Source organism: Arvicanthis niloticus, chromosome 10 (genome assembly GCF_011762505.2).
Source record: "Arvicanthis niloticus isolate mArvNil1 chromosome 10, mArvNil1.pat.X, whole genome shotgun sequence".
Taxonomy (NCBI): Eukaryota; Metazoa; Chordata; class Mammalia; order Rodentia; family Muridae; genus Arvicanthis; species Arvicanthis niloticus.
The window spans coordinates 21,139,920-21,249,406 of NC_047667.1; the positions used below are offsets into that span (position 1 = coordinate 21,139,920).

At 46.4% G+C, this 109,487-nt stretch overlaps 2 protein-coding genes, 1 long non-coding RNA gene and 1 pseudogene across 10 annotated transcripts; 3 read left to right on the top strand and 1 right to left on the bottom strand.

The window, feature by feature from the left end:
- The first annotated feature begins 14,162 nt into the window (after nucleotides 1-14,162).
- Elk4 (ETS transcription factor ELK4) lies at nucleotides 14,163-37,349 on the top strand. 5 transcript variants are annotated; one of them, XM_034513278.2, is made up of 5 exons: nucleotides 14,163-14,521; nucleotides 20,490-20,705; nucleotides 23,529-24,398; nucleotides 25,436-25,552; nucleotides 28,504-37,349. In XM_034513278.2, the coding sequence occupies exons 2-5, from the start codon at nucleotides 20,499-20,501 to the stop codon at nucleotides 28,600-28,602; spliced, it is 1,293 nt and encodes a 430-aa protein (XP_034369169.1). In that variant the 5' UTR covers nucleotides 14,163-14,521; nucleotides 20,490-20,498; the 3' UTR covers nucleotides 28,603-37,349. The 5 variants fall into 5 exon arrangements, with proteins under 5 accessions (XP_034369169.1, XP_076797262.1, XP_076797264.1 ...); XM_076941147.1 differs by lacking the exon at nucleotides 14,163-14,521 and adding an exon at nucleotides 14,652-14,765; XM_076941149.1 differs by lacking the exon at nucleotides 14,163-14,521 and adding an exon at nucleotides 14,930-15,216.
- On the bottom strand, nucleotides 23,750-71,289 carry Slc60a1 (solute carrier family 60 member 1). Of its 4 annotated transcripts, XM_076941145.1 has the most exons (11): nucleotides 70,975-71,289; nucleotides 62,196-62,394; nucleotides 61,004-61,255; nucleotides 57,267-57,432; nucleotides 56,756-56,871; nucleotides 56,459-56,632; nucleotides 51,523-51,670; nucleotides 47,425-47,495; nucleotides 45,825-45,945; nucleotides 33,396-33,490; nucleotides 23,750-28,429 (listed from the first exon to the last, which is right to left on the bottom strand). In XM_076941145.1, exons 1-10 carry the CDS (start codon nucleotides 71,202-71,204, stop codon nucleotides 33,429-33,431), a joined length of 1,539 nt encoding a protein of 512 aa, XP_076797260.1. In that variant the 5' UTR covers nucleotides 71,205-71,289; the 3' UTR covers nucleotides 23,750-28,429; nucleotides 33,396-33,428. The 4 variants fall into 4 exon arrangements, with proteins under 4 accessions (XP_076797260.1, XP_034369099.1, XP_076797261.1 ...); XM_034513208.3 differs by lacking the exon at nucleotides 23,750-28,429 and having other exon boundaries at nucleotides 32,492-33,490; XM_076941146.1 differs by lacking the exons at nucleotides 23,750-28,429; nucleotides 70,975-71,289 and adding an exon at nucleotides 70,729-70,881 and having other exon boundaries at nucleotides 32,492-33,490.
- Nucleotides 71,042-100,722, top strand: LOC143443657 (uncharacterized). Its single transcript, XR_013112808.1, has 3 exons — nucleotides 71,042-71,145; nucleotides 97,786-98,010; nucleotides 98,576-100,722. It is a non-coding gene; the product is annotated as an uncharacterized LOC143443657 (long non-coding RNA).
- A 7,978-nt stretch (nucleotides 100,723-108,700) lies between these two features.
- On the top strand, nucleotides 108,701-108,817 carry LOC117716706 (U6 spliceosomal RNA; annotated as a pseudogene).
- The last annotated feature ends 670 nt before the right edge of the window (nucleotides 108,818-109,487 follow it).

Here is a 109,487-nt window from a genome sequence, read left to right on the forward strand (position 1 = left end):
TGTTTCCAACAGGGGACAGAGTGACTTGGGGAAGTGAAGAAGGGGCTTGGGTAGTTCTGGGTGTGTGATGTCTTAACTTCTATATACTCCCTCTGGCCTTCTCAGCAGCGCCTCTGGTTACCTGCCTCATCACTGTGGGAAAAGCCCTCATTTTCCAGGGTGAGGCTTGATTACAGCAGCCTGGCAGTCTGCTCACTGTTGACTAAGGGCTGTTTGGAGCTGTGACTTTCAGTCATCCAATACTGTTACCAGATCACTCTGTGTATTTAGAGGGAGCTTGATATGACCTGGAACAATACTGTTTGACCTCAGTCTGCTCTTACTGAAACTAGGCCTTGTGCAAACGCCCATGTGTGTGTATATGAGGTGTTGTTTGGCTCAACTTCGTCTCTTATAGACTTTAGCAAATTGACAGCCCCACGTATTTCAGTCATTTTTTTTTAAAGATTTATTTATTTTTTATTTATATGAGCACACTGTGTATCTTCAGACACACACCAGAAGAGGGCATCGGACCCCCTTATAGATGGTTGAGAGCTACCATGTGGTTGCTGGGAATTGAACTCAGGACCTCTGGAAGAGCAGTCAATACTCTCAACCACTGAGCCATCTCTGCAGCCCCATATTTCAGTCTTTAATTAGATCAGTTATCACTTCCTATGTGCTGGACCCTTTGTGATCTTTGGGCTGGTCAGTGTCAACTTTCTGTTCATGGAGGCAGCTGGACTCTGGGAAGGGTATCCCACAAACTACAGGCTATAGATTTCTTGGTATTTGATTGCAGTGACATCTGACTAGTGTGGATGGCTCAGGAAGACATGCAGAAGCCCAGGCCAGGACACTGGAGGTGGGCCCTTTATGTAACTCAGCCATGAAGAGTCATAAGGGTAAAATCCTGAATGAGGTTAGAGGCTCCACAAGCCAGGCACAAGGCACGTGCCTAAAATCCTAGTACTTGGGAGGTAGAAGCAGGAGGATAGAAAGTTCCAGATCAGCCCAAGCTTCCAGCTGATCTGTAACATCTTATACCTTTTCTACAGATCTAATATTAAAAATTTAGAAGGTAGTTTCTCTTTCATTTTATTTATTTATTTTATGTATACGAGTACACTGTAGCTGTCTTCAGACACACACCAGAAGAGGGCATCATCGGATCCCATTACAGATAGTTATGAGCCACCATGTGGTTGCTGGGAATCGAACTCAGAACCTCTGGAAGAGCAGTCAGTGCTCTAAACCGCTGAGCCATCTCTCCAACCTCTAGAAGGTAGTTTTTAAAAAAGTGCACAGGACCTTTAAGAAGCCTCTCTGTGGTGGGGGTAGGTCCACCAGCCATCGCTGCTCCCTGAGAACCTGGTGGGCTCTAAAGTGCACAGCGTAAGACGCTCTTCTTGCTCTGTGAGAATGCTAACCATCTGTGCACCCTGATATGTGTAGGAATTAGAAATTGAGCCTGCCGATAGTGGTGGCGCATGCCTTTGATCCCAAACACTTGAAAGGCGAAGGCAGGCAAATCTCTGAGTTCAAGGCCAGCCTGGTCTCCAGAACAAGTTTCAGGACAGCCATGGCTACATAGAGAAACCTTGCCTCAAAAAACAAACAACAAAAAACTAAGTTGTGGTCGTATGCATAGACTTTGATTCTCATAGACTCAGGCATCTGTGTGCTTGGGCCGTGGGAAGTGGTACTATTAGGAGGAGGAGGCTGTCACTGTGGAGGTGGGTTTTGAGATCTCCTAGTGTTCAAGCTCTGCCTAGTGTGGAACAGGCCGTCCTCCTGACTGCCTGCTGAAGACAGTCTGCTGCTGCCTTTGAATGGAGATGTAGAACTCTTGGCTCCTCCAGCATCGTGTCTGCATGCATGCACACTGCCATGCTTCCTGTCATGATGATAATGGACTGAACCCTGGGAACTATAAGCCAGTCCCAATTAAAAGTGTTTTATGTATAAGAGTTGTCGTGGTCATGATGTCTTTTCAGAGCAACAAAACCCAAACTAAGATACAAATTTAGACAAAAAAAAAAAAAAAAAAAAAAAAAAAAAAAAAACCTCTACTTAATAAACTATGAAAACTGTGAGTGCTCCAGTTGGTAGTATGGATATTATCTCAGCCCTTCATGCATCGGTAAAACTACTTGCCGAGCAGGCCCGAAGAGAGGGTCAAGAGATTAAAATCACCCGCTGCTCTTCTGGAGGGCACAGGTTTGATTCCCAACACCCACATGGTAGCTCCCAGTGGTTTGTAACCCAGTTGCAGGGCATCTCATGCCCTCTTCTGGCTTCCATGAGGCATCAGTTATACACATTGTGTAGAGACACACATGCAAGCAGAATATCCATACACATAAAATAAAAATTAAAAACTACCTGGCCAACCTGGGCTACATAGCAAGACCTTGATTCTATATCCCCATATCCCTCATGTGGATCGTCTTATGGCTGGTTGAGCATGGTGAGTCAAGAACTTTTAAGAGACTTCACACTTTCCTCCCTCCCCTCACTCCTCCTCTCTAGCCTTTGAAGACAGCATTTATCCTAGGCTAGCCCCAAGTTCAATGCACAGTCAAAGATGACTTTGATGTGTTGATCCTGCCCCTACTTTTCTAGTGCTGGGACTCACAGGCATATGCCATTATGCTTAGCTAGAGACTCTCTCTGCACATCGTCTACAGGCCAGATGTTTCTCATATGGCCCCATCTGCAAATCCTACTTCCCTCACTCAAACCCTGCCCTAACCACAAAGAGCAGTTTCCTGCCACTCAAGCAAATTTTGCTCGTTGTAGTGAGTGCGTATGAACTTACTATATTCTCTCTGTGGAAACTCCCCTGCCTCACGTCTTCCCCCACAGTTGTGTTTATTTTCCAGCTGTTAGCCAGAATACCTTTTTTTTGTTGTTGTTGTTCTTTGATGTTGTTCAGTTCCTTCTTTGTCTGCCTATAGCATATACTGCTATGGTGTTCGTGAACATTAAGCAGAAATATGTCTGATAAAATGGATGTATTTTTAACACAAAAATGTGTTAAGCTACCACCATGGGACGGGATGAAGATGAGGTTGTAGTCCCCACCTTCTTAGATGTCTGTAACCAAGGGTGTTCACAGACACTGCTACAGAGTGAATGACGATGTGTCCCAGTGGCCCAGGGCTAGCTGTGTGCATAGATGGTATGTGGGCACCAGGAAGACTTCCTAGAGGAAGTAATGTTAAAACGAGACTGGAAGCCCAAGCTGGAATCAGCCATCTGCTTCCTACCGAGCTCTTCCAGTGAGAAGCCTGCCTCATGGTCGGTCGTTGCTGTATGCTCCACGTCCAGCTCAGTGTTGCACACAGGAGGCTCGTTCTACATGCACGCTTGGCTGAAAGCACCGTTGAGAAGACTCAATGGCCCGGTGAAAAGACGAGCAAGAAGGCAACGTCAGCCTGCCGCTCCTACCAGCCTCCCAGACTGAAGCTGGGGCTGCTTTGGCCTTTGCATGACACATAGTTTATTGTGGGTTTTCCTGACCTTTAGACTGAGTTCAGTAATACAACAGCTGTCCTGTTTACAATGGATGTGTCCTGAAACCCCAGTGCAGTCCTGAAACTGCAGGTAGTATTAAACCAGCACAGTATAATATATACTCTTTCCCCAAATATATATTATGTGAAGTTTAATTCCTAATTAGGCGTAGTGACATTAACAAAAGTAACTAATAAAATAGAACAATTGTAGCTACATCCCATAATAAAAGTTGTGTAGATGTGGTCCCAGCGCCCACAATCAGGTCGCATACCTTGTAGAAGCTCTGGACAGAGGCTTGTGTCCAGTGAGACGGGGCAGGATAACATAAGACTTCTTCACAGTCATCAGAAAAGCAGGCAACACTCTTATAAACTGTGGGCTACTAGAATATTCCATTCACATTTAGGCCTTGTGGGTAACTGTGGGTAACGAGCCACAGAAGTGAAACCAGGGGGCAGGGGAAATTATCGTGCTGTGGGAGCGAGAAGTGGTTTCACATTTTTGAAAAAGAATTTGTGGCTTTGGGGCTGGAGAGATGGCTTGGTGGTTAAGAGCACTGACTGCTCTTCCAGAGGTCCTGAGTTCAATTCCCAGCACCCACAACCATCTATAATGGAATCCAATCCCCTCTTCGGGTGTGTCTGAAGACAGCTACAGTGTGCTCACATACATGAAATAAATAAATCTTTAAAAAAAAAGAATTTGTGGCTTTTGTTTTGGTATACTATAGAAAGAGCTGCTTATTTTAGATGTATCTATGAGTTATATGGGTAATATTTTCCTGAAACTGCCTTATATTTTTAATATAGAGAAATTCGAAGTTGTGACGAGTAATAGAGAGAGATCATGGGATATGGACAGGGGTTGGGATACATCAGCCAGATACCAGAGACGGTATCTTTGCACCCAGAGTCCTGGGAACTTAGCCATCCGGATGCACTCTCCTTCACAACCAGGAACAGGCCTCGTAAAAGATCATTACCTACCTCTAAGAATATTATGCTGAGCAGGGGATGACCCAGTGTGTAAGAGCACATGCTCTCTAAGCCTAAGTGTGAGTCCCAGGCATGAAGAGCCAGGTATGGCTGCACATGCCTCTAACCCCAGTGCAGATTGCACTAGCCTGCCAGCCTAGCCTCACTGGTGAGCCATCTGAGAGAGCCACAGAGGAAGACACCTGATGTTCTCCTAAGGCCTCTGACTGAGCACACAGGAGCAGTGGTGCCTGCACCCACAGACTCACATGCCTGCACCATATACACACCAACACACACAACACACACACACACACACACACACACACACACACACACACACACACAAGAATATGATGATTCATTTTATTTGTCTGAATAAAATACCCAGATATTTGGTTTAAAAATATTCTCTGTTTCCATGAGGGTATTTTGGCAGAGACAAACATTTATCTTGTAGCTAAGTACAGCAGATTGACCTTCTTAATGTGAGAGAGCCTCAGCCAATCAGGTAAAGGCATGAATGGAGCACAAAGGCTGAGCCTTCCACTGAACACAAAGGAATCCCTCCTGCCTGACTGCCTCGAGCTGATCATTGATGGGACATCACTGGGACTACACCACTGCTCTCCAGAGGCTCCAGCATTCGAAAAATGCAGATTTGAGGATTTGGCAGCTTCCACAATTTTGTGATCTGTTTTCTGAATAGGTGTATGTGTCCATGTGTATGTGTTTGTGTGTACATGAGATGGACAGAGGTCATCACAGGCGTGTCTTCCTCTATCATGTTTCTCTCCATTTTTGTTTTTTGAGAAAGCATCTCTCATGGAATGTAGAATTCACTGATTTGGTCAGACTAGATGGTCACTGAGCTCCAGGGATGTGCCTGTCTCTATCAGACCCTGCTCTCCTGTGCTGGGTTTAGAGACATACACAGTGTGCGGCATACTAATTGAGTACACTGCAAGTCATCTGAACTCAGGTCTTCATGCTAGCACGGCAGGCAGTTCAATAACTAAGCCAGCTTCCCAGCTCCCTAATGGTTCAATTCCTTCAATTCTCCCCCAACCCCACAGCTTTTCTCTGTGTAGTAGCCCTGGGTTTCCCAAAACTTGCTCTGTAGATCAGGCTGGCCTCATATTCAAAGATCCGCCTTCCTCTACTTCCTGAGTGTTGGGATTAAAGGCATGTAACGCTACTGCCCAGCTAAATGTAGTTATTTTTATTTTTTGTGTGTTTTGCTTGCATGTGTGTACTACAGACATGCAGTTCCCATGCAGGCCACAAGAGGGCACCAGATCCTTTGAAACTGAAGTTAAAATTGGTTGTGCTGCAACTAAACCTGGGTTTCCTGAAAAAGCAGAAAAGGACCCCTGAGCGTCCCCTCCATCCACCCCACCCCACCCCACCCCCACTAGCCCCCCAATTATTATTGAAAATGCTCTTCCTCCCTCCTTCCATCTCTTCCTCTTTTTTGGTGTTTTTGAAACATTGTTTCACTATGTAGCCACTGGGGCTGGAAGTGGCAACAATCCTCTTTCCTAGCTTCTTCAGGGCTGTGGAATAACAGGTGCTAACTACAACCGGCATATAGGAGAGCTCTACACCAAACACACACACAGACACACACAGACACACACGCACACGCGCACACACACACACTCCTTCCCTACTAGTTCTGTTTCTCTGGAGAACCCTGATTATATAGCATAGCTGTGTAGGCGGTACAGGACTTGGGCAGTACATAGGGAGCCACTCCCTGTCCTCACTAACACCAAGTACGCTGGAGCCCACAGATACTAAAGGTAGAATCGAATCTCACTTCAATTACAGATGCTCTGGAGCAGTCTTACCTTCCTTGGAGACAAGACTGTATATGCAGGGGCTGCAGGGACAGATCAGCAGTTAAGAGCGCTTGCCAGCCTTGGAGAGGACTTGAGCTCAATTCCTAGCACCCAGGTCAGGAGTCTCACGACCCCCTGCAACTCCAGCTGCAGGAGAGCTGACACCCTCTCTGGCCTCCTCAGGTCAGAAGATGCACCTACGCCAGCATTCCTAGGACAATCATATGGTAATGAACTTACTGGCATTGCTTTTTTTGGAAACGGAAACAACTGGATGAAGTGTTTCCCCCTTCGAATTTTTTATTTTCAGTTCTTAGCACTGAACTTCAAACCCCAGACATGCCAGACAAATTTTCTCCCATAGAGCCACACCTCCAGCCATAAAGAGCCATTATGGGGAGGGAAAGCTCATGAGTTGGGGGTACCACAGGCTAGACTCTTGTCTTCTCAGCTATCCCTGCAGTGGGTTTCAGAAGGTGCACAGGTAAACTCCATGGTGCTCCCTTGGAAAGGAAGGAAGGAGGGTCCTCAGATAGTGGGAGCTGGGCCTAGGGAGAAGCAGAGTAAATCACTACCTCCTCTTTTTCTCTTCAGGTGCTAGTCTGTAGTCCTGCCGTCCCTGGGGCATTAAACTGTACATATCTCAGGGAATGAATGGCTGTACATGGCTCAGGACTTTATTCAGAAAAATTCTGAAAATAGACATCTTACATTAGCATCTATGTCCTTTTAAAAATAACATTGGTGGTGGGTGGGGTGTGTGTGCTGAAATGATGGCGCAGCAGCTAGGAGGACTGGCTGCTCTTCCCGAGGCCAGCAGAGGGCACCAGATCTCATTACAGATGGTTGTGAGCCACCACGTAGTTGCTAGGAATTGAACTCAGGAAGAACAGCTCTTGCCACTGAGCCATCTCTCCAGCCCCTCAAATTACTTTTATTTTTTAAAAATATTTATTTAGATTAATTTTAAATTATGTGTATGTGTGCAGGTAAGTGCATGTGTGTGCAAGTGCCTGTGGAGGCCAGAGGTGTCAGATAATTTGGAGCTGGATTTACACACAGCTGTGAGCTGCCAGAGTTGGCTGCTGGGAACTGAACTCAGATCCTCTGGAAGAAAAGCAATTGTTCTTAACCACTGAGCCATCAATCCAGCCCCTCAAATTCATTCTAATCGAAGAAGAAAAGCTTTACAGCCAATGCTTTTAAGATACACAAGACAGGAGCCGGAGAGCCGGCTCAGTGGTTAGGGGCATTGGCTGTTCTCACAGAAAACCTTGGTTCAATTCTCGGCACCTCCAAGGTGGCTCACCACCATCTGCTACCCCCAGGGATCCAAAACTCTCTATTTTTGCCTTCCTTGAGTACCAGTCATTGTACACAGTGCACAGACATACATGCAGGCAAAACACTCATACATAAAATAAAATAAATAAATCTTTTCAAAAGATTTTACAGAGGGAAACCCCTCTAGCTTAAAATTTAGAGGAATGTGAACCCTGCAAGGAGTTGCACCCTCTACTCAGAATCTTCAACTGTGACCAAAATTAAAATTCAAATTTCTTTTATTAATTAAGGAGCTTCTTTTCCAAGACACAATTAGAAACAGAGTAGTGGTAAGTTTCCTTCTCCGCACTTTTTCTTTTTTTAGACAGTGTTTTCTGTGTAATTGTATAATTTCCCTGGGTATTGTAGACTTGCTTTGTAGACCAGGCTGGCCTAAAACTCAGAGATTTGCCTCCCTCTGCCACGAGGCCTAGCCTCCACATCAGTTTTTATAAGCCCAGAAAAGTGCATTTATCAGACTAACAAAAATACTTTTGTTAAAAATAGTGAAGGAAGATGTACGCAGACTGGGTGCAGAGACCAAAATTCACACCTTACGATGTTCTGTCCCAGCTGTGTTTGTGAAGCAGTTAGGCTTAGGTCATCGCTATGCCCCAGGCATTTAACTGTGGTAACTCAGGTCTTGTCAAGTCCTCTGCAAATGATGCATACTGTGGGCTGGAAGATGCTGTCTGGCCTCACCTCATGTCTAGAGACCACAAGTACCTTTTGAAAGGACCTTTCTATGGTGATTTTCTCTGAACCCTGAATACTTTCTGAGGATACTTAATGAGGAGGAAACATCCATGCCCAGAGTAATATTGTTGGTGAAAGATACTTCTAAACGTCATTTTATTGGTTTTACTTGGTAAGTTTTTGGACCTGGCTATGGAGTTGGCAGATGCCACCCACCAGGCTCAATTTACAGCCACTCAGCACTTATTTCCAATAATCTTTTTTTTTTTTTTTTTTTTTTTTCAAGACAGGGTTTCTCTGTGTAGCCCTGGATGTCCTGGAACTCACTCTGTAGATCAGGCTGGCCTCGAACTCAGAAATCCACCTGCCTGTGCCTCCCAAGTGCTGGGACTAAAGGCGTGCGCCACCACTGCTCAGCATAACTTTTCTTTTTAATTCACACACATACACTATCTATAAGGTCATTTAATAAGGGCACAAAGCACAATTTGATGAACTTTTTCTTTTACTCTAACCTTCACAACCAGTGAGTGAAAGATTTGAGCCTCTCCTCCCTTCCTCCCTCTCTCCCTTCCTTTTCTTTTCCTTTTCAGGATCTTATGATGGCCAGGTTAGCCTCAAACTCACTCTCTAGCTGATGTTGGCCTTGAACTCCAGGTCCTCCTGTCTCTACCTCCCAAGTACTGGCATTACCTTTTTGGACCAGCACACCTGGTATCTTTTAATCAGGGTTTCTATTTCTGCACAAAACTTTAAGAACAAGAAGCAAGTTGGGGAGGAAGGGGTTTATTCAGCTTACACCTCCACATTGCTGTTTATCACCAAAGAAAGTCAGGCCTGGAACTCAAACAGATCAGGAAGCAGGAGCTGATGCAGAGGCCATGGAGGGATGTTACTTACTGGCTTGCTCAGCTTGCTTCTTATAGAACCCAAGACTACCAGCCCAGGGATGGCACCACCCACAATGTGCTCTCCCATCCTTGATCACTAATTGAGAAAATGCCTTACAGCTGGATCTCATGGAGGCCTTTCCTCAAGGGAGGCTCCTTTCTCTATGATAGCTCCAGCTTGTGTCAAGTTGACACACAAAACTACTAGTACACCTGGTTTTGAGTCTCTTTTATTTTTAAAGAAATTGAAAGTGCTCTCCAGAAAGGATATCAAGCATTCTCTCAGGAGGATCACCCTCTGAGTGTAGACAGCCCCAGAGGGGGAGACCGGGATCTCTGGTTTTTAATCTTATATGTGGCTCATGCAGAGATTAATTTGCTTTGAACTTCTCTGCTGATACTCTTGGTACCCCTCTGACTTAAAGAGACTTTGCAGATGACTAAATGGCTACTTTGTTGTTTTGCTTTTTGAGACAGAGTATTACTGGTAGGACTGGCTAGCTTAGACCTCTTTGTAAACCAGGTTGATCTTGAACTCGGAGAGGTCTGCCTGCTTCTCCTTCCTGAGTGCTGGGATTAAAAGAAGTATACCACCTCACCCAGACTCCGTGTTTACTTCTGTCAGTCTGAATCAAGAAGAAGGAAATGAATTGGGGTAAGGACAGGGCAGTGAAATAGAAACAAGGAAAGGGACACCATCTTGAGAATGATCCTGAGTAGGTGTTTCTGGGGTAGGAAAGGCAAATCAAGGGTGGATTCCTAGGCTGGGATGAGTATGCAATGACAAAGTTGAGGAATGGGGCAATCATTTAATGTACCAGTAACATCCACAATTTGAACTGAAGTGGCCCTGAGCAGCTGAGAGTAGGATGGAGCATACATCTGTGGTGGAAAGTGACCAAAACAGATAACAAAACAGCAGTATTTTTGGTTGACCAATTACCATGGGATTTAGCAAAAGCAGACCCACGTGTCTTGTGAGGGACTGTGGAGAGTTTCTATTTACAGACTCCTGAGTGGGAAAACCAGGCACATTACTGAGTTCCCCAACTTCTAGTTCTCTGATTGGAAATTCACTTTTCCCTAGTTTCTCTGCTGTCAACATGTACTGCGTTTAAAAAAAAAAAAAAAAAGTCAATTTAAAAGCAGACAGACTTGCTATGACTAATGTCAGAACTCCCAAAGCAGGCTTTTTCCAAAAATACATTGTAATTGATAGTACTACAAGCTTAGTGTAAAAGGGCTGTGACACAACTTTTGGCCCCAGGCTGAACCAGATGTTTCCTGTTGGTTCAAGCACAGCAGGAACATCTGCAGGTCTCTGTATTCCTTCATTACTCTTGCTATGGTGCTTTAAATGTCTTAAATCAGACTTCTTTATAAAGTGAATGTTTCCAATGGGTATATCCAAACTGTCTACCTTAATTTTTCCCCTTTAGTTTCTAAAAAAATTGTTGTAGGAAAAAAATGAGACTAGAGGTAAAGAAGGGGACACACAAACACACACACACACACACACACACACACACACACACACACACACGCAGAGGAAAAGAACTCAGGGCCTCCCTCCCACATGTCAATCATGAGCTTAACCACTGAGCCACATTCCCTTTGGAGAAAATTTATTTTGAGACAATGTTTCAACTACATTTCCTGTCTCAGGTTCCCAAGTAGTTGACCTTGTAACTGTGTATGGCCATTCTAGACATAAGCACTTATTTCTGAATGAACATATCTTTATGTCCTTTGGGAAAATTTTTCTTTTTCATTTTTAGGTTTGTTTAGACAAGTCTTACTGTGTTGCCCAGAGTGTTCTAGAACGCTCTCTGTAGCTCAGGGCTGCCTCTGCCTTGCAGCCCTTCTGCATGTGCCTCTGGGATTACTGGCATGCACCATCATGCCTAGCTTGCCCAAATTAGGTTCTGGGTTTCTTTGGTTTGTTGTTTTGGAACAGGGATTTCCTCTGTGGCCCTGGCTGTTCTGTAACTCATACAGAACAAGCTGGCCTCCAATTTGCGGTACTCCTGCCTCTGCCTCCTGAGTGCTAGGATTACAGACACGCTACCATACTCAGCTCCAAAATTAGTTTTGAAAAACTGACAGTTTTTAGTCAAGTTGGTTTCCCAGGCTTAGTTACCTTGAGTTAAGGGGAAGGTTGGAGACACAGGAAGTAATGATTATCTTTCAAAAGTTCACAAAGGGATAATAGGATTGCATTCATGCAGAGTGCTCAAATTTTACCAGGTCAATTGTTGGGAAGAAGTGATAGGCAAAAAGAAATGACATCACCATTTACCGAGTGTCTACTCTGTACCATCCAGAAATCATGTCCTGCATTTAATCTGATGCTGTACATTATCATCTCTTGATAATATGTGTGAACTAAAAAGATCAGAGAAGTTAACCAGCTTATTGAAAGCAACATGACTAGCAAGCATCCAGGAAAACCAGTAACTCAAACTCTGACCTGTTTGGCAACCTGTTAAACAGAAGATGGAGCCCAATTGGCTCGATACTCCTTGGGCTGCTAGTTCAATTACTTTCCTGTACCAAGTGTCACTTGTTTCCTTTAAGAATTATAGCTATGCGGTGCTGGAAGGATGACTCAGTGGTTAAGAGTGTACATTGCTCTTCTAGAGGACCTGAGCTGGGTTCTCAGCACCCATGTGGGTGGCTCACAACTGCTTGTAACTCCAGCTCCAAGGGATCTGGCATCCTCTTCTCTTCCTTGGGTAGGTACTGACCAGAATGCTTCCTTCTTGTTGACTACCTTTCATAATACTGGAAGGTGCTATGCCGGTTTCAGGGGGATGTAACATCCAGATGTGAACCCTATGAGCCACAATAACAACTGGCTTAGCAAGACATGTTACAAGAGTAGTTTGCTGGGCAGTGGTGGCGCACACCTTTAATCCCAGCACTTGGGAGGCAGAGGCAGGTGGATTTCTGAGTTTGAGGCCAGCCTAGTCTACAGAGTGAGTTCCAGGACAGCCAGGGCTACACAGAGAAACCCTGTCTCGAAAAACAAAACAAAACAAAACAACAACAACAAAAAAGGAGTACAGTAGTGTGATGAAAATTATGGAAGCAACCAACTGCTTCCTGGTTGGGCTGAAATTCTACTCTATAGGATAAACCTGGCCAAGCTCCAGCAGCTGGGATGCTCACAGACTTAGAAATGAACCTACTACTATTATTTTGTTCAACAGACACAGGATCAGACTGCCTTGTAAGTACTTATCACTAACCAACGGATTAGTGCAACTCTCAGCCCTCTCTAGAGAAGCTTCTTTTTGCCTTCTTTTTACAGAGTCACATCTGGTCAAAGTGCAAAAAATTAATGTCTGTGGAGTGATCAGACATAAATGGGACATCTATATCATGTCACCTCCACCCCAAGGCTCAGGGAACACTGAGGAGGAGGAAGAGTTGGTAGGATTGTTAAGAGCTAGAGGTCTGGGCTGACTGGACTCTTCTGGACATGATCACTGCACTCACGGATTTACAGCAGCCATGGTTGCCGGTTAAAGAGCTGTGCAAGAGCAAGCAGTCAGCATTCCAGGGCACGCAGAGGATAGAAGCCCCACCCCAGCTGAAGAGCTGTTGGCCTTAGATGGCTTCCAGAATGAGTCAGTTTTCTTTCGAGATGGGTTCCTGACCACGCTCTAGTGAATGGTCTCACACCCATGCATATGTGGACACTAACTGGACTCAGTGGATTAAGAGACAATGAAAAAGGGGTCATGAATTTTCGAGGGCATAGAGGGGGATTTGTGAGGGCATAGAGTTGAGTGGGAGAGGGTGAAAAGGATTGAAATATGCATGTATGAAATTCTCAAAGAATAAAAAAAAATCACAGATCTATTTTTAATAGTTATATACATGAAACTGGGCTTGGTGTTAAAAGCCTGTAAACTCATCACTTGGGAGGTGGAGAAGACAAGATCAAGAGTTCAAAGTCAACATCAGCTTGGACTTTATGAGACCTTGCTTCCAATAACAAACCAAATTTCTAAGAACTGGCTTCCACTGAACATACTCATAGTGTTGATGTATCGACACGGCTGCTGAGCGTTCAGGGTCTGAGTGGCTCAGTCAATTCCATGGCAGCCTGAACTACAGAAACTGTCTCATAAAGCCAAAAGAAAGAAAGAAAGGAAAAAAGAAAGAAAGAAAGAAAGAAAGAAAGAACGAACGAACCAGAACACTCATTCGTTTAGTGGGGCAGGGAGACAAGATGGAAGTCTCAACAGCCTTAGCTGCGAATATACTGAAAACTATCGTGTGAACCTTTGAATTTGGTGACTTCTGCATCCCTTCTTTGGTCGTTACAATTCTTTAAGATTAGGTTCTCACAGTCACTTTACAGACGATGAACTGGGTGTTTTGGATTCTTAAGTCGCTTAGACTAGACGTGGTGGTGCACATCTGTAAACACCTGTAATCCCACCCCTGGGCGGGGGTGGGGTGGGGAGTTGAAGCAGAAGGATCTCTTGAGTTCAGACCAGCTAGAGCTACGTGTTGTAATACTACCTCAAAACCAAACTAAAACCAAACAAAAAAAAGAAAATCACTTAAAATTCTGGAACCAACTAAATTAGTAAACCGGAAAGCTTTTCCCACTCCAGTGAGGCCATTTGTCAATGATACTGATCAAGTGGTGGTGGTAGCTCGCCCTGTAAAACAGAGGGCGTCGCCCTCACACGTCAGCTCCGCCGCTACAGTCCTCGCCCCAGATTGCTACCCCCGGAACCCTAAGCCGGACTTTGGGCGTGCGGGGATGCACGAATGTCCGGTGGAGTAGGAGCCCCGGGACGAGTACACCGGACGGATTAATAGGATACGTACGGGAACCCCGGGCCAGAAACAAAACACTGGAGAGACCCGGCCCCTCCCCCGGAAGTGACGCGAGGCTTCGGCGTCGAGGAAGGGCCCCGGCACTGCCGGGGGGGTTTGAGAGTGGCGGAGGCCGCGGAACGACGGGGGACGGCGGCCGTAGAGAAGAGCGTCGAGCGCACGCACGGCGAGTGGCAGCTTAACTAGCCATATCGCCGTCCCGGCCGCGTGTGCGAGGGCGGAGGGCGGGGCTCGAGACCTGCGGCAGCGGGAGATGCGGGCGGCTGCAGGCACGCAGCAGGCTCCGCTCGGCCGCCGCCGCCTTCTCGGGCCCCGGCGCGGGGGTCCCCGCTGTTTGCCGCGCTGTCTTTGAGTTCCTATTGTGAGGAGCGGTCGGCGACAGAGTCTAGCACCGCGTTCAAGCCCGAGAAGGATTCCTGTGTCCTGCCTGGTGAGCTGCACACCCACGCCCCGTCGGGGTCTCGCACCACCGCCCCGCAGCCTGATTCGGCGCGGGCCGGGCGGAGGTTGCGGGTGCGGCAGGAAGTGCAACTGGCGGCGGGAGGGGCGGAGCTTGGAGGCGGGAGGGCGGGGCCTGATGGGAGGGCGGAGCCTGCTGGCGCGCTCTGCTTGGGAGCAGCTCCGCGGAGCTCAGGTGCTCGCCGGAGCGCCCCCTCCGCCCTTCCCGCACCACGGTGGGTCTTGCGAAGCCCCTTGGGCGGAAGGTGGCAGCGGTTTTTGTTGCCTGGGTGGGGCGGAGGGGGACAGTTTTAACTTGTCGTAGTGGCAGGAAGTTGGAAAGTGAAAGTGCTTTCTTGGCTCGCCCACGGGCCGGAGGTTTGCGTCTCCCCGCACTTTGATCTCGGGGCGCGCGGCCTCACGCTGCTTTCTTCCCTAACCCCAAACTCGCTGTCCATCCGGCCACAGGTTTTTTCGTTCTCTACTTTTCAGCAGTCCTCCTTGCTTCCTGTACAACTGTGGCAAGCTTTTCCTCGGAAAAGCATTGGAAACGTCTTTGGGGGGGAGGAATCTTAACGGGCATCGGCAAGAAGGGGAAATTGTTGGGTGAACTCAGAAGACACAGTTGTTTTTTTTGTTTTGTTTTGTTTTGTTTTGTTTTTTTTCTCGAGCCGATGCAGTTTGCAGGTTAGGTCATTTAAGATTCTTTCAGCAGAACGACTGTCATTCTAGGATCGACAAGAACGATGTGTCGTTCTAGGGTCAGAGCTCTTCTCTCCCATGTACAGAACGTGGAGCTTCTGTATTTCCGGTTAGGAGTGGTGTTTTTGTTAAACATAAAGTATGATCCAACTTTTCCTTGTAGGAACTCTTTGCTCTTTTATCCTTGGTTTTACTTTAAAATGGAACCTGCTTACGTGGAGTTTATTACGTTTTTTTGGGAAATACCGTTTTAAGTTTTGGGATACCGTTTAATATTTGAGGCAGAGTACTGTGTTCAGTCACCAGCACAAAAAGGAAAAATACATTTAATATCTTCTTGTGGCTTTCACTGTTCCTTTCTTCCTCCTGCCCTTCCTTCTTGTGCTAGGTATCAAAACCAGGGTCTGCAGCAGGTGTTCACCAGCTGATCTGCACTCCAGGCTCCCCTGGTCTTCCTCCCCTCCCACTTCTTTGAGAAAGGTAGCAGCAGTTCTCTTCCCCTAGATTCAGTGCTGGCCCTCTAACCTGTGTTCTCAAGCATGCTAGACAAGACAAGCACTCTACCACAGAGCTGCTCTCCAGCACCTGAAACCCTCTCTTTCAGTGTAGCTTGGAGATTGGTCTTTGAGGGTTAAACCTTTTCCAGCATTTAACCTGTCAACGATCAGATACCATCATTTGGGTCCATTTAAGTCTGCCTCCATTATGCTCCTAAAGAACCTTTTGAAGCTGTAATTGTTAGTACTTAGTGTCTCTGTTTTTGTACCTGTACGGTGTCTGTCTTGTTCCTCGCTGTTGATGGGTTATAGGCATGCCCCCGACTGTTTCACTTCTACTTGGCTCCTGTACTTTTTGGGTGGGAGGGTCTCAAGTATCTCATGTAGCCCTAGCCGGCCTGGCACTCAGATCGAACTGCCTTTGCCTCAGTGCTGGGATAAAGGTGTGTGCCACCGTGTTCTCTGTCATAGTTGAGGATATCATTGAGGTTCACTTGTAGGAGCTGAAATGAAGAGTTTCAATGGTATCTGTAGAAGTTCTTTGAAAGAGTAACCTGACAAAGAAATTGAGTCATGGGTTGAAGGTTGTATTTCAGTAGTAGAGCCCACAGTTACTATGTGAGACCTTGGATTTGATCCTTAGCACAACTAATTTTTGGTGGTGTGTTTTTTTTGTTTTGTTTTGTTTTTTTTGTTTGTTTTTTTTTTTTTTTTTTTTTTGAGGCATGGTCTCATAGAGGTCAGGGTGGCCTTGATCTCTCGATTTTCTGCTTCCTAAGTGCTGAGACATACAAGTTTATTGTAATAGACGGATGCCCTGGAACATGCTGGCTTGGACTCACAGAGATCTTCCTGCCTCTGCCTCCTGAGTACTGGAATTAAAGGCAGGTTCTACCAGCTAAGGCTCTTGCAGACATTCCTGATGTGAAGGTAATGTCTGAAATGTGTTCTTCCCTTAGGCTCCTAGTTCCTGGAGTTAACAGGCTGCACTAGGATGTAATTGCCAAAGTTGGAGAAACTTGTCATGAGAATAGACATCATCAGGAAAAAAGTTTGGTGTAAACACAACAGTGCCGGGGATTGCCCCTCCCCCGACACATTCACTAGAGATGATAAACACTATTTTAACTCAGCTTAAGTGAAGCTGTGGGAAAGATGTCTAGTGAGTTGGTTACTTAGGACAAGAGGAGCTCTTTGTGGATTGTTGTCACTCAGTCTCTGGTGTTTAATGTTGGCAGCACTCTTGCTGGGCAGAGAAGAGGTTTTTTTCCTGGGCAGAGGAGTGGGTGACTGAAGGGGCCTAGGATTCCTGCAGTTTCACCATCAGCTCCGACTGGGAGGCATCTCTTATTTTACTGTCTCTGCCTTTGGATCACAGAGTCTGTACAGACAGTGTCACAAGTGGTAACTAAAGATGACTGGAGGGTATTTTCATGCCTGAGAGAAATTCTGGAAACCCAAACAGTTTCCTAGCTGGTGCTCACTGATCTGCCCTCTGAGTCATAGGTTGTTAGGCTTAGTTTTCTCATGCCTGAGTTGTGTAACTCAGTTATGTTAGGCTTGTTTGTCTTAGACATCTTCATTGATGTCTCACATCACCTTCCGAGAACATGGAGGTGAGTGTGTTGTGGTGTATACAGAATGGAGTCACTACAATCTTAGTTGAGAATGTTTTCAGCCACCCCAAAGGAAACCCTGTGGTCATTGGTTTCCTTCGCCAGTTTTTTCTGCTCCTTCTGCTGATGTCTCTACCTCAGCTGGCTCAAAAGTCTATAGACGGTCGGATCTGAGCATTTCCTGTCCCTTTGTGGGTAAAGCTGCAGCTAACGCTTCTACTTTTGTCATGTTTTCAAGGTTCATGTGTGTTGCCTCAGAACTTAATTCCTTTTTGTTAAAGAGTGGATGTGTGTGTGTCCATGTCTCTGTCCATGTGGGTGTGTGTCCGTGATTGTGTCTGTGTGGGCGTGTGTGCATGTATGTACAGCATGATGTCCCAGGTGTTAGTCCTCACCTTCTGCTGTGTCTGTCTGCTCCAGCCAGCTGCCTCTGAGCTGCCGGGCACCCCCTGTGCACCTCACATCTCTTTGGGGCGCTGGTGTTAAAGGTGTTCGTTACTGCCCTGTGGAGATTCTGGGCATTTGAACTAGGTCCTCTGCTTGTATGCAAATGCTTTAATAACTGAGCCATCTTTCTGTCCATCTTGATTTCTTTTAATGGCTGAATAACATTCCATTGTGAGTGTACTGTAGTTTATATTCCATTCATAAGTTGGATGACATTTGAATCGATTCCACTCTTAGGTTTTATGATAATTTTGCTATGGACATTCCTGGTGTGGTTTATTGTTTTGAGACAGAGTTTTGCAGTGTGTTTCTGGCTGGCTTGGAACTTGCTGTGTTGACCAGGCTTCATTATGCTCATAGAACTCTGCCAGCCTTGGCCTCCTAGTCCTGGAATTAAAGGCATGTGTCACCATGCAGTTCTTCTGTGGACATGCTTCCATTATCTAGGTGTGTACCTGGTCACATGGTAAATGGGGCTGTAGAGGTATTGCATTGAAATTTTCTACCAGTAAAGTGTGAGTTTCAGTTTCTGTCTTTGTCAGCTTATTGTTGCTCTCTCTGCTTAAAATAGTCATGTGGTGTTTCTGCTTGTTTTCAAGTTCTGTTCCTTATGAATGTCGGGGAGATCTTTCTGTGTGCTTACTGACTATTTCCAGCTTTTCTCTGGAGAGATACCTGTGCCTGCCTTTTCTTTTTATGCTATAAGAGTTATTTACCTACTCGGGGTACAAGTACATTTTATGACACATGATTTTTTGAGAGGGTTTTGGGGTTAGAACATTCAAAGGGAATTGTCTTCTTGCTTGCTGATATTCACAGCACGATTTAAAATTTTGATATAGTCTAATTTGCCTGTCTTTGTAGTGTTTTAGTAGAATTGACTTATCTTCAAACCTTCATCTGACCCACTGGGATTTCATTCCTAGAGAAAGGGGGTGTTTTCTGATTTTAATTAATTAATTAATCTGGTTTTTCTTTTTATTTATTTATTTATTTTATGCATATGAGTGTACAACTATTGCTCTCTTCATACACACCAGAAGAGGGCACCAGACCCCGTTACAGATGGTTGTGAATCACCATGTGGTTGCTGGGAATTGAACTCAGGACCTCTGGAAGAGCAGTTGGTGCTCTTAACTGCTGAGCCATCTCTCCAGCACTAATCTTGATTTTTCACGACAGGGTTTTTCTGTGTGACAGTCCTGGGTATCCTCACTCTGTAGACCAGGCTGGCCTTGAACTCACAGAGATCTGCCTACCTCTGCCTCCCAGATATTGGGGACTGAATGTGTGCACCACTGCCACCTGGTCCTGATTTTGTTTTTTAATGGAAGGTATTCAGTCACTTTGTCACATATAAACAAACATGTTGATTCAGTCAGAGCTGCCATTTGAATTCTTCTTGTGAAGTTCTGTGAGGAAAATGTCTCTGAGACAGCACTACCTTGTTGTGTGCTACCTGGCAGAGTGGTTGTCAGCTGGGATGATTTGACTGCAGAGACAGTCTCAGCGGCAAGGGTACTAATGTCTAGTAGGTGGACGCCAGGGTGCCGGTACTACTGGACCAGCTCCAGTGCTCTGGACAGTCCCACAGCACAGGCTTAGCCAGCTCTAGTGGCAGGCTTGCTGGAACTGGTATGGGAAACTCTGGCTGGAATAGGAAGAGCCAAATATTGAAGAATTTTCCTTCTGTTCTTGTTCTGAGACTGTAGACTGCAACAGTAACAGAATTGCAGACTGAATTGGGGAGCATTTGTTGAATTTTCAGTGCTGCCAATTTGTCTGTAACCTACCTTGCTATGATGCTTAACTGTTTGGAGGAGAAATACCGGTTGGACTAGGAACAAATTGTTCCCTCCACGTCAGCCTCCTGGCCACCCCGAGACGCACGTCTGGTCAGTGAAGCACAGTGGGCTCGTTTAGCTGTGCGTTGACCTGGTGGTTTTCTAAGAAAACGTGATGATAATAAGACTTTCAGGTGAAAGTTAAGAACTGACCCTCTGTTGACTTCCAATCCTTAGCTCACTCCTATCATTTGTGGAACTAGCTTTATTTTGTTTGAAGCTGCCTGCTGTTTAAGGTGCTGGAGGTGGAACCCAAAGGCCTCAGGCGTGCACAGGTGTTCACTGCTGAGACAAACCCAGCCATGCTTCAGACTTCTGAGGCTGGAGAAATGGCCAACAGTTAAGAGTATTTTACTGTTCTTGGGACCCAAGTTTGGTTCCCAACATTCATGTCTAGCACTCCAGCTTGGGGGACATGACACCCTCTTGTGGCCCCTGTGGCCACCACTTTCATATCCAAAAATGAACACTCAGACACATAATTTCAAATTAAAAAAAAAAAAAAAAAGATTTCCTTAAGGGAGCTGGTCATAGTGGTACACAGTTGTAATCCCAGTTCTTGGCTGGCTGAAGCAGGAAAACCGTGAGTTCAAAGCCAGCTGAGGCCACACAGGAAGCACTGTCAAAACAAAACCTTGGTAGCATACCAAATGGGAGAGTGTGGACTCTGGATTCAGGTGGCTTAGGCTTAAGTCTCGGTGTTAGCATTTGCTGTGTATCCTTGGACAAGCTATTAGCCCTTTAGTGATCTCCTTTTTTGGTGTGTGTAATGATGGTGGAATAGTTTGTATCTTGCAGGAGTGTTGTGCAGGGCACCTGGAACACTTACGTCTCACCTCTCTCTACTCTTTCAGCCCATTGCTATGGACAGTGCCATCACTCTGTGGCAGTTCCTTCTCCAGCTCCTGCAGGAGCCTCAGAATGAGCACATGATCTGCTGGACATCTAACAATGGGGAGTTCAAGCTTCTGCAGGCGGAGGAGGTGGCTCGTCTTTGGGGGATTCGTAAGAACAAGCCTAATATGAATTATGATAAACTCAGCCGAGCCCTGAGGTACTACTACGTAAAGGTAAGATACTTGCCCTGACCCTGGTGCTCTGCAGAGAACCTCAGAACAAGACTGAGTCTCTGTCTCTGCTGAGGTGCTGAGTACTAATGTGGTCTGTTTAGTCCAGTTTGTTTAGCAGCCTCAGTGCCTCTGGCTGGATTTCTACAAACTGTTTACAAGTTGTTTGATGCTGTATTTAGTGGTGCACATGCACATGTGGAAGTCAGAGGACAACTTGAGAGCTGCTTCTCTCCTCTCATATGGATTCCAGGGATCAAACTCAGGTGGTCAGGTTTGGTGGCAAGCACCTTAACCTGCTGAGTGACCTCGCTGGATGTACTCGATTTTATTTTACATGTGTGGGTGTTTTTACCTCCATGGATGTCTGTGTCGTGGATACAGTGGCTTCAGGTGCCAGAAGAGGGCGTCACCCCCTCCCTTAGACCTGGAGTTACAAACAGTTGCTAGCCACCTGACATGGGTGCTGGGAACTGAGGGTTCATGCTCTTAACCACTGAGCCATCTCTCTAGCCCCTTAGATATTCTTTAAAGAGAAAAGTTTTAAGATTGGAATACAAAGAAGGAAATTGGAGATGCTTGAGAATGAATACTCCTATATATATATCATAATTTACTTTAAAGATTGTCGTTTAGGGATGCAATTCAGTTGGTAGGCTGCTTGCTGACATGCATGAAGCCCTGGGCTCAATCTCTGACACAGCATAAACTGGGTGCTGTGACACAAGCCTGTAATCCTAACACTGAGGAGGTATAGGCAGGATGACCAGAAGTTGATGACTTACCAAATGTGAAGCTAGACAGTAGGAGCTGGGAAGATGGCCCAGTTAGTAAAGTGCTTACAGTACAAGCATGATGACCAGACAAGTGCTGCCCAGCAACCGTGTACAAAGCCAGATACGGTGTGCCTGTATCCTAGTGATGGGCAGGAGAGAGAGGAGAATCCCTGGGGCTTCTAGCCAGTCTATATAAATTGACAACCCTAATTGAGGACAACAGCTCTTGGTGGCTTTTGACCTGCCATGCATACACAGGCACACACCTGCGTTCTCACATGGGAAACCCACATACATCTATGCACATAAAAAATTTCATCATATATACTTGTAGATTGAATTATTTGTTTAGTTTAGCCTAAGGAACACAAATTAGTACCTTTAAGAAATAGCTCTTGCCTGCCCCAGGTATGGTGGCTCACCTGTAACTCAGCACTTAAGAGGCTGAGGCAAAAGGATTGCCATGGGTTCTAGATCAGCAAGAGTAACCATTTAAAATTGAGTTGATTATTTCTTCCTCTTCCTCCCACTCTTCTTTTCTCCTCTTCTTCCTCTTTTTCCTTTTTTTTTTTTTTTTTTTTTTTTTTTTTTTTTTTTTTTTTGGAGACAGGGTTCTATTGTATAGTCCTAGCTACCCTGGAACTAGCTCCATAGACCAGGCTAGCCTCAAAAAACCTGCTTCTGCCCCTCAAGTTCAGGGATTAAAGGCATGTACTATCACTGCCCAGCTAGAGTTGATTTCTTAGTTTAAATTATACTTAAACTTGTGTTACGTGTGTAAAGGAGAGAGTCCACACTTGTGCCATGGCACATCTGTGAAGGTCTGGGACAAGTGTTTTGTTTTTTAAAGATACATTTAGATGCATTAGTGTTTGGCCTGCATGCGCGTCTATGTGACACTTGTGTGCCTATTACCCAAGGAGGCCAGAAGAGGATGTCAGATCCCTTAGAACTGAAGTTATTGATGGTTTTAAGCTATCATGGGTGCTGAGAATCAAACCCACGTCCTCTGATAGAGCAGCCAACACCTTACTTATTCATTCACTCATTCATTTTGAGGCAGGGTCCTGGCAGTTCTGAATCTCTCTGTGTAGACTTAGCTGGTTTCGAACTTAGGAGATCCACCTGTGTCTACCTCCTGAATACCAGGGCTAAAGGTGTGTGTGCCACCACACCTACCTGTAGCAGCCTGTGGTCTTATCTATTAAGCTGCCTCTCCAGTCCTCCAGAGGATAGCTTTTGAGGGTGTGCTCTCACTTCCCATTGTACTTGTTGAAGCAGGATCTCTTGTTTCTGCTACTGAACTGCATATTCCAGGCTAGCTGACCTGCAAGTCTGCTGGCGGTTCTCCTGTCTCTGCCTCCCATCTCTGCAGGAGTGCTGGGATTGCCTGGCTGTGCTACAACATGCAGTTTTTTTTTTACATTCTGGAGGTCAGACATGATTCTTCAGCCTTACATAGATAATACCCTTACCTGCTAAGCCATCTCCTCAACCCAAAATTACATCTTTTAGTATTTTATGACTTTGAATATTTACTTGGGCACTGGAGAAAATAAACATCTCCAAAGTATAGACTTAGAATTAGAATCCAAGCTGTCTGTCTCCTGTAACTCTCAGAAGTTGATCTTACCAGCTTTCCCAAGGTCAGAATCAGTTGAAGGAAGTAGGAACCTCACAGCTGTCATGCTCTGAGACCCCTTTAGCTTCCTCGGAATGCTTATAGCTTATGCCAGTGGGACTGTCTAAGATTGCAGTTCGGTGAGTTCTGATATAATACAGGTATTTGGTTGAGAGCATCAAACAATTACAGTCTCAGCTTTTATGCGATATCTTAGTCCATTGCTAATGAGGCTTTGAACTGCTTTAATTTCTCTGAACAAGGACTGTTTGATCTGGGTTGATGAGTGTAGATGCTTTTGACGTTTAAAAGCTATGCCTAGCTCAAATAGAGCACTTGCCTTATTTGAGGGAACTGGGTCCCCTTTTTCATGAACTACGAGAGGTAATTTATATGAAAGTATAAGGTGCTTATCTTCTCTGTCTACAGAACATCATTAAAAAAGTGAATGGTCAGAAGTTTGTGTACAAGTTTGTCTCCTATCCAGAGATTTTGAAAATGGATCCACTGACGGTAGGCAGGATTGAGGGAGACTGTGAAACTTTAAATTCCATTGAAGCCAGCAGTTCCAAAGATGCTGAGTGTGGAGGAAAGGAGAGGCCCCCTCCGTCTGGAACCAAGACATCTAGTCGCAATGACTACATACACTCTGGTTTGTATTCCTCATTTACTCTCAACTCTCTGAACACCTCCAATAAGAAGCTTTTCAAGTCAATAAAGATAGAGAATCCAGCGGAAAAACTAGCAGAGAAGAAAGCTCAGGAGCCAGCACCGTCCGTGATCAAATTTGTGACAACACCTGCCAAAAAGCCGTCCATCGAGCCTGTTGCCGTTGCCTTCTCAACAAGCCCTAGTATTTCTCCGTCTTCTGAAGAAACTATCCAAGCTTTGGAGACACTGGTCTCTCCCACACTACCTTCCCTGGAAGCCCCAGCCTCTGTATCCATTCTGGCTACCACCTTTAACCCCACTCCTTCAGTTCCATCCATACCCCTTCCTCCAAAGGAGCCTCCCAGGACACCTTCTCCACCACTGAGTTCGAACCCAGACATTGACACAGACATTGAGTCAGTGGCTTCTCAGCCAATGGAACTTCCAGAGAACTTGTCACTGGAGCCTAAAAATGAGGATTCAGCTTTTCCAGAAAAGGACAAAACAAATAACTCATCAAGATCCAAGAAACCCAAAGGGTTAGAACTGACGCCTGCCCTTGTGGTCACAGGCAGTGACCCCAGCCCCTTGGGGATCTTAAGCCCATCTCTCCCAACAGCGTCTCTTACACCAGCACTCTTTTCACAGGTAGCTTGCTCTTTCTCTTAACTGCGACTGCATTCATTAACCCTTTAAGCCGTATCTAGAATTTATACCTGCAAGATTCAATTTCTGTTAATTAAGTTTGTCTTAGAAAGATTATATGTAAACCTGGGAAACTCAATTTTTTTTTTACCTTAATTAGAATCTTCAAAACAATAGAGATTTGATGTTTCTTTTTTCTTTCTTTCTTTCTTTTTTTTGTTTTTCAAGACAGGGTTTCTCTGTGTAGCCCTGGCTGTCCTGGAATGCACTCTGTAGACCAGGCTGGCCTTGAACTTAGAAATCCGCCTGCCTCTGCCTCCCAAATGCTGGGATTTGATGTTTCATCTTTTAATTCCTTGTTCTTAGACGGATGATATAAGTCAGGTGGTAGGGTGCTTCCTAGCATGTACAGAGCCCTAGATTTCACCCCTAACATTGTGTAAGCCAAGCATGGGGTCCGCACACCAGGAATCCCAGCACTCAGGAGGTAGAGGCAGGCAGATCAAAAGTTAAAGGTCATCCGGGTCATCCTTGACCTACATAGCCAGTTTGAGACTAGCCTGGGCTACGTGAGACCCTCTCTAGATAAAGCAGAACTCATTGATTTGCACAGTGTTCTATCTCCTCCCTTCAATCTGTTGCTATCAGGAGAAAACAGAAGGGACCGAGAACCTTGAGAGGAGGGATGATGTGGCCTTTGTAGTCAGCTTATCTAGTTACGTTAGGTATTAACTTGCTCCCCTTGGACAGCACTTGAATAAGACCACCCCAGATGGTCTGACATTATAGGTACTCAGCTGGTACTCTGTAGTACCTGGATTTAGGTGTGCTAAGACCCTATAAAAATTTGGTTATAAAGTGATTATTGTGACCCCTATATTTCCTAGATTATAAAATAATTTCTGAGCTTTTCCTTATGATAAAATTTCAGCCGTAGAGACATCTGGGGAGGAGGTGATAGTGTATGGGTCTGTTTGTATCTGTGGAAGGATGGAGCACGATCCTGGCAAGTCCATGAGCGATCTTCTTGTGTGTTGCAGACACCCATCCTGCTGACTCCGAGCCCCTTGCTCTCCAGCATCCACTTTTGGAGCACTCTCAGCCCGTTTGCTCCCCTGAGCCCAGCCAGACTGCAAGGTGCTAATACGCTTTTCCAGGTAAATACCTGTAATGGGGGAATGTTAAATGTGGAAATGGGCAGAGGTGAAAGCCCGCTGTCCAGTGTCATTGTCACATACCTCCCATTTGATGAATGTTTCATAGTCCACCAAGGGGCACTGGTTGCTCCTTTGGTGCAGTGGGTGACTGGGGCCTGTCACTCTCAGTTGCTGCCCAGCATGGCAAGAAACATTCATACTGCATATTGCTAGCCCAGGAAAACACTGATGTTCAAGGCACAGCGTCTGCTGAATGCATATGACTTTTTTTGTACTATGTGAAATCAAATGACTATAAGTCGGACAGTCTGTGTACGTACACGAATGCATGCACACACAGGGCCACGATGAGGATACATTTAGTGCATTTTGAATAGAATTCCATACCTACACATACACACAACCTGTTCTCCTTGTTTCTCTCTCTCCTGTTGTCTTCAGAACCCTTCGTCCCCTGCTTTACTGCTTCCTCCTCCTACTTTCATGTCTTATTTTTGGGCCTGGGGTTAGGGTTACTTGCCTGTACATGAGTAAGTATGGGACTATACCCCTGAAAAGAATGACTCCGCCTCAGTCAGCAGCTATTAGCTATCGTAGCTCCTCAGCTAGGATGGGGCTTCATGTGGTCCTTCCCTATTCGTGCTGGAATGTTGACTTGCTTGACTTTGCGTGATCTTGCATGAGTAATGACAGCTGCAGTGAGTGTATGAATTCAGCACCGTGTCATTTTGAGAAGACAGTATCTCTCAGCACTGTTCCCCATCCTCTGCCTTTGTTTGTTTGTTTGTTTGTTTGTTTTTGTTTTTTTTTGGGTTTTTTTTTTGTTTTGTTTTGTTTTGTTTTTTTTGGGTTTTTTTTTTGTTTTCCGAGACAGGGTTTCTCTGTGTAGCTCTGGCTGTCCTGGAACTCACTATGTAGACCAGGCTGGCCTCAAACTCACAGAGATCCTCCTGCCTCTGCCTCCCAACTTCTGGGATTAATGGTGTGTGCTAGTCTGGCTCCATTAAGAATTTTATGATACTTAGTTTTGGTTAATTTCCCACTCTTCTTTTCCTGCCTAATCTTTGTCATTCTCAGTGTCCGCTCCCGCACTTGCATGGCAGGTGTTCTCCCGTTGATGGGAGCATGTTTTGAGAAGGGAATCAGTAAATGAGTTCTGGTTTATGTCGTCATGTGCTTATGCAAACATGATGGTCTAGCCTGTTATGCAAGATGAGAAATACTGCTGGAGATAGCCCCTCACACCTGCAATCCCAGCACTGAGGAGACTGGGATAGGATAGCAGTGAGTTTGAGGTACATAGTTACAGGCCCACCTAACTTACAGTGTGACCCTGTCTAAAAACAAAGTGGGAACAGGAGATGCCTGTCTAAGGCTCCTGATGGTAAGAGGATACATCTACTATAATAATAATAATAATAATAATAATAATAATAATAATTGGTAAGTATATAAGCCAGTGACACTCTCCATTACTGGTGGTAGGTGCTGTATGTAACTCTGTGGGCTGTGCTTTTGCACAAGTAGCACTACAATCGACTATTTACACAAACACCCAAGGAAGATGTTGTACTCAGACTCTGATAGCTGTCATGTTATTAGACTGTTTTGTTGATAGAAAGTTTCAGCTTCATTATCTTCTAGGACCCTTGCTGGAACTGTGTGCTGCATGACTGGTGCACACATCCGAGGGGATGATGCCGCCCATTGCTTTTCTCTCTTTAATTATTTGTTTGTAGGTTCCCTCTTTTAATTACCTTTTTAAAAAGATTTACTTGTTTATTTTTAAATATTAGTGCTCTGTCTACATGTATACCTGCATGCCAGAAGAGACCATCAGATCCCAGTATAGATAGTTAGGAGCCACCATGTGGTTGCTGGGAATTGAACTCAAGACCTCTAGAAGAGCAGATAGTGTTCTTACACGCTGAGCCATCTCTCCAGCTCCTACATTTTTTTTTTTTTTAAAAGAAGGAAGTCTTGAGAATATTGTTAACGGTTACCTCTCACAGTTGATACTTGTCAGCCTTCTCCTGCTGAGCCAGCCAGATACCAGCATTTTATATACAAAGTTTAGGAGATGAACTTTGTATCCCCACCAAGATGTTAGGAGAGTCCCATGTTACAGCTTTACTTTTCCTATGTGGGGCGTGATTTTCCCCTGAAGAAATGGAGCGTTACCCAGCACCTGGGAGGCAGAGGCAGGCGGATTTCTGAGTTCGAGGCCAGCCTGGTCTACCGAGTGAGTTCCAGGACAGCCAAGGCTATACAGAGAAACCCTGTCTTGAAAAACCAAAAAAAAAAAAAAAAAAAAAAAAAAAAGAAAGAAAGAAAGAAATGGAGCGTTAGAGTGATCTGAAACTTTAAGCCATTCCTAATGATGTTCCTAGAACTGTAGTCTGGAGCTGGCTCCTCTGCAGGTGCTCTCAGGGAGCACGGGCAGCTGTTGTCTAGGATGAGGGCCCTGGAGCACTTGTGCCTCTCTGGAACATGGAGTCTGTCTGTTGGCCAGCTACTCTTGGACACGGGGCTACCCTGGAGTACAGTTGATGAACCCAGGGACAGTTCATGGAGAAAACCGATTTTCCCTTTGCCAGCAGCTACCAGTTGTAGATAGCTTCTTAGAGGACAATGAAATTTTGTTTGTTTTTGCTATGACAATATTTTGGGCCTTGGAGACAGCACAGTGGGTGAAGCACTTGCTGTGTGAGTCTGACAGTCTGCTTGATGGGCGGAACCCACGTAAAGGTGAGGGGAGAGCGCTGCCTTGCCGTGGCGACCCCACCCACATATGATACTGTAAACAAAACCAGAAATACATCACAGGCTTCCATGGTCCAGTCACTGCCTTTGTCTTGAAGTGTCCTGTGTTCTGCCCTGGGGAGAGGAGGGACGGAAAGTGGAAGGAGACATTAGGACTGGTTGCTAATCTGCATTTGTTTCCTTCTCAGTTTCCTTCCGTACTCAACAGTCACGGACCATTCGCTCTGTCTGGCCTGGATGGACCTTCCACCCCGGGCCCGTTTTCTCCAGACCTACAGAAGACATAACCAGTGCAGTTGTGGACTAAGAGACCAAGGAACTAGGAAATAGACATCCACCAGGACTCGGTTCGAAGTGAGGGATAGTTCTGCAGTGCTCATGAGAGACTGTTGTGATTTTCCCACTGCCTGTTGACAAGCCTTTCGAGGACTCTCAAAAGTTGGACTGTACAAAAAAAATGCCTTAAATGGAGTTCAAACTCCATCTCACATCTCACTTCTTTTTTTAAAAGGTGGTTTTTTTTTTTTTTTTTTTTTTTTTTGGTTGGTGTTGCTGGGTTTTTTTTGTTTTGTTTTGTTTTGTTTTTCAGCTTTGTGAAAAAAAAAAACATTGGTCTGTTGGGGTTCAGCAGCTGTGTTTCTCAAGAGAGTCACAGAACAAAGTCACTGTCCTGAATGTTAGGAACCTTCTTTGGCCAGGGGAAAAATGTATGCTTAGAATCTGTTACTTAAAGAAATACTTGTTAGCTATGTATGATGGCCCACTTCTGCAGTCTTAACACTTGGGAAGCTGAGGCTGGAGGAGGACACCAAGGATGGAGGGCCAGCCTGGGCTATATGTATGTGTCTCAAAAAGACAAAAATACTAAAGGAAACTAGTAGTATATTTAGTAGTGAGTATGCTCTGTTGAATGTCTGAAGGTAGCTGTTTATCAGCAGTGGGAGAGACCTTAGGAGTGGCCACGCTGGGGCTCTGTTTTACTGTGAGCTCTCATGTGACAGTTCCACAGAAAGGCATCTTATTTGCACTTACCTGAGCAGATTTCCGCCATCTGTACCCATGATTATGTCTGAAACTGTCACTAGGCCCTGAGCTATTTTAACACAAGACTTTGAAAGCTCTGTTTTAATGTGGGTCTTGGCACATACTGCGAGGATAGGAGATCATGCTGTGAGCACAGATCTCTGGTATGTGCTTTGAGTGGCGTGGTTCTCTATCCCTGCAACACAGCATGCAAATGGTGCTTTTTCAGGAGAGTAGAGTTGTGGTTTGAAAATTGAAAATCGCAAGCAACCAAAAAGGTTCAGTGAAATACCCTGAGGCAGGAGGTGGGGTGTTTGCCGGCTAGAAGACCCCCAGAGTGACAGGCCCCTTTTCTTCTTGCCAATTTTGTCCACTTCTGCTATGCACTTAACATGATACTTTCTTTTAAATCTAAAGTCAGAGGATGAAGCAGTGTTTTGTTGTAATCAGGAAGGTGAAATCCAAAGTGAAACTTAACTAGTTAGTTGGAGATGCAGACGTGGTTATTTCTTTCCAATGGAAGATCAGATTGCATCTGACCATTCTCATACATAGGAATTTGGTTATTAAAATGAGAAGTAGGGGCCTTCATCTACATATTATGAAATACTGTGTGGTAAGACAGAGCCAGATGTGTACAGATACATTGATCTGGAATTGATGCTAATTTCACAGTGGAATCTTGAAAACATTGACTCTAAAGTCCAGAACTAAATTAAATTACACGTTCTTCCTCCTGTCCATTAAACCCTAGACGTGACCTGAGTGGCATGAAGGAGGGGCTTGTGGGCTCAGAATGACACTGATACCTGGTGGCATCTTTTTAGCTGCATAGCATTGGCTGTCCAGTGCAGAGACACTTATGTATGGACGTGTGTGCTGGCTAGGGAGGACAGCAGTGCCTTTTAGAGGGGCAGCTGGAGACCTATTACTGATTCATTTGTGGTTGTCTAAAAGTTCTGTTCCCAGGATGTGCAATAGTAGTGTTGAGAAGTGGTGTTTAGAGTGATGGGAACAGGCACTGTAATGGGCTTTTTTTCCCATGGTGCATTATCTAGTTTGCATGCATATTTGGACTTACACTCAGCAGCACTTTGTAGTAATTTAGTGGGTTAATATTGTGTAAACTAAGTAAGTATTGATAGATGACCTAACTAAATGTTTGAAATTCTGAAACCATAAAAATATTTTTATCTTCTTGAGTTAAAGGAGAAAAGCCATTGCTTTGTTTTCACAGATGAAATATTTGGTAATTTACTGTCTTAGCACAGAGCTGCCTTGGGTCCGAGGGCACCATTTAAACTCAGGCCAGGTGTGGTAGCACAGGTCTGTAATCCCAGCATGTGGGAAATGGAAGCTGGAGGGTCAAGAGTCAAGGGCTAGCCTCAGCTACATAGTAAGTTTGAGACTAGTTTAGACTACAGGAGACCATGTCTCAAAAACAAAACAAACAAACAAACAAAACTCAGCAACTTTGTAAGAAACCATGAGGCCTTATGGGGTTGGATGGACCTGCCTTCTTGATATGAATGAATTTGCAGAAGCATGTGCTTGGTCTGTATGCATGTGTGTCCTTTTTTAAAAAGTTGGTATATGACCTTGCTGTGTGTGTGTGAAGCAGACATTTCTATCTGTAGACTACCTCCTTCCTGAAAAAGTCTGAGCTTTGTGTTGGTTTGATTAGCCATAGAATTCTCAGCATCAACAGATGTATTCAGGGAGAGATGCTGTACCTTCAGCTCACCTCTGGTGTGCACCACCAGTCTCACCTTGCTAGGGAAAACGGTGCTGGGCATCAGTAGCCTGAGGCAGGGGAATGAGCAGGCTGTCAGAGTTTGAGACACCTTCTGAGGCATCTCTGCTTAGCTCAGTGATTGAAGGCGTGAGAGTTGGGGTCTCAGGGTGGTCCTACAAAGGCCTGGGTTGGAGGGTCTGCCTGTTCCCTTGGATGTCCATTGGTCCCATGGTAGGTTTGAATCCACTGAGCAGAGCTAAGCAGGCTGTGCGCAGCAGCTCAGAGCAGTGCCACACCCCTGTGTCTGCATCCCTAGGTGGGTTTTCACTTAAACTGTACTTTTACTCATGCTGGTGTTTTTAAAATACAAAATTAAAATGTCAAGTTTAAGTAATCTTTTAGTGACTTCTCATAGTATTATTGTGTTGTTACAGTTCTGTGGCATAGTCTGTGTGTTTGAATAAGGGTAGAAGTTAGAAAAGTATATAATAGAATCTTGAAGCCTTCAAAAGGCCAGCACTTCATTGAGTTGAATTTATTTTCCTTCACATTTTAACAGTTAGAATATAAGTATAATTTTTTTCCACTGTGTTTTTTTGTTTTTATTTTTGTTTTTGAGATAGGATTTTTCTGTCACCCAACCTGGCTATGAACTGAATCCCAAATGCTGGCATTTGTAAGTGTGTGTGCCACTGGGTCTGGCTGTTCTTCAAATTTGTAGGGAAAGTAAGTCCATGAACTTGTATGGAGTACTGGACTTTTCTTCGTAAACTGGAAAATTCCTTGTGGATTTACATACCATCTTAGAAATCAAAAAAAGGCAGGAGAGGCTGGCAGGTACACCAGAGGCTTGGCGTTGTGGCACGGTGCCACCTGTTGACAAGAGCTACCTTGATCTTTCGCCGTGTGAGTTGCAGTACTTGAGTGTGTTACTGTGGCCTCCTATTTTAACATTGTGAAAGTCCCATAGAGCCCCTCAGTGAAACTGCAGAGCAGTCAATCTTGAACACACACCTTGATCAGGAAAGGTTTCGTTGTTTCTTTGTTTCTTTCCTTTCCTTTTCTTTTCTTTTCTTTTTTTTAATTTCTGAGACTGGATCTGTAGTTTAGGCTGGCCTCAAACTCTTGGCAGTCTTCCTGCCTTGGCATCCCAAGTACTGAGATTATGAATGTGACCTGCTGTGTTTGACACAGCTAAAGTTTTTCAACATAGAAATTTGTCTTAAAAATTGATCCGTATTACTTTATTAAAGTGACATGCACAGGCTAACATTCAAAATGGGAAGGGTTAGCATAAGAAATATATGCTGGGTAGCACTCAGTCCTCAGTCCTTCCTGCATCCTAGAACGTGGCTCCACACCTAGAAGCAAACACTGTCCTAAATCACTGACAACATGGAATTGCTTGTTTGATTCCCAAAAATACAGGTGTAGGCATGTGTGTATGTGTGTGTTTGTGTGTGTGTGTGTGTGTGTGTGTGTGTGTGTGTGTGTGAGAGAGAGAGAGAGAGAGAGAGAGAGAGAGAGAGAGAGAGAGAGAGAGAATGAATATATATTTGGCAAAGTGAGGTGTGGAAGAATTCTAAAAACGCCTTGAGCGTCTCTGGGAGCTTTGTCACAGTTTTTCAAATTTTCTATTAATTTTCTTTCTCATGGGGATTCATGCCTGAATGCTTTCTAGACTTCCTGCATCTCTGGACAGCCTGTTACCTTTCATGTCTGTATTACATACGAGTGACATGTTTATTTTTATAGTCTTCTTACAAACTTCTTGTGGCCTTATGTTATATTTACAAACATCTTCATAATTCTATCAAGTTACTTTACACTAAAATAAATACCGGCTTCAGCTTTCTCACTGGATTATAAAGGGCTCTTTGTTCTGGCTTTCATTCAGGACTTTTAAGCATCTGAAGGACTGGTTTACTGGATGGCTTGTTCTGACTATCACTTGTTTACTACATATGTGTCATTTGCCTGTGCCAAAAACTGGGAGTTGTGCCACCATGGCATTCTTTGTCTTGGAATTCTTTGTAGAGACAAGTTCAGACCTGTGCAGAAACCTGGGCACAGAATGAATTTCCAAACCAGTAAGACTAAACTGTTGACGCTGACCTCTGTTGTCTGAGGGTTTCTAAAATGGATTTGAGCAGCTAAGTGTTCAACACACGGTGCTGGGAAGAACACACATGCTGTTTCTTCTGGAAGATAACTCTCCCAGAGGCTGGCTTCTGTGGCAAGCTTTCTGTTAGTCTTCTGGGCCTGCTGTTTTCAGAGCTAGGACCACCCCATTATTTCTCTTAGATTATTAGAACTACTTACAGGAGCTGCAGTTTGCGTTGTGGAGGGGGATGCTTACGGGTGATGGTGCATCTCGTGCTCTGTGGAACTTGTCGCTATCAGAGTCATGTTTTTACCTGTAAACACAGCAGATGCCATCTGTAAGTGCATCGAGTGCTCCACCTGAAGCTTCAAGCTGCTTTGCTCGGCTGGGACAGAGTGTGCCAAGTAGCCCAGCTTGCCAGAGAGAAGGGGCTTCTTAGGCGCTGAGAGAGTGGCTTGTGGGAGAGTAGCTGCCTGCTACCATGATTTGACTTGCTCCTGTGGTGCTGGGGACAGAACCAGGGGCCTCATGTGTGACCACCACTGGGTTATACCCTTAGCAACACCTCCCCCCATAATCTTAAATGACACCTTTAAACAGAAAATTCCTAGAGATTACAGTCTCTTGAATGTTACGTGTAATGCACACGGGGAAGTTTCATGAAGTTAGCTTGACTTTGAAGTACTTAAGTTGGAATCGAGCATATTAAGTCCTCCTGAGGTATTGGTTGCATGCATCTCTGTATATACTGCCATGTTGACCCACAGTATGTGAATCTTCTTCAGAGGGAGGCATATTCATCCCTTAAAATGACTTAATCTATTTGTTCTAAACCTAAGAAAGAAAACCCATCTGTAGGTGTCACTTAAAGACAGTGCCTTGTTCAGTTTTAAATGCAGATTTATATGGAATCATAGGCCTTAAAGACAAATTACCGACTTGGTAGGACTCAGTGCTTAGACTCATCTTCCTCTCTTCTTTTCACATATTAAGCATAAAGACATCTTGCCTACAACTCTTTGCATTCTGTTTGCTTTCATGTAAAGTTGCTTCTGGGATGTTTGGGAAGTCCCCAGGCGGTGTCTAGTGTATAAGGCTTCTGGCTTGTTGGGACAATGCATCCTTTAAAACATATATGCACAGCATTAGCAGAAACCTCAAAGGGGGTCAGGAAGAATGGTCTCATCTTTGCCTTGTTCCCACCTTAGTAAACCCACTGATTTGTAGGAATTACGAACTGTGCTCACATAGCCTGGAATCTTCTTGATAGGCTAAGGGGGAGATGGAGTGTCTGGCAGCTGCTCCAGAGGTTCTGTCAATAGAAGAAGCATTTGCTCTGCCAGCTTCAGGCCTGGGACTTCTGTGAACTGCTATTAAATCACTTGGCACTTTCTTGGCATCTGTATTAGTGCCGTTTGTTTGTGTTTTTGTTTGTTAGTTTTTGAGACAGGGTCTCACTTTGTAGCTCTGAGAAACTTGCTATGTGGAAGAGGCTGGCCTTGAACTCACATAGATCTTCCTGCTTCTGCCCCTGAGTTCTGGGATTAAAGGTGTGCAACACCACACCCAGCTGGTTTTGTTCTTAAAAACTGGAAGCACTTACTGGTTATTTTGTTAGATTTCAGCTTTAGGATACTGATGGTCAGGGAAATACGGTTTTCTCATTTCTAGTTTTGAGAACTTAGTGTTTGGAGAAGGGAGCATTGGATCACCTGACAAGTCTCCCTTCCAGCCTCCATGAGGCAGCCTCTTGGAGCTAGGATGTAAATGACTCAAGATCTCTTACTAGTGTGCTTTGTAGAAATGTATAGTTTTAGAAGATGATTTACAGTTGGTAGATTGCACTATAAATTTGAAAAGTATACAATTGCTAACAACTTGTGTTATTTTCCTTTGTTGCTTATTTCTGTTACACAGGGGACACAGTCCCTTCTGAGACATTTCATTGTTTGCTTTGAGGACAGTATTACCAGTGGCCTTTGTTTGACAGCATTTGACACTGCCATTGCTGGCATATGTGATAGAATAGCATGGTTCAGTCCTCTCTGTTGAACATTACAGAGATCAGCTAAAATATAAATGTATGCAGAAAACGCACGCAGGATGCTTGGGTCGTGGAGACCTGCTGCAGGTATGACTGACGTTCTTCCCTTTGCTCCTGCAGTTTCGTGTGTCTTTGTGGATCGGAAAGACTGAACGTAAAACTCTGTGGGACTGGTAACTCTGTGGGACTGGTAGCATGTGCCTGTAGTCCTGAAGAGTGGAAGGTACAGGAAGGAGGGCTGTAGCTTTCAGGACCATCCTTGGCTGCTGCATAGTGAGGGTGAGGCAACCTGAGCTACATGAGAGCCTGTCTAAAACTACATTTAAGAGGTTTGCTGGTTCAGAGCACTTGGTGGTCTTTCAGAGGAACAGAATTGGCTCAAAACTGCCTGTGGTTCTCGTGCTAAAGGGTCTAGCACCCTCTTCTGGCTTCCACAGGCATCTGCACACATTAAACACAAACCACCTTTTTTAAATTATTATTATTAAGATGCTTTAGTTCATTTTACTACTGATTATTCTAAGCATAAAATTTTGGGTTAAAACGAGTTTCTTAGAATTGTTCCCTTTACTCACCAAAATGATCAAATTGGACTCTTCCCCCCCCCCCTTTTTTTTTTCTTTAAGTAGGTTTTGTTTTTATGAGCTGGGTCTTGTGTTGTTCAGACCGGCTTTAAACTGTTCTTCATGTATCAGCCTTCTGCATAGCTAGGACTACAGACACACGCCACCACATCTGGCTTAAGTTTGTATTTCAGAGCAACCCGATAATTTATCATGAGTCCTATCAGAACTTCCTTCTTTAAAAGAGCCTACTAAACTAAAGGTTTATTTAGGTCGGTTGGTAGAGTGGCTGCCTTAGCATACTAGCCCATGGTTTGAGTCCCATTACTACATAAACCAGGAGTGTGGCTCAAACCTGTAATCTTCCAACTAGAAATTTAGAAGCAGGGTGATCAAGAAATTCAAGGTGTTTATCCTTGGCAAGTTCAGGGCCAGCCTGAGGTAAAAGACCCAGTCTCGGGAGAAAAAAGAAAATAAAATTGTGATGAATGGGAAGTAACCACAGGTTACTTTACATGTGTGCTAGGAGGTTGAGTCACAGTGAACCTGGCTGTTGATGCACTGTAAGGCGTGAACAGGGTTTAACGGGTAAATAACATTAAAGAACAAACTTTCTTATTCAGTTAATCTCTAATTTAGTAAAAGCATGTGTCTGCCATGGAGTCATTGCAGGGTATATACACCAGTGTCTGCACAGGAAGAGGAGAAGCAGGTTCCTGTGTGTGAGTTTGGGATGGGTGGTAAAAAGGACTGACAGAGTTACTCAGCCCCTCAGAGGAGCCACTGTCTGGGTGTGCACCCTTACTTATTGGATTGAACTCTGTCTGCATCTCCTGTTACTCAGTGTCACCACTTGGTATAAGTAGATTGTTAGACAGGTGCAAACAGCTTTCAGGGTGCCACTAATGATATGTCTCAGGTTAGTTTAGTTTACACTAAGGAGACCTGCAAAGTATTCCAGTCTCTTTGTTCTTTTCTGAAAAAGCAATTAAGATGGTAACTGCTAACAGTCCTTAAAATTAACATTAGTTGTTCTCACAGCTGGACAGAATGGTCATCTCAGCTAGCTACCCAGTAGCACTTAACTGTAGAGACAAAGAGGTGTTGCTTTAAGGTTGGTGAAGCCAGTGCAGAATCTTGAATTCTGCCTTTAGGTGACAAATGCCATGAAGTTAAGGGAGATGGGGCAGAGGATGCATGCACACTTTGAGGGCTTTCTGATGCACTGCTGTTTAAAGAAAAGATGGCGGTTTGCTGGGTGCCATTTTCAGGCATTGCAAGGGACCGCCTCGAGTAACCCATCAGGGGTCCTTTCTTTGTTGCTTCTAAGCTTTATGCAAAAGCATTGTTAACTTCTATAAAGATCATGTGTATTTTAAGAAAATGATGCAGTTTTTAAAACTTTTATGTAAGAACTGACAGAGGGATTTGCTTGTATGTGGGAAGCTGGCTTTGAGAAAGCACTCTGGAGGTCCAGAGCTATCGAGATCTATCAATAGGTATATGTGCAACTAGATACAGACAACAATTGTATTTTTTTAAAATAAATATTTTTAACAAAATGACTTGGAGTGACTATTTCCTTCCTCACATCTGCCACAGCAGTTGGTGATATTTTCATCCATGCTAACTGGGTAAGGAAAGAATTCAGTCGGTATCCTGAAACATGGTCTTCAGCTGCTTGATATGTCTCCAAGAAACATTTAAAGCCAGCTCAAAAGAGGGAGGATGATGAAATGATGGTTGCCGTGGAAGAAATTGAGAGAGGAAGGCCAGATGGGCTACAAACACTTTGTCATGTGAAATCTGTAAGATGGCATTACATTTATTTTGTGTCTAGGTGTGTATGTACAGGTGTTGCCATAGTGTGTGCATGGCAATCAGGGGACAGCTTTTGGGAATCAGTGTCTGTCTTATGTCACATGTGTCCTGGGGATCAGACTCAGGTCAAAGGCTTGGTGGCGTCTCCTTTATTCTCTGGGCCATCTTTTTTTTTTTTTTTTTTTTTTTTTTTAAGATTTATTTATTTTTATTTATATGAGTACACTGTAGCTGTCTTCAGACACACCAGAAGAGGGCATCAGATCCCATTACAGATGGTTGTGAGCCACCATGTGGTTGCTGCGAATTAAACTCAGGACCTCTGGAAGAGCAGCCAGTGCTCTTAACAACCACTGAGCGAGCCATCTTCCCAACCCCTCTCTGGGCAATCTCGCTGGCCCTGAAATGTGTGTGTTTCAGTGTGTGTGTGTGTGTGTGTGTGTGTGTGTGTGTGTGTGTGTGTGTGTGTGTGTGTATGTTTGTATGTTGTAAAATTTTGACACTTTGCAAATGTTCTAATGAGATGTGTTCACTGCAGCCTTTGGGATGAGCACTCACTGCTTATTTTAACTCTGGCACCCCTTTTGGTTTTCAGACAGGGTTTCATGTAGCTTTGGCTGCTCTGGACCTTGTTAGCCTTGCGGTCCTCCTGCCTCAGCCTCCTGAGTGCTAGTAACAGTTGTGTACCACAGTGCTTGGCCTCCCTAGCCCCCTTTCTTTGGCGAGCTTATGAGAAGAAAATTGGAGACTGTAGGGATGATATTTAGGAAACGGTGCCCGGGGGCACCAGCGAGATGCCAGCATGGGGGATGGCTCTGCCAATCCCCCACGCTGCATTCACAAAGCTCAGCTGAACCCCAGACAATATCTTCCATCCTTGAAGTACCTGGTAGAAATGAGACTCTTAAAGCTTAATGATTATCTAAAGGATTTATATATTAAGAATGCTCAATCAATAAGATGCCCACACAATTAGAGTTGTTACCCGATATCTAACCTTTTGATAGAAGTTGCTACCCAAGATAGTTTTCGACCCATCTGTGGTTCTCCATGGCCGATAGCCTCCTTCTTCTCCCCTCCTCTTCCTCTATTTCTCCCCTTCCCTTCCTCTCTTTCTCTTCCAGCTCCACCTCCTCTCCTGCTGCCTAATCACCGAGCTCCTCTGCAAATACAATGTAGCAGAATAAGTATCCTGCTACAGGAGACCAGTTAGTTTATCAGTGAAATTAAGCCTTTTTAGAATTGGCTTGGAACATGATGGAGGAAGTGGGCCTAATGGGTGGCCTGATCACAGAGAGCAGGTTCATTCCAGATGAAAGGACCAAGAGCAGACCAGATGGCCGGTGCACAAAACACAGGCACTGGGCGTGTCTCTTCAGGCAGTGCTTGACCATTGGCACCGACCAAGGGTTCTCCAGGGAATCTGCTCAGATGCATTACCTAGTGGTACACTAAGCTCAGACGATCTGAGAAGTACTCTCTTGCTTCTTGCATTTTAGAATACCCAAAGCTCCAGGGTCCTTCGGGAAAAAGCCCGAGTAAGCCACCATTTCGGCCTTTCCAACTGTTGGCACTAGTTTGGCAAAGTGTGCTGGCTGCAGGTACCATTTCCTCTGTGTTTTATAGAGGCATCTAATGGCAAACACCCCCGGGCTGGGACTCTTCCAGCTTTATTAGGTGGGAGACAGTGCTTGAGAGTCCCAGGTCACACACTGATCATCACAGTGCACCTGCCACTGTAGGGATCATGTAGTGACTTCATCGGGAGTCACTCAGAAATACGGTGGTCTGTCATAGTGGAAGACTGACACAGAAGTAAGGAACCTCACCAGCCGTGGAGGTTCCTGGCAGATGCTGGCCATGGTACTGGATGGTATGTGTGTTGATCCCATGTGTTTTGAACACACTGGTCATTTATCCAAGTCCCTCTCCAATCTGGCCCAGTGTGTGTTCAGTCCTGTTAACCCCTCACAAGCACTGACATCTCCTTGAGATGCTCTTTCCATACCTTCCAGGAAGCCACTTTGTCTCCTTATACGGTCCCTACCTCTGGCTTCTGATTTTTACTGCATTCCTTCTTTTCCTAACCCTCTAGGTTTTGAAGAACCCCTAGGCTCAATCTCTCAGTCCCTACAACCACTAACTAGGTGATCTCATGCCTTGTCTGTGAACACTGTAAGTTACGTAACTTCTCTTTGAGCTCTAGCTACCAAGTCTAGTAGCAGACTTGGTATCCAAGATAGCATTGTAAACTGATATGCAGAACTGTTTTTAAAAAGACATGGCCTCAGGCTTGGAAGATGGCTCAGTGGTTAAGAACACTGACTGCTCTTCCAGAGGTCCTGAGTTCAATTCCCAGCAACCATATGGTGGCTCATAACCATCTGTAATGGCATCTGATACCCTCTTCTGGTGTGTCTGAAGACAGCTACAGTGTACTCGGGTGACCCGCTCCCCCAAAGAGGTCACAACCCATAGGTTGGGAATGGCTGCTCTTCCCAGAGATAGGAGGCCAAGACAGAAGAATCTACCAGAAGAGAGCTTGGCTTGTGCAGCAGCAAAGAACCCTTCTCAGACAAGATGGAAAGGCAGGGACCAACACCTCAAGTTGTCCACGGACCTCCACAGGCATGGTATAGCATGTATGAATTATATAAACCTTAGTTTACATCACATGTTCTTTCCCATAATGCATCTGATCTTCATCATACATTTGTGCAATGATGCACAGTCATGGTGGTAAATAAGGATTTTTTCCCCTAAGACTTCATGTGTAAAGCATAGTTTTCTTTATTGTATATGTACTCCAAACCAGTCCAGGCTGGTTGAGCCCACTGTTCCAGATCCCAAGGTGTTCCAGGATGTGTTTGACTACAGAAAGGGAGTTACTAAGGATTGCTAGGGAGCTCCAGGTCAGAGTTATCAGTTACTTTATTTAGGGAGGGGTGTGTAGCTTGACGTTTGGCAAAGTCTCAGCTTGTTAAGTACCGTATGTATAGCCAAGTGGAGTCTTCCCTGTGCTTGCCTGCCTCAAAATGGCCTCACACCCTGGTATAGGTCAGATAGATGCCTTCGGCTTGAAACTGATACTTTTTTCTCACACTCAATCCATCAGCAAAGTCTGTCAGACCTTCCAATAATTCACCCTCGCCATTTCCTCTGCTTCCAACATGGCCCAAGTCACTGTCATCTCTTCAGCCAATCTCAGTCCCACCATCTTCAAACAGCCAGAGTGACGGTTTTAAATGTGTGAACCACACCACGTGATGGTCTGTGATGAGCTCATGTCCCCCAGGAAAACCTACATTCTTACCCTGGTTATGTGATCTGGGCCCAGCTACAATGCCTCCCTACTTCTTGCCACTGTCTGCCTGCTTTGCACTTGGTCCAGGCCATCCTGCCAGCTGTTCCTCAGATTCTATGAAACATTCCAGTTCAAGTCCCTTCCCCTTGCTGTAGCCTCTACCTGGCAGGAATATTTCTGGGTACCCACCTGCCTGGCTTGCTCCTGTGTAGCACATGATTTCTTGGTAAGCTAGCCCGAGCATCTTCTGCCATTCCCACGCCCACCCCTGCTTCTTCTTTACAGTATCCCATCATCCTATAACATATTTACTTGCTGTTTCTATGGCTTTGACCTTGAAGTCTGTGAGGCAAGGACTTCTCATTCACTGCTGAAACAGCACCTGAACATGCAGCACCTCTGCTTTGAACATGGTGGGTGCTTGGCCTTTTTCTTTTTTTAATGGATAAATGTAATCTCTGTAAGAAACTCGCGAGCTGAGGATATAACTCAGTGGGTAGCTCACTACCGCGCCCCCCCCCCCCCCCCCCCCCGTGTACTCTAAATTTGATCCCTAGATGCACATAAACTGGCTGTGGTGATATATGCCTGTAATCCTAGCACTTGGGGTATGGAAATAGGAAAATCAGGAGTTCAAGGTGATTTGAACTACATAGCAAGATCTAGTCTATCTTGGGCAAAAAGATAAAACAAGTGAATAACAACAACAAAACAAATGAACCCCCTTAAGTGACTGTGCCTTAGGGGGCAAGGTGTGCTGGTGGCTTAGATTCCCATGTCTGCAGAAGGAATCTGGGAACAGGAAGACATCACAAAACTCTGAAGTGACATCTTGAGAGATGGCTTAGTGCTGAGTCTTACCTAGAATGTGTGAGACCCCAGGTACCATCCCTAGCCCTGCCCCAAATCCCAAACGTGCACATACATACATACATACATACATACATACATATGCAGTTGTCATGTGTGTATCATGTATCAGGGTGTATGTGTGCATGTTAGTGTGTGCATGCACATCATGTGAACCTATAAGAGAGACCTACCTCTGGGGAGTATTAGGCCATTTGCTCTTCAGTATAAAGGGTCACTTGCCCTTCAAGATGGAGAACACACCTACTAGGTTTAAAATATTTTATTTTAGGAAAGTATTAGATTCATTTTTAATTTATTTTCTATATTAACACATCAATCATCACCAATGTAGGTATAACCAGTGATTCTTCTTTCTAGATCTGTATAAAAAGGATGTTTTCTTGAAAAAAAAAAAAAAAACTACAAGAAAAATACAACCACTTTCTCTTTGCCCTGGTCAGTCACCATAGTTAGATTGCCCAGTTAGATTTTAATTTGGCAGTATGAGGTACTTTTAAAAGTATTTATAAATATAGTTAAAAGGATTTGCTTAGGCCATTGGCGTTTCAACGTTAAATTTGTTTGACTTAAAGTTTATACCAAATGTAGATGACTTCTAAGCTGCTTATGAGGCTTTAGAAGTAATAAAATAAAAACATGAACATTTGAAGGCAGTTCCCATATAGGGCATGAAGCAGATGCTCCACACACTCTTAATTCTCTCAGAGTTCCTGTGAGGTAGGGTGCTTTTAGAAATGCCACCATACTGGTAAAAACAAGCAAGTCTGGAGATGTTTGGGGGACAGGCAGGCATCTGGGGTCACAGCTAGAAGGCCAATACCTGGTCCATCTCTACTCTGCTGGTGTCTAGTGTGTGAACTAACAGCCCTTGGGACCATGATCCACTTACTTTCACATGAATACATGTATGTGCACAGAGACTGCACGGATAAACTTGATGATTGTAACAACATTTGTCCCTTCCAGAAGTCTCTGTGACAGCCATGTCGGTGTTGCCAGAAGCCTTGTACCCATCCCCGTCCAGGCTGGTGAGCCTGTCTTCTTGTTTTCTCTGTATTACTGACCTACGTTCTGTATAGAAGTGGACACTCCTGACATACACTGATTTCTGCATCCTGACACTGCTCTTTGTACACTGCATGGCTTGAATTATTCAGGAGTCCTAGATTCATATAGGGAAAAAAAGGACCTTGACACAGTATAAAATTTTCATCTATAAAAGGTATAAAATTCCAAATGAGCTATTTTTTAAAATGCTTCTGTACCTTGAGGATCTCAATAAAGAGCAATAGGCTATCAGTTTCCTTCTCCCTGTGCTCTCTGAACCACTTAGCACTGCTCGTTAGATGCTGGGAACCCCGTCTGTTCCCAGGGGTACAATTGTTCCCATTTCTGGGCCATGGCTGACCTTGGACTACCAGCGGGCTGTCACTGAGAGCTGAGGGGAGGAGCCCAGCAGTATTCTGTCACAGAAATGTCACCACCTTGGTGCCATGGCCACTCCTGGGTAGCTTTTAAGCTGCTTCTGAGGCTCAGGATCATCTGTCATGTAAAATTAGAAAGTGACGTTTTGACGTATAGTTACAAGTTATTTTTTAAGCTGGGCGGTGGCAGCACACACCTTTAATCCCAGCACTTGGGAGGCAGAGGCAGGCAGATTTCTGTGAGTTTGAGGCTAGCCTGGTATACACAGTGAGTTGTTCCAGAACAGCTGGGACTACACAGAGAAATGTCATCTCAAAATAATAATAATAATTTAAGTCTTAGTCATGGCTACTAGCTCTCAAAATGAAAATTTAACAGTCAGCTTTCTAAAGCTTGTCTGAGTTAGCCTGGTGCAACACTGAACTAGGGTCTCAAAGCAAGATTCAACATTTCCCTTGTTGTCTTAGGACACAAATAAACTGATTTCTGCAGGATGGATGTGAGGGTCTTGGGACCATGGGTAAGTGAAGAACACATAAATCTTTTTTTAACATGCCAGAGGATTTTGATTAATTTAAAATATATCTACACCTAGCAATGATTAGTGACTTATGATTTTAGCGTGTTTTTCAAACCTCAACTAAAAAGTGATCTCAAACCCAGAGTTTAGCCCATGCGTGGGGTGGTGTGTGGAGAGGTGTGAAGACTGTCTTTCATCCTCCCTTCCGGTTGTCAAGGACAAGTCCGAGCTAGAGAGGAAGATAACTAAAGTGTCAGGCAGGTGCTGGATTTGTCCAGGGAAGACTCAGGGAAGGAAGACACAAACAAGGCGGCAGAGAAGCCTCCTGTGCGACCCTGGCTTCCTGTGTCAGTCTGGTCACCCTGTTGCTCAGGACCTGAGCTCTTCACCTCTGGTAGCGGTCAGAGTTCTCCACACCAAGGGCTTTGTCTTGGGTAGGAACTAGGAAAGAAAACATGAACAGTACCGTAGCAAATGTGGGTGGCCCAGCTTCCTCCTCACAGCTCACTCGTGAGAACAAGCAAGCTTTATGTTTCTCTGCTGTTCTGGCGCTCACTGGGGCACATGCGCACCCACAATCTCACAGGTACACTTGCGTGCCCACACACATGTGTGCGTGCATTACACACACACACACACACACACACACACACACACACACACAGGGCACTGTGGGAAAGTCAGATCAAGATCAAGTTCTGGTGACGTGCTAATAGAGACAGTTAAGACTAGTGTCTAGGGCTGGGGAAAAAACCTATTTGTCTCCCATAAGAAAGGAACATGGGAACTGTTAGTCATTTTATATTCACAATCATCATCATCATCATCATCATCATCATCATCATCATCATCATCTCTTCCTCCTTTTCTTCTTCCTCTTCTTCAAGGGCACAGTCTTTATTGGGATATTTATTATGTGTGTCTACTGGAGGAGCATGCATGCCACAGTCAGTATTCTTGTGGAAGTCAGAGGACAGCTTACAAGAGTTAAGTTCTCTCCTTCCACCATGTGAGTCACAGGGAGTGAACTCAGTCTTGATGGGATCTGTATCACCCTTACATGCTGAACCATCTTGACTGTATATATTAAGTGATGCTCTCCATAGAGGGATTGACTAGTCAAAAGCTACCACCTGCCATCTCAGAGGCTGTCCTGGGAGGCCGTGTGGCCCCTCTCTTGCTGAACCTCTGTACTCAATTTTTGGTTTTTGTTGTGTTGTGTTTTTTGTTGATTGAGATAGTTGTGTTTTTTGTTGAGATAGAGTCTCACTGGGAACCCTGTCTGACCTAGAACTCACTCAGTAGACCAGGCTTGCCTGGAACTCACAGAGATCCACTTGCCTTTGTCTCTCTAGTACTGGGATCAAAGGCAAGCGCCACCACTTCCGGCTATGCACTTAGTCTTTAAAGTGAACGTGGCTACAGAGAGAGAGGGGCTGTGGGCAGTTCTTCCATCTTTCTGAGTTATTCTGTTTATGCAGAGGCAGCACTGGCTTAGCGTGGGTACCTTTTGCTAAGAACAGCCTGATGCATGGCTGTTGTCACTAGGCAAGGGACTTGCATAGTTACAAAAATAGCCTTGGTACTACCCTGGCCTGGGGTCTCCAGGATGGAGACTATCCTTAGGAGTGTCTCTGTCCTGAAGGAACTCTTTCCTGATATTTGCCCCTCACCCCCACCCCAAGAAATCCTTTTCGAAGAAGCGATTTGGACAAGAATCAAAACCCCAAACTGTAAGAAAGGGGCTAGTTAGGCCACTGGGCCACGCTCCAGCCAGGGAGGCAGGCTCTGCCCTCTCACACGCTCAGATTTTGGCACTAGGGTTCACTGTAAAGGGATTACAGGAAGACAGGTTCACTGTCCGTGCCCCTCTGCTAATGGAGAAGCTGTGAGTCAGCCTGTTCACCCTCTGTTGCCTTCAGACTCCAGTGAACAATCACAGGGAAATCAGGAAAAGGGGAAAGGGAAGCCGTAGGAAAATAAACACTTCCTTGCATTTCATTTGGAGCAGAACAGTGCTTCCGATGGTTAGGATCACATTCTTTCCCCTCCCTGCTCTGTTTCCCCCTTCTGTGTAGAAACAAATTTTCTTCTTACCTGATGAGAGTTCAGGGTGTATCCTGTGGAAAAACAGGAGCAAGATGTAGAAGATAAAAGCCAGGCAGCCAAAGATCACACCACAGACCAGGAAACTGTAACTGCCCTGGGCCTGAAAGATCTGCCAGAGAGGAACACAGCAGCCATTAAAATCCCACCTGACAGTGTATGGGGAAAATGGCTGCCTTGGGCCCTTGTCGGTTTCTCAGTGAAGTTGGGGTCATCCTACCAGACACAGAAAGGTGGGGGAGGTCTCCCCAAAGTTACAAATCTAGGGAAGACATAAATCCTGCTGTAAAGCCATGGTTGGACCTATATTTCATACACTCTTTTCAGCCCCATGTTTCAAAACTTCTTGGAAGACACCATAATGATCATTGACATTTCAAACATGAGATGTTTCTATACCTATAAGCCTAACTGGAACTCTGGAGAAGGTGTGTGTGTATGTGTGTATGTGTGTATGTGTGTTTGAGTGTGTATGTATGTGAGTGCATGTATGAGTGTGTGTATGAGAGTGTGTATAGTGTATGTGTGTGTGTATGTCATGTGTATCATCTTTTAGCTTCTTATTATGAAATTTAGAATACGTCAAAGTAGCAAATAGAACTTTTTATAGGTCACCAACTTAAGAAATCACACCACGTGGCTCACACACCTTTAATTGGCAGATCTCTGAGTGAGTTACAGGACAGCCAGGGGGCTGCACAGAGGAACCCTGTCTTTAAAAAAAAAAATAAGAGAAAGAAAGAGCAAAAGAAAGAAAGAAAGAAAGAAAGAAAGAAAGAAAGAAAGGAAGGAAGGAAGCAAGGAAGGAAGGAAGGAAGGAAGGAAGGAACAAAGAGCACACCACATCAGACCCCAGACATAGCATTTCAATGCAGAGGACATCCAGAATGTAATCCCTCCTCTCCATCAGTCTGGAAGGGAGAAAAAGGAGGTTCCAGTGGCTATGAGGGCCTTGGGGGTGGGGAGTGGACTATATAACACAAGCTCTGCTTCATTGCTGGCTGTTACTGAAAGCCAGCTGACCTAGGGCAAGCTGCTAAGTTTATTTATGTCTCAGGATCCTGCACTGTGAAAAAACTGGCATCTGTGTTACGGTAATCAAGCAAAGTAATGTTGGTTTTAATTTCTGATTTCCTGGGAAACAAATGTAACACAGACACATTGAAGGAAAGCTAAGGAGTGGTCAGGGCAGGCGCTGGATACGAATGGGGTCCTGGGTAGCACTGCTACAGACTGGTGGGAGACATGGACCTGGGAGGGATGGATTAGGAACATTGCCGGCAGCCGGGCACACTAACTAGGCTTTGAGAGCTAACGGCATTCCCATGGGGGCCCCCTGGCCCCAGGCCCAGACAGCCTTGTTTGCTTTGGATTCATGCATTTGGTCATTAAGGTCTCCACATCCCACATTCAGAGACCTGGCTTTTGAGTCTGGCTAGCTTAGAAAGGGAAAGAGCTAGCCCCAGCCTGGAGGGTTCCAGCAGGCTATGCAGAACTCAGGAAGTGACAGCTTGGACTTAAAAGTGCTAGCTGTATCTTCTCACCTGCTTTGAGGAGTACTCCCCAACCACCCCCAGAGGACCCCACCTACCAAGCCGACCAGCATCTGCAGGACCATCTCGCCAATTCCTGCCCCAGTCACCAGTACTGTGGTCGCACAACCTAGCCAAATGAGAAGGGAAGGTTGAGTGAGAGCAAGCTGAGGATGCAGAAGTGAGCTATCAGAATACAGAGCACTCTGGGATGCCTCTGGAAGGTGTAATGGACCACCATGGTGTAGGGCATGTGAGACGCGTTGTTACCAGACACGCATAAGATTGGCAAGGTTGAATGAGCTCCAACCCTGGGAATCTCAGCTGAGAACAGGAGTGGAGCCTTTCCCTACCTGCCTCTACCTGCTCTGGAACGTGTAACCATGACACTCTACTGAGGACCACGGGCGCTGAGTCACGTAGCATAAACACCTGGAGTTCTCCATGGTAATGAAGTATCTAGATAAGCCCAGAGCGTTCAGCCAATGAGCTTCCTTTCCTGGGCATTCCTTCCCAAAAAGGGTATTTAATCCCTGGCTCACCCTGAATAAAGTGTATGCATTCACATCCACCATCAAATAAAGCAGTGTGAACAAGCAAGGATTCTTCATTAAAGATCTCCGAGTGGAAGGCCTTAAAGAGCACCGCCTAAATTCCAGAGGAAAGCTTTCTCTCTTCCTGTGCCTTCCCACTCTGAATCAGCCCTGGTCCCCCAGTGCTGGCTCTGCCTTCCCCTTTCTGCCCGGTGCTCGGATGCCCTGAGGAGAAGCATGAAGCAGGGAGCCCCGTTCTTGACTCCTAGTGGTATGCTGGCAGCACCCAGGAGACTGGGAACCACAGCATTCATCCCAGAATCCTCTGTTTCTCCTGCTGGTCTGTTGAAAGAAAGCACAGACTGTGGATTACTGATTTTAGACTTTGTTCTGCCTTCTTCTGGCAGAGCCAATGGTGTTCTGGGTATCCCAGTGAAGAAGCAGGGTGTGGTATGACACTGTGGGTTCCTAAGACACCTTGGATTTTGACCTGTGACTACTTTGGGACTGTTTCTATTCTACTGTTCATATGTCTCTTGTTCTCAAACCTTCAATCATTCATAGTTATACAGCCTGGCAATCAGAACTCTTCTCAGTCTGACCACAGCCTGCTATTCCAGAAAGATCTCCTGAGATCTTCAGAGCTTAGCATCAGATATGGAATCTAAGGCTAGTTATAACACCCTTTGCTATTTGCCCTTTGACATGTCTTGTGGCTTCTCTAGAGTGCTGACCCAGGACAGTACTTCAGGACAAGTTTAAATGCTTTATGTGCTTTGCAGGGTCACACTGCTGGCTCCTGAGCTACCTAAGGTTCGGCCAGGATAAACTGTGATCACAGCCTGTGTCATGGCCTGTCTCTGATTGGTCCATTACCTGCCTGCTGAAGATTCTCCTTCCACTAGTTTATGTGTTGTGTCTGAGTTTAGATTTCCTTTGGAAGCATCTTCCATAGTCCCTACACCTGGGATGGCAGCTTCTCCTCAAGCCCCAACTGTCCCTGTTTCCCGCACAGTCTGACCCCGATACCCAATGGCCTTCCTTCTCCACCAGACAATATTCCAGAAGGGTTACTGGCCCCCATAGTTCTCTGGTACATGCTTACATACCAGAGCTTATCAGTAGTACTGTGGCCAAGGCTGGCACATCTGCTGAGGGCTTTATTTCCTTCCAGATCTTTCTGTTTCCCTCAAGCCAATCCTGTCCTGCCTGCTTGTGCCTTGTCCCTTTCTCTGGCACATCCTCAGCAGCTCTCCCTTTCCCATTCTTTCTCATTCCAGAGCAGTTCATATCTGATCAGATTTCTAGATTGAACACTGCCCACTCCCATCTCTGAATTCCAACGGCTCCTGTCTGTTCTGTGCATTGTTTTGAAACATCCGGAGATCCTTCTGTACATCAGGGATAGTGCCATAAACTTAGCGGTAGGGAGGCCTGCGAGCTGCCAGGGATGCCAGTCAATCGAGAGCTTTAGATTTTCTCCCACATAGAGCATTCCTACAGGATCAGCATTTGGTTTGAGGTTGTTTCTGTAGTTCTGGGGAGCAAAACCAGAGCCTTCCACATGCAAGGCAAGTGCTCTGCCGTTGAGGTACAACCCAGCCCAACTGAAGTAGGCAGCTGCCACCTCCTCTATCTCTCCTTCTCCTCCTCCTCCTTCACCTTCCTTCTTCTTTCTCCTTGTCCTTCTTTTTTTGAGATTAAGTCTCACTATGTAGCCCTGGCTGGCCTAGAATTCATAGAGATGTGCCTGCTTCTGCCCCCAAATGTTAGTATTACAGGTGTAAGCCACCATGTAACAAAAGAGAAAACCAAGGCTCTGGGGCTGGAGAGATGGCTCAGCGGTTAAGAGCACTGATCTTCCAAAGATCATGAATTCAATTCCCAGCAACCACATGGTGGCTCACAACCATCCGTGATGAGATCTGATGCCCTCTTCTGGGGTGTCTGGGGACAGCTACAGAGTACTCATCTAAATAAAGTAAATAAATCTTTTTTAAAAAGGAAAGAAAACAGAGGCTCAATGAGAAGAGATGATGTCACTTGAGGTCATATAGGACTGATGTGTTTATGATGACCTCAAAGCTTACCCTCTTTGTCCCTTTCTGGGACTGTGTTGGAGAGGACATACCCTAGGTACAGAAGCTGTGAGATGGGTCATATAGCAGGGACAGGCCTGAGTCAGTGGAGCATGAAGATCAGATACTTCCTGGAAGCACATGGATGGGGTAGGGGGACAGTTGGAGGCAGTCCAGACCAGGTGTGGCTATGGCCAAATCACGACTGCTCAAAGTAATCTCTGTGTCATCAAGGAACTCCAAGTAGTTAGTGTGGCTAGACTGTAGCTCCGAGAGGCTCCCTAGCCAGCTGTGCTTCAGAAGACCCTCTGCAGCAGCATAGAGAGTGACCTTGTGATATCCTCACACTTAGATGCTGTTAGAACAGGCTACCTCTCCACTCAGAGGAGCCTGGGTCCAGGGTGTAGTATGGAATTACAGGGGGGCCATAATACTGAGCCAGTGAGTCAGACAAGACTGAAGGGAATCAAGACGAGTCCAGACCTACGAAAGCAGATGAGGGGACTGGATATTGGACAGTCCAGCACTATTAAATATGCCAAGCAAGTAAATTATGAGAAAGGCTGCCTCTAAGTCCAGACCATGGGAAGTGACAGGAAGATGGAGCTGAGTGGTCGTCCAGCAGAACTTGCCAAACTGGAACATCAGCTCATCTCTCAAAACTGACATGAGGGGGCAGAAGAGATGGCACAGTGGTTAAGAGCACTGGCTGCTCTTCCAGAGGACCTGAGTTCAATTCCCAGCAACCACATGGTGGCTAACACTCATTTACAATGGGATCTGATGCCCTTTTCTAATGTGTCTGAAAACAGCTACAGTGTATCCATATACATAAAATAAATCTTAACAAAAAAACTGACACAGGACCCTGTTTCCTCACTTAATTGACTCTCCTGAGAGTCTGAGTACATTGACCCCCCCCCCCAGGAGTTGCCTCCCCTGCTGCCAGGATGAGCTGGGGAAAGGGACGATGTCTCCTGGGCATGTCCCCTGTTCTTCATGATGTTTTCAGTAGCACACAGATGTATGCTGACACTGGCTGATGCTGTTTCTGCCCTCACTTCCATCATGGCCAGGGCTGCTCCTGAATCACAGGTCAAAAGAGTTTTCCCTGATTTGAGATGTATCTCAGGCAGGTGTTGAACCCACTTAGAGGATACGGAAGCTGGAAACTAGAAGACACTTGATACTTGGACTCATTTTACCACAGAATTGTTTTTCTTCTAAGTTACAGACCAGACATCATGACAGCCAACATGTCAGTCCTAGACCTATAAACAGTACCGTGCCATCATGAAGAGGAAAGAAAATGGATAAGGAAGCCACAAGGCTTCCCTGATGCCTGCAAGGGCACATGCAAGGACACACAAGCCATGCACAGGACATCCATGACCAAACATGGCTGTTCCCACCCGTGCCAGGGAGTGTTTTGATTCTCCTGGTAAAGAGAAAGCCCAGGACCGGAATACTACAGCACGCTGGGGTCAGGAGAGGAGGTACCCACCAGCGGCAGGAAGCATGCTCCTGTGTTTCCTCTGCCGCTTACCTTTATACTGGAGGGTGTCCTCGGTGTAGGCCAGCATACTGGGGAAGGTGCTACTCAGAAACAGCCCCAGGCTTGCAGTCCCCACAAACAGGAAGATGACATTGTAGGAGAAGATAAGCAGCATCAGGTATGTCACCACCACTCCCACCTGTCACAGCAGAGGCAGAGGCAATTAGAGAGGGCACAAGGCTGGGGCATCTCAGAGAAAGGGAAAGAACACTCAGGCAGGGGCATCCTCACTGGCCCCAGGAGAACAATGTGGCCCATGCGCCACCATGCGGTCTCACTGATACCTGCAATGTTCCTAGTTTGGGATCTAGGAAGTCTAGGGAGTTGAGCCTGCCTGCACGTATGAGCAGCTATACCCTCCCATCCTAACACTCAGTAAACACTGGGGAATTAGCACCCAGGGTTCCCTATGTCTTCTCTGAAGCCAGTTAATCAACATTTCCTCTCCTGGTGGTGGAGGTGGGCAGTCCAACATCCCACTCTTCCTCTGACACCCTAGTTCTAATGTGGAGTGAGAAAGCCATGAGCCAGCAGGATGGGTGGTGGACCTGGGTTTCCTACTCCCTGGAAATTCAATACAAGCACCCAGGAGGATCAATGGCTACGGCAACCAGCTTGGTGCCCCTGAGGTTTGTCTTAAATCCCACTGGAATAAAAAATCCCAGGAGAACGGTATGGTCTATGCGCCAGTGCTAACAAATGGATAGCTCAGATCACCTGCTCAGATCTCTGTGGCTCAGCAAGGTCCCTACCCCACAAACAGCATTTTCCCCCCTACAACAACCCAGTTTCTAAGCTCTTTTAAAAAAATGTTTTTTATGTAAGCATTGAATGATTTCTACACGAACCACAGCTGGGAAGAAAGCAGAGCTGAACAAGGCTTCGCGTCTGCAGCCCCTGCTTCAAGTCCTTACCCTGTGCCTCCCAGCTGTGGAGCCCTAAAGTAGTGTCTCCATGAACCCTATGTTCTTGTCTTTACACCAGTCGTTAGTGTGAGGTCTCAAACCAGGGACAAATGGTTGAGGTGCCTATTTAACATATCAAATCGGACCTGACTACAGGATTCTCCCAGCATCCCTCAGTCCCTGCCTGCCAGAGTATGGCTGGTATACCCTACCCTCTACTTTAAACTTCTCCAGTTCAGGGGCTGGGGTGCCACTCCCCCCAGCTGCCCTTCCCTATATAACCCAGACATTTTAGTTACATGGTCTCCTTTTGGTTTACCCTTTACTCTCCTGGCCTCTTGGTCTGGCTCGACCCTCTTCTCTCCCCCAGCTCCTCACATGGTTCAGGGTCCTGTTCACTCTAGACTCTTCCAGATGTTCTTACCTCTGGCTATGTTCTCTCTTTCATCTACAAAAAAAACCTTTCCTATACCATTACCATACCTAAGAGTAGTCTGCCTCTCTCTTTCTCTCTCTCTCTCTCTCTCTCTCTCTCTCTCTCTCTCTCTCTCTCTCTCTCTCCATTCAGTTACAAGGAGATGCCAAGGCTGGTGGTTAAATGATATAGGAGACTTCAAGCTGCTGAGCTTCCAACAAATGCTGTATTACTCTAGCATTTCCATGTGGTTTCCCCCAAAGGCTGGGAGACAAACCCAAAGCTCAGTGCATGTGTGGTGAGTTCTCCACTGAGCTACAGCCACTGCTCTGTGTTCTATAGAAACCTCATGTTCTATACCAAGTTCTAGCTTGGTAGGGAATATGTTCCTGGGTTTGGGCTGTGCATGTAGGTCAGAGTTAGAACACTTACCCTGAATACCCAAGTCCCTGGGTTTGATTCCCAGAGCTACAAAACAGATAACATTCCAGGTAACTATCTGCATATCTCTTTCTAGGAAAATATGTACACAGACCTAAAAATCACAGCTAGTCCAGAACCCACAAGGACTGGGCAGGCTGAAAGGAACGGACCTTCAGAGAGTCACAGCAGACCTTGGGGTATTTTGCTTATACTGGAAGAGGGTGGCCAGTGACCCCAGCACAAGAACCCCATTAGCTCTGCCTCAAGATCTCTCAGAAGGAACAGATTCTAGAATCACCCCCAGACTCACCCTTTCTGCCCTAGTAAAGGTCACCAAGAAACAGTGGCTGAAGATGAACACACCCCTTCTCCATGGAGAGGCAACTTGAAGGACTTCTTTCATGTGGTAAAAATATAAGGCAGAAGGCTATGCTCTTCTGTGCACACCTGTGATCCTGGGGCTTAGGTGTTGGAGGCAGGAGGTATATGAATAGAAGACGTCTGAGATAGAGAGTAAGATCTTACCTCAAACAAAACCAGAAAAGCAGGGGCTGGAGAGATAACCCCACAGTTAAAGAGCACTGGCTGTTCTTTCAGAGGACATGGGTTTGAGTCCCAGTACCGACATGATGGCTCACAGTTATCTCTAACTCCAGCATCAAGAGGTTCAATGCCCTCTTCTGATTTCTGTGGGGACCAGGCATGCAAGGGGCGCACAGACAAACATGCAGGCAAAGCACCCATTCACAACACCCTGGAACCCACATAAATAAAGTGGAAAGAGAAAGCCAAACCTTCAACATTGTTCCCTGGCCTTCACACATATACCATGTGCACCCCCTGATGTCACACACAATAATAATGATAATGACAATAATAATGATAATAAATTAAAAGAACAGAAGTCACAGATATATCTATGGTTCCAAATCCAATATATGTATTTGGCAACGATGACCCCACAGCTCTGTTTATTCTTTCTGCCTCTTTGCTCAGTTCCCAAGCATGGCCAGGATTCTATCCTGGGGTCTCTGTCTGCATCCCATTCGCTACAGTCACAAGATTCAAATGTCTTCATGCTAGGAATGCTTATTGTTCTGAAAACCACGATGTTGGTCCAGAACTCCAGACAGGCATATGAAGCTGTTCTACAGATGCAGTGTCCCTTGGACTAATGACAGTGTGATCCGAACTTAGAGTTTTCTCTACCTGTCTTTCTCTGCCCGGCAACTAACTATACATCCCATTCCCTGCTTCTCTGATGTCCACCAGTTGTGTTCAGAACTTGGCTCCAGGGCCTGGTCTATACAGCTCAGTGGTATAGCACATCCTTAGCAGGACCAAACTCCACCCCGACCCCAAAGTCTCAGCTTCACCTGTAACTCGGGAACAACGCAGGTATTGTTGCTGGAGTCTGCTGGACATTGATACCGCTTATCAAGAGATGCTGAAAACCATCCTGACCCAAGGAGCTCAGAACTCAGAAGCCATGAAAGCCTTTGACTAGCACCAAATGCCCCCGTGTGTGTGTGTGCACACGAGGAAATGAAACACTCAGCTCTGAGAGGGAAAATGTTTCTCTGTTGTCATTGGGATTTCTGAAGACCTGCAGATAAAGGCTTGGTCTTTAGCTTTGTCATAGCTGCTTTAGACTATCAGTGGGAGGACCCTGTGGGGAACCCTTAGGTCACTGGAGGCATGTTGTTGGAGGGACCATGCTGCTTCCTCTCTGCCCTTTTTCCTGGCTTATGACGTTAATGACACCCCCAGCCCTACTCCAGCCTTTGCTCTCCAGCATTCCATAACTAGAGCTTAGACTAGAACACCCAAAGTGAGAGCCACAGTGACCCTTTTCTCTATAATTTCCTTAAGCACGTCACTGTACTAATGGATATGGTCCTTGAATCCTGTTCTTCCTCCACTCAGAAAGGTCCTGTCCACACTACCCATGAAACATCAGGAGTCTTTCTGCTTAGCTCCACCCTCATCCAAACCCCTCCCCCTCTCAACTACTCTGCAAAGTCTCCCTGACTCAAGCCAGAAACATTTTATTTACTTATTTAGTATTTATTTATTTATTTATTTAGAGACAAATTCTCTCTGTGTAGCCCAGGCTGACCTTGAACTCAGTCCTCCTGTCTCTCCCCCCAAGTGCCAGGATTGTAAGGGCCCACTGCCATTACATCTAGCTGAGAAGTCTCCCTCTCCTTTTCTCCCTCCCTCCCTCCCTCCCTCCGTCCCTCCCTCCCTCCCTCCCTCTCTCCCTTCCTCCCTTCCTTTCTTGTGAATGGGTGTTTTGCCTGCACATACGGCCACCACATGCACACAGTACCTGGGGAGGATAGAAGAGGGTGTCAGGTGCCCTAGAATTGGACTTACGGACAGTTGTGAGCCACCATATGGGTGCTAGCAAACGAATCCAGGTCCTCTGGAGGTGCAGCCAGTAACCCTAACCACTGGCCCAGCTCTTCAGCCTGAGAAGTGCTTTCTTACCGTGGATTTCCTAGAAAAGTAGTGAGTTCTCAATCCCTGGAGGTATTTAAACACACACTGATGGGTATGTCACAGAAGTGATCCAAGCCTTGGTGGGAGGTCAAACTAGATGCACCCAAGGGATTCTGTAATCTGGAGTCCTTTGTCACAGTGGCACGGACAAACATCAGGACACAGATCTTAATCCAGGCTTGACCCAGAGCCTGCTCCCAGCCAAGCCCGTTCCTTTGCCTGGCTATAGGCTAATCTGGCCATCTAAGAATCTGCTGGAGAGCTGCCAAAGGCAAACCTCCAGTCAGGTGCAATGACTCCATCACCTTGCTCTCCTGGCCAGAGGGCTCCAAACAGCTGTGTGCTTTGAGAAACGCAGGAGGACCAAGGCTGAGATCTTCATCCCTCCTAATCCTGGCAGATGCCAGCTGGGGTCTGCCTTCCACTCCATATTAACCACTCATGGTCCCTTCTGGTCAAGCTTTGAAAGATGTAAAATTAAAGGCCCAGACAGGGAAGGGACCTCCCAAGGCTCCGTGAGCAGGCCTCTTTTCCTTGGTCTCCATCTTTCCTTGCCGTTTCTGCCTCCTTACTTTTCTGGCAGAATACGGTCCTGAACAAATGTCTTGGGCAGTGGTGAGGCCCAAATAGATAGATCCTGTGTTTCTAAGAAGGGAAAGGAGGCCACTTGTCCACTTACCACATTGATGAACACCATGGTGGCTGGCCTCATTCTTGAGGAGACTGGGATGGAGATGAACCGGCCCAGAGTGATGAAACCCCAGAAGAGGCTAGGGAGGTAACCAGCTGACTTGTGTCCAATAGAGAGCGGCTTCTCCACGGCATAGCTGTACACAAAGGCTGAATAAGCCCCCTGTGGAGAATGGAGAGAGCAAGTCTCACTCGGAACACTGATGCTTCAGCTGGGGCAGGAGTGGTGAGCCTGTCACCAGGGTCGAGGCCTCTCCATAGAGCATGCCCTTGGAAGAAGGCTCACCATCATCCCGTCTGTCATGAACAGGACCAGAGCGGCCGTGATGTGGATGGCAAAGAAAGAGCACGGGGCTCCTCGGAAGTTCTTTCTCTGGCAGCAGCTGAACAGGTCCTCTTGCCCTGAAGGAGGCACAGAAGGGCAGGGCTGAATCAACCTCTGCTCCCTGCCATCTGTTCACCCAGTCAGAACAGCCCCAACAGGGGCTGCTTGCTGCCTTCACCTTCTCTAGCTTCCAGGCACCTGTGAGGAGCGGCCACTGTTCTTTGCCCACTCCTGGTGGAACTAAGGACCACAGAGATCAAGTGAGTCCCCCTCCCCTTTAAAGGTAACCCAGGAAGAATGCGTAGGATGGAGGCTCTCTGCCTTTTTCATTCTTTTGGCCAGCTGGCTCCATCACTTATCTCAGAGACTGCCAGGACCAAAGATTGTTTCTGACCACTAGCCCTGGGGTCTAGGTTCATCTTCTGGGTGTGGGGTCACTAGGGCAGCCAGAATAGATTACAAGAGCACGCACCTGAGTGTGGCTGAAACTTGGGGGCAAGGGAGGAGGTGTCTTCCTTTTCAGCAGGCCGGGTCTCCAGTGCAAGCTCGTCTGCAGACAGGAGCAGTGGCTTCCTCTGGGCGCAGGTCAGCAGCCGCTCCTTGGACAGCAGCAACAGAACAGCCAGGGGCACTGGGAGCTGGGGGCAGTAGAGGGTCAGGAGGGCCTGGCCTGCTATATTTGGACCAGACTGGCAGTCCAAGGTGCCCACCTCACCGAAGAGCAATTGCCAGTCCATGAGCCAGGCATGTGGCTACCACATAGGCTTGGTGTGAGCACTTCTGGCCCCGGCCACACCCATTCCCCACAGGCAATCAAGAAACCTTTTCAAAGCTTGCACTCACAAGGGTCTTCTGCTGCTTGGGCCAGGTGCTGGGTGACTGGTTGCTAATATTCTTAATTCCAACCTGCGGTAACACAGTGTCTCTTGTTTTTGTCTATCACAGCTCTATAAAATGCACTTGGGGGTGTGAGTCTGGAAAGGTGGCTCGGCAATTAAGAACACATGTTACTCGTGCAGAGAACCTAGATTTAGTTCCCAGTACCCACATGGTGCTTCATGACTGTCTGTAATTCTAGTTCCAGGGGATCCAACACCTTTTTCTGCCCTACATGGTCACCACAGCTATACAAGATACACTTACATGCAAACAAAATACTCATATACCTCATATAATTTTTGAAAATGCAATCAGGAGGCAGGGGCTGTAGCTCAGTGGATATTGCCTACCAAGTACAAGGCCCCAGGTTATGTCTCCAATACTACCAAGGGGTGAAAAAAAGGTACTGAAAAGATTTTAATTGTATTTTCCAGATAGGCCAAATGGGGCTCCAAGTTATTATACAGAAACACACTGTTAAAACTGGGAGAGACCTGGGAGGTGAACTGGACACTCAGAGAGTGCAGGGTCCCCTAGCACTGACATCCATTCTGGCCTGCATGGTCCTACCCCTGAGATGCTGAAATAATGGAATATCTTTGGGGGGCGGGTACTGAGCTCTGTCAGGAGCTCGATGACTAAGCTACAGAACACAGGCATGGGTTAGCGCCTGTTCCTCCTCCCTCTGCCCAGCTCTCTGCTCTTCACACTGAGCCACTCAGTCCCAGTGGTGCTCTCTAGACCAACAGGAGACTCCTCCCACTTCGGAGGTTGCCTGGAGAAGCAGCCACTGCCTCCCTCAGGTATCCCTGCTCAGGACTAATCACCTTCACTGCCAGGAAGCTCTTTATCAGGTCTAACTGCTGTCCTTCCTGCTTGGGCTGTAACCTGCCTCCTTTGCTTAGAAAGGAGCAGAAGACCAGTGAGCCACCAGAAAGTTCCGGAAGTGCTCAAGTGTAGCCATAAATGGGCCAGGCAGGGATGGAAGCCAAGCAGACACCCAACCTGGCAGTGCACTGCTCTTAGGGAGCCCCTTAAAACCCTTAAGAAAGGTGTTCACACCAGCCTGAAGGCAAAAAGCCACCCAACCCTATGCTGACACCTCCCTATGGTGATCACCAGAGAGCCCCTTTCCACACTCAAAGCCAGTCAAGACCACAGTTAGGTGCAGTGCCACATACCCGAAGTCTCAGCTAAGACAAGAGCATAAGATCAGCCTGTGGAACACAGTGTGGCCCCAGCTCACGGTTTACAACCACTGAGAGAAGTTCAGACAGCCCTTGGTAGCTGTAATGCCACATATGGAGCCCTGTATGGCAATAGACCCGTGTCTCTGTACTCGGGGAACCTTATGGGGAAGACACAGCCCTTCCTCCAGCAACTGGGGGAACAGGAAGCACACATAGAGGCTTCAGCGACAGAAAGCCTGAGGGAAGGCCAAGGGGAAGCAACTGAACTGGAAGCCTGGAACTTAAGAGGCCTTTCCAGGGAGGTGGGTGAAGGGAGAGGCCTCACAGCAGATTGGCTGGCATGCTGGCAGGAACACCCAGCTTTTATAGGAATCCCATTCAGGGACACCAGTGCCAACGCCAGGTAGGTGTGTCTGTGTGTGAGCATAAGGAAGTGACTACACTCACTGCTGCATTCCTTCAGTGGCGGGCTACTTACGTTCAGACACAAACAATAGGGCAAGCCCCAGGAATCTTGTAGCAAGCAGCCCCTTCAGTCTGTACCTTGGTGGGGAGAACAGACCCTGGGCCTGTGCAGAGCTTCCTGCATGCAGAGCCCTAGCATTGAGGCTATACAGCTGGGCTCCTTCCCTTAGCAAGGACCCCTTAAAGGACACAGGTTCAAAGCTGCCTTGATCTAAAACAGTGCACACAACCATGCGAAGGAGGAAAAGGAAAGTAAAATCTTACTAAGGGCCTCACTGTCTTCCCAATCCAGGGAAAGGAAGGGTATTTAGGAACAGGGCTGTCGGGCTGGAGGTGGTGGGCCTCTGTTGAGGCTTGGCTTCTCTCTAGCTTCCTATCAGGACTTCAGGGAGGTGTGACACCCCTCAGCATGCTCAGTACAACTGTGGAAGGGGCTTAGGAGCCTTTCAGTGTTATATGTATTCCTTTGAGGCATCTCAGTAGCCAACTGCCTCTAGAGGACCAAGAAGGCCTACTGCAGAGAGGCCCTGGGCCAAAGTAACAAGTTCCACACAGACCCTCTGTCCCACAGCCAGGCTCTGGAATAGCCTCACTTCCAGCTCCCAGATGGGTCAGAGCCAGGAGGAGGCAAGATGGTCTGAGTTGTTACTCCCAAGCCTGGTGGGTAGGGGGTGCCCAGACTCCCTTCTGCTTCACCTAGGTTAACATGGGATTCTCTCGAGTCACAGAGCTTCTGATTCTCAGAGGTTTCTAGGTAGGAGCTAGAGTCAATGCTTGACTTGGTCAGGTACACAAAGGGGGCTTGAGGATCTAAGATGGTCAGAGCCAGTGGTCTCTGTGCTGTTTAGCTTCTTGTTAACTTGACACAAGCTGGTGTCACCTGAAAACAGGGAAGAGACAATTCCCCCATGAGATTGGCCTGAGGGCATATGTGGGGGTATTTTCTTGACTGATGGTCGATGTGGGTAGTGTCACCCACAGGTAGTGGATGTAGACCACAGGTAGAACAGGTAGTCCGGGGCTGTTTAAGAAAGCAAGCTGGATAAGCCATGGGGAGCAAGGCAGTGAGCCACGTTCCTCCCTGGCCTCTGCTTCAGCTCCTGCCCTGGCTTCCCTCGGTGATGGATTCTAAAGTGTAAGCAGGAATAAACCTTTTCTCTCCCAAGTTGTTTTTGGTGAGTGTTTTATCATAGTTACAGATCCAAACTAGGACAGTCTCTCTGCCATTTCTATCACAGCCCACAAGCTTATCCCTCCAAGGAAGCAGGAGCCCAAGGAGCAGGGTTCACTCCTGAGCCCACTCAGCCCCCATCAGCGATGAAGGATCCTAAGAAGAAGCTGCTACCTTCCTTGGCCTCTTGGCCATGGAGGAAAAGGTCTGTTTTTCCACAAGGCCTCAGAGAACTTGGAAGCTGACCCTGATTTTCACTGTGTAAATATGGCCACTGCCTTTGCTTCTTGAGAACTGTCAACATGGAGTCACAGTGAGGGACTTTTGAGATGATCCCTACAGGCCATGTCTCCCTCCTGCCTGCACACAGTGGACCCTGCCATGTTCCTTGGGTCTGATGATTCTGTGCTATTGAGATGGACTGGGCAGCATGCACCGCCCCTCCTCCTCAGCTCCTCCCCCCCTCCCCCCCAGCTCCCAACCACCTGCACCAGTGACACTCACATTGATGAGTGCCATGATCCAGAAGGCATAGGATACGTGGTTCTCGGTCACATCCTTTGGGGGCAGCCTGGGGATTGTCTGGTTTATCCAAGGGTGGGCTGCTGCATGATGTTGGCTCAGGACCCGGGATACATGTCTTCTGGAGGTGGCATTGACTGTGTTATTAGCAGGAAAGCAGTTGGCCTCTGACAGGAAGGGATCAGCAATCAGGGGGCTCAGCAGAGCACCAAGGCCCACGAAGAAATGAAGAACCTGGGGGGAGGGGGGGTGGGCACCACTCAGCCTGGCTCAGGACTTGCATCCAGAGGGTGCCACCTCCCCTCACCTTTACCTTATGTCCCATCCAGGGGTCCCCTGCCTGGGCCTAGAGTTAGAAGGAAGACTCGGGAAGCAGGAGAGAGAAGAAAGAATGTCAAGGAACACTCTCTTTCACCGTCTTTGATGCCTGGAGTGATGATAACTGGAGTGGTTGTGGCCATCCCAACCCCTCCTCCCTTTTTTTAAAATTTCCCCAACCTTAATTCCCACTGGTGCTGTCTCCTGTCATGGTGGTCAATTTTGTCATCTTGATTAGATTAAGAAACACGTAGGGCACCAAGAAAGTACCCCTCTGGGTGTGTCTGTGAGGGCATTTCAACAGAAATTTAACTAAAGAGGGAAGACCCAGCTCAAGTATGGGTGGTAGCATCCTGTCAGCTGAGGTCCGAGACTGAGGAAAAAAGGAAAAGAAAACAGCCAGGCAAACTCTAGCATTCCTCTCTCTGCTTCCTGGTTGGTGCCCAGGACTGAGCCACGCCTGACGCCATTACCTTCCCCATCATTGTGGACTGTATTTCCCTGAACTTCAAGCCAAAATAAACTCTCCGCCATTAGCTTGCTTTGTGAGGTACCTGGTAACACACACTACATGACTGGAAGGAAAGAGGAGAAAAGACGAGAGATGGGAGAACAGACAGCAAGCCTGCGGCCCCACTGCCTTTCCTGGTTAGAGAAATTTTGTTAACACTGGGGTTCCTGGGAGAGGCGACAAGGCAGGCAGAGATCACCCCTGGAGACACGAGGAAACCCAAACCCAGGCGTTGGGTTACTGATGGTATATGGCCCTGCTAGTAAGTGATCAGGACAGGCTGGGGAGGGCCTGGGGAGCTCCCTGCACTTGGCCCACTACCCAGCCTCCCGCTGTGCAGCTCACCTGAAGGAAGAAGGCTGAGTCCTTCTGGTATATCCTCACCAACTGCATGTTGGCCACCGTGTCGATGCAGCCCATGGCTAGGCCCGCCAGCGCTATGACCGAGGCCAACACCTTCACGTCATGGCAGAAGGGGATGACAGCAAATACCAAGGAGATGACCAGGGTAGAGGTGAAGAGGGCCCATAACGACTGGGCCAGGCTGGGCAGGGGAGAGCTGGAGTTAGCAGAGGAGCCCAGAGCCTTCCTGGAAGGCCCCTCCTCCTTGCCATTGCAGCAGAAAGGGAACTGCTCACAAGCTGTGGGTTGTAAGCAGGTGGATGAGTAGGCTCTGGTCCTAAGTACAGTAATGGCCTCTCACAGCTGCCATGAGAATGCCAAATGTCATACTGATGCTCAGAAAGGCCAACTAGCATGCGATGTTGCTTAAACCTTATTCTCTCGGAGGGCTGGTGAGGTGACTCAGTGGTTAAAAGCACTGACTGCTCTTCTGGAGGTCCTAAGTTCAAATCCCAGCAACCACATGGTGGCTCACAACCATCTGTAATGAAATCTGATGCCCTCTTCTGAGGTGCCTGAAGACAGCTACAGTGTACTTACATATAATAAATAAATAAATAAATAAATAAACCTTAAAAAAAAACAAACCTTATTCTCTCTAAGCAATTGTATGCAATAATATTTCTGCCTTTCTCAGGGAGGCTATTTTGAGCATCTCAAGGGAACAGTGCCATACATCTACAAATAAAGGTTGGAGACCCAGGATAAGCCTGAGCCTGGAAGTCCTCAGCTGGGTAAGAGTAGGGGTCAGGTAAGCCACATGTGTCCTTCACACAGAAATTGACAAGAGTTGTGCTCTCAGGCAAGACCAGGCTGCCAGGACCAAAGCCACAACACAGAATTTGGTTAGTTTAGGAACTGTCCTCTTTAAGGACAGAAGTCAGGGACTATTCCTACTAAGACTAGTCTGAGCAGCTCCCAGTTCAGACAGACATCAGGACAGCCCTCCCCAGGCATGCTGAGGGCTATCCCCATGAGAGATCGATGTCAAGGTCCTGTTGGCAGGACCAAATGTTCAGAGAAAGGATCTAAGACTTGTGTGTTTTAGGACCAGTCTACAGGCTAATGTACTGTGTTGGGGAAAGAGCTGGGCAGCAAGAAGGTTCTGGAGGTTGTGGGAGAACGTCCTCCTATTATGAAAAGGGAGAGGTGGGGCCAGCCGACCTCTGAGGTTCCAGAACACTGGAAGGGAAGGGGGGCAGTCCCCAGAGATGTAGCAGGCTGTCTTTTGTCAGCACTTGACTCTGATCTCCTCGGCACACTGCCATCCCATCTCCTTGTATCTGATTAAAACCTTTATCAGAAGAGTTCTGTTGGTAGCAGTAGTTCGTTATGTTGTTATTTTTTTCTCATTTCCAGGCTGATCTGGTGGGGGAGATTACTACTGTTCATGACCCCTGTCTGTTCTCTCTTGGAATCTGGGGGTAGACTTGCTTCGAGGCCTGGCTTAATAGGATAGAGGGAAAGTGGCTGTAATCTGGGTGGTCTGTTCACCGGAGACAGACGTGCAAGGGAGGCTTGCAGCTCTCCCTTGAGCCCTGCTCTGGTAGTCCCCAGACTGATTACCCAGCTGACCTACTGTGGTACTTGCTTGCGTTTCTGCTTCCTGCTCTATGGTAGCATTTGCCTCTTTTCATTTCATTTGCCTCTTCCTCTGGACCCAGTACAGAAGGGATACCTATCTAGGTGAAAATGGTAGACCTCTCCTTTCCACTTCCTTTCTTCCCCCCCCCCCCCAGGTCCTTTCCTACTATAAGACAGACAAGCTACCTCTTGAGGACCAACTTCAGGGATGGCACAAGGCACTTCTATGTGTTCCTTCACCAACCCACTACCACCACCTCCCTCCACCATGTCAAGTACAAAGGCTCTCGGAGGAACTAATACATTACCTACACCCGTCATCCCAGCACTTAGGAGGCAAAAGGAGGAAGCTGGAGAGATCAGCACCAGCCTGGGCTACATAGCAAGACCATTCATCAAAAGCACAAAAGAAACCAGACAATGTGGGGGGCTGTGTGCCTTGCTGGCACCCTGGGGTGGCTTGCCTTCAGCAAAATCCTGGAGAGATGGGACCTAAGACCAGTCCATCTGTGGCAGGAAGAAACCACAGGGAGGTAGGGGAAGGACAGGACAGGTAATGGCTGTGTTACTGTATTTGTGAAAGCCACTGGAGTTTGTTCGGTGCCATAGACTTAGTATATCTGAGAATACTGTGAGCTGAACTTGAAGCTTGTGCCCATTTGACCTATGAGTGAACTCAGGCGAGGAGGAAGCAGACATGGAAAATCCCTTCCCTGTGTCTCCTGCCAGGACTTGGGCTGTGATTGGAGTCTAGGCTTGCAGCTGGAGTCTGGAAGACTGACCCCACATTTGTTCTGGGTTCTTGGGCCAAAAAGTAGGCCAGGAGCTCACTCTTCCAGGTGCTTTAGGGCTGTGAGTGGACATTCCAGAAATCCTTTAGAACGTAAGCATATCCATTGCCTACTTTAAATGACTGAGGTAATAGCCCCTTCTAAGAACATGGGTTGCTAGGGATTACAGAGTAACCATGTTGAAACAGTTTGACATCAAGGATGCAGTGGAGTGTGTGGTCAAAATGCTGGGTTCAAGGCTCAACTCTGCTACTGCCTGATGGTTCGACCCGTGACAAGCCACTACTACCAAGCCCCTGTGAACCTCAGTCTCCTCCACTCTAACTGGGGATAGCAAGTCCTCCTTCTCAAGGCCTCAGGCAACTCCCCTCCAGTGCTCATCCTTCCTTGCAGCCCTGGGCTTCTTCAAAGTCAATACAGGGGCTGGAAGGATGGCTCAGTGGTTAAGAGCACTGACTGTTCTTCCAGTGGTCCTGAGTTCGATTCCCAGCAACCACATGGTGGCTCACAACCATCTATAATGGGATCTGATGCCCCTCTTCTGGTGTGTCTGACGATAGTGACAGTGTACTCACATAAAATAAATAACTCTTTAAAAAAATGACTGCTCTTCCAAAGTCAGTGCAGGACCCAGGATGTGTGCCAGCAAGAAGAGGGCATGGACCAGTGCCAACTCTAGGCTTCTTCCCACCTATCTCTGTTCCTGCTGCCATACACTGAGAGTGATCCCTGGAGTGATTCAGGAATGTTCCAGGGACCCACCTCTTTCCTGGTCCCGCACAGTGGCACAGCTAAAGTGGTGGCAGCTAGAACCTGAGAGATCTTCTCGCTTCACTTTAAAGATCAGGAGACTGAGGTCTAGATGGAAAGAGAGTGGGATACAACTGAGCCCAGGGTCTTGATTCCCAGGTAAGACAGAGACCAGTAGAGTGCCATTGGCTTGTTCTCCGCTAGACCGCAGATGTGAATTTGGGTCAGCTAAAGCATCTCTTTCCTCCAAGGCTTAAGAAACTTGCCAGCAAGCCTGATAAGTGGTCAAGTTACTGATTAATGACTCCACTCGGAGTTGTAAATGTGAGTGGAGAGGAGGGACCAGCGTCCTCCCTCAGGCTGGCTGTGACTATGGTGGTGTTGCCTGCTAGGCCACTCTGGCTATGTGACCTTGAGAAGGCTGCTAACCCCCTCTCAGCAAGGGTTGCCAGGTACACATGTGACCACCTTGGGGTGTTCCTGCCTTGGGCACCTGTTCTTGGCTTCCTGGTACTGTGAAAAGAGGCAAGACTGCATGGCTCTATACAGGCAGAGTCTACTCCTGCCCTCTGTCCCCAGATGGCGAAGAACACTGCTGAACCCCAGCTCCATGCTGCCTGGGTCTGGGATAGCACATTCTCTTCAGGAATCCCCTTTCTAAGGCAGAGATGACAGGGCCGCACCTTTCTCGTGGAAAGGGCTGGAGGACAGAATAGAGGAAGTCACAGTGGGCCACCTGTCAACTTCAAGGGGACAGAGAGCCCATCCTTCTAGGAACTAGGATCAGTGATCAATTTTCTCTCAGCCTATGGGGGAAAGGAAGGTTCCCTATAACCCAGTCACCTCAGGACTCCATGCTGATGCTTCAGCCTGTTCATGGTCCCACACTGGCAAGGCAGGATTGCCTGTTTGACTCGGGCTGGGGCTGTACTTTCCTCAACGGCTCACTGGGTGCCGGGCATGTGAGAAGTGCCATACACCCAACCATAGGCCTGTTTGCCTAGAACACCTCTCCCCTACTTCCTGACGTGCCTGACCTGTTCCTCAGGAGCCAGTTCCTAATGTCACCTCCCCAAAGTGGCCTACCCAGAACACCTAGCTAGACCACTAGCTAGAGCAGCCATAACTCAGCTCTGGCCCTCTCTGTCCCTATCCTATTTCACCACCATACACTGCCTTCCGGAATGGACACTTGGCAAGAGCAGGGACCTTGTCCGGAGCCCTCACCTTTGAATCAGCTTATGGCTTAAGAAGCATTTGTTAAATGAATTGATTAATTCATGGGATGAGTTCTGAGATGTTTTATAATTAAAACTTTGCTACATGGTTTCTCTACTATCAAATCCAACTATTTAAGTGTACAATTCATTTTTCTTTTCATATTGTAAATAGTGAGCCCATTACCATAGTTTAAGTTTTGAGGTCTGTGTATTTGTTTTGGTGAGATAGGGTCTCATTATATAGTCAAGTCAAGGCTTGTCTACAACTCACAATCCTCCTGCCTTCACAGCTCCACCCTTGCCTAACACCCTACCAAGTGCTGGGATTATAGGCATGTCTTGCTGCATCCAGTTTACATTTAAAGTATTTCTGTCGCCTCAGAGAGAAACCCTATATCCATCAGCAGTCACCCCTGTGTGCTTCTTCTTACCACTTACTACGAGGCTTTTTTTTTTTTTTCCATTCCAGAGCCTGTGTACTGGACAGCTCATGTGAACGGTCTCATACCTTGTATGGTCTTTCATTACCGGCTGGTTCATGGCCAGCGTGTTGGCTGAAGGAGACACCCTGTAGGCTGCCTGACCCTTTATTTATGCCACATTTTATTTACCTGGCCATCTGCTTACGAAAGTATACCTTATTTCCACTTACTTAATATGAGAAATGTTGCTGTGAGCATCCATGGACACATTTTTGTGTGGACAAATGTTTTCACTTCCCTTGGGCATATTTGCTGGGGACAAATTCTCAATGAGTCCAGGCCTGCCTCAAACTCCTTATGTAGTGGAGGATAACTCTGAATTCCTGTTTCTCCCGTCTCCATCTCCCAAGGACTGGGATTACAGGCATACACTACTAAGCCTGGTTTTGAGATGTTTTAAAATAAGAACCTGTCTAGTGCTGAGTTCCCTTTAGGACTCTGGCACATAGAACATGTTTCTAATAAGGTTTGTAGCATGTTGAAAGGTGGACAAACTGATGAAGGGACACACAGAGTCTGTCTAGAAGTGAGGCCAATCAGAGCCCAGTCCCGGGAGGAGAACTGTCAGTGCTATGTTCCAGCAGGGACTGCAAGGGCCCAGTGACATGAGATGTAACCGGACTGCAGAGCTGGCTTTGAGGAAGGGTATGAAGAAGACACAGTTTGCTACAAAGTGTTTGCAGGGGAGGCATTCTTAGCTGAGTCCAGGCAGCATGGGATTTGAAGATAAAAGTTAAAAGAATAGATAATTTAGATAAAGAATTTAAGTTAAAAGAAGAGATAAGGAAGGTGTCAATTGGCAAATGCAGACATCAAGAAGCCCGCAACCACTTAGCACAGGGGAGAAGCTATGGGAAGGCTGGGAGTCTTTGGAGAAGATCTCAAATCATGTATCTATTGATGTCCCTGAGATAAGGGGGCTTCCCAACCGCCCTGGGTAGTTAGACAGGTCCCACAAAACCAGGAAAAAAAAAAAAAACCAAAACCTCTAATCTTTTGTCTAAATACCCATTACCTCTTTTGTAAGCCACAAGCCTAGCCACCCTGCCAACTAGGCGGCTTTCTAAGTCTCTTCTCTAGATTTCCTCTTGGTGCTCAACAAGATTTTTCCAAGGGACGCTCTAGTTCAGGTCCTTGTGGCCGCTCTTTCTCCTTCTGGGCCTGCAGATGGCCTGCTTTAAAGGTCGAGGTCTTTGTCTCTGCTAGGAGTAGGGAAGGAAGACTGGTGTTGCCCTGAGGATCTACTCCAATGCCTGCACCACGGAGATGTCTAGAAGGCCCCTGTGGCCCAGAGCGCTCAGATTAGTCTAAGCAGTAGATGGTGCTTAAGCAGAACTCCAAAGAAAGGCACTCTGGTGTGTCACTCCCACACCGGCTCTCTACAGCTGCTCCTTGAGATTTGTTAAGGCAATCCCCTATCCCCAGAGCCAGCCTGGCACACTGACTAGCAATCACAGAAGCTGAAAAGCACTTCCTTGCAGGGACATTAGCATTTCAACAGAGACAGGCCTAGGCTGTGCTACACTGGTTACAGGCCACAGGCCACGTCAGGATTGGCAGAGTGTCTGTTCACTTTGGGGGTGGGGATGGGGACACTGCCCAGAGTTAACCAGGTGGGTGATGTCCTTACTAACACTCAGGGTCTCCCCCTCTTTCCCACCCTGCTTTGCTCTTTATCAAACGAAATGGTTCTTGGTGACATTTTGTCTTGAAGATGTGAGCACTAAAGCTCAGAATTTAAATTGGAATCACCAGGAATTCTACCCAGCTCTGGAAGATCCCAACAGAAGGCCAGGAGGCTCACATTGCCTTCCCAGGCACTGCCAGAGCTCAGGAATACTCAGCTCATGGAGACCCACAGGATATCCATCTCTTGCATGAAGCTTAGTTATCGAGCAGCCGTTGGCACACATAAGGCATGAGCCACTGCCAAGGCTTCTGGGACTATAGTTAAATGCCCATGTTCAAACTCTGCAACTATGCAGTATCAGACAAAGTGCCTCCCCCTCCTCCTTCCCACATTTCCTTTTCTTTCTTTTTGACTGCTTGAGACAGGGACAGGGTCTTGCTATGTAGCCCAGGCTGGCCTCCAACTAAAGATTCTCTTGACTCAGCCTCCAGAGAGTTGGGATTAGCACCCCTAGCTAAATCTCTTAACCCTTCTGTGTCTCCACTTCCTCCTATATAAAATGGAGATAGCAACATTACTTTGCAGGGCTATGGTGAAAAACAAATGGGTTGATAGAAGACCTTTTGCACAGTGGTTAGTTACTATTGTCGACAGACATTGTTGTGGTTTCCTGCTGCAGGGTTCGCTCTCTGTAGAGCCTTGGGGGATAAGAGATCTAGAGAGAGGAGCAAAGCTAGAGAGAGAGATGGCCCAGTTAGGGATATATCTCTTCCCATTTCAGAAACGTGGGCTCGCCAACGTGTCCCTTAGAATGACCCTCATTCTCCTTCCTGTTTGAGCTACATATGTTTCTAGAAGCACAACACAGCACATGGGTGAGGGTTGGGAGTGTGCCTGGCAGGCAAGCTTACCTGAGTTCCATTCCCAGCAGCCCCAAACAAGAACAGAGTCCCTCCTCTGACGGTCAGAAATACCCCGTCCTCCTTTTCATGAATTTTCTAGCTGAACATATCTTCAGAATTCCTGTATATATGATTCTATCCCATGAAGTACTAATAGGCAAAGGAGACTTGCTTCTGAGAATTCTTGCATTTGCAAGAGAATGTGGGGGAAATGAAAATAGTCACTCCCCAACTGCTGAAGTGCGGCAGGCTCTGGATTGCTTGGACTGGGGTCCATTTTATACCAACACCTGTATTGCAGCTTCCTACAGCTGCACACCTGGAAGACTGAGCCCTAGAGCCCTTTGGCCCGGAATGGCCTCTACACAAGGTCTTTTATTTTCTATCATCTATCTATCTATCTATCTATCTATCTATCTATCTATCTGGTTTTGCAACAGACCTCCCATTTGTGGTTTTGCAGTCCAGATAACCGTTCCTTTAGAAAGTAGAACGAGAAAGACCACACAGCAGCCTCTGGTGTGCAAGACGTTCATTCCTCAGTTCTAGGTCTCAGTTCTAGGTCTATTCCTGGCTGTACAGAGACTGAAGGCTGCTGCCTTTCTAGAAATATCCTAAGAGGGTATCCTACACCAGGAAAATGGAGCTCTGCATGGCACCCAAAAGGATAACACTGTGAGTGCCAGGGAGAGACCAGAGCTCTGTCCTGGCAGAGGCCCGGGAGGAGTAACAAGGTGGAGGAATACACAGGGAGGATGCTGGGTACCAGAGGTAGAGGATGGATGAGAGGCTCTACACTTCTCTACCTGGCCCTAGGTATGCGAGTTTCAGGGGCCCAAGGGCTCAGCCTCCGCAGGCTAATGCTGCAGCGGTGTCCTGTTTCCCTTAGGAGACCCCAGGAACCTCACCATCAAGGTAAAGGAATCAGCTGTGTCAATTGATGTGGAGCCACTATGAGTGGAGCCACCAATAGGTTCCTAGTCAAACCACGGGCCAGCCCTGTCACTGAGAACTGCCCCCTGAGCTGGCACTGCCAACTGTCTTCCTTTCAGTGCCAATTCCACCTCCGGCGCCAGGGCTACAAAAGCTCAGAGGAACAGAGCAATGAGGGTCTTACGCTTCTCTGTACATTCCATCACTCCTTGGCTGGTGGGCTCGGTGAGCGAGGGCGAAAGGGTTCTGAGCTCTCTCAGGGGTGAGTGAGACAAATACATAGCCCAGATGTCACCTTCAGTCCCGAGAGAGTTTTCCGGGAGAGCTTGTAGTGGGGGAGGGAGGCAGCCCCTGGGCTAAGATCCAGCCCAGCTGGGCAGGTGGTCACAGCTGCGGGGATGTGGAGGGGCGCACGGGGCGCGACACTCACGTCCTCTTGAAGACACCCCCGAGGGCGCTGCCCAGCAGGAGGCAGAGCTGCTGCGAGAAGAAGACCCAGGAGATCTGGGGCAACGAGCTGTGCGTCTGGCAGCGCAGGTCCAGCAGCGTGGGCCCCAGGAAGGCGATGCACAGGCCGAAGCTGAAGAAGACGCTCCAGTAGGTGAGCGTGGGCTGTAGGTTGCGGCGGAGCAGCTCAGACACCCGCCCGTCGCAGCCCATGGCTCGGCCGGCAGCTCTCAGCGAGCCCAGGGCCGAGTGCGGTGGCCAACAGGAGGCTGGGCGGGGAGGAGAGGAGAGGAGGGGAGCGCCGCGCGTCTGCCCCGCCCTCGGCCAGCGCGGGGACGCCTGGAGGTCCAGGGCGTCGCGGACGCACGTGTCTTACCGCGGGGACCGCCCCTCCTTGCTTCACTTTCCCGGGGGCCCCAGGCTGGAACCCACCCGGGAGCAGGACCGGTCAGCTAGTGCCAAGGGCTCTGCGCGCCCTACACGGCGCAGCCTTTCTGCTTGGCGGTCTGAATCCCCATCACTTGGTCCTGAGGGTGCTGTGGGTGAACTTCGAGGGTCTGCCAGCGCCACCCTCTACCCCTCCACGCCCTACCTACCACGGGAGTAAAAACAGTCTTATCTGTACATGGTTTTCTTGTGGCTTTCATTTGGAACCTCCAGGGGTCCAGCACATTTTCATTTGGAAAAAACAGACAAACACTTGGACATTCATTTTACTGCATTTAGGCTCTGGGACTGACCCCAAGGCCTATAGCATGCTAGGCAAGTATCCCCAGTCCTAGAAATTCAGGTCTTCTCCATTCTATACCTGGGGATGGGAGAGCATCACCCCCCCACCTGTCCCTTCACAGGTGTGGAAGGCAGTAAGGTCTGGCTCTGTTCAGGACTCTCTATTTCTCCTTCCCAGTGCAGTGAGGGAGGGCAGGAACCCCTGAACTCCCAAAGTAATTCAGAGATAATTCTCCAGGCAGAGTTCTCTTCCCACGTGAAAAGGCCTTGGCAGGGTGGAGGGGTTTTTTACACTCTAAACCCTGATGCTGACCTGACCCCAGTGGCCCTGAACCGTTTTGCGTGGTCCTCCTGATCCTGAGGGGGTTAGGATGTGGCGTCCACACTAGAGCCTAGGAATAGAGCAGTTTACCCTTCAGTGTCTCCTTTGCCAAATGTCTTAATAGTGGTGGAGGTTGTGACATCGTGCCCGCTTGTATCCAGGGGTACCAGAGCTGTAAGCTCACAGAAGTGTTTGGCTGGGTGACCCCCATGACAACTTGGCATGAAGTGGAGATAATCAACTTTTCCTGCAGGGACACCTCCTCAAAGTGCTACCCCATACCTCTTCCAGCCTGTCCTGGAAGACTCCAGTTAGTATCCCTCTGGCTCATTTACTCTGTGGGTGATGGCATGGACTAATTTAATAGCAGTAAGGGTGGGATTTATAGTCTGTGGAATAAAGTACAAAGTTATCACCTGAAAAAATTATAATCATTAGCCACTGCTGTGAAATTCTAGAGGAACGTCAGCTCAGAGATAAGAAGGGTGACATGGGGCTCAGACCCCATCTCCTCCCCATTATCCCCGTGACAGTGTGAGAGCTTAATTCTTGACTGACACATCTATTGATGGAGACTTGGCTTGCCATTTTCTTTTCATTTCTTAAACATCTTTTAAGATTTGTTTATTTTATTTTATGTATGCTTTGCCTGCCTATATGTCTGTGCACCATGCCTGGAGCCCGTGGAGCTCAGAAGAGGGTGTCAGATTGCCTGGAACTGGAGTTACAAATATTTGCTATGTAGGTTCTGGGAATCCAACCTGTATCCTCTGCAAGAGCAACCAGTGCTCTTAACTGCTGAGCCATCTCTGCAGCTCCTGCTTGTTATTTCCCAGTGTCCCACCCCCATTGTGCATCAGCGGTGGGTAGAGTGGATCTTGCACTAAACTGAAATGTTCCTCTTTGTAACTGTTCCCCAGAGCCTCACAGAGCAGTCCTCCCACTCTGCATCTGTGGGCCCCTCCCCCAACACATGATCTGCACACGGGGCCTTTATACAAATGATCTGGACACAGGGATTTTATGTCACCAGGTAGAGTACCTGGAACCTTCGTGATTTCTCTAGACGATGCATGCCAGCGACATCACCCTACTGACTGGCTTCTCAGTCACAGTGGTAATAACCCTGGTAATAGTGATGCAGCCCAAGTCTGGTCTGGGGTGCTAGGAACAGTTTATAGTTTGATCTGAATAGAGGTTACTGTTGACTTTCAGAGACTGACACTTCCAATATATTGTTTTGGTTGGTTTTTTTTTTTTTTTTTTTTTTTTTTTTTTGGCAAGCTGAGCAATTTGAGCTAAATAAAAACCAAAAGCTTGCCGGGCAGTGGTGGCACGCGCCTTTAATCCCATCACTTGGGAGGCAGAGGCAGGAGGATTTCTGAGTTTGAGGCCAGCCTGGTCTACAGAGTGAGTTCCAGGACACAGGACAGCCAGAGCTACACAGAGAAACCCTGTCTCAAAAACAAACAAACAAACAAACAAACAAAAACTTTAAAATGTTTAAAATAAAGACCCAGTAACCTGTACTTTCCCCTCTTCTCCCAAAACCTCCACCCTTTCCCTTTCTCTTCCTGTCTTCTTTCCACTTTGTTTGTTTGTCTGTTTCCCCATTTGGTGCTAAAGACCAAACTCAGGGCATTATCTATTCCATGCTACATGCATGTTCTGTCACTGAGCTAAATCCCCAGCTGTCCCTGAACCTTGCCTTTCCCCTCTCTCTTAAGCATGGGGAAAGGATTCCATGAAAATCTCTTTGCAGCAATAAGGGCAGATTACAGAAGGAGCCCATCACCCACCTCATAAAGGAAGAGTGGGGACCAGAACATACCTGGTTGTACTTCTATGTAAGATAACAACTGTCCCCTCATTTATCTCCGAGATTGTCTCCAAAATCAGTGACTTCCTGATAATCACTTAAAAGTTCTTAAGATTGTGTAAACATATCTATCCTCCCCTCCTCTATATCGAAGAGACACCTAAGTTTCTAAGTAACATTGGTTGGGTAAGGCAATCACACCTCTGTGATCTCACCCATACCTGGGGTTCAACCTTTTATTCTATTTCGTGTTCCTTGGTTTATTCTAACAAACTTCCAAAGGACAGAGGGAATCTCCCTTCACCCCTATAGCACCCAGTTAGAAACATCTGTAAAAGTTTGCTGGGCTTCACACTTAAGGTGTAGGCATTTTATCATGTGTAAGTTATACTATAATAAAACAGTAATAAAGGAAAGTTAGCAAGAATGAGGTGAACACGCCCAGCACCCCGAATCCATACTCAGCCTTCTTACAGCCGGAGGTTGTCGGATGCTGTTCTGCGTGGGGCTTTGGGTGGAGACATCAGGTGAGGAGAGAGGGGCAGCCATGTGGTAGTCTCTGCAAAAAGGATAACTTGAAAAGCCAGAGGGAGCGGGATAGGTGATGTGGAAAGCAGACCTCAAAGATGAGAGGTACATCCGAGGGTCGGACTCAGCCTCTCTCCTTCACCGCTTCTGTCTTCCAGCCTCACACATTCCTTTTGAAGAATTCAAGCTCAGAAGCTGTAAAGGCCAGGTGACTTTATTTGGGGGGGGGGTGGGGACTAAGAACTTCAGCTGGGGAAAACTCAGATTGGTCTGTTATGAGTGAGTGTACCAACAAGATCCATCACACAAATCTGAAGGACAAGGGAGCCCCACAGTTACATGGGAGGAGGGTGAGTGTCAGAGAGACAAGCGTCTCACCCACTCTCCAGGCTACTGCTACTGGGCTGAACATGATTGGTTGAGTTGTTTGCAGGTATAAAGTTCGTTAGTCATTTGTGAGATTGTTACAGTTGCTGAATCCAATAAAAGACGTTAATACTTTCTGAGGTCTTGGCTCAGCTCAAGGTTCTCAGTCCTACATTATTTTCATGGCCAGTTTAAGATTTCTACCTCCCTGGCCAGGATGCTACATGCCTACTGTTCCAGCACTTGAGAGGTAGAGGGAGGAGTTCCGGGTCACCCCAGCTAGATAGAGTTGGCTATGCTACATGAAACCCTACCTAAAAAAAATAAGCAATAAATTTCTATGCAGCAGCCTAATGTTTGTATAGATTAGTAGTTCCTTGAAGTTCTCCCACTCCATTTTATTTTTTATTTACTTTTGGTTTTTTAAGACAGGGTTTCTCTGTGCAGCCCTGGCTGTCCCAGAACTCACTCTGTAGACCAGGCTGGCCTGAAACTCAGAAATCCTCCTGCCTTGAGGCCTCTCAAGAGCTAGAATCAAAGACGTGTGCCACCACACCCAGTTTACAGCTCCAATTTTATTTTAAAATCTCCTCAAACGCTAGTTTTTATGAGAAAGGGAGGATCCCAAGGCCCTAATGGTTGCTGGAGGAGGAGGAGACATTTTCTTCAGTGATGTGGTCTCTGCTAAGTGACCAACATTCCTATAAATAACTCCCATCCTGTAAGTAACTCTAATTAAATTCACAGGATTAACACACATGCACAGACACACTCATATACACACACACCCACATGTCTGTGTGTGTATATGTGTGTGCGAGTGTGTGTCTGTGAGTGTATATGTATGTGTGTACACATACATACTCACATACATCCATATACACACACATATACACAGGCTCACAGACACACACACACTCACCTACACACATCCACATACTCACACACAGACACACACACCTACACACACACATATACAATACAGTTGGTTGAGCTGTTTACAGGTATAAAGTTTGTTAGTCATTTGTGAGATTTTTACAGCTGCTGTATCCAATAAAAGATGTTAATACTTTCTGAGGTCTTGGCCCAGCTCATGGTTCTCAGTTCTACACTCATAGACACACACACACACACACACACACACACACACACACACATATACACACTCACACACATACACACACACATATATACACACTCACAGATACACACTCACACACATACACACACACACATATACATATACACTCACACACACATATACATACACAGACACACAGACACACACACATACACACACTTATACACACATACACTCACAGACATACACATATGCATACACACTCACACACATACACACACTCGCCCATATATATATACACACTCATAGACACACACATTCACACACATACATACACTCACACACACATACACACACACTCACAGACACACACACTCACATACATACATACATACACATACACACATACTCACAGACACATATATATACACATACAGACACACACTCACATATACACATACAGACACACACTCACATACATACACACACATATACACATACACTTACAGACACATATACACTCACACATATATACACTCACACATATACACATATATACACACACCCACACACACAGTCTCACACACATACACAATATGAAAGTACACGAAAGACTAGCTGGGAAGAGAAAAGGGGTCTGTAGGGTGGGAGGAGGGCAAGAGAGGGTAGTAGGAGACTGAAGATGATCAAAGCACATCATGTACAGATATAAAAATGTGACCATGAAGCCCATTATCGAATATAACTAATGTATGATAGTACTATTTTCCAAAAAGGAGATAATAAATGTTTCATTCTGAGATGGTTACTTAGAATGTCAAGGTGTGCCCTCCTTGTGCATTTAAAATAAAACCAAGCTGGGCGCTGGAGAGATGGCTCAGTGGTTAGGATCACTGACCTAGGGTTTGTTTTCCAGTACCCACTGGCAGCTCACCACCATCTGTGACTCCAGTCTCTCTCTCTGTAGGCAATGGGCACACAAGCGTTGTGCAGACCTATCTATATACAGGCAAGACATCCATACACATAAAATATAAGTTAACCTGGGCATGATGGTGCAGGCTTTTTAGTCCCAGCACTGGGGAGACAGAGGTAGAAAGATCCTGTTTGAGGCCATCCTGGTCTATAGAGCTAGTTCCAGGAGAGCCAGGGCTGTTTACAGAGAATCCCTATCTTGAAAAACTTTAAAAAAAGAAACAAACCAAGAAGCTGGAGAGATGGCTCAGTGGGTTAGGGCACTTGCTCTTTGCCTGATGAGTTTGCTTTCAGTACCCAGGTGGTGGGAGAAGAGAACTGACTCCTGTAAGTGGCACATATGTGACCACACTCCCCAACACACTAATTTAAATACATAAAATGTGAAAATTAAATAGAAATAATCAAATAAAATGGCCCTTCCCCCCAGCTCCACCAAAGCTACTCTCATGGTAATTTCGACTTCAGACTCCTTTGGGGACCTTCCCCAAATAAATTCTGCCCAACTCCCCCTTCACCCTGCACATCTTCTGAGTCAGCTCTCATCCAGGGCTGGTCCTGCTGCTGCTGGCCTCCATGGTGAACAAGCAGCTTTCCAGTCTTCAGAACTGCCCCCTGTGTTCTTGCACTCCAGGGCAGTAACCCAAGCTCTAGCTCCCCACCCCTACTCTCTGCCTCCCTCCCCAGGATGCCACACCTGCCAACAGGATGGTGAGAACTGAATAAACACCTGGGAGCTGCTATTTGCACAACTTCTTTACAACTTTTGGTTTTATGTTTCTATACCTTATCTCTCAACTAAAACAAGTTCTCTAAGAACAGAAGCTGTCCTGTGTTTCCTTCTTTTTCTCGTTTTATTTAAGACAGCTCATGGTTTCTCTTGACAAGCTCAGTGGCCATGGAAATCATAGCAATTCTTCTGCCTCAGCGTCCCAAGTATGAGGATTAGAAGCATTTGCTACTACATTTTCATTATGTCGTGTAGTTAAACACATTCATTGATTGGGGGGAGGCCTTGTGCATGCCACTGCGCATGTGCGAAAGTCAGGGGACCACTTACAAGGATCAATTCCCTTCTTCCATCATGTGTGCACCATGGATGGAACTCAGGTCTTCAGACTTGTCAGCAAGCACCTTTACCTACTAAGCCACCTCACCAGTTCTGTTGTGTATTTAAATGTCTATTATTAGGGCTGGGGGTGTAGCTTATTGATTGAGCAGTGCCCAGAGTGGGTAAGGTCTCGGGTTTCATCTGTAGTCTCATCAAAGACCTCACCTGCGGTTTTCTTCTTAAAAGTTGGAAAAGAGTTGCCCTGTCTCTTACAAGCTCTAAGGAGGAATTTGGGACACCCCTCTCCCCAAATGTAAAAAAAAAAAAAAAAAAAAAAAACCAAACAAAAAAAAAACAAAAACAAAACAAAACAAAAAAAAAAAAAAAACCAGTACACAGGAATGAAGGGGTTCTAGCTTGGACCTCAGCCTGTTCTTTTCCAAAAGCCATGAATTCCGAAGTTCCTCTGACCTTCCTGGGTCCCTTCACGGGGCTGGTGGTCTAACATTCTTGTTCACTGCTGCTCTTCAAGGACTAGGACATGGAGTTTGGTCCTTGCTGGGTGCTTGGATCTCCCAGTTCTTCACCACACTGAAATCCTGTACATAACTGGAAGTTTCATCAACCTGCAGTCTTTTACACAAGGGAGAGGGATGGGAGGGGCAGGGTCAGAGGGGGGGGGAAACTGACCACACCCTCGCCACAATCGTTTATGTCCATCACTGCTTCCAGATCCCTCAGTGTTTATACCTACACTGTCCAGCTCAATTCTGCTACTGTTTCTGTCAGAATTGAAAACCTTCAAAGTAAAATAATATACGAGGAGAAAACAACAGATGCCCCCAGCTAGAGGGTTGTCACTGGGCTTGGGCCTGCCATTATGCTTGGCAGGATCACCTAACCAACCCCGAAAAGCCCTGCAGGGTCACAGGCCTGCCTGGAGCCGCACCAGGAAATCTGTAGTTCAAGGTCAGTCAGAACACTCTACCATTCCTGTGGCCAGCCTGGAGCATGAGGTCACCCCTTCAACGCCTTCAGTACAGTCATTGCCATGGTCACATCATCGCCCTTCTGGAAGTAGTGTGGAGTAAGCTTTGGTAGGCTGGCGGGGGTGGGGGAGTTGTGAGGTTGGCACGGCGCAGGTGAAATAGCTTGGTGCCAGAGCATTACCTTGATACTGGGCCACCTTCCCACACAGGAACTCGAACAGAGTAGAGGCAGCTGTGTGCACAGAGAGCCTCCTTTACAAAACAGCCACGTGAAGTCCACGTGCCCAGCCTGACTGCAAAGGGGAGGGCATAGTCACCACAGGTGCCAAGGAGGACAGGAGGGGTGGGAAGAGGAGAGATGATTGGGAAAATACCCTATAGAAAAGGAAACACCCTGGAGTGCCTTTGTACAGGACCTGGCATTTCACTGGTGCTTGATATGTGCTAGTGTTAAAACCAGCAGCAGCCAGCCCAGCTTGGAGAGGCCAAAGGACTTCTGAAATTGTCTCATGTGATCGCCCATTGGAAAACGGAATTCCACCCGGAGCCCCTGCAGTCTCAGTCCGAACGTGCCCAGGATTGTGGCCAGAGGGACCTCATCTGCAGGACTGGAGACTCAGTGTCATAAAATGGTGAAAGTTGTGACTCCTATGGAGAGAAAATGTCAACAGTATGCAGCATAAGAGTCAGTCCCCATAAATTCTTTTTGTGGGGAGGGGATGAAGAAATATTATTTCTTTTGTCATTCATTAGGCAACAGAAATCCTTTCTCGGATGTGACAAGCCAGTTCTTCTAGTTTGTGTTTATCTCACTACTCACCCCCAAACAGGTAGCTGAGGATGACCTTGAACTTCTGACCTTCCTGCTTCCACCTCCTGAATGCTAGGATTGCAGGCATGCACCACCAAACCTGGTGTAAACAATGCTGGGGACTGAACCCAAAGCTTTGTGTGTGCTAGGCTAGCACTCTGCCATTGGGACTACCTCCCCTGATCTCCAGCAATCCCCCGGTGAATTCAACAATACACAAGCAGCCCTCCTGGCTTGGCACACTGAAGGCTAACAAAGCACATGTGAGGCCTAGCAGCAAAAATATGTCTGAAGAACTTGCTAGAAGTGCAGACTCTAAGTCTTGTTAGGAGAAAAACAGGATGAGACTCAGTAGCTGTGTCTAACCAGCCCTCAGAGGGTTGGAGGTGGCTGGGGTTTATAACCAGTGGTTTAGAGCTACAAGACGTTTGCCTCCCATTGACTTTTCAACAATGCCAATCACTATTTGAAAACACTGGATACTATGTTTCCCAGGCAGCTCTCACTTCCTGCAGCGCTCTTTACCCCCTCCCACCCCTCCTCCCGGTATCATCTAACCCCTGAGGGGTGCTCTGATGGCCAATGACTTCTAAAAAGATGCTCCCAGAGCTCCTAACAACTGTTGTCTCTCCTTTATTCTGGAAATTCCAGAGTTTTGATGGTTTTGTTATTGTTATTTTGTTCGGCTTGTTTGTTTGAGCAAGAGGCCTGGATCCCAGTGCTGGGGCTATAGGTGTGTGCTCCGGTTATATGGTGCTGGGGATGGAACCCAGGGCTTCATGCACATTAGGTCAGTACTGACCAACTGAGCGATATCTCCAGCCCTGGACTTTGGTTTTGTTTGTTAGTTTGTTTATTTTTGAGATGAGATTTTGTAGAACAGCCTCAAACTCAAGGTCGTCCTGCTTTGGCCTCCTGAGTACTGGGATTACAGGCATGTACCACCATTTCTACCTATATCCTGGAAATCCTGATGTGGTGGTTTGAATATGCTTGGCCCAGGGAGTGGCACTATTAGGAGATGTGGCCTTGTTGGAGGAAGTGTGTCACTGTTGGGGTGGGCTTTGAGAGACCCTCCTCCTAGCTGCCTGGAAATCAGTCTTCTCTTTACTGCCTTCTGAACAAGATGTAGAACCCTCAGTTGCTCCAGTGCCGTGCCTTCCTGGACACTGCCGTGCTCCCACCTTGATGATAATGGACAGAACCTGTGAACCTATAAGCCAGCCCCAGTGAAACATTTCCTTATAAGACTTGCCTTGGTCATGGTATCTGTTCACAGTGGTAAAACCCTAACTAAGACACTTGACAAGCAGGCCTATTCTGTTCTAAACACTTGTTCTTGCTTTTTGTTTTGTTTTACAAGATAGGATTTTTCTGTGTAGCCCTTGCTGTCCTGAAATTCATTCTGTAGACTAGGCTGGCCCTGAACTCACAGAGATCTACCTGCTTCTGCCTCCTACATGCTGGGATTAAAGGTATGTACAACCATCACCCAGTGAACCCAGGGTCTTGTTCATTGTGTGCTTGGTAAACTCTCTTCCACAGAGTTACACGCCTAAGCTTGTTTACTTTTTAAAGGAAGTTAAATTTGCATACATTTTAATGTATAAATATTGAAGGAAACAACATGGTGAATTTTGACATGCATACACATCCCTGCGACCTCTGGTCAGATCAAGGTCTAGGATATGTCTAGCACCCACCCAAGAAGCACCAGAACACCTGTTCAATGATGTCTGTGAGAGAGTGTCTGGTTTCTTTCCCTTGCCAGGGAATAGCCTCTTCTGTGGACCCACTATGCAGAGTGGATCTCTGTGAGTTCAAGGGCAGCCTGGTCTTCAGAATGAGGCCCTCCCACCCTGATTTGATAGACATTCAGCCTATTTCCAAATAGAATCTACAACAAGTAAGGTTCTTCTGAACATCCATACTTTGTCTTTTGGTGGGTGGTACCTCTCATTTTTTAAAGTATATGCCCAGAAATGGAGTTGCTAGGTCAGAATATCAGACCGATGCAGATACCACCGTGCCTTTCACAGTGGCTGTACTAGTGTGAAGATTGTCATGGCTTCTTAATGTTCCCACAGCCTTCTCAACATTTGCCATTTAGGCTCATGTTAATGTTAACTATCCTGTTGGGGATCACTAGCATCTCAGGGCTTTTAATATTCATTTCCCTTGTGTCCTGTGTGGCTCGGTACCTTCTATGCTTATTAACTGTTTACACACCTCTTAGGAGGAGCTCCTTAATGATTGTTGCCTACTTTTTCTCTGCATGTGAACAACTTCGATTTCTGCGTAACTGTCACATCCATGTTGTATGCTGCGATATTTCAATACACACATACTCTGTCCTGTATTTTTTGTCTGCTTGTCATGAGCTAGGGTCATCTGAAAAGAAAGAACCTCAGCTGAGAAAATCCCTCCATCATATTGGTCTGCAGGAGATGTGGGACATTTTCTTGACTGATGGATGATGTGAGAGGGGACAGTCTATGGGTGATGCCACCACTGGGCAGGTAGTCCTGTGCGGGGGAATGATAGCTCACTCGTGGGCATGGGTGTGGATTCCTGTTGGGCGGCTGTGGTTCCCGAATGTCTTCTGCCCCAATCGGCTGGGACCGCGACTCTGGGCAGCAGAAGTACCTGCAGGATTTTTGACTGAGTTCCCTCCATGCTATGCTGGGCGGGCGCTGCAGGATCCGGACCAGGCATGAGCGAATCTCGGTCTGAAGCTCCACAGGAGCGCAGGGCTCTTGAGTTGGGGATCCGGTCAGGAGGTGGCCGGACTGACTGGTCTTAAGCTCTTAGCTCCCATGCACTGCTGAAAGCCTCAGAAGAGTTAAGACTGGGGACTTGCGGACTAGACCAGCCCGAAGCCAAGAGGGGCGGGAGGAGAGCTCTGGCGGTGCCCCAGGGGTGAGACTCTAGGTTTGTCACTCAGTTGGCAAGGTCGGCTGTCTTGGTTGAATTGGCAGTCCCTGTGGCTGGAACGCACTGCAGCAGCTCGGCATTAAAGGCCTTCTCTGATTTTCCACACAGCAGGCCCCAAAGACACGAGGAAGTCCATGGTTTTTACAGGCTTTAATGTCATGGCGAAGGTAGACGGATCTGGCGGCACCCCTACTTAGGTCAGGGTGGACCTGACTTAAATAGGGAGGGAGGAGGGTCTGGGGAAGATTGCTTAATTGGCTATGCCCTCTGGCCTTCAGGTATCTCATTAGTATGTAAGTCTTTTGAGGCTGAGGCCTGTAGTCACACCCTCTACCTGTGCTGAGCATGGCAAGCCTCTCTTAGGGTGGGGCTGTATTGTCCTACGTGACTGAAAATTGTAGGTCAATGGCAGAGCCAAACACTTGCCGTTGCCCCATTGAGGTCTGGGGTTCGAGGCCTGTGCCACACCAGAAACCAAGTTATCCTTTCACGGCCCCACAGTCCTGGGTTGAATGCAAAAGCAAGCTGAAGGCTGTGTACAGGGATATGTATCTTTAATCTCAGCATTTAGGAGGAAGCAGCAGGAATCTAGAGGTGAGTTTGAGGCCAGCCTGGTCCAGGCCAACCAAACAAGCTGAGAAAGTCCAAAGCAGTGTTCTGCATGGCTCTGCTTCAGCTCCTACCTCCACCCTTGTGTGTTGAGCTCCCATCCTAGCTTTCTCTCATGAGGGACCATAAGCTTCTGTTTTGTTCTTTTTAAAAAAAATTTTTTTTTGAAAGATGCTAACAATCAATTCTTTAAACAGTATCTCTGAGCTTGTTTAAATCTATTACAAGTAGTATATGAATTCAAACTTCTCTCTAGCACGTAAGTCCAGGGTACCAGTGCCCTTACCACGTGAGCCATCTTGCTGGCCCACTCTGTAGTTTTACATTCACTTTTATTTTTGCATTGCTGGGGACTCATCCCAGGGGACCCACATCACCACTGAATGTCACCTCTAGCCCTGAGGGCACAGTTTTGCTCTCCACTTTCATATGAAAACATGGGGTGCCTTTGTCTTTCTGTGCATGACCCTTAAAAAAAAAAAAGTATTTCTTTATTTTGAGACACATTGTCTCATTTATCTCTGTACAGCTGGCCAACCAGCCAGTCTGGAACTTATTACTATGTAATCCATAGACACCTTGAATTTGTGGCAACCCTCTTGTCTCCGACTCCCAAGGGGGAGGATTATAAGAGTTTGTGTGCTACCACACTCGACTGACGGATCTGTTTTTATGACAAGGTCATGTTGTTTGGGTTTTTACGGTCTTGTAATTTGTTTTGTGATGTTTGGTGTTTGAAAGAGGGTCTTGCTTTATAGCTCAAACTAACTATCTTCCTATTTCAGCTTCTAAATGCTCAAATTAAAGGTATGTCCTTGTTTGTATGATTTGAAACCAGGCTTGTGATTCCTTCCCCTTTATTCTCTTTGCTAAGGACTGGCTTAGCATTGGGGAGGGGGGTTGTCTTTGTGGTGTTATATGAATTTTAGGAGTTTCTCTTTTCATATATATGAAAAATGTCATTGGTATTTTTATCAAAATTACTTTTGCTTTTAAAAAAACCAAATCAATTAAAAAACAGGATTTTGCTATATAGCCCTGCATGGCTTTGAACTCATGACCCTCCTGTCTCATCCAAGTATTCAGATTGCAGTGTGCAGTGCCATTCTGGGATTTTTGCATAGTTTTTAAAATTAGACCATCTGTGTCAGTTGTAGTTTTGTTGCTGTGATAAACATCTGAGAGACACAATCTTAAGGAGGAAATATTTTTCTTGGCTCATGGTTTTGGAGGTCTCTGTGATCCATTAGCTCATGGTTTGGAGGTGTCTGTCTGTCTGCCTGTCTGTCTGTCTATGATCTACTGGCTCATGGTTTTGGAGGTGTCCAGGTCTCTGTAATCAGCTGGCTCAGGGATTGAAGGTCTCTCTGTGATCAGCTGGTTCATGGTTTGGAGGTCTCTCTGTGATCAGCTAGCTCATGGTTTAGAGGTGTCTGTCTGTCTGTCTGTCTGCCTGTCTGCCTGCCTATCTGTGATCAGCTGGATCTGGTGCTTTAAGCCTCTGGTGTAGTTGAGCATCATGGCTGAAAGTTGTGCAGGAGCAAAGCTGCTTACCTCACTGGAGCAGAAAGTGACCGGAAACAGTATCTGTCCAGGGCGCATCCTCAGTGACCCATTTTTCACATTTCCAATAACTGCCAACTGCCTGTTCCAATCTTGAGTCCATCAACTGATTAATAACTTGATAAAGGCAGAGCCCTGGTGATCCAATCACTTCCCTGAGACCCATCTATGAACACTGCCTTTAATACGTGAACACATTCAGGAAACACATCTTAACAATACCTGTCTCTTTGATAGCTACTTAGGATTTAGTTTTTGATACTTTCTTGCGCTGAGCAATGACATGCTGCAATTTCATTTCTGTTACTGTGATACTATACTCTGAGAAAAAGCAACTCAGATGAGAAGGGGTGTGTAATTGGCTTCTAAGTCCTTGAATGTGGGGAAATTAAAGCAGGAACCTAACTTGCACCCTGACAGTCAAGAACAGAGAGAACTGGAGCTATGAACGTTGCTGGCTTGCTTGCTCTTAGCTGCCTTCTCCTCCCTTGCTGTTCAGGAACCCCTGCCTAGGGAATGGTGCCACCCACAATGGGCTGGGCCTTCCCATATCAATTAACAATCAAGACCTTTCTCTGAAGACATGCCCACAGGCCAACTGATCTAGATAATGCTTCATTAAAGGCCTTGCTAGGTGAGTCAAGGTTGTGAAATTGACAGTTAAAACTCACCAGGACACACATATTACAAATATCTTCTTGTCTGCACAAATATTATGTCTACTCCTCAGCCAGTCTGTGAGGTAGCAGTTATTATCACTGTTATGGACAAGGAGAATAAGGCTCAGAAAGGGTAGGTGCCTTGCTCACAGTCATGTAGCCAGATAGTACTGAATGAAGTATATACTGAGCCCAGATCTGCCTCTAAATCTAGATTCTTCCCAGAAGCCTGTCTGCCTCAAGGTCTGCCTTGACTTACAAACCTACTGTGAGTGGTAGCGCTCTCATACCCTCCCGGGAATCGCCATGGAATCAGGCCTTCTTGCCTTGTCTATTACAGCCCATGTTTTCAATCCAAGTGCAGGACTTGGCCACTGTAGAGTAACAAGATGGGCTTGGGTTTGGGTAGACAAACACTTGGTGTACATCGAGCCTAACTGCTCTGCTGTGGCTGTTGACGTGGGATGAAATGAGTGTGTGCAAGGCGTCTCCGGTTGTTCTTCTTAACTTAGCCCTGCTCGGCTCCAGCCTTGTCTAGCTTAGGGCTCCTTTCTCCTGCCAGTCAGCAGTCGCTGGATTTTAGTTCAGCCATGCAGCAGCAGGACGGTGGTACCTCACAGTCCTGGGGGATGTAATTGCTCCTCATCCAAATTGTGAGGAAATAGTGAACAGAGCTCACTATTCTTCCTTCTCCTCTCTGCCTTTGGTCCTTGTCTTAGTGAGGGTTTCCATGACCATGACCAAGAGACACCATGACCAAGGCAACTCTGATAAAGGACATTTAGTTGGGGCTGGCTTATACTTTCAGAGATTCAGTCTGTTCTCAAGATGGCAGGAAGCATGGCAGTGTGCAGGCAGACATGGTGCTGGAAGAGCCAAGAGTTCTATATCTTCATTAAAAGGAAGCCGGGAACAGACTGCTTCATAGGCAGCTAGGAAGAGGGTCTCAAGTCCACCCCCACAGTGACACCACACCTACTCCAAGAAGGCCACACCTCTTAATAGTGCCACTCCCTGGGCCAAGCATATTCAAACCACCACATTCCATTCCCTGGTCTCCCATAGGCTTGTTCAAACTCATAAGTCTATATGGGGGCTATACTTAGCCATAGCACAATGCTAAGACATTTAGTTCAACTTCAGACGTCCCATACTCTATAACAGTCTCAACAATGTTAAAAGTTCAAAGCCTCTTTTGATGGTCATCTAATCACTTAGCTGCAATCCCTTATAAAAATCAAAGTTAAAAAGGAGATCACATACTTCCAACAACACAGAATAAACGTTGTCATTTCAAAATGTCATAGTGAGAAAATATTGCACCAAAGCAAGACCAAATGTCAGCTGGGCAAACTCCAAACTCTGCATCTCCATGTCTGATGTCCAATTCCGTTCATCTTTGTTGACTGCAACACAATCCTTTCTCTTTGGCTGTTTCCACTCCTAGTTAGAAGCTTTCCCCAGCAGATATCCCACGGCTCTGGCATCTCTCACATCTTGAGGTCTCCAAGGCAACGTCAACTTCCCAGCTTCTTGTTCCAACGTCTGGGATCCACACACTATCTTCTAGGCTCTTCCAAAGGACTTGGATCACTTTTCAGCTCTGCCCTCTGTAGCACTCTAGGCTCTAGCTGACTCCACTCCACTGCTGCTGCTGTTCTTCATGGTCATCCCATGGTACTGGCATCTCCAATACACTGGGGTCTTCCACTGCAACTAGGCTTCACCAATAGCCTTTCATAGACTTTCTTCATGGTGCCAAGCCTCAGCTCCTTTGCATGACCTCTTCAGTCCTGGGCTTTCAACTGTCACTGAAGCTGTACCTTCACCAATGGTCTTCCCTGGCCTCTCACAGTACTAAGCCTCAGCTGCTCTTCATGACCCCTTCATACTTTCAAAACCAATACCACTTGGGTGATTCTTACATATTACCAAATCCAGCTGAAGCATGAGGTACAACCTTAGTTATCTGTAGAACACAACTTCTTTCTGCTCTCAGAAAATACTTCCCAAAGTATTTCACCTCAGTGATACTGATCTCTTCTTAATCACCACTAATTTCTTAGATCCAGCTAACCAGTCTCAATTGTCCCCATAGCCCCTTCTATTCTTTACTGTAAAGCCAGAGTCACATGGCTGATGCTGCTGAGTTCTGCTGCTTCCTGGAGCTGGAACATAGTCCCCATGTTCTATCACATAATTAACCAACTTTCTGTTTTCCAACTCCTTCACTCTCTATGCTTGGCTGTCATGGAACACAGCAGATCTGCATGGCTCTCTCCCCTGAATGCTGGGAGTAAAGGCATGGTCCACCATGCTTGGGTTTCAGCTTTTCTCTACTTGGAACTTGCTCTGTACCAGGCTGGCCTTGAACTCAAAGATCTGCTTGTATCTATCTCTGGCATCAAAGGCATGTATCACCATGCCTGGACCTAAGCTTTTCACAGTGATTATGTGTCTAGATCCAGATCAAGAACTTGTGCTATCCCATGTCAATTTGATGCACAATCATATCTCCTTATGCCCAAAAGTAAAAAGTTTAAAAGTAAAAGCCAGGTCATGATAATATAACTATCCATTGTTCAACTGCAAACACAAACAATAAGCTTAGCTGGGTGGGGTCTTGCATGGAGATCAACACTCCCTTAATCTGTTTATCTTCTTGAACACAGGATTCTGCTCTATTTCACTTCCTATTGCCCCTTTATTACTTGGACCACACATTTTATACCTTTTGTTCTTATGCTTGCCATGCTTGATTAAAATGCTCTTCATAAAACTGAACTACAGGATAAAGTCTAAACTAGGCTTTTTAAAGAATTTCTTTGTCAATACAATTAATCTGAATCTTTTCACTTTAGCCTCAAGTAGACTCTTCAAACAAGGGCAAAAAGCAGCCACATTCTTCACCAAAATATCCCACAAACAGTTTCTAGGCCATATACTAAGATTCTTCTCCTTAGAAAACTCTTGAGCCAGGCCCCCACAGTTCAAATCACCCTCAGCACTACTGTCTTCCATATTTCTACTAGGATGGCCCATTAAGCCCCACTTAAAGCACTCCACTGCTTTCCAAACCCAAAGTCCCCAAATCCATATTCTTCCAAACAAAAACATGGTCAGGCCTATCACACCAATACCCTAGTACCTGGTGCCAACTTCTGTCTTAGTGTTTCCATTGCTGTGAAGAGACACTATGACCAAGGCAAGTCTTATAAAAGACATTTAATTGGAGCTGGCTTACACTTTCAGAGGTTCAGTCCATTATCAGCATGGCAGGAAACATGACAGTGTTCAGGCAGACATGGTGCTGGAGGAGCCAAGAGTTCTATATCTTCATTGAAAGGAAGCCAGAAACAGACTGTCTAACAGGCAGTTAGAAGGAGGGTCTCAAAGCCCACCCCTACAGTGACATATTTCCTCCAACAAAGCCACCCCTGTTCCAACAAGGTCACACTTTCTAATAGTGCCACTCCCTGGGCCAAGCATATTCAAACCTGATTGCAATCTTTAGATGCAGAAGAGCTGGGAGCCCCTACCTCAATACAGGGCTGCCCTGGTGCCTGCCTGTGTTCCCTTCATCCCCTCACTGCCCTTTCATGTGATAACCAGCTGCCATGTCCACATCAGACCCATATAAGGATGGGTCATTATTGAGGATTTAATGAGTGAGCTCTATTTGTCTATGACCTGGGAGTCTCAGAACGTGGCTACAGTCCCTTGGTGTGGCCCTGTATTTGTGTTTTGAAAGCCCGGGGTGATACAGGAAGGTAGGGAACCTTCTGACCTGGTAATGATAGAAATGAAAGTGGAGGCTTGACATTGTGGTTCGATGGTCAGCAGGCTGAGGCAGGAGGATCACTGCAAGTTGGAGGCCAGTCTGGGATTCCTAGTGAGTTCTAGGCTCACAGAGTGTGACCCTATCTCACTTTTCTTTCTTTTCTGAATGGGTGAGAGGCTTGAGTACAGCTCTGTCAGAGAGGGCACTGTCTGCTCTATATCAGCAGAAGAGACAGGACCCAGTGTCAGGTTGCTGGGATGGTCTGGAGTCTGTGCATTTTCTAGAAATAACAAGAATGGCATCTTAAGAAGTTTCTTTATATTTTAAGGTTTTCTCTTGTGTAAGACACAGCCCCATGTCCGGTTTTTAAAGGACCTAATAGCATCATACTGCTTCAGGAAGGTTTTAGTCCTTGAGATAAGAGAGGAATCTAGGAAAGACAAATATCATATATACACTGTTGACAGGAGAGGTGAGGGGCATATCTTCCTGTCAGAGAATATGAATTAAGGGCTCAGAGGTCCCCATGATGGCTAATGTTGGTTGTCAACCTTACACATCTGGAAAGTAAGGAATTACCTCCATCAGATTGGCCTGTGGGCGTGTCTGAAGGGCACTGTCTTCATTGCTAATGGCTATAAGGGGACCCAGCCCACTGTGAATGGTGACATACCCAGGCAGGTGGAGCTGTGCTGTCTAGGCAAGCTGAGCAAGCCAGAGGAAGCAAGCCAGTAAGCAGCACTCCTTCATGGTCTCTACTTCAGTTCTTGCCTCGGCTTCCCTCAGCGATGGACTACAAACTGTAAGATAAAATAAACCCTTTCCTTCCCAAACTGGTTTTGGTCATGGTGTTTATTGCAGAAACAGAGAGCAAACTAACTCAGTCCCCATGAGCATCCTTACACTTCTTTCAAGCCTTAGAGAGTGCCTCCTCCTTAATCTTAAATGGTCCAAGGGCACAAAGGTCTCTTACCTTTTATGGTCATTCCTGGCTAATATATGGGCATTGTCTGCAGCTATCCTTGGAGGTATTCATTTCTTTTTGCCTGATGTACTGGGGACAAGATTGGGGGCATTAGGTCTCTGACGTGCATTGAACCCCCGCCTCCAGTGAACAATAGCTTGACTTGGAACTGGAGAAGTCAGGAAGACACAAACATTTATAAACATAATTAAACACTATGTGAGGATGATCATTGTCATGGTTTACAGCTGTAATCCCAGCAACTCAGGAGGCTGAGGCAGTGGGATTGCTGCAAGTTTGAGGCTACACAGTGAGTTTTATCTAGGCCAGCCTGGTCTACAGTGTGAGGCCTTGTCTTAAAAAGCAAAAGTAAAAATACCTCTAGCCTCTAAACACACACACACACACACACACACACACACACACACACACACGCATGCGCGCACACCACATACACCACATACACACCAACCAGCTAAACTAACACAAAGCAAAATTTAGCGAGCAGGGACTAATGGTCCCCAAAATGGAGGAAACAAGAAACAATTGAGCACTGTTTGGCGCAAGTCTTCCATGGTATTCATTTTGGTTTTATGTACATTGGCTTTTTGCTGTGTGCTTCTCCTCAGTTTTAACCTTTGCCTGCCTGAGATGTTCAGCCAGTCGTAACAGGTGGAAGTTAAAAGGAACAGATCTTTTCTGGTTTGTCAATGAAATTAGACATGGGCCAAGGGATTTAATGAGCCGTAAGCCAGCCAGTGACTCAGTGCCTTGTTTAATTCTCATTTCCTTCACGGACCTCAGTTATGGCTTTTAATGCCACCTTACATTTAGTGAAGTTAGCCCAGGGATAGAGGAAGTTGATTGTCTCTGGGGCTCTAGTGTCCTCGGGTGGGGCAGCTTACTTACTCTCATCTTGGTGTTAGGTTGTATTTGTAAGAGCCTGTGGGTTCCTTGTTTTATTGCTTCACTGGTGTTTATATAAAAACAACAACTTTAAAAGAGGCCAGACATTTAATCCTAGAATAAGGAGAGGTATTATAAACTATATTGCAGGGTATAGACAAGTATCCAGTCTGACAGGAAACTGGATGACGCTGTCTTCCTTTGTGTGACCATCTGGCTATTGAACTGTATAGGCATTGTGCTGGAGCCCAATTACAGAGCCCAGGACCTGGCATCTGGCCTTGACTTGATAAACCTAGGAATCTTCACAACGGTGACTGGCTTTAAGGAACTCCAATGTTCAAGGTTTGAGAAGACACCAGATGGTCCGCAGTTCAAAAATAACAATGTTTAGGGACTAGAACACTTATGTTTGCATTTTTATCCCATAGGTAGACCTCCACAAGAAGCCACATGTCTGCTCACAGGTCTGTGTTATTGAATGTTCAACAAAATGGGCTCATGGCAACACGATAACACGGGCTGTGGGGGGCCATTCTGGGGGAGCCAGGAATACTGGAATCAGGGTTTCTCCTGGCTTCAGGTTAAGTCACAGTCACAGTGGTGGCAGAAAGCTGCTGGAACTTGTCAGTTGTTCCCTCCTTTCTGAATAGATACTTTGACAGCTGGAGTGACCTTTAGAGCTCTCTCAGAACCACTGTGGCTCCTCTGCTGTGTATGACACCAGGACTTTCCCTGAGAGTGTTCAAGACTGAGTAAGTGACCCTGAGTCACCCTTTTCCTTTCTACTGTGAAGGTCAGTGGAGGTTCCTTGCTGTTACTTTCGGGACCTTGTGAGGCCCCTTTGCAAGGACCTAGGTCCCGTGCTTCTCAACTTTTCTAATGCTGCAACCCTTTAATACAGTTCCTCATGTTGTGGTGACCCCCAACTGTAAAATTATTTCATTGCTACTTCATAACTGTAATCTTGCTACTGTTATGAATCATAGTATAAATATCTGATATGCAGGGTATCTGATTTAGAACCCACCAAAGGAGTGGCAACCCACAGGTTAGAATCTCTAGTAGAAGACGCTGCTAGGGTTATAGACCTAAGTTCCTGACCCCGTCATGGGACCTGCTTGTGGATCTCACACCGTTGAGGCCCCTTATTAAATGTCCCCAGTGGATTACACTTCTTGGGATTTATGTTTAATGAGTGATCCAGGACAGAGCTATGTGAGGCCTGAAGTTCTTAGGATGCTACTGTAATGGGTCTTCTTTATGAAAGTTCATGGAAAGATTTCTATTGGGCATTGGGAACAGAGAAGGCTGTGATTCTCCAAGCAACGAGTTAGTATTTTATTTAGCTGTTTTCCAAGCTTGTAGTAACTGTGCGTGGTCAAAGTTATTGGCCATTTTTGTTACTAGCATAGAATTTTATATGCTGCCTATCAATTTAATTCTCTTTATTTTCCGTTCTTCTCCCCCTCCATTGTAGTGGTAGGTTTGTTTGGTTTTTTGTTTTTGGATTGATTTCACAATTCACATACCAAAAAACCCACCTTTTAAAGTATCTAGTATGAGTTTTTCTAGTGTGAGTTTTATTATATTTGCAAGGTTGTGTGATCCATTACCACTGCCTTATTTTCTGTCCCTATGGATTTGCATGGTTTGGTGTGGAGGGTGGGGTGGGGTGTGTGTATATGTGTGTGTGTGGTGTGTGTGTGTGTAGACCAGAGGGAGATATTAGGCATCTTCTTCAGTTCAGTAATTCTCCATGTTACTTTTTGAGACAGATCCTCTCACTGTAGCTTCCTGGTTCATCTAGGCTTAGCTGACAAATAAGTCTCTGGAGTCCTCTTGTCTCTGCCCCAGTGCTGGCATTACAGGTATACATTACAGTATCTGGCTTTCTACATGGGTACTGGGGATTCGAACTCAGGGCCTCGTGCTTGAGATGCAATCATTTCCCCCTCTTCCCTTCTCCCTTTTGATCCATCCCCACTCGCTCTGCTCCCACTGGCTCTGGCACAGCCTCCTCCCCGCTCATTCCCGCCTAAAGTACACTGTAGCTGACTTCAGACATCCATATGAGGGCATCAGATCTCTTTACGGATGGTTGTGAGCCACCATGTGGTTGTGGGATTTGAACTCATGACCTCCTGAAGAGCAGTCGGTGCTCTTAACGGCTGAGCCATCTCACCAGCCTTGCAGTCATTTTATTGACTAAACCATTTCCCCACTCCTTATTCTGAGAATTTCACATAAATAGATCAGTTTGTCTTGCTCAGCATAGTTTTTTGTTTTTGTTTTTCGTTTTTTTGTTTTTTACATTTGGAACTAGGGACTCGTGTAACCCAGGTTGGCCTCTAACTCACTAGCCAAGGATGATTTTGAACTCATGATCTGTTGAGGTTATAGGCATATGGCACCACACTTGGCCCTTCCTTCCGGCTTTCCATCCCTTCCTTCCTCCCTCCCTCCTTTTTTCCCCCTCCGTGTCTCCCTCCCTTCCTTCCTTCCTCCCTCCCTCCCTTCCTTTTTTCCTCCCTCCCTCCCTGTCTCCCTCCCTTCCTTCCTTCCTCCCTCCCTCCCTTCCTTTTTCCCTCCCTCCCTCCCTGTCTCCCTCCCTTCCTTCCTTTTTCCCTCCCTCCCTCCCTTCCTTCCATCCTCCATTTTCCTTCTTTGATACAGGTTCTCATTATGTAGCCTAGACCACATTCGAACTCATGACTATCCTCCTGCCTCACCTCCCCAGTGCTATAATCGCAGGCATGTGCTTAGCTTTTTTGAGACCCTGTCCTTGCTAATTTTTCTGTCTTGTTGTACTGTACATATCTCTATAAACTACTGCAAAACCCTCTTTTTGGAAGGAGGCAGAGTATAAATAAAAATAAACCCAAAACACTCCCAAGCCATCTGTTTAATAATCTGTGCAAGAATTTTGCCAGGATTCTAAATTGAGCCACTTGGTCTATAGTTTCCAGAAATAACTTCTGTCTCCTTGTAAAAAAAAAAAAAAAAAAATCAGAGCATTTGTTTGGCCAATGTCCTCATCAGAGCATTTGCTTGGCTAATGGCCTCTTGAACTGCTTTTCCACCTGACTCGGTCTTTCTGTGTCTGGTGTGTGAATCATCTGAATCAGGCCTCCAGGCTCAGCTACAGCACCAAGCTCTCACCTCCGCCTTCTCCTCTGTCTCATAGTGTTCCTTCATTTCAATATCAGCGTCACGTATGCACTTGGTTAAAAATACATCAGAACAGAAGAGCTCACAAAACAAGTCCTGCCCATCCGGCCCACCACCCTTGACTCCCAACTGCTCTCCATTCCCAGCACGTACTCCAGGGGGTGGTTCTCAACCTATGGCTTGCGACCCCTTTGGGGGTCAGATGACCCTTTCGCTGCGGTCGCCTAAGACCACCAGAAAACATAGATCTTTGCATCATAATTCAAATAGCAGCAAAAACACAGTTACGAAATAGCAACAAAAATACTTTTAAGGTTGGGGGTCACCACAGCATGAGGAACTGTGTTAAAGGGTCGCAGCATTAGAAAGGTTGAGAACCATTGCTCTAAGGGCAACTTGCAGGTCTCTAAAACATGCCTCTGCTGTTGTTCCTTGGCGTCTCTCGTTCAAACATTTTGCATTGACTTGTGACTGTGAAAACTGGAGGCTGAGCTCATGCATCATCCAAACAGCAGCCCCCACTCCAATATGACCAGATAGATGTTTTACTTAGCTACTCTAAACACAATTAAAATAAATTTGTTAATTGTCTTTGTTGTCCAAGCAACACACTTGACTCTTTTTTTTTTTCTTTTGTTCTTTTGAGACAGGATGGTTCTTATAGACCAGGCTGGCCTCAAATTCACTATGTAGCTGAGGATGACCCTAAACTTGCCATTCTCCTGCCTTTGCCCCTTAAGTTCTGGGATTATAGGTGGGAACCACCACTCCTAAAGGTTTTACATTTAACTTTTGTATTTTATATATATTGTGTATGTGTGAGTGTGTATGTGCATGAAAGAGAGGGAGAGAGACAGAGAGACAGAGAGACAGAGACTTTCAAGAGCCAGTTCTTATTTTGGGGTTCCCTGGATCTAACTGAGATCTGTCTAAGCTGTCAGGCTTGCAGACACATTCCCATACCCACTGAGCCATCCCACCTGTCCTGTATTTTTTTTTAAAGTAACATTTGTATTTTAATTTTCTAACCGTAATCAGGTCTTCCATGCTTTACTAATGGGTTGGTTCTAGAAGTTTAAACCCAAAACACCCTCTACGTTTTTGTGAATATTTATGTAAATGTTGACTACTGCAAAGTCATCCAGCAGCCTAGCGTTCATTTCCTTTCTCTGTTTCCTCAGAGCTTCAGAGTTTCAAATCATCATTCTTTCCTGTCCCTTTCTGTTCTTTTTCACTACGTACCTCAGCCATTTGCTCCGTGTCTTAGAGTGATTTTTATTGCTGACAATAGATTATACATACAATAAAGGAGTTTGCTTTGGCTCACAATCTGGCTCAAGGTCAGGGCTGCACCTGTTTGTGGTCTCCTGCTAAGTCCTCAGGTAGCATGGTGCAGAATGTGGCAAGACAAGAGCGCACGATGCATCTGGACAAGGTCTTACAGACTTCCTCATCAGATGCCCTCCCTATTAACCCATTGACCCCTGCAGAGGTTTGAATGAGAATGGCTCCCATAGGTTCCTTTGACTGCTAGGTCTCTAGGGAGTGATAGGATTGGAAGGATTAGGGGGTGTGGCCTTGTTGGAGGAAGTGTGTCACTGGGGGTGGGCTTTGAAAGGTTTCAAAAGCCCAGTCTTGCTCTCTGCCTATGGATCAAGACATAGCTCTCGTTCCTGCTCCAGCCCCTGCCTGCATGCTGCCCTGCTCTCTGCCATGATGATAATGGGCCAAACCTCTGAAACTGTAAGCCAGCCTCCAATTGAGTGCTTTCTTTCATAAGAGTTGCCTTGGTCATGGTGTCTCTTCACAGCAATAAAAGAGTGACTAAGACAATCCCTTAATCCATTAATTCAGTGATTGGATTAATCCCTTCAAGAGCGAAGCCTTAAGTACTTCCGAGATGTCCCACCCACACAGATAAGCTACTCAAGCCTGAGGGCTGAGATGGGCTCCTCTGTCCTGACCCATCATCACTCAGAGCCCCACCCTTCTGCTTCCTTAGAGTTGACTGCATTTTGGCTGAGACACCCTCACTCTCGGATGCTCAGGCCCAACTCCCCATCCTTCTGTTCCTTCTTTTTCTTTCTCTGTTCATCCTGTCCGTGATCTCATGTTGCCAAGCCATCTTTAGGCTGAGCCATCTGCATGCTTTCTGAGTCTGTTTTGTCTCAAAGTGAGGTTGGTTGCTCTACCTCACACCAACATGGCAATTTTTAAATTTAATTTTCATTTTTTGACAATCACATCACATGGCCCTGGCTCAGTGACTCTCAACCTTCCTACTGTTGTGACCCTCAATCATAAAATTATTTTGTTGCTATTTCATAACTATGATTGTGCTACTGTTATGAATCATAATGTAAATATCTGGTATGCAGTGTATCTGATGTACAACTCCTGAGAAAAGGTCATTCAGCCTCCAAAGGGGTTGCAGCTCACAGGTTGAAAGTCTCTGGGGCTGCCTGGCTCGCCTCCATCCTCCTGGCACAGCCTCCAGAGTGCTGAGTATAGGTGTGTGTCACCAGACCCAACCTGTATGATAATTTGGACATCTGAATGCCTTTGGTTTAAAATAGCTGCTGTCATAGCATGCTGAAGGCATTTTTTTCTAGCCCTTTCTAATGAGAATCCTAAGACCAAGTTGTTAATTTTTTAAAAAAAATATGTCTATGTGTATTTTATCTGAAGGTTATCTGTGTGCCACATGCATGCAGTACCTGAGGAGGCTCAAAGAGATCATCAGAGCCCCTGGAACTGGAGTTACAGAGTGTCTTAGTTACGGTTTTACTGCTGTGAACAGACACCATGATCAAGGCAACTCTTATAAGGACAACATTTAATTGGGGCTGGCTTACAGGTTCAGAGGTTCAGTCCATTGTCATCAGGGTGGGAGCATGGCAGCATCCAGGCAGGCATGGTACAGGAGGAGCTGAGAGTTCTACATCTTCATCTGAAGGCTGCTAGCAGAAGACTGGCTTCCAGGCAGCTAGGATGAAGGTATTAAAGCCCACACCCACAGTGACACACCTACCCCAACAAGGCCACACCTTCTAATAGTGGCACTCCCTGGGCCAAGCATATACAAATCATCACACAGAGAGTTGTGAGCCACCCCATATGGTGCTGGTAACTGGACTTGGAGTCCTCTGGAAGAAGGTTTGTAGGCTTAGATTTAGATTTTTCTTTCTTTCTTTTTTTTTTTCTTTTCTTTTTTTTTTTTGGTTTTTCCAGACAGGGTTTCTCTGTGTAGCCCTGGCTGTCCTGGAACTCACTCTGTAGACCAGGCTGGCCTCGAACTCAGAAATCCACCTGCCTCTGCCTCCCAAGTGCTGGGATTAAAGGCGTGCGCCACCACCACCCAGCTGGCTTAGATTTTTCAAAACCTACTTTAGGAAGGGTGAGCTTTCAAACACTTCACCCCCTCTTCCTTCTAGCTCACCATCCAAAGGGAGGGAAGAAAGACGTATGGTAGGAAATGGGGGGTGTGAACCTGTTTAGAAGTACTTCTTTGGGGTGATTTCAATCTTCCTTGTCAGGAGTGTCAAGATATCAACAGTCCAGTTTTAAAATGTCACCGAACACAAATCAGCAGCAACCGCACGATCCAGCAGAAACAACCAGGCCTCCACCGAATCTGCATGAGTCAGCAGAAGTGACCAGAACCAGCTGGGACACCAGGAAAAGTTCTTTGCTGTGCCTCTCTCTGTGAAGTAAAGATCAGCAAAGACCTGAGACCAACAAAGCATTGCCCAGCTAGCTATGTAAGTGCCATGTCACTGTCTGTTGGGTCTTACTTATATTCTCTTCAAGCATCATATGTTCTCTTTCGGGTCTGCTTTAGCATGAGTCTGCTTCCACTTTAAGGAGTCAGTGCCGAGCCATCTCTCCAGCCCTTCCTAGGTTACTATTTAAAAGCACAATATTCTATTAAATATACTATGTTTAAATAATTTATGTGTTAAACTACATGTGCTCTGAATTCAGAAACTATTTTAATACAGGTTGAATATGCCTTAAAGGTAATGATTGGAATATCTAAGACGATGTCTTGCAGATGAGATCACAGTTTACTTTTTTTTTCAACTTTGTATTGATTCCTTGTGAGTTTCACAGCATGTACCTCATCCATATCCCTGTGCCCTCATGTCTGACTTCTACCTTAAACATCTCCCAACCCAAAGAAAATAAAAAACAAACAAGCAAATAATAGGAAACAGCTCATCGTGGAAGCTGTAGTTTGTCACAGTATGTCATGCAGTATACTCTTTTGTCCGCACATCTTCACTTGCAAATGTTCACTGAAATGAGTCATTGGTTTGGTTACAGGTCTCTGGCTTCTGCTACACCAACAATATTGGATCTTCATCAGGACTCCTCCTGGCTATCCTGTTGTTGCCCTGTGTCACAGCAGAGGAGTGGCAGGGCCAGCTATCCCATGCTCTAGCCCTTGGTTAGAGTAGGTTACCTGTGCCCTCAACATCAGAGCCAGCTCTGCTGTGCTGCCCAGGCAAAGTACAAGGCCCACTCTCCTGAGTGCTGCAGCCGATGAGAGGTGGGGCCAGCTCTCCAGAGGACCTCAGGCAGTGTGGGGTGGTGCCAGTTCTTCACAGCACTTGGGCATCTGTGTGGTCTCAGGCAGCTGCCCAGACTGGGGATGTCCCCGTAGTCTCTAGTGATAATGTGAGCCACAGAAATCAACACCCAAACACCTGCTGCTGCATGACCAAGGACCCAGACATGGCCCTTAGGGCAGCACCGGCTGGGACTTCACCATGGCCTCAGGTGGTAGGGATGGCTACTTATAACAGACTCCAACCTTGCATCTGCAGTTTCAACTCTCTTCATAGTATTCAACTACCTCTTCTCTTTCTCTCCCATCTCTCCACCACAAACTTGCACATTGTAGTGGCTCCCACTGAGGGCCGACCACATGGCTGGAGGGCCTCTGGGTGTCCTTCATGATATGGCGAAGGTGGGCCTCCATGTGTCTATGGCCCTTCTGTACCATGTGGTGGCAGGTAGGTCTCTGTTTTACTTCTGTTTAATGTACACTTTACACACATTGCCTGAAGGCAATGGTGGCTGCTGTTCTTTATCCTCCTCTTCCTATTATTATTATTGTTATTAAACATGAACCCAGAGCACTGCACACAATGAGCACACACTCCACCACTGAGCTGTATTCCTAGCCTGAAGGTAATTTTACACAACGTTTTAAAAATATTATTTATTTATAGTATATGTACACTGTCGCTGTCTTCAGACACACCAGAAGAGGGCATTGGATCCCATTACAGATGGTTGTGAGCCACCATGTGGTTGCTGGGAATTGAACTCAGGACCTCTGGAAGAGCAGCCAGTGTTCTTAACCACTAAGCCACCTCTCCAGCCTTTGCACTTGCATTTACCTGCAACCTGGCACGTGAGGGCAGGTGTGGACACATTTGTGATGTCATATCAATGCTCCCAAAGTTTCAGACTGTGGAGTATTTTGAATCTTCAGTTTAGGAATGCCCAACTGGTATAGCATAATCTTGAATATAAAATATGGACTTTGTAATATGCCTATAGGATCGGGAATTTCAGCTCAGTAATAGAACACTGGCCTCTCATGTGCGATGTCCTAGGTTCATCACCAGTACTGCAAACATAAAAATAAAAATACATACTGCCTATATAGTCTTATTGTTCCAATTCCATGTATGTGTTATATTTGTGTGTGTGTGTGTGTGTGTGTGGTTATCTGTAGATGTACATACCTGTATAATCTGTGCAATAGGATGAAGAGGCCCTATTGGGACAGGGTCTTTTATTGACCTTGAAGCTTGCCTTTTCAAGTAGGCTGGTACTATTGAGCTCTCAGGATCCATCTGTCTTTTCTCCCAGACTCTAGTACTGGGGTTATAGGACTCACACAGCCATGCTTGCCTTCTTACATGGGTCCTGGAGATTTGAACTCAAGCCTGCATGTTCACACAGCAAGTATTGTTTACCCACCAAGCTATCTCCCTGGACCCCGTTGCTACATATTATATTTATAATTTTGCATGTGGTACTAGGGATAAACATGCTAAGAAAAATGCCACTGAGTTATAGGGTGACATGGGAGGAGTCACTGGAGTGCCAGACTGCTATTACTACACCCATCAATATGTATTGTGCATGGATGTGTTCGTGCATGTTTGTGTTCGTGTGTGTATGCGAATGTACCTTCATTGGATACCTTGTGTAAGCATGCACATAGAGGTCAGAGGTCAATACTGGGTGTCTTTCTCTATTATTGCTCATCTTATTTTTTGAGGCAGAACCTCCCATTCAACCTGGAGCTCACTGATTCAACTAGGTTGGCCTTCCAGGTGTGTATCACTATGCCGGCTTTTTATACAGTGTTAGTGATGCAAAGTCAGGTCCTCAAGTTTTGTGGACTGACCAATCTTTCTGGCACCAAAATTTCTGTGTATATAAGTAGGTGCTTGGAACTGAACTCAGGACCTCTGGAAGAGCAGTCAGTGCTCTTAACTGCTGAAACATCTCTCCAGCCCCGACTTTTTTTTTTTAACCTACTGCGTTCACTAAGTGCTTTTTTATGTACACAGGTGTAGGACCATCTACAAAAGCATGAGTAGCCTTTGAGAGCCACACCCCTGAAGAAAACGTAACTCTCTCTCCCCAGAAACCACGTCCCTCCAGTTGCCAATATCTTCTCAGCCAGGGGTAGAATGTTAGAAGGAGTCCCTTCCTTGTTCGTGTTGAGGTTTTGCCTGGTTTGATCTTATACAATGGTCCCATCATGTCCAGCAAACATTTTGAATCAGATGCCTGATACTTCTGACTCTTACAACCTTTTTACTTCATCTTCAAAAATGATCCCTGAGAGTATCTTGGAGAGGGAAAGGTGTGAGTACTCCACTGTGTGTGTGTGTGTGTGTGTGTGTGTGTGTGTGTGTGTGTGTTTTGTGTTTTGGGACAGGATTTAACTATGTAGTCCTGGCTGGCCTGGAACTCATGGAGATTGCCCTGCCTCTGCCTCCTGAGTGCTGAGATTAAGGGTGTGTGCCGCCCAGCTTCTGTGCATTCTTTTCAGTATCATGCTTAGAAGAGGATCTGAAAGGAAGGCATCAGAGTGTTTATGATTGACGGTGATTAATTATGGGGGTTTAGCACATGAGTGATAGTGAATTTTGTTTTCTTCTTTATTCCTCCCCCACCCCCCCTTTTTAGACAAGGGCTCATGCATCTTGGGTTTTTCTTGAATTTCCTATGTAAAGAATTTTCCCTCTACCTCTTAAGTGTTATGACCGTGGGCTGTGCCATCATGCCAGCTCATGTGATCCTGGGGGTCAAACTCAGTTCTTTACTCTCATTATCCAGTAACTCTACCAACTGGGCTGCACTCCAAGCTTTTGTTTTGCTCCACTTTTTTTTTTTTTTTTTTTTTGAGTTTGTCCTTTTTTTTTTTTTTTAAGATTTATTTATTTCATGTATATGAGTACACCATTGGTCTCTTCAGATACACCAGAAGAGGACATCAGATGGTTGTGAGCCACCATGTGGTTGCTGGGAATTGAACTCAGGACCTCTGGAAGAACAATCAGTGCTCTTAACCACTGAGCCATCTCTCCAGCCCTTTGCTCCACTTTTTAACATACATATATTGCTTCTAACAGGTAATGATCCTGCCCTTCAGCCTGCACTGCTACACGGGGCCTCAACCATGTGCAGTGGAAACCCCTGCTTGCTTCCCAGTCCTTCCTTTTATCTCCACAAGGGAGGTCTTGCAATTTCTGGGCAGAGACCTTGGTGCTTGTCCCTGGTTCTGCAGAAATTCACTTAGCTCTAGAGTCTGGCTCCAATGTTACCACCGGCCAACAGAGTCAGTGTCTCTTTTGTGTTAGGGTAGCCACCTGTTTCCTGCTGGCCTAGATTCCTCTGCTGTGTGGACCTGGTAGTGTGAGTCATTGTGCTGCCCTTTGCAGGCCAGGCCCTGGCTCAGAATGCAGATAAGCATTCCCATAGTGGGCGTGGCTCCAGACCCTACCACTGCGTCTACCTTCTGGCAGACCAGCAGACAGGCAGGTTAAGAATGGAGGAGCTGGCCAGAAGTCCTTATACTCTTCTGTGTTTCCTCTCTGTTGGTGTCTAGAGTGCAGTCTCTGTGTTCTGCCTGATGTGGTTACAGTCTGTATTCTCCAATTGTTGGAGCTCTCTACCTTTTTTTTTTTTTTTTTTTTTTTTTTTTTTTTTTTTTTTTTTTTGTGGTGATGGTGGTGGGGGTATGTGAATTTAAGACCTTTTGTGTGGGAAGTCATCTACCCCAGGGTTACCCCAATCCTTTCTATAAATACTGACTTTAAAAAGACAGCCATTTCCTCTTCTCCTCTTTCGATCCAGGGTTTCTAGTAGCCTAGGCTGGCCTTGAACTCCTGATCCTCATGTTCTACTTGCCAAAAGCTAGGATTTCAGGCACTTGCTATGATGCCTTGCTGCCTGACTCCCTCCCTCCCCCTTCATTCTTCTCCCTCTCCATTTCCCTCTGCCTTCTCTCCTTTTTCCACCCATCCCTCCTTCGCACCCTCTTTCTTCCAGGGATGGATGTCAGGCCCTTTCATGCTCCATAGTAGATGCCACTCTTCTCCTCATGGCCAAAGCTGAGGGGAGAGGCTCTCCAAACATGGCTGGCCCACCAGATAGCAAGGGTATGTGGCCTTTTGTAGTGTCCATTAAGACTAAATCATAATGTTTGCCCCAAGGGCTTCTGTATCCCTCACAGGAACCTTCTCAGCCTCTACAGAGCATCAGGGAGGAGGCCTGAGTGGATTCCCACCCAAGTGGAGCACTTCTGTGGAGGAGGGTGACTGTTGCTGCCTCTTGGATTTATACAGGACAGAGCAGGCAGAAAACTCCATTCTTTCCCTAGATTCTCAGGTGCAAAGATCCAGGGATCCACAATCTGTATGTCTGTCTCCTTCTCACGCCCCATCTTCCATGCCCTGGAAGCTGAGCCAAGGGAGGCAGAAGCCTAGCTTAAGAGACAATGGTGGAATCTTACCCATCCTTGGCTTGCCATCCTGTTAATTTAATAACTCTGTCTGGGGGTCCATTTTCAATTTCAAGCCATGTATGTTGATGTTGTTAAAGACAAGCTTTAACACGATGGGCAGGAATAAAAGTATCCCCAGGACAAAAAAGGGCTAGCATGATCAAGCTATATATGCCCTACTTGAAGCTTGACCAAAATAGAAAAACTGACCTCAGGCCATGGGTAATTTTATCAACAGTATCTGCCACATTAGCGTTCAGCAGAGCAGCATTCTTTGAATTCATAAGCTCACTATGCAAAGTTAAAACATCCAGAGAGGTGTTAGAATTATGCCAAATACTGGGGCTGGAGAGATGGCTTAGCAGTTAAGAGCAGTTTGCTCTTCCAGAGGTCCTGAGTTCAATTTCCAGCAACCACATGGTGGCTCACAACCATCTATGATGGGATCTGATGCCCTCTTCTGGTGTGTCTGAAGACAGTGACAGTGTACTCATATATATATAAAATAAATAAATCTTTTAAAAAGAAAAGAATTATGCCAAATATCCTGCAAGTGTCTTTAAACTTTTTTTAATTATAATGACTGTCCCTGTAAATTTTAGAACTAACATGAATCCAATGGTGTTTGGCATGAACTCAAGATGGCTCCTTACTCTTAAACTCTGATCCTCCTTCCAATAATTTGAATAGGATAAAGAGCAGCACAGAGCCTTACCAACCTAAGACAGAAGTGCATTGCCTTTGATAATGCATATTCTATGACAGGTAAGGAAGGCATTCTTGTCAGAACAACCTAAGACAGGCTCAGTTTTGTTTATGAAATAAAAAAGTGGAAGAGGCAAAGAGTTTTGGGGGCTGCTTGGCAAGAATTTGACACAGGCCAAGGACAAGGAAATGGGCTGCTTGGCAGGAATATAACATTGGCCAAGGACAAGGAAGTAGGCTTCAGGCAGGAATCTGACATTAGGCTAGAACAAAAAAGTAATTGCAGACTTGAAATCTTAGGCTAGAACAAAGAAGTAATTTCAGGCAAGAATCTAAATATTAGGCTAGAACAAAGAAGTAATTTCAGGCAGGAATCTAAATATTAGGTTAAAACAAGGAAGTAAGCTTCAGATGTGAAATGACTTTGGGCTAGGACAGGGAAGTTGGCTCAGATATTTTGGTCATCCTGATAAGCCCTTAGAAGCAATGATCATGGGAGTGTTCATGGAACTTTGTTTATTGCCTTGCTTTTTCTTTGACCATTTGTGTTTATTGTCTTGCTTGTTCCTTGACTATTTGCATCTATTGTATTGCTAGTTCCTCAACCTAGAACTGACCTTAATACTTGCAAGTAATTAAAAAGGTATAAAAGCAAAAAGGAAGATGGGGGATAGGGAGTTTCTAGGGAGGGGAAATGGGGAAAAGGGATGACATCTAAAATGTAAATAAATAAAAAAAAATTAAAGAGAGAGAGACAATGGTGAGAACACCCTCTAATCCAGCCAGTGCTGTCCCCGGTTTAGCAAGAGGAGAAAGCCCAGCCTGCGAACTCTGATCCCTGGCTTTCTTCATCACCCTTACTTGCAGACAGGGTGGCAAGGACTCACGTTGGCTTTGGCAAGGACACAAGCAGAGACTCTGGACTATTATAGATTCCCCCTACACTCAAAATCTTTCCATCAATAGGCAATCGTGACTAACATTTACCGATTCCTAATTGTGTGCCAAACCTTTTCTGCGTTGGGAAGTGAGTATGTTTATTATATGTACACATAGGATACTGAGGCCCAGAGTGGCTCAGTTAGCAAGTTGTCCAATAAGGACATGAACTCTGTGCCCTTTACTCATGAAGCTGTCTGGCTAGGGTTATGCTATCTACTTCAGAGTTCCAAAAACAATCTAGCATCTGACCTTGTCTCTGCTCAGTGCCATCCTATCTGTATCCCAGGTCATGACTCAGAGACCTGACCACTCATGCAACACCCAGCTCTCAACTCCCCATATTGAGCCCTCTGGTGGTATTTCCCAAAACATATGAGAAGGCTTTTCTAGTTCATTCTAGTTCTAGAATGCTGCCTGCCCACTTTGCAGAATTCCACAGTGATGCTTACGGGTAGCAAGCTTATCCCATTAAAGGTGGGAAGGATTGGGGCCCAGTAAGGCTCAGCCACCCAAGACTGCAGAGTGTCTGAGCAGTGCTCAGATATACACTTCTCATGTTCGCTTTCAATAACTCCATAGTTGCAGAGTTCCCTGGGAATGAGAGGGTCTGGGGTTTATGGAGATGCTTAGTAGTATCCCAAAGCTATTCCACTCCTGGTTCTTCTTCTCAAGCTTCAATTTATTTTGGAATTGCCAGGGGAGAAATCTTAAAAAAAAAAAAAAAAAAAAAAAAAGAGTTACAGCCCGGCTCGCTGTGGTTCTGTCACTGGGAGCTCAAAGTGAAACCCAGGGCTGTAAATTCAGAGTGTACCCTCAGACACTGTGAGGCAGGAATGATTTGCACACTTGGTTCTGAAGAATCTGTTCCTGGGCTTCACAGAGGTCTGTCTCCAAGTTCTCCCTCATGGCGGGAAGCCAGTCAGCACAATAGAAGTCTCCCCAGGAGTGAACGTCTTGATTTTGTTGTGCAGGCATCTCTCTTTTGAGGGTGGGGACTGAAATGATCAGTCCCGTTTGGGTACCGAGAGTGTCTTAAGGTTTGTACTGCTATGATGGCACACTGTGAGCAAAAGCAACTCGGGAAGGAAAGGGTTTATTTCAGCACTGAGGGAAGTCAGGACAGGAACCAGAGAAGAAACCACAGTTTGCTTTCTTATACATCCCAGGACAACTTGCCCAGACATGGCACCACCACAGTGGGCTGGGCTCTTACACATCAATCACCAATCAAAAAAACGCCCAACAAGCTTGCCTGCAGGCCAGTCTGATGGGGGCAGGGGGCAGTTCTTCAATTGAGATTTCCTGTTCCTAGATATGTTTAGATTTGTGTCAAATTGACAACAAAACAAAACAAAACAAAAAACTGGCACAGAGGACTAAATACTTCTTCTGGGTCACCCTCTCTGGGCAAAGGTCCTGAGAGCTAGCAGCGTTCTGGGGCTCTCATGTCCTCTGACCAGACTGTGCTTTCTGGTTGAGGTCTGAAAACAGAGCCCCCAAGCAGTTTCTTACCTTGTGATGCAATCTCTTTAGAATCTTCCTTGATTGCAGATATCTCTGCCCTGACCCAGGGCAAGGGAACCAAGCCCAGAAGCCTTCCTTACATGCTCTGCTGATATCAAATTGTGTCTCATGTACTGGAACTTTGAATAACTTTGCTTAGGATGTACACTTTGGAGTGTCGATTGCAGACTTAGGTTCCAATCTCTGCTCTGCCACAAAGTAGTTGTGTGGTTTGCATCAAATCTTAACCTCCATTGGACTCTTTTTCTTTTTTCCTTTCCTTTTCTTTACTTTTTTTTTTTTTTTTTTTAAATAAGAAACAGGTACTTCCCAATTTTTGGTCTTGCTGTGAGATAATCCTTACAGTGGGACTAGTCACACAGACATACCCTCTCTCTCTCTCTCTCTCTCTCTCTCTCTCTCTCTCACACACACACACACACACACACACACAGAGTGAACGTCTTGATTTTGTTGTGCAGGCATCTCTTTTGAGGGTGGGGACTGAAATGATCAGTCCCATTTGGGTACCGAGAGTGTCTTAAGGTTTGTATTGCTATGATGACACACTGTGAGCAAAAGCAACTCTCTCACACACACTAAATACACACTAAATACTTTCTCTCTCTCTCTCTCTCTCTCTCTCTCTCTCTCTCTCTCTCACACACACACACACACACACACACACAGAGAGAGAGAGAGAGAGAGAGAGAGAGAGAGAGAGAGAGAGAGAGAGACCCTTGCTTGGCTTGCCTGGAGTGCATACCTCAGCCTAGCATGATAACGAGGTGTACAGCCATACATTTTTTTCTGGTTGTGGGGGTGGGGGTGAGGACAGCCGTGAGCCAGTTAACAGCAGTGTGCATTACTCACCCGTTGGCAAACACCGAGCTGCTCCAAAACAATTCTGAATTTCCATTTCCTCTGGGATGGGTTCAGTGGAGTTTTTGAAGGTGATGGGTCCTTTCCCATCCTCAGGTTAAGGGTCAGGAATTATGAATAAAACACAATGCAATTCTGGCTCTCCTGGTGTCCCCAGCTGCACACTATCTGCCCACCAACTCCCTGCCAGTTCTCCTCCACTGCCCATTCCCAAGCCCCTCATGGGCTTCGGGCCCAGCCTGGGAGACCCCTTGGGGAAAATCCTTGGTCTGTCAAGGTCCTTGGAACCTTCAACTTTGAAGCTGACCTCGAGGAATTCCAGAGTCTCCATTGCTGTCCTTCTGGACTCTTGAAGCCCAGCCAACCCAGAGGAACGACAGAGCTTTTGGAAGCCTCGGCATTCATAATGGGCCATTCTTCTCCGGAAATGGTCCCCAACTCAGCTGCGAGTCTGCCAGGAGACTTGGTGACAGCCTGCTCTTGGCACACACAATAGACTCGGGTCAGCACCACGTGGAGGAGAGAAAACATCTGCATGTTGATAGGCTGCCATCCTCCTGGGATACTCCTCACCATGTGGCCAACTTTGGGCTCCCAGAGGAGGGAGGGGTGCACCGGGGGCTAGAGGCAGCTGTGGCAGCAAGCAGGAGAGGCTGGATGCACAGCTAGACTTTCCCAGCTTGACAGAACTCTGAACAGATGTGTGAGTCAGATTAGAAGTCAAATCTGCTTATTCTGGCTCCCCTGCCAGCCCCAGGGCCACTGCTCCCAGCGGCAACACTGGATGGGATTAAAACCTAAGCTGGCAGACAAAACAGTTCCAAGTGTATGACTGAGGAAAACAGGATTCTGTCGGTGGATGTTCCTGAGGGTCTCGCTTAATTCGCCACGTGCAGGGAGCTCATACTTGAGGTTTGTTTCCACATTCACTGAAAGGAGTCATTATATCTGCCTTCTCTGCCCGTGGAAAGCTTTGGAAGCAAACTGGGCTACAGTGCATGAAAGCACCTCAGTACTTACAAAGGAGTTACTTGGTCCTCACATAGTATTACTATCCTAACAAAGACCTCGGGGGAAGGGCTCACCCGAGGAAGACCACAGCCAAGTAGAGCGTATGCCTTCTTCAGTTTAAGAGGGACCCAACAGGTGCTGGTACCCTGAGGACCAGACCACAATAGATATAGAATTTCTAGATAACCCCTAAGCTCTGTGATGCTTAAATTGTGTATATTTGGGTGGCCTTGTGGCAGTGAGTGGGCCCCATGGCCCTTTGTACCAGCGTTGCTGGAGGATGTAACACCAAGGAGGGCTTCCTGATAAGAGGGGAGTTTGAGACATGTTTGAGAGAAAGAGAGGGAAGCAGCTCATAAAACACTAAAGTGCTCACATGGACAACACTCCTGGTGAAAATGGACGGACACAGAGAAGACTAGCACCATCCTTGTGCAAGGATGACACGCAGATGCATGGAACTCGTGAAGCAATCACATTTTCTTCTAGTCTGTGTGTGTGTGTGTGTGTGTGTGTGTGTGTGTGTGTGTGTGTATTTCTGTAGAAGTAAGTGTAAGCAGATGGCATGAAGGGTAGGGGAGGCTATAAGGTAGGAGAGAGTAATACAAGTTGCCGTGTGCTGTAAAGGGGCGGTTCTGGGGGTGGGACGGTATAAGCTGAGAGGTGGGGAGAGGAAGTGGGGGGAGCATCTAATACAAAGCCTGTGTGAAAATGCCATGGGGCTGGCGGCAGAGAGGTGGCTCAGCAGGTAAGAGCACTGGCTGCTCTTCCAGTGGACCGAGGTTTGATTTCCAGCACCCACGTGGCAGTTAACAACATGTCTGTAACTCCACTTCCCGGAGAATCTGATGCCTTCTGCTGGTCTGTGTACCATGCGTATGCAGTGTGCGCAGACTGGGGACCATTTCTGGAGAGGGATGGCCCATTATGAACGCTGAGGCTTTCAAAAGAATGGAGACTTGAGTTGAGCTCCCCAGCACTTAGGTAAGAAGCCAGGATCAGCACTTGGCAAGAGGTGGGGTGGACAGCAAGGTAAGGGAGGCAGCTACCACAGGCAGACTCTCATCCCTAGTTTATTGGCCAGGCAGTGTAGGCAATCAGAGAGCTCCACATCCAGTGAGAGACCCTGCTTCAAAAAAACCCAAATGAGGTGAG

Coding starts and splice junctions, on each gene's coding strand:
- Elk4 (XM_034513278.2), top strand. CDS start 20,499: ATGGACAGTGCCATCACTCTGTGGCAGTTCCTTCTCCAGCTCCTGCAG. Junction 20,706..23,528: donor TGAGGTACTACTACGTAAAG/GTAAGATACTTG, acceptor CTCTGTCTACAG/AACATCATTAAAAAAGTGAA. Junction 25,553..28,503: donor GTGCTAATACGCTTTTCCAG/GTAAATACCTGT, acceptor TTTCCTTCTCAG/TTTCCTTCCGTACTCAACAG.
- Slc60a1 (XM_076941145.1), bottom strand. CDS start 71,204: ATGGGCTGCGACGGGCGGGTGTCTGAGCTGCTCCGCCGCAACCTACAG. Junction 62,395..70,974: donor GGGGGTGTCTTCAAGAGGAC/GTGAGTGTCGCG, acceptor TCCCCTGCCCAG/CCTGGCCCAGTCGTTATGGG. Junction 51,671..56,458: donor CCATGGTGTTCATCAATGTG/GTAAGTGGACAA, acceptor CTGCTGTGACAG/GTGGGAGTGGTGGTGACATA.